Raw genomic sequence first — 144,179 nt, forward strand, 5'->3', positions numbered from 1 at the left:
GTATCCTGTAACTATGTACAAATTTTCCCGTGTGTTACACACTCGTTCTCAGGGTGCAAAGCACATTCAAGGTGTTTCCATAAGAGCGTGCAGAAATTTAACAGTACATAGACGATATATCTCTAAACAATTCGAGGTAGTAAACCTGGGATTGGAGAAGACAGTCTAAGGAGATGACAAGAATAAAATCACATTGCTGTGTACTTTTTTATTAACATAGTTACAGTTAACTGCAAGCAACATCTTTTACATATTGAACGTACAATTTGTTCTGTAGCTTACAAAATGTGCTGAAACTGACGGCCATCAACCTCAATGCAAGCATGACATCAGTCAACAAGATTCTGACACCCTTTGACCAATATCCCTTGTGTCTTTCGAATCACATCACAGGCAACTGCAATTCTGACGACTAGTTTCAGCTCCATATCGATTGGGGTCTCATACACAAGTGACTTTAGATATCCTCATAACAAATAATCAAGGGATTCATTACAGGTGATCCAGCAGACCACGGAATAGGACCTCCCTTTCCAATCCAATAGGGTCAAGGACGTCCACCGCTATGCTGCCAAGGAGGTTAGGGGAGGACAGGACGACATCAGGATTGGTATTGGATTCGGGGCGGGTGTGTTGGGGAATGGGAATGAGGTCACCTTGGAGGCTGGAGAGGAATGACTATGGCTGTTGAGGTCAGCGGCAATTACATAGGAGGAGAAGGTATGGTCAATGTGGGAAAGGAAGTCGAAAGGAATAGGGGCAGTGGGGCGGACATAGATGTTGGCGCAGGTTATGGTAAGGCCGGGAAGAAGAGACTGAGGATCAGATGTTCTGTGGGGTTGGGAAGGAAAACTGGTGGTGGTGGCCAATGGTTACTCTGCCACACGCTATCAGGAGAGGATATCAGAACGGTGGAGGAGGTAGGGTGATGTGTGTATGGTATGGTGGGGCTGGAAGAAGGTTTAGTTGAGGAGGAAGGTATCCACATGGTGGATCATAAGGTTGTGAAGGAGGAGGTTCTTGTTGACGGAAAGGGAGTGGATGTTGTTTGTTGAACAAGATACTGAGCTGTCACGCCATGACAAGAACTTAGACAAGGGTGTTGAGATGCGAGAAGGTGAAGCTGGCTTGGTTATGGGATTAGGTGGCATAGGTATTAAGGTGGAAGATGGATCAGGCAGCGACGGATATTTGCTGGAGGGTGTGGGGCGCTGGAATGGATGGGCGTTCTGGAGAACAATGGTAACAAACCTGATGATGTCCTCAGCAGTGGGGGCAGGACGAAGGGAGTTGCCATGAGGGGTGGGGGCATCCAGAATGCAGACGGGGATGGTGAGTTCAGGAGTGGAGGGGGGTTCGGCCTTGCACTTCTGAGAGTAGATGGCATAGGGAAGGTTGCAGGTGTTGCAGGAAGGAGGGGACTGGAGGCTGGGACACTGCATAAGGTGGGTGAGGCAGACAGAATTGTAAGTTCGGTGGACGGCACATATATTGAGGTAAGGGTGCGCCTTAAGCTCCGCCAACACACCCTCCTCAGTGATCGTCAGACTAAGCCGAGTGATCACGATGGTGAGGGTTGGCGAGCAACGTGGGGGTTGTGGGAACGGGGACGGGGAAGGAGTAGGGGTGATGGAGGCATTGGGACCAAATCTGGTGATGGAGATTCTTGAGAGGATGTCAGAATGGAGGGTGGGGCTACGGGAGGTGATTAGAACAGAGTCCCTATGTGGGGGAGGAGAGAGATTGGGGCTCCGGGAACCGGGAAAGTGTGGGCAGAGGGTGGGGGGAAGTTCCGGGCCTCGAGGAGTGAGGGATTGGGACAGGACAGGAGGTATTTGAAGGATGAGGAGGAAGGGAGGAAGAGGAGGGTGCAGAAGGGGCAGGCGGGGAGACATCCGTGGCATCCAGGGGGGGACGAAGGAGCTGGGACATTTTGGGGGCTGAGGAGGTGGGGATGCCACTGGGACATCTGACAGCAACAGAAGAGTGGGAAGGGGCTTGGTGGATGGGAGCAACTGGGAGATGGCGGGAGGTGGCAGGTCCCAGCATGGTTGCTGGTGCTGAAGATGGTGATGGTGACAGCAATGGTGAAGACGATGGCGATGGCGATAGTCGGGCGTGGGCCGTGGCACTCCGGACCCCCACCCTGGCAGGGGCCTCAGATACGGTTGAAACAAGGTGGGGGAATGGAGGGAAGGGATCAGAGGGGGAGGCTAGGGGGGAAGTAGCTGGGGATGGGGAGACAAAGGGCACAGGAGTGGGGAGGATGAGAAGTGCAGGGATGGAATGGGGGGCCGGCGATTGGGCGCACCACATAATCGTGGTGGCGGCAGCGGACGGAGATGTATAGATGATGGCGGTAGTGGTTGCAGCGGTGGTGGGTGTTGTCATGGTGATGAGGAAGAGGGGGAGAAAGGAAAAAACAGGACAGGAGACATGGACAAACTAGGGACGATGGCATTAACACGTCACTCACAGAGGCTACGACAGACGAAGACAGCAACTACGACAGATGAAGACGGAGATGAAGATGAAGACAGAGATGGAGATGGAGACGCCTACTGGGGCTGAAGCCCCGCTTCCTACTTCCAGTGGGAGTGCGACCGCAGCGGATGAAGAGCCGCAGCCGGGGGAGGCAATGGGCTGTCCAGGTCCACCGCTGTCGCTGTCGCCGGACTGCCGGGCTGCCGGACTGCTGGACTGCCGAGCTGCTGTGCTGCTGGGACCCACTGGCGCAGCGAGGGACCGGCTGCCGCTGCGAGGGACCGGCTGGCGCCGCTGCTGTCGCTGGGACGATTGCTGCTGCTGTTTCTGTTGCTGTTGCTGCTTCAGGAACTACTCTGTGTCGAATGCCGCTGCTGTAACGACCTAACACTTCGATAAGTGCTGGGGCAATAATAGAAATGCGTCAACTCGTCGTGGACCAGTGAGGCTACCGCTTTTATAAGCAGTGGACGGCTTCTCAGTGGCTGGATAACGTCACGGTGAAAACGGCGCGTACGGAGGTGGCGGCCTCTATGTCCATAGATTTTTATCCAGTGTTGCTTGCAGCGACATCCATCGCAACAGGCAGAGAACTGCGAGGGATGTCAGAAGTCTCCCTCTGCGCTCTTTCTTTATCAATTGCACGCATCCATGCATTGCTGAGTGCATATCCGGAGTCGCTGTTGAAATTGTTTACACAGAGTCTAATTTCAACTGCCTCCCTGATGACAGAGACCCAATAATTTGAAGCGTGAGCAAGTATTCTTGTTTCATCGAATAAAATCTTATCTTTATTTAACGAACTGTGCTCAGCCACCGCTGATTTTTCTAGATACCTGTATTTCAGGTATGTTCCACGCAGCGATCGGCAACAGTTCTTATACACTGGCCCACATAATTTTTGCCACACTCGCAACGAATGCTGTAAATACCCGGTACTCTCAGAGCGAGATTATCTTTCACGGGTCGCAACATTTCCTTAATCTTCCTGGGTGGCTGGAAGACTGGTCTGATTCCCTTCCGCTCAGGATTCTGTCGATCTTGCTGGTCGTTGCACCACAGAATGGTAGCCGCGCGATGTGTTAGCCCTCTTGATCTGTTCGAACAGCATCCTTCCTAGGTTTCTTCGCCAGAGTAGATCTGATATCACGATCAGAATATCCATTTTTTCTGAATATCGTCGTCAGATGGTTAATCTCGGAGCCGAGGTGATCCTTGTCCGAAATAGTCCTTGCTGGTATCAGGTATTGAGCATAGCTCCCTTCTGAGCTGGGTGGTGAAAACTACGCGCGTTTAGATATAAACCTGTATGCGTAGGTTTTCTGTACACAGAATGTCCGAGACGTCCATCTACTTTTCGCTCCACCAGCACATCTAAGAAGGGTAAGTTCCCATCCTTCTCCACCTCCACTGTAAATTTTATCTTCTGATGTATACCATTCAAATGAGTACAGAGTATGGATCGGGAGTAAATCGAAGAAAGACGAAGGTAATGAGAAGTAGCAGAGATTAGAACAGCGAGAAACTAAATACCAAGATTGATGGTCCGAAGTAGATGAAGTTAAGGAATTCTGCTACCTAAGCAGCAAAGGAACCAATGACAGATGGAGCAAGGAGGACTTCAAAAGTAGACTAGCACTGGCAAACAGAGTATATATGGACAAGGGAAGTACTAGTTTCAGATATAGACCTTAATTTAAGAGAGAAGTTCCTGAGAATGTACGTTTGGAGTACCGCATTGTATGGTAGTGAAACATGGACTGTGGGAAAACTGGAACAGAAGAGATCGGAAGCATTTGAGATGTGGTGCTACAACTGAATGTTGAAAATTAGGTGGATTTATAAGGCAAGGAATGAGGAGGTACTGCCCAGACTCGGAGAGGAAAGGAATATGAGGAAAACACTGACAAGAACAGAATGATAGGATATCCGTTAGGACATCAGCGAGTGACTTCCATGGTACGAGGGAGCCGTAGAGAGCAAGAACTGTAGAGAACGACAGAGATTGGAATATATCCAGCAAATAATGGAGGATTTAAGTTGCAAAATCTATCTTGAGATGAAGAGGTTGGCACAGGAGAGGAATTCGTGGTGGTCCGCATCAAAGCAGTCAGTACACTGATGACTCAAAAAAAAAGAAAAAAAGGTGATAGGTAAGGCACTTGACTCCGATCACCAACATTGTTCTCAGAGTATATATAAGTTGTGGCGTGGCTATCTCAAAAATTATTAATAAAGCATCAAAGTATCAAGTTATTGTAGTGCAAAACACCATTCGATAATAATTACTACTGCTAAAATTAGGGCAGTTATAATGAGCACAGTCTCTCTTTGAAATGCTTAAACCAGTAAATGAAAGCCTGAAAAAGGAGTCACTCAGTGAGGATGGAGGCAGACAAAAAGAAAAAGAGAAAGTGGAAGAAGAGAGAATATATGCTGTTAGTGAGTTCATTAACCATCACAGTATCGCTGAGTTTTACCGAACAAACAATATCAACAAGAAGAAAAGTTATTATGTCACATAATCGCCCAATATGTTTAAACAAGAAAGGAATACAAGTTGTGAGTAGGGAATCTGAAAGAACTTCTGTTTTATTGGAACTAATTTTCTCAAAAACTTGAAACATCCGAAAGTAATTCCTGCAAGAGGTATCACTGTATGGTGTAGTATCATGTGTGACTATCTCACACAGGAAGGCTAACACTTCAAAAGGACGAGTTGAAGCCTCGTTGAGTGACAAATACAAGAATCTAACTAAACCCACGTTAGCAGTTGCGTATAGCAAAGGCACTGAAGGTCAGCTTAAAAGACTGAAAAATCTACCGCTGGAGTATATATATTACGATGATCCTAACGAACTCATATAACGATTTTCTCTGCTTACAGCATCAGCTACCACAAGGAATATGGCTCACATGAACGAAATAATATTAATCATTTGAGTGCTGTGAGAAACATGCATAATCGAGTAGTTATGAAGACGGTTGTCCATCAATTTCACAGGCTTGCATGCAAAAAATTTCGACAGGTCATGAGATAATAAAAGGATTTAATGATTTATGGTAGGCCCATCTTCTAGGTACGTTAGAATATTCAAGATTGAATAAAGATTTCAAGCCTATTTTAATGGTCATAGATGCATATCCCAAATTCGTGTGGGACCTATATGTAAAGACGGGGAATCAAATTGCTTAGATGTTGGAACAATTGCAGCAGTTAGGAAATAATCATAGTCCTGGTAACCTTCAAACCAACAATTGAGGTTAATTTTACAACGGAGATGTTCAGATCAATAATGGAACGATATGGAACAAACCACTACTGTGCTCAGAAGTCTCTCATTTGAAATCTAGAATTGTTGAATGAATGAAGAGGATGATGAAAAACTGGATGTGGATGTAATGAAGTCTTTGGAGGACATACAACTGGCTATACAGGGTGTTACAAAAAGGTACGGCCAAACTTTCGGGAAATATTTCTCACACACAAATAAAGAAAAGATGTTACGTGGACATGTGTCCGAAAACGCTTAGTTTCCATGTTAGAGATCATTTTAGTTTCGTCAGTATGTACTGTACTTCCTCGATTCACTGCCAGTTGGCCCAATTGAAGGATGGTAATGTTGACTTCGGTGCTTGTGTTGACATGCGACTCATTGGTCTACAGTACTAGCATCAAGCACATCAGTACGTAGCATCAACAGGTTAGTGTTCATCACGAACGTGGTTTTGCAGTCAGTGCAGTGTTTACAAATGCGGAGTTGGCAGATGCCCATTTGATGTATGGATTAGCACAGGGCAATAGCCGTGGCGCGGTACGTTTGTATCGAGACAGATTTCCAGAACGAAGGTGTCCCGACAGGAAGACGTTCGAAGCAATAGATCGGCGTCTTAGGGAGAACGGAACATTCCAGCCTACGACTCGCGGCTGTGGAAGACCTAGAACGACGAGGACACCTGCAATGGACGAGGCAATTCTTCGTGCAGTTGACGATAACCCTAATGTCAGCGTCAGAGAAGTTGCTGCTGTACAAGGTAACGTTGACCACGTTACTGTATGGAGAGTGCTACGGGAGAACCAGTTGTTTCCGTACCACGTACTGCGTGTGCAGGCACTATCAGCAGCTGATTGACCTCCATGGGTACACTTCTGCGAATGGTTCATCCAACAATGTGTCAGTGCAAATGTTCTCTTTACGGATGAGGCTTCATTCCAACGTGATCAAATTGTAAATTTTCACAATCAACATGTGTGGGCTGACGAGAATCCGCACGCAATTTGCAATCACGTCATCAACACAGATTTTCTGTGAACGTTTGGGCAGGCATTGTTGGTGATGTCGTGATTGGGCCCCATGTTCTTCCACCTACGCTCAATGGAGCACGTTATCATGATTTCATACGGGATACTCTACCTGTGCAGCTAGAACATGTGCCTTTACAAGTATGGCACAAAATGTGGTTCATGCACGATGGAGCTCCTGCACATTTCTGTCGATGTGTTCGTACGCTTCACAACAACAGATTCGTTGACTGATGGATTGGTAGAGGCGGACCAATTTCATGGCCTCCACGCTCTCCTGACCTCAACCGTCTTGACTTTCATTTATGGGGGCATTTGAAAGCTCTTGTCTACGCAACCCCGGTACCAAACGTAGAGACTCATCGTGCTCGTATTGGGGACGGCTGTGATACAATACGCCATTCTCCAGGGCTGCATCAGCGCATCAGGGATTCCATGCGACGGAGGATGGATGCATGTATCCTCGCTAACGGAGGGCATTTTGAACATTTCCTGTAACAAAGTGTTTGAAGCCACGCTGGTACGTTCTGTTGCTGTGTGTTTCCATTCCATGATTAATGTGATTTGAAGAGAAGTAATAAAATGAGCTCTAACATGGAAAGTAAGCGTTTCCGGACACATGTCCACATAACATATTTTCTTTCTTTGTGTGTGAGGAATGTTTCCTGAAAGTTTGGCCGTACCTTTTTGTAACACCCTGTATATTCTAATATAAATTGTTAATAAGTAAAAACAGATTATTTATCACTCAGTGACGTCCATGACACTGCGATTCTAAATTGCGCGTGCAGTCATATTAAGATATATGCATGCACGCAAGCAGAAGTTCAACGTAGGTGATTTGGTATGTATTGTGAAATACAAAACTGCTTCTGAGAAATCCTACCTAACCATTTGGTCAATAAAGATTTTCCAAAGTGTAGTGCACAAACAGAAGAACTTATATCTTAACGGTCAGTGATAATGAAGAAATCACCAGGAATTTTTACACAAGGAAATTACAGAAAAGCCATAAGCATTGGATGTTACCCACAGAGCGAGTCACAAAACATCAAAGGGGCAAGGCATTAGTGAAATGGATCAGCTTCCCATTGAAGCACAACAGCTGAGTGAGCATCATAATTTGCTAAGCAGTAGGACACACTAATCTCGAACCACACACAAGCATGGAACAAGCGCTAGGAAACGCATCTGCGGACGTGGGTGTAGTGCTCTCGATAAACTATCAGATGATCTCCATATCGCTGAATGTGGAACAAAGCTGACAAAGTGCCTAAGTCATGGCGATAAAAGAATTTACATACTATACTATTTCTGCAAGAAGCACAATATTGCTTGTGCCACAAATGAAGATCGTCTCATTGACTGACGAAGCTAGCCAGATATATCAAAGAAGGCGCATTGAGATAGGACAATGTACTGCTGTATTTACGATCGATAGGGTAATGTGTGCCAAATTTAAATTGGGTGTTGGAAAAAACTTTCAGGCAAATTATAAATGCAGCTCACCTTTCACTAAGGAAGATGAAGAAACCTAAGCGTTGTGTAAAAAGTATCATCCAGTCAGTGGTGGCAGTGGCGAAAGCATCCTTGAACATAAGAGCGGAAGAAAAAAATCTGTTGAGGTGCCTGGAGATCAGATGGGATAATTTCGTTTCTAATCTCAGCATTTTCTGGGCCCTCGGCCATTGGTTCATTACAAGGAGGAGCTGCTGCCATAACTCAGCAATAAAGAACGGACAAAATGCAAAGAAACTGAAAGACATAATATGGCACTGGAGGCCATCACTATCGTGATGGTCTATATAAAAAAAACAGAGGTGAAGGGGCTTGGGCTGTTCATGAAAAGGTGCGTAATGTTAATACCAGGAGATCTACATATACACGTCAGAATATTCAAAATCATAACATTTGACAGTGTGTTTATGTAGGATTCACTGCCAAAGATGATGTGGAAATTCTAAATTTGTGGGATTGTCAAACCAGATGTAGCTGAGGAGGAAAGGGACACACATATAACAAAAAAAAAAAAAAAAAAACAATCTATTTCTCATTCATTCAGCGATTTGAAACCATCAGGAATATTGAGTCTTTATATCTCTGCGAAGAACCAGGTTTTCCACAATTTTCGATGATACCAAGTCTTCAGTTCACATCTGTAGAGTAAAAAAGAAAGCAGTAGGCACTACAGTCCATCAGTTCAGGTTCAGATGCGACGTTACACACTCTAACTTCTAGGTAAAATGTGAACTACTTTCCTAAGAAAGTGGGAGTGGAATGTTACATAGGTCATACAGTATCGTAGCTAATGTCACCAAGCCAAACAATAAACTGCAGCTATGAAATGGGAAGTGGTGATAATACCTCTCGGCTCCTGCAACAATGACGATTTAAATGCGTATTTTCTTTTTTATTTCTCTTTTTACCCGTCAGTCTTCTGACTGGATTGATTCACCTTGGCACGAATTCCTCTCCTGTGCCAATTTCTTCATCTCAGAATAGCATTTTCCATCTGCACCTTCAATTATATGCTGGAGATATTCCAATCTCTGTCTTCCTATAGAGTTTTTACCCTCTGCAGCCTTCCATTAGTATCATGAAGGTTATATTCGCTGACGCCTTAACAAATGTCCTATTATCAACCGGAAAAGGGGAAATCAAGCCCCAGGAAATTTCTAAGAGAACAGATTTTAAGAACAGGGCCCAAGGTTGTTCGACAGTATTCGCCATTTAATTTCTAACATAAATATATATTTATCATAACCATTCAGAAAACAACAGTTCAATTAAACAGTAAATGAATTGAAAGAAGTTTGCTTTAAAACATCAATTTATCTACAGTTTGCTTAATCAACACGGTAACAGACCAGGCGTAGCACGGGGTCTCGGGTTCGCCGGCACGGTAGCTCGGCGTGTTTGGTCAAAGGGGTTAGTTAAAAAATGAGTGGACGGGTCAACGAACAACCTGAACGGGTGTAATCAGACGTCCGCCACGAGCAAATTCAACGAACAGTATAGAACAAAATGAGATAAAAAAAGGGCTAGTGTCTTTCAGTCATAATCAGAACGTTTTCGGTTCTGGGTTCGAATCCCACCGCTGCTTAAATTTTGATTAATAATCAGCAATGCTGGCCGAAGACTTCCGGCTTAAGAAGTCACCTTCATTCTGCCAACAGCCTTGTCAAAGAGGGCGGAGGATCGCACAGAGGTTCAGCGCACTTTCTTGTCCTAGGGGTGGGAAACTGCTTCTAAAGGCGGAAGAATCAGCAATGATCAACGGCATGAGGATGCTGAAGGCAATGGAAACCACTGCATTAAAGTCACATAGCGTGTATCCACAGGACATGGGGCCTGTAATTGAAGAAGTGTCATGAAGATCGCTCATTTCGCAAAAGATTCCGGAATAGTCCCCCCTTCAGGTCTCCGGGAGGGAACTGCCAAGGGGGTGGTTATCAAGAGAAAAAGATTGAATAATCAACGAAAGGATAACGTTCTAAGAGTCGGTGCGCAGAATGTCTTAAGCTTGAACGTGGTATAGGATCTAAAAAATCTGAAAAGGGAAATGCAAAGGCTCAATCTAGATATAGCAGGGGTCAGTGAAGTGAAGTGGAAAGAAGACAAGGATTTCTGGTCAGACAAGTATAGGGTAATATCAACAGCAGCAGAAAATAATATAACAGGAATAAGAATCGTTATGAATAGGAAGGTAGGGCAGAGAGTGTATTACTGTGAACAGCTCAGTGACAGGGTTGTTCTTATCAGAATCGACAGCAAACCAACACCACCAACGATAGCTCTGGTATACATTCCGACGTCGCAAGCTGAAGATGAGGAGATAGAGAAAGTGTATGAGGATATTGAAAGGGTAATATAGTATGTAAAGGGACATGAAAATCTAATAGTCATGCGGGACTGGAATGCAGTTGTAGGGGAAGGAGTGGAAGAAAAAGTTACAGGAGAATATGGGGTCGGGACAAGGAATGAGAGAGGTGAAAGACTATTTGAGTTCTGTAACAAGTTTTAGCTAGTAATACCGAATACTCTGTTCAAGAATCACAAGAGGAGGAGGTATACTTGGAAATGGCCAGGTGATATGGGTAGATTTCAGTTAGATTAGATCAAGGTCAGAAAGGGATTCCGGAATCTGGTACTTGATTGTAAGGGGTACCCAGGAGCAGATATAGACTCAGGTCACAATATAGTAGTGATGAAGAGTACGCTAAAGTTTAAGACATTAGTCAGGAAGAATCAATACGCAATGAAGTGGGATACGAGAGTACTAAGGAATGACGAGATGCGGTTGAAATTCTGTAAGGCTATAGATGCAGCTATAAGGAATATCTCAGTAGGCAGCACAGTTGAAGAGGAATGAATGTCTCTAAAAAGGGCCATCACAGAAGCTGGGAATAAAAAAATAGGTACAAAGAACGTAACTGCGAAGAAACAATGGGTAACAGCAGAAATACTCCAATTGACAGATGAAAGGAGGAAGCACAAAATTTTCCAGGAAACTCAGGAATACAGAAATACAACTCGCTGGAATAAATAGGAAATGCAGGAAGCTAAGACGAAATGGCTGCAGGAAGAATGTGAAGACACCGAGAAATAAACGATTATTGGAAGGACAGAGTCAGCAGACTGGAATGTCAAAACAACCTTCGGTGACATGAAAAGCAGGGGTGATAACATTAAGAGTGCAACGGAAATTCCACTGCTAAATGTATAGGAGAGAGCGGATGGGTGAAAAGAATACACTGAAAGCCTCTATGAGGGGGAAGATTTGTCTGACGTGATAGAAGAAGAAACAGGAGTCGATTTAGAAGAGATAGGGGATCCAGTGTTACAATCAGAATTTAAAAGAGCTTTGGAAGACTTAAGATCAAATAAGGCAGAATGGATCGGTAACATTCCATCAGAATTTCTAAAATCATAGTGGGAAGTAGCAACAAAAGGCTATTTACGTTGGTGTGTATAAAGTACAAGTCTATCGACATACCATCTGACTTTCAGAAAAGAAGAATCCACACAGTTCCGAAGACAGCATGAGCTAACAAGTGCGAGAATTATTGCACAATCGGCTTATCAGCTCGTGCATCCAAGTTGCTTACAAGAATAATATACATAAGAATGGAAAAGAAAATTGAGGATGCACTAGATGACGAACAATTTGGCCTTAGGAAAGGTAAAGGCACGAGAGAGGCAATTCTGACTTTGCAGTTAATAACGAAAGCAAGACTAAAGAAAAATCAAGACACGTTCGTACTATTTGTCGACCTATAAAAGGCGTCTGACAGTGTAAAATGGTGCAGGTTGTTCGAAATTGTGAAAAAAGTAGTGGAAAGCTATAGGGAGAGACGGGTAATATACAATACGTACAACAGCGAAGAGGGAATAATAAGAGTGGTGACCCATAACGAAGAGCTCGTATTAAAAAGGGTGTAAGACCAGGATGTAGCCTTTCGTCCCCGCTGTTCAATCTGTACATCGAGGAAGCAATGATGGAAATAAAAGAAATGTTCAGGAGTGGCATTAAAATTGAAGGTGAAAGGATATCAGTGATACGATTCGCTGATGACATTGCTATCTTGAGTGAAAGTGAAGAAGAATTTCGTGATCTGCTGAATCGAATTAACAGTCTAATGAGTACAGAGTGTGGATCGAGAGTAAATCGAAGAAAGACGAAGGTAGTGAGAAGTAGTAGAAATGAGAACAGCGAGAAACGTAATATCAGGATCGATGATCAGGAAGTAGATGGACGGACTGAGCAAGGAGAACATCAAAAGCGGACTAGCAATGGAAAAAAGGGCGTTCCTGACCAAGAGATCTCTACTAATATCAAATATTTGCCTTAAATTAAGGAAGAAATTTCTGAGAATGTACGTCTAGTGTACAGCATTGTATGGTAGTGAAACATGAACTGTAGGAAAACCGAAGCAGAAGAAAATCGAAGCATTTGAGATGTGGTGCTACATACTAATGTTGAAAATTAAGTGAACTGATAAGGTAGGAAATGAGGAGGTTCTGCGCAGTGCAGGATCGAAGAGGAAAGGAACATGTGGCAAACACTGATAAGGAGAAGGGACAGGATCATAGAACATCTGCTGAGACATGGTACTAGAGGGAACGGTAGAGGGCAAAAGCTATAGAGGACGACATAGATTGGAATACATCCAGCAAATAATTGAGGACGTAGGTTGCAAGTGCGACTCTGAGATGAAGAGGTTTATCGTAGGAGAGGAATTGAAACAGTGCAGAAAGCAACTTCCAAGAAAATGAAGAACAATTATATGAAAAATTAAAGGCTGAAGTCCAGTTTCCAAACACGATAAACAACAATTACCTTTGCCAGTTAGCTGCGTGGACTACTTGCAACAGGCACGATATATAGCCGGAGTTCCTCTGGAATAATCACACAGGAGAAGGTGTGTCATGTGATGTCTAGGTGTCCCTTTTGGATAGCAGTGGCACAGACTTGCCAGCGCGAGCCTCTCAACGCCACAAGCGTTTACCATTAACGTAGATATGGTAGCCCCACGCAAGGTAGTACGTTAAGCACTAGGATGGTAGGCAGACTTAGAATACAAAAACTTATTAGTACAATTAAAAGAGGGAAAACTCGTGTTATCTACACAGAGGGGTCGCCCAAATTTGAACTACAGGATGAATATTACATTTTCTTTAGCGAATCCTTGCACCAGATCGCTACGCTTGGGAATGACACGAATTTAAACGATCGTCCAAAATACCGGGCCATTGCTACCTTGAAACACCAATAACATGAAAAAGTTTACAAAAACGATAAAATGAAAATAATCTGCTGACTATAAAGCACAAGAAATTTAAAGAAATCTTAAATATAAGGGTGGTCCATTGATAGTGACCGGGCCAAATATCTCACGAAATAAGCATCAAACGAAAAAACTACAAAGAACGAAACACGTCTAGCTAGAAGGGGGAAACCAGTTGTCGCGCTAGATGGCGCTTCCATAAGTCAAACGGATATCAACTGCGTTTTTTTTAATAGGAACCCCCATCTTTTAGTACATATTCGTGTAGTACGTAAAGAAATATGAATGTTTTAGTTGGACCACTGGACCACTTTTTTCGCTTTGTGATGGATGGCACTGTAATAGTCACAAACGTATAAGTACGAGGTATCACGTAACATTCCGCCAGTGCTGACGGTATTTGCTTCGTGATACATTACCCGTGTTAAAATGGACCGTTTACCAATTGCGGAAAAGGTCGATATTGTGTTGACGTACGGCGATTGTGATCAAAATGCCCTACGGGCGTGTGCTATGTATTCTGCTCGGTATCCTGGACGACATCATCCAAGTGTCCGGGCCGTTCGTCTGATAGTTACGTTATTTAAGGTAACAGCAAATGTTCAGCCACATTTGAAACGTCAACCACGACTTGCAACAAATGATGATGCCCAGGTAGGGGCACATCAGTAGCAGACAAATTGTACGAGATTCGGGAATCTCAAAAACATCGGTGTTGAGAATGCTACATCAACATCGATTGCACCCGCACCATATTTCTATGAATCCAGGAATTGCTTGGCGACGACTTTGAACGTCGTGTACATTTCTGCCACTGAGCACAATAGAAATTACGGGACGATGACAGATTTTATGCACGCGTTCTATTTGGCGACGGAGCGTCATTCACCAACAGCGGTAACGTAAACCGGCATAATATGCACTATTGGGCAACGGAAAATCCACGATGGCTGCGACAAGTGGAACATCAGCGACATTGGCGGGTTAACGTATGGTGGGGCATTATGGAAGGAAGGATAATTGGCCCCCATTTTATCGATGGCAATCTAAATGGTGCAATGTATGCTGATTTCCTACGTAATGTTCAACCGATGTTAGTACGAGATGTTTCACTGCATGACAGAATGGCGCTGTACTTCCAACATGACGGATGTCCGGCACATAGCTCGCGTGCGGTTGAAACGGTATTGAATGGCATATTTCATGAAACTTGGATTGATCGTCGAAGCACCATACCATGGCCCGCACGTTCACCGGATATGACGTACCCGGATTTCTTTCTGTGGGGCAAGTTTGTAACATCCCCACAATAAAATAATATGAATAATATTCACATTTTGTGTAACCTCCCAAAAGAAAAAAAATATAATTATAACATTGACATTTAGCGTAACCTCCCAATAGACAAATTCTGTAACCTACCAATAATACAATGTGACTAACTTCCAGGTAAAAGAATGTGACTCATAGATAACCTTTCAATAATTGACTGTGAATTTAAACTGGTGAATTTTGGACGTCAGCAGCGCTGCGTCATGGTCCTGAAAGATCATTCTGAATAAATTGAAAATTCTTACCTCAATAAAGGCGCCGGATAACGCATATATATCTGCTCTCATAATAAACTTTTCTGGCACAGCCCAGTGCAATGCTGGCCGATAGATTTGTCATGTATAAAAGGAAACAACTGGGTTTTCTTTACAATAATCGAGATGACCATGGATTGGAGAAATTAGTAAATTCTTTAAATTGAAATGAATGACTATCAAAAGTTAATTTTTTTATAAGAAAGATTATTATTAAGAGATTTTTTAAAAACATTTACATGAGGCTTGACATAACTATACTACACATGCGGGAGGCTGCTTTTACCTTATACTACAATGGTCAGGCACCGCCATCGCTCCCCATGACTGGCCCAGCCAACTGGAGACACCAGACTGCTCGCCAGCAACTACTTACTCCTACTGCATACAACACTGCTCTCTGGTCTGAGATTCTCTTACAGCTTACATATCGCAGGCAGCGCGTGAGCAATCCATCGAAATTACATCTGCTCGAGTGCGCTAGCAACAAATTCTTTAATCATGGACCTCTTACATAACCCTCCACTGGGGGGGGGGGGGGGGGGGGGAAATTTGGCAGCGATGGTGAGTCAATTGGACTTGCCATGAGCAACAAATTTTTCTATAATGTATTTAGTTAACTAAGTCTACATTGAGAGATTATATACATTACTGATATGTGCTGAACATAGTAAGAAATGAAATAGAGTGCACACGCACTGAGTTCAGAACATATTAAGGAAAGACACAATGTATACACAATGAATACAAAATATATTAACAAATGACATAAAGTGCACACACACTCTATAAGTCTTTAGGATTTTTTTCAAGAACGGAATACATTAAGAAATGAAATAAAGTGCACACGCACTGTAAAAATCTTTAGTATATTTAGGACAACTGATCATGTTAACAAATTAAATGAAGTGTACACGCACTGTATAAGTCTTTACCATTTGACAAGAATTTAAATACATTGAGAAATGAAATAAAGTGCACATGCACTGTATAAGTCTTAAGCAGTTTTTTTACAACAACTGAAAACATTAACAAATGAAATAAAGTGCACACACACTGTAAAATGTTTTAGCATTTTACAAGAACTGGATACATTAACGAAAGAGATAAAGTGCACACGCACTGTAAAAGTCTTTAGCATATTTAGGACAGCTGATCATATTAACTAATGAAATGAAGTGCACACGCACTGTTTAAGTCTTTAGCATTTTTTTTTACAAGAACTGAAAACATTAACTAATGAAATAAAGTGCATACGCACTGTAGAAGTCTTTATCATTTTACAAGAACTAGGAAAGGAATGGGAAGGATAGTATCATGGTTGTAGCACAGTGGGTTGCACGTAGCTGCACTGAAAGTCCATATCTTTCTACAGAAGCACAACACCAAGTGCGACAATCTGAAGTTCTCTTCCTGAAGTATTTATCAGTGTAGTCAAGACACTGAAATGTTGAATTAATATTGTATGTTATCATTTTGGTAGTACATTAGGTACACCAAACAGTAGGACCATAATAACATGTCCATCGTTCAAGGTGGTGGACAGCTTGCTATGTCAACACCACATTCTTGTAGAATCAGTACTCTTACATCAACGTAGAATTAGTGCAAAAATCAAATATAGTGCTCCATGATCATGAGGATGGACAGGGCATACGGATATTGCAGCAATTAGGTCAGAAAGTGAAGGACATTAAGTCTTATGCTAGTCATCATTCAAGTCATCTAATTACAGTAATTATTGGCACTCACTGGCCAGTTACAAAGCGGTTTATATGCAGTATTCAGAAGTCATCATTCAAAATTACACTAGTGTATCAACCGATTTGAATAATTATTGGAACTCATTGGCCAGTTACTAAACATGTAGTAAGTATTGAGTATAACAAAACACTATTCATAACTCATCTCGTTGCAGTAATTATTGGCATTCATTTATGGAGTATAACAAAATATTATTAAGAAGTCATATCATTGCAGTAATTATTGGCATAGCATTTATGAATAAGTCATCTCATTACAGTAACCAATTGCATTCATTGTCCACTTACAAAGCATTTTTTATGCATTATACAGAAGTCATCATTCAAAACAAGAGTTAATTATTGGCATAGTATTTATGAATAAGTCATCTCATTACAGTAATCAGTGACATTGCATTTATGCAAAAGTCACCTTATAACAGCAATCATTGGTATTGCATTTATGCAGTGTTACAAAACATCATTCATAATACACCTCATTACAGTAATCATTGGCATAGCATTTATGCATTATTACAAAACATCATTCAGTATTACTCAGAACTCATCATTCAAGTGACATAGGACATATTTAAAATGTAACACACTGTAACTATTACTCAAGGTCTGTAGTCCAATAATACATAGATACAATGAATTCAATACATCTGAGAAATTTGCATTATATTTAGGACTAGAAATATATCTGAAACTGGTAGCATTATTTAGTTGTATACTGGTAATAGTTGGGACTGGTAATTTTCTTTTTTTTTTTTTGCTAGCAATGCATTGCGTTGGGGTCAATAATTAATTGCTGGGGCATAAAAATATTTGCTTTTGACTTATTGCTGGAAATAAGGACTAATAACGTCATTCATCATGAGTCAGCTGTAGCAAGGTTATGAAACAAAGACAGTATATGTGATCACATTCATGAATGACACACACAAATGGGTAAAAAAAATTGCAAGTACTAGAACAGGTTTAATGATTAACTGCTTATAGCACATTAATTTCATGAACAGCTTCTCATGGAAAAAATACAAAATGGATTATTAAGCTGAAAGAAGAGACGCATATTATGCTGAAAAGTAGTGGACTTCGAATTAACAGGTAATGAAATGTGTACTTAATATGTATGTACTCTAGCTGTCTTTCCCAAAACTTTCAGTCATTATACTATGCAGCATAATACATACTGTCAGAAGGAACTGCAACAAATACTTAAATAACTACATAGCATCTCTTAACTAATACAAAATATATAAACATCATCATCATCATCATCATCATCTGCAAAGAAAAACTTCATTATTCATATTACCATACTCTTCATATAACTATTCATCATCATTTATTATCATCTGCAAAAAATAGACACTTCATTATAAGTATTCATATTACCATTTACTTCATACAATTATTCATTATCATTCATTATTTCATATAATATAGTTTCTTACTTCTAGCATATTTCATCACTAAAATTAACATGTGTAGTTCTGTCTGACAGCCTGCATCAATCGCCTCATATTCTGAAAGAAAAATAATTAGTTAAGACTGCTATTATACAGTGTGTATAGTATATTCTTGTTCAAGTTTGTTAATTCTGACCCATTTACTCTTCATGACGAGGTATTGCATTTTCTTTCTTTCATTCATTCTAGTTGTGAAATTTCCATTTCATAGTAATCCACTGTGGTTTGTTTAATTTATTTATTTTACACGTTATTGCTTTCTGAAAATGATGAAAATGGATTAATATCTTGCATTTAAATCATATACCCATTAAATAAAAACTTGTTTCTAGTGATATAACCAAGCATACAGCATACCGTGACAGAAAACGTATTATGTCAAAAACATAGACAGTTTTCAAGGGCAAAAAATGTACACACAGTATCATAATGTAGTAGCAAAAAATGTAGAATAGTCAAGATGTTGAGATATCATAAGGCAAAATGTCAATGTCAACTGGTGTTTGTTACATCTCAAACATTTCATAGTGCATACAGACAATAATTCTACTTTCAACAGGAAAACAATCATACATACACAAAAAATGGAAAATGTGCACGGTCTGATGTCTAACGACAAGAAAAGCGACCTGCTAACCTTACCTTGCCAGGCACTTGCTAACAAAAAATATAATCATCATCAGTAAGTGGTCATATAAATATCTGGAAATGGCATTACAGTGCGATAAATCATAAAGTATGTTCATTCAATAAAGGGTTTAATACTGGAGACATGGTGATTGCCTTTGCTTTTTCTGATTCTCAAAGTTTCGACATGTACTACATTGGGGTGAGGAATGCAGCGAATTCTATATGGACCTGCGTATAGAAGCTCAAATTTACTGCATCTACTCTTTCCTCTGTTGGATAAATAGTGTGTGCGTACTAATATCTTCTGTCCAATGTGAAAGTCACGGCGTGTACAAACCTGTTTTTGCTGTTTTCTCCGGCGCTCTGCGGCACGTTTGATGTTGTTGAGTGCAATGTCAATTATTTCATGGTGGCGTAGTCGACGAGATGTAGGAAAGGATACTAATTCTTTAATTTTGTTAGGTGGTTCAACATTTTTCAGTATAACAGTCGGAGATAGCACAGTAGATTCATTTGGTATGGAGTTAATTACATCCTGGAATGAGAGTATGTGTGTATCTCAATCAATATATCTTTTATGGCAGTATATTCTACATAGTTTACCAATTTCTTTCATTAGTCGTTCAGAAGGATTCGAAGAAGCGTGGTACCTGGGTATATAGACCGGAGAAATGTTTCTTGCTCGTAACATACGTGTCCATATAGCAGATCGAAACTGTGGTTCATTGTCGGAAATTACTTTCAAAACATGCCCTACATGAAATAAAAAATCTTTTAAAAAACGCATTAGAAATAGATTTAGCAGTAGCTTTGCGTAACGGAGTGAAGGTAACAAATTTCGAAGTGAGTTCAACAGCGACAAAGATGTAACAAAAACCTCTATTAGTTCTGGGAATCGGTCCAAAACTGTCTACAGCTGCCATGTGTCTCAATTTAACGGGTACAATGGGATGTAACGGAAGAATATGTGAAGTCGTGTCTGATTAAGCTTTCTGGCAGATTTTACATGACGCGAAAACTCGTTGAACACGTTTCTCCATGTTGGCAAAATAACAGTTCTGTCTTAGTATAAGAAAATATTTTATGGCTCCGCAATGTGCGTAACTTAAATGAGTATACCAAATTAATTTGTCAACAAGTTCGTCAGCAATACATAATAACCAATTGTTGCTGCCAGGGTGAGAGCGGTGGAAAAGAATGTTCTTGCGTACAGTATAATGGTTTCTAATGGTAACGTTATTCCTATTTTGCCAAAGGTGTTTAATTTCTTTCCATACGTTGTCTTTGTTCTGCTCTTGTGCTATGTCTCGTAATGATGATGAAATGAAACTTTCAAATGCGACTTGTTGAATATACATAACGCTAGAATTTGCTTGGCAGAAGTTGGTTGCGATGTCTTGCTGATTGTTGCTGAGAGAACGGGATAGTGCGTCTGCTACAATATTTTGTGTACCGGGAATGTGAAGAATTGTAAAATTAAATTCCTGTAAATAAAGTTTCCATCTGCTTAACCTGTCGTGTGTAAATTTTGCGGAAAGTAAAAACTGTATAGCTCTATGATCTGTGTAAACGGTGGTATGTCTTCCATAAAGAAAATGCCTAAATCTCGTAAATGCCCATACAACACATAATGTTTCAAGTTCTGTAACAGAATAATTGCGTTCAGCAGGTGACAGAATGCGACTTGCAAAGGCGATGTTTTTAATTACTGTAGTACCGTTTTCTTCAATTTCCTGAAAAATGTGTACGCCTAAAGCGGGGTTAGAACTGTCGGTGGCAATGGAAAAATTTCTAGTAAGATCTGGGTGTGATAAAAGAGGTGCATTCAACAAGGCATGTTTCAGATTAACAAATTCAGAATGTGCTTGGCTATCCCAGGACCAAATAGCGTTTTTACCCGTCAATTTGCATAATCTAGGGGTGTCTAAAGCAGAGTAATGAATAAATTTACGGAAAAAGTTAATTAATCCCAGAAAGCTGCGTAATTGTTTCTTTGTCGTTGGAACAGTAATGTCCCGTAAAGATTGAGGTTTTTCCGGGTTAGGCGCAATGCCTTCTGCTGAAATTACATGTCCAGGAAATTTTATGGAAGTTTTGCCAACGTGCGATTTGCTAAGATTAACTGTGAATCGTTGTGCACGAAAAGTTTGCAACAATTGTTCCAGAACCAGATTATGTTCAGACCAGATTGCTTCTGCAATAAGAATGTCGTCTACATACGTCGTGATTCGGTCTTTAAGTTCTGTCGGAAGTATAGTATTCAAACCGCGAATAAATGCAGCTGAAGAAATTGTTAGACCGAACGGTAATTTGCAAAATTGATAACAATCACCAAAACAGAGAAATGCTGTGTACTTTCTGCAGTTCGGATGGAGCTGAATTTGCCAAAATCCCGATTTCAAATCTAATGTGGAATAAATAGCAGTACCATGAAATTTCTGTAAAAGTTCTTCTAGTGTCTGTGGGCGATCTGTTTCATTAATAAAAATGTCGTTGACATGACGCGAGTAAAGCACGAGCCGAAGTGAACCATCCTTTTTCTTAACAATATGGAGCGGGTTTATGTACGGACTAACTGCCGATTCAATAATTCCTTGGTCTAGCATAGCTTGTAATTCTTTCTTAACTTGTTCTCTGTGGATATAAGGAATGGGATAATGTTTAGCTTTAAATGTGTCGAGCTGTTTAACTTAACATTAAACAGGAATTTTGAAAGTCAATAATTGCGTCATATTGTACCAGAAAATTCGTACCTCAAATAACGTCTGTTGTCAATAAGGGAACAATCCAAAAATTTGAGTGGAACGTACGACCTGCAATACAAAACGATAAGTTTGTCTGTAATTTTACATCTACTCCTTTACCAGCTACTGCTCCTTTTACTTTAGTTTTGCCTAATGGTAACGTAGGATAAATATTCTCTTTGTTACATTCGTTGAAGGTTCCTTCATTTATAACTGACATAGGTGATCCAGAATCGATTACTGCTGAAAATGTGGATGATCTAATCTTTACTTCAATGACAGGGTGGGAAATCGTTTTTTGAATAACTGGTTTTTCATGCAAAAGCGTGTCTCGGATGTCGTCAAAAGTAGTAACATTTTCGTGAACAAGATTCTGTGTGTCAAAAGTAGTGCTTACGTTGCTGGAAGATTCATTCTGCACTGTATCTAGTCAAATTCTTTCTGACGTGCTGTTATTTGCGGGAGAATGCTGTGGCATCTCGACTATTTGTACTGTTCTGTTATTTCTTCCTGACGTATTAGGTTCGGGATGATACCGACTGTCTGGTTCAAATGGCTCTGAGCACTATGGGACTTAACATCTAAGGTCATCAGTCCCCTAGAACTTAGAACTACTTAAACCTAAGTAAACTAAGGACATCACACACATCCATGCCCGAGGCAGGATTCGAACCTGCGACCGTAGCAGTCGCGCGGTTCCAGACTGAAGCGCCTATAACCGCACGGCCACCCCGGCCGGCCCGACTGTCTGGTTCATTCATGATAATCTGTTGTTGAGGATGATTCTGCTGCTGGTAAGACTGACCGTTACGCTGAAAATTGTGCTCATTACATTTACGTCTGTCATGATAGTCATTTCTATACGGTGCATTGCGATATGAGTTGAAATGATGTGTCTTCTGTACGTAGTGATTTCCTTGTTGCTGTGCGTTACTATTTGGCTGAGCCGACGCTATATGTGTAGGCGGCAAAACATTGAAGCTTGGTTGACCTTGCAGACTACATTGTTGGTTAGGTATGCTAACCGCCTGGTTTTGTTGATGTTTTGGGGAAAAACGTCTATTGTTACCAAAATGTCTGCGAGTGCTGAAAATTTTGTACATACTGATGATTAAATTTTTGTCTGGTATTAAAGTTCTCGTGTTTGTCATTTCTGGAGCGTATAATGATAACTGTCACTTTCGGTAAAACTTGTCATATCAGGTTTTCTTTACTCATTCCTAATACTAGATAGATCGGTAGTTGAAGAACTGTTTTGATAGATACAAAGGATAGTAAAAGGGAAGGCAGCAGTGCAGAAAACTAAAGCTGAAACAGCACTACTACGGCTCGGGGCCTGTGCACGCTACGGCACATATTCATCGAAGTGTAATGAATCCCCTGAGTTCACTTACGCGCTGCAAATAAATTTTAGTTTCTTCATTACAGCCAATGCCGGTGAAAATTCAAAACCAAATTGTTGTATCCAGTCCGATGCCTGAATCCGTTTTCTGTCACTCTTAAATTTCCTAACGGATAGAAAGTGCTTGTAATCAAAGTTATCGTCTCTACATGACTGAGCAAGTTCAGGTCTGTCTAACAATCTGTTTGTCTGTGACTGTTCTGAATCTAAGACACGTTCGCTCTCTAAATTAAAGCTACACTGGCTGTTTGAGTGTGACCAATGTTCAAGATGTGGCATATGCTGTGACGTGTTAGAGACTGAAACATTTTTCATTTCTGTCACTTTAAAACGTTCGTCTATTTGGCTATTCTGTTGTTCAAATCTCTTATCGACTTTCGCATCCGGAGTGTGTGAAAGTTCTGCTGACATTAAATTAAACGCGTCGCGTAACTGTGTTGCGTTTTCTGAACATTGTTTACCAACCGCACTAATTTCATGTCTAAGTGATTTTGTTGTGGCTGCATGTGTACTACGTAACTCTTCACTATTATTCCTAGCACAAGCCTTAATTTTCTCATGTAATTGTTCTTTAGTATCATTACATTGCACGAAAATGGCTGTAATCTATTCATGAAGCTGTTAAATAGGGGTGTCAAGGTTTTCAATAATTTGTTTAAATGACCTGTCGTGTTTTTCATTCGACTGTTTGAAACTTTCATTAAGTTGTTTGTTAGATTCATTAAGGCTGTCGTGTTTTTCATTCAACTGTTTGAGATTTTTATTAACTTCTTTATAATTGTTGTCTTGTTTTTCATTAATTTGTTTGAAATTGTTGTTTAGTTTTTCATTCCACTCTTTGAGATTTTCATTACGTAGTTTGGAATGGTTGTCTAGTATTTCACTCTGCTGTTTGAGATTTTCATTAAGTTGTTGTTTGAGATTTTCATTAAGTTGTAGCAATAATGCCATAACTTGATCCAAGCCAAAATTAGCTACTGTATTCTCTGTGCTGTGTGATGGTGTATCAGCATGTGTCACGTTTTGTGTAACCAATTGGTCATTGTTTGATTCACAAAAAGTTTTGCCAGTCAGATGTGCACTGTTGGTCACTACATCGGAATCAAATAAATCTTACATATTTTGAGTACATTGTTCAACTTCGTTAGAAACAATTATCTGTTCGCTAAGTAAATTTTGCAAATCAGGCATGTCAAACTGGACAGCGTTCATTGTAACGGAACATGCCGCATCATCAATTGTTAAATTTAGTGTGAACATAATTGAATTAGTTTGTCCACCATTAGGATTAAAATCATTACTAGTGATCGGCACGCACTGATTATCTGTAATTAGAGGATTATCACTATTACACTGAGTGTCGCTAGTATTATCGGTCAAATTATTCGAGATGGCTTTCTCACTCATTGCACATCGCGATGTACTGTTAGCAGTTTTTCGCGGCATTTTTCACAACTCGAAGCTAAGCACAAAATCAAACAAAGACAAAGCAAAATTTAACAAATACAATTACAACAAAGAGCAATAAATTGCCGGTGATCTGTGAAAGGAAGAATGACAAGTTAGTAAATGCGTTACGCCAGATGCAAACTACCTTTAAAAATAGTGTAAATAAGAGCAGATATATAACTAACTACTTCTCATAAATTCACAAAAATACGATCCTGGTCTGTCATCGCCAAGTGTAACCTCCCCACAATAAAATAATATGAATAAAATTCACATTTCGTGTAACCTCCCAAAAGAAAAAAATATAATTATAACATTGACATTTAGCGTAACCTCCCAATAGACAAATTCTGTAACCTACCAATAATACAATGTGACTAACCTCCAGATAAAAGAATGTGACTCATAGATAACCTTTCAATAATTGACTGTGAATTTAAACAGGTGAATTTTGGACGTCAGCAGCGCTGCGTCATGGCCCTGAAAGATCATTCTGAATAAATTGAAAATTCTTACCTCAATAAAGGCGCCGGATAACGTCTATATATCTGCTCTTATAATAAACTTTTCTGGCACAGCCCAGTGCAATGCTGGCCGATAGATTTGTCATGTATAAAAGGAAACAACTGGTTTTTCTTTACAATAATCGAGATGACCATGGATTGGAGAAATTAGTAAATTCTTTAAATTGAAATGACTGATTATCAAAAGTTATTTTTTTTATAAGAAAGATTATTATTAAGAGATTTTTTAAAAACACTTACATGGGGCTTGACATAACAATACTACATACGCGCGAGGCTGCTTTTACCTTATACTACAATGCTCAGGCACCGCCATCGCTCCCCATGACTGGCCCAGCCAACTGGAGACACCAGACTGCTCGCTAGCAACTACTTACTCCTACTGCATACAACACTGCTCTCTGGTCTGAGATTCTCTTACAACTTACATATCGCAGGCAGAGCGTGAGCAATCCATCGAAATTACATCTGCTCGAGTGCGCTAGCAACAAATTCTTTAATCATGGACCTCTTACAAGTTGAAGGATATTTGCTATTGTGATCCACCGACAACGCCTAACAACATGCGTCAGCGGATTGTCAATGCATGTGCGAATATTACGGAAGGCGAACTAGTCGCAGTTGAGAGGACCGTCTTTACACGTTTTGCCAAATGCATTGAGGTTGACGGACATCATTTTGAGCATTTATTGCATTAATGTGGTTTTACAGGTAATCACGCTGTAACAGCGTGCGTTCTCAGAAATGATAAGTTCACAAAAGTACATATAACACATTGGAACAACCGAAATAAAATGTTCAAACGTACCTACGTTCTGTATTTTAATTTAAAAAACCTACCTGTTGCCAACTGTTTGTCTAAAATTGTAAGCCATATGTTTGTGACTATTACAGCGCCACCTAACACAAAGCGAAAAAAGTGGTCGAACTAAAACATTCATATTTCTTTAAGTAATACACGAATATGTAATAAAAAAAGGGGGTTCCTATTAAAAAAATATGCTGTTGATAAACGTTTAACCTATGGCAGCGCCATCTAGCGGGCCAACCATAGCACCATCTGGTTTCCCCCTTCAAGCTAGACAAGTTTTCTTCTTTGTAGTTTTTCGTTTGACGTTTATTTCCTGAGATATATGGCCCTGTCACGATCAATGGACCACCCTGTATAATTCGCCCAAACTGACATCGCCAAGACCTGCAATGCTCTGCAGTGCGCAACAGATAAAATTCCTGAACTTAAGGCAAATTAAGTGTCAGTAGATTACAGTTTACCACAATTCCAGCAGTGAGCCCATGAGTAAATAACAGGTCATATATACTGCCCAGTGATGTAACTGTAGTTTAAACCCAGCAGTCACGTAGGGGCAATACTAGGATACACCAAGATTTCCATCAATTCTCAGTATAAATAAATGCATGAATTTAAAACAAACTGCACACAGCATACTTAAACAACATCACATTCCACATAGCCAGAGCGAAAGCAGGCGAAAGCTGTCGTTTAACACTAGGACCGCCAAGTGGTCAATTTGACCACTTTTTATATTTTAACATGTTACTATTCGGTCAATTTCTAATCTATCCTGTTGTGAGTTAATGACTTTTCCTAAATGTTTATGTAGATCATATAAATATCTATTTTATCTTCATTAGCTTTCTTTGAATGACCACTTATACTTAAAACCGCCGAGTGGTCACTTTGGCCACATTACATGCATATTTGAAAAACAGATTAATTAAAGATTGTTGCACTTCTTAGCACTCGTCAACAATGTACTAAATAAGTTGGTTACTGAAGTTTTTTCGCATTGTTCGAATTTAAAAGCTCAACGATGCAATATGTCATTTATTGTTTGCTATTGGGTTTCGCATAAACAAGACTGATTATTTGAGTACTGGTCTCAGAGCAGTAGACATGACTCAGATGTCACAGCGATACAAATCACGGCCACGGCCACTTTCAGATGAGGAAATTGTAGCACTTTTGTTTGAATCGGATGCTGAAAATGATCCTGAAGTTGAGGACCTTGTGGAAGATTCTACAGATGAAGATTACCAACCTGTCGCTAATGTCGAGAGTGACAGCTACGAGACTGAAGATGAAGGTAATTTACATTCACTTATATTATTGTTATTATTATTATTATTATTATTATATCCTTCACTTTCTCAGACGTTAAGTCCGGTTAAAAATGGAGTGATGCGGACCTTGATCAAGCGTCACTTCCTTTTAACTGTACGGTATGTGTTATATTGCATTTAGGAACTTTCGGGTAATTGAACATGTATCAATAATTACGGATTTCTGTAGTTGTATATATATGTTTGGATGTAGCTGTATTGCATTGATGTACTGGTGGATATTGTGTGGTATGACTCCTGTAGTTGATAGTACTCGTATAATTGGTATGATGTCAAATTTATCCTGATGCCACATGTCTTTGACTTCCTCAGCCAGTTGGATGTATTTTTCAATTTTTTCTCCTGTTTTCTTTTTTATATTTGTTGTATTGGGTATGGATATTTCGATTAGTTGTGTTAATTTCTTCTTTTTATTGGTGAGTATGATGTCAGGTTTGTTATGTGGCGTTGTTTTATCTGTTATAATGGTTCTGTTCCAGTATAATTTGTATTCATCATTCTCCAGTACATTTTGTGGTGTATACTTGTATGTAGGAACGTGTTGTTTTAAAAGTTTATGTTGTAAGGCAAGCTGTTGATGTATTATTTTTGCGACATTGTCATGTCTTCTGGGGTATTCTGTATTTGCTAGTATTGTACATCCGCTTGTGATGTGATCTACTGTTTCTATTTGTTGTTTACAAAGTCTGCATTTATCCGTTGTGGTATTGGGATCTTTAATAATATGCTTGCTGTAATACCTGGTGTTTATTGTTTGATCCTGTATTGCAATCATGAATCCTTCTGTCTCACTGTATATATTGCCTTTTCTTAGCCATGTGTTGGATGCGTCTTGATCGATGTGTCACTGTGTTAGATGATACGGGTGCTTGCCATGAAGTGTTTTCTTTTTCCAATATACTTTCTTCGTATCTGTTGATGTTATGTGATCTAAAGGGTTGTAGAAGTGGTTATTATTATTATTGTTATTATTATTATTATTGTTATTATTATTATTGTTACTATATGAATAATGATCACTATTATAATAGAGCTGACACTTCTACTGCTACTTCTGTTACTGCTATTTTATTGTGTGGTATGTTATCTTTATAGTGAGTTGTAGCTTTCTAATTGTCTCTTTCCTCACGCAGTTGCTGAACCAGGAACAAGCAGTAATATAAACAATGCTAAAGAAGGACCTACCCTGAGTAAAAAAAGAACTGCACCTCCGGTAAGTGGACCAATACAGAATCGACGTAGATGAGGAGAACGAAGTGATGGTTCACTTCCAGAACCTGTCTCAAAACTCCTGGGGAAGGACAGGATCACTGAGTGGACTGTAGCAGACTTCGGTGTTACTACTCCAGGTAGGATAGGTCAACAGAATATATTGAAAGAAACACGGGGACCTACACCACACGCAAAGAGGCACGTCTCAAATGATAATGTTTCGAGTGCCTGGCGCCTTTTAGTTGATCAGTCAATGATGAAACACATAAAGAAATGCACAGAAGCAGAGGCACAACGGCTTCTTGGAAATTATTCCTGGAGTTTGCATTTAGAAGAATTAGATGCATTTGTTGCTTTATTATATGTTCGTGGTGCACTAGGTGCCAGATGTATTGAAGTAGATGAGTTGTGGTCGAAAAAGTGGGGAGCCCCATTTTTCACTGACACAATGAGCAGAAACAGGCTTCGAGAAATTTTGAAATATCTGCGTTTTGATGAAAAAAATACACGGTCGGAACGTTTGAAAAGTGACAAATTTGCACTTATATCAATTACTTGGAGCCATTTTATAGAAAACTGTCAGTTGAATTACATACCTGGATCAAATGTCACTGTGGACGAACAACTTTTCCCCAGCAGAACCGGGTGTCCGTATTTGCAATATATGCCGAAGAAGTCTGATAAATTCGGAATCAAATTCTGGCTTCTTGGGGATGTAGAAACAAAATATTTTGGCAATGGGTTCCCTTATGTAGGAAAGAACGAACAGAGGGAACCTAATGGGAAACTTCCAGAACAAATAGTAATGAAGTTGGTAGCTCCATATCGTAATAAGGGGCGAAATGTGACTACTGATAATTATTTCACTACGGTCACTGGAAAAAGAGAAAACTAGTCTTGTCGGCACTATCAACCGTGCAAGAAAAGAAATTCCGAATACTATAAAAAAAAATGGAAACTCCTCTTTATACGTCTGTTCTCTTGAAAAGGGAAGGTGGTACTCTGGCTGTTTTCGAAGGGAAAAAAGAATAAAAATGTTCTTCTGTATAGCATCATGCACACAGATGCTGAATACAAAATAATTCGAAACACCTTCCCGAAACAGTGAGCTTCTACAATAGCACAAAATTTGCTGTAGACGTCTTGGACCAGATGACGAGGAAATATTCTGTCCGCTCTGGTACTCGTCGATGGCCTGTACACGTATTTCACAATATCCCTGATTTAGCAGCCATCAACGCATGGATCATTTTCAAACTAGTGACAGGGATCAAAATAAGTAGTAGGAATTTCATCCTAAACCTAGTAGAAGAATTACGTAGAGCCTATATGGAAACCAGATATCAGGAAAGGATGCCAAGGGATGGAAAAGAAAAGGAAGAAAAGGACGATGATGGTGAAGAAAGAGAAGAAGCGGAAATTCCTGCGAAAGTAAGAAAACTATGCCAAACGAGGAAATGCAGAAACAAGACAATTGAAGTGTGTAGAAAATGCAAGAGATATGTTTGTGGGCCGTGTACATATAAAGTAATAAAGACAGTAGTTTGCAATGCTTGTAAGTCGGATTAGGTACTATACATAGTCATATTTTATGATTGGTCTTTCTCGTAACATTTTCACGGGTACTTAGTTTCTCCAGTAAGATTAATTTCTATTAATTTTAAAACTGCTGCAATACAATTAGTATGGTTGCAGATAAATACTGTGAACTATGTTCTTTAATATTAGTAATATTATGTTCCCATTGTTGTTTCAAAATACAGTGATACTGTTATTAAACGTAATTAAAGTGATACATTGTTATCAAGGTCATTAATATTTACATTAAACAGCACAGCATGTACTTACAAAGAAAGTGGTCACTTTGACTACATCGGCGGTTCTAAATATAGTACTAGTTCCGGCAGTTCTAGTGTTAAAATACAATCTCAAGCTAGCTGTCAGCCACACTTGCAATACAAATGCAGAAGGAAGCAACTACAATACTTGGAGCCAGAGTTCGGAACAATAATACCATCACTTCCAGAAGATCGGTTTCATTCTGAACTAATATGACTATCATGGAGAAACGGAAAGCACCAAAAATCAGATCTGCCCGTTGGCCACTATGAAACCCAAATACGGGATAACCACCAGGATAGTGACCGCTATGAAATACTACCAGTGCTTACAACCAGTAGTGCTACACGGGCGCGAAGCACACCCAACAGCGCACACTTTCTGATAAAAGTTCCTGCCCAGGTTGGTGCATTTGCCTTACTTCCGCTACGCCAACTCTCTCTCCCTTAACTTTCCTCCCGGCCCCGGAGCACCACCTAGCCATACGATGCGGCAGGAAACCAAATATATGCAAACAGCGATGGACCTACTCGAAACGAGCCACCATGGCTCACTGTTACATCTTCGTGGTAGTGTTTTCCATGTATCCCTTTCCGCGACGAGTCTCTGGTGAACATTCCCATATCTTTTCTAATCAGTCACCTAATTTTCAACATTCTTCTGGATCTTAAATACTGCAATTCTCTTCTCTTCCCGTTTTCACACTCCCCATGTTTCACGAGCATAGAACTATGTGCTCCTTATGTACATTCTGATAAATAATTTCCTCAAATTAAGGCTTATGTTTGATACTAGGAAGACATTTCTTGGTTAGGAATGTCCTTCTTGCCAACTCTAATCTAATTTTTATGTCCCTCTTGCACCGTCCGTCATGGGTTACTTACTGACTAGATAGCAGACTCCCTTAAACTTATCTACTTCGTCATATCCAATCCTGATGTTAAATTTCACGCAATTATCATTTCTGCTGCTTCTTATTACTTTCGTCTTTCTTCTATTTACGCTTGCTCCATAATCTGTACGCAAACAATATTCTGTAATCATTAGACTGTTCGTTCCATTCAATGCACCCTGTAATTGGTCTCCACCTTCGCAGAGGATAGCTATGTCATCAGCGTATCTTATCACTGATATCCTTTCATCTTGAATTTCAATCGCACTCTTGAACCTTTCATTTATTACCGTCATTACTTCGTCGGTGTGTACACTGAACACCAGGTGCGAAAGACTATAACTGTCTTGCACCATTTCTAATCCGAGCACTTCGTTCTTGGTGTCCCACTCTTATTGTTCCCTCTTATGTTTTGTACGTATTGTATATTACCCATCGTTCCCTGTACCTTATCCCTATATTTCTCAGAAGTTCGAATATCTTGTTCCGTTTTCCATTATCAGAACACTTTTCTAGGTCGACAAGTCATATGAATGTGCCTTGATTTTTCTTCAGTCCTGCTTCCATTATCAACTGCAAAGTCAGAATTGCCTCTCCGGCGCCTTTACTTTTTCTAAAGAAAAATTCTTCGTCTCTTAACAGATCCTCAATTTTCTTTCCATTCTTCTGTCTTGTCAGAAATTTGGATGCATGAGCTGTTAAGTTGACTGTGCATAATTCTCGCACTTGTCGGCTCCTTCTATCTTCGGAATTGTGTGGATGATGTTTTTCCGAAAGCCTGATGGTATATCGCCAGTCTCGTACAACCTACACGTCTTCATGGGTAATCTTTCTGTTGCCGCTTTCCATAATCTTCTTCATCTATTGCCAATCCAGCATTAGACCTTATAGCCTGCTTCGGCCTCAGCAGGTCCTATGGCCTGTTCCGGGCTCACCACCTCTTCCTAGGCCTTTCCACAATCCAACAGGATGTATTCCATTGCTTGTTGAGTGATTATCAGAAGTCACAGACGCAATACGTGCTGTTTTCAATGCTGTTTCCGTTTGATTACTTTTTCATTTAGAGGCTGTACCCCTAGATCATTCCTTATTTCTTCACTTCTTATCATATCTTGCCTTGTGCAGCTTCTCAGTCATCTAAGGAAAACTTCATTTCTGATGTTTCAAGTTGTCTTTGGTCTTTTGATCTTAATGTCAAACCCCGACGGGGTCAGGGATTTTCTCTGCCTCGTGATGACTGGGGGTAGTGTGATGTCCTTAGGTAAGTTAGGTTTAAGTAGTGGGACTGATGACCATAGCTGTTAAGTCCCATAGTGCTCAGAGCCATTTGAACTCTTTTTTTTTTTTAATGTCAAACTTTGTGCTCCATTTAATACTGCAGACAGTGCCACGACTTTCTTAAATTTCATTTAGGTTTCTCTTCTAGTTTTAGTCTTCAATGATCTTATCCTCTCACATATGCGTTGACAGCTGTTAGTTTTGTTGTTTATATCTTTCTCTTCTTCAAAGGTTACGTCACATATGAGATACTGGAAATGGGACACCTGTAAAGATGACTACCTTAGTCCTTATAGGATACGTTATTGCATTTGTTTTCTTGTTTTTCTTTAGATTGTGATTAAAGCCCAATATTGTCTAATCTGTGTACCACTATCTGCAACTTCTCTTCACTCTCCTCTATGGCTTACCTACAATCATGTAGGTATTGAACAATGTTTCTGATACACTACAGTCATACCTTACTCCATGGTTTATCACCATTTTTGATATCAGCTCCTTGGCAGTATCTATTCTTCCTTCTGTGCTTTTTGTATAAACATTGGCATACTTTTACCATTATTGACGTGTGCTTTCTGTTCGAGATGTCTTTCACCTTTTGTTTCCTGTATGTTACCCTCCTATCTTCAGAATTTCTTAAAGTGTATTCCAGTCATCATGATTAAAAGCTTTCCTTAAATACTCAAACGTTAAAAATATGTTTGCCTTTCATTAACCTTTCTGCTATGATAATTCGTAGGGCCGATATTGTCTCACGTGTTTTTGCGTTCCTCTGGAAACCGCACTGATCTTCCTCGAGATTGGCACCTGTCAGTTTTTCCATTCTACAGTAAGTTACATATTTCAGTATTTTTGAATCACTAATTATTTATTAATATCCACTCCTGTCAGCATGAGCGTTCTTTGGAACTGGAATTATTAGATTCTTCTTGAAATTTGATGGTACTTCTCCTGTATCATACATCTCGCACACCAGGTGGTGTAGTTTTGTCATGGCTGGCTCTTACAAGTATAACTAGCTGGCCTTGTCTTTTACCTATTTGTTCCTCTGCTGCCTTAACTACCTCATCTTTCAAAGCTAACCATTCGTCTTCTACTGTATTATTTTCCTCTGATTCAGTCAATGTTGCTTAATGCTTCCTTTGAAAATCTCAACAGCCTGTGGTTCTTTCAACTTGGCCGTGTCCTATCTCCTTAATATCCTACCTTGTTGTAATTTCTTCAGTTTTAATTTACAGTTCTTAACCTGCAGTATATTTTATCCAAGATGATTCTTCATCATTTAATCATACAACAGAGCTGCATGTCGTTGTGAAAATTAAAAGGCTGCAGTTTCCCCTTGCTTTCAGTCGTTCACACTCCCAGCACAGCATGGCCATGTTGGTTGGTGTCACAAGGCCAGGTCAGTCAGTAATCCAGACTGTTGAAGCTGCAAACCATGAAAAGGCCACTGCCCATCTTCAGGAACCACGTGTTTTCTGGCCTCTCTCAAGATACCTCTCCATTGTGTTTGCGTCTACAGTACGGCTAACTGTATCGTTGGGGATTCCAAGGCAACCCACTACAGCACGGTTCTTGGTAGGTGGCGGTGGAGGGGGATGGGAGATACTGATTTAGGCTCTTCAAATTTTCACTTGTGTCGCGGTATCTGCTTACAGGCTCTGGTGCATCAAAGGCAGCAACGATAATCCGACTGAAGTGCGACCACATGCGGTAACACCCTTTACGCCTTCTCCTTGCCATTATTTACCGAACGTAACGCTGCTGTTAACCAGGACCCACTTTTACTTGCCTTAATCTGTCTCCTTTCCAGCTAAATACTGCACATATTACTATCTACCATGCAGCTCAGACCAAGTATAAAATTTTGGCATACATCTCCATCCAAAACAACGCCGAGCTAGATGGACTCGCATTCTGGAGGACTATAGTTCACATCCAAGTCCAGTCGTTCTTATTTAAGTTTTCCTTGATTTTCCTAAACCGCTTCAGGCAAATGCCGGGAATGGTTTGTTTGAAAAGGGCATGGCTGATTTTCTTCGACATCGAGTCCGAGATAGTGCTCCTTCTATAGATAACATGCAGTCGACAGTATATTAACCTCTAATCGTCCTTCCTTACTTCTTTTCATCCAAAATATGATGTAATTTTGTTCAGTGAAATAAATAGTTCACAAAGCTTAAACTAAACTTAGATTTGATCCTTATCTGTCACATCTGGGGTCGTGGTTACTAACCAAAATTAAAGGAATGAATGTCAGACCATTCACGGAATACGTTATGAATGGAGTGGATATATACAGTGTGGCTTTCAGTGCATGATGGAAGGGACATATTTTGAGATTGGCTCCGTGTGTGTAAGATGTTTGAGTGCTTCCACCTAATAGCTTTATCCATTGTAGAGAAACATATTCTGCTTCTTTATCCTGGTGGCAATATCCATTGTCGATACAGCGAGATAAAAATTCTTAATCTCTACACAACCATAAGCAACAATGGTATGTCGGGTTCGTCTTCAGTACATAATTAAGTAGTCGCGTTCTGTCATCCGTAAAAATACATCCCCGTAAACAGGTTCGACAATGTTTCACGATGTGTTACTTGGTTCCCACGTCTCGCCTTGTGAGGGTATATAGAGCTTCGTTGATAATGATCGTTTTGATGGTTCGGGTGTTATATTTATTCTCTGGAGCCATAATTTTACAAAAGTGTTACTGACCACCATATCTTTTAACATGGTACACGAATTTGCCAATGTTATTGTGACAATGTACTCGTTTACCGTGTGCATCTCTTCAGGGGAGCATTCTGCACTGACATCATTTCTACGTATGACTACTTTAATATTACACGTATTTGGGTGAACTGGTCGGCCACACAAATTTGGTACAAGGTAAGATGAATTTGCTGTAGGGCTGAACGCTAATGGACCCACGGCTCAGGTCGCGCTGCAACAGGTCCAACTAGGTGACCGGTATGGGGGAGTCCAGGTACAAGAACGAGCAGCGTCGCTGGAAATGGGTATATCCCAAGACTGGGAATTTGGTTGGCCGTCAGCAGCATGGCGTTTGTGCAGGAGATGGTCCAAAACTGGTGGAGTATCAGGCAAGCTGAAAGGTGACTTTTTACAGCGCTTTGGGAGCTATAATAATCTACAGTCAGTGTTAAATCAAATCTCAACATATTTGCGATCTCAGAAAAATGAGGCACATCCAGTGACACAACAATATTTTCAATATCTTTATAACTACAGAATTAAAATTCCATAGTCAATAAACAGTCAAAAGACGATTAGAAGAGTACAAGGTCATATGAAGAAGAGCGATATTGACAGATCTGCTGTTTCGAAACATGCGTTGCAGCCAGGAGACCACCACATTCTATTAGAAGGACTCAGGTACTGGCAGGCATAAGCGGATACCATTAAAGGTTATATGGAGAGGGTATACAGACTGTAAAACACTCCAAGAATTTCAGCAGGAAGGAACAAGATGTGAAATTGAATGACATTTGGAGCCTGGTGCTGAAGAAGATGTGTACTAGTCTTCCACCATGGAGTGATAGCAACAGCGGACGACGGCAGACTACAACGGCCCTTTGCGCTCGCGTATTCAAACATGCGCGTCGCACCACTGCGAGGAAGCTCGCGGAAGCGGAATTTTGCAGTAGTCAGTAGGGAACCAGGTGTGAATCGGACATTCAAGAAAGCTACGATTCCCCCTGTAAATGATCGCAGATGGAGACGAAACGTCGGGTTTTAAGGTGAAGCCCATTCGAACACGGCATAATCGCCCGAAATATTTTATTCATTGTTAACTATAATGTATTTGAGAATTGTTTCCTGAACAAATTATGGAGTGAATCGAAGCAAACCCTCTTTCAGAGCGAGTTCCTGAACAAACCATGTTTCAAACACGGAAATGGATTGATGTGGGATTTTTGTGTGCGTGAACTACCTAATTTGGCGCATATAAATAATTTTCTGGGAGTGTTGACGTAGGTTACGACGGTCAAGAGACGACAACCGGAATTTTTGCAGTGGGTTCTTGTCCAAAGTTTGACAAATTCCATCGACAAGTTTTTAGTTTTTATTGAGAAACGCGACCAGGAGTTGAAATACAAGCCACATAATTGAAACAGTAGACTGCGAATTGGGTACCACAATGAGAATTACAATAATCACCAAAATAATGTTAATGTTAATGATAATTTTCAAAAAACATGTGTAACTGGGAATTCTCACAGCGTAAATCAAATCCGGGAATGAAGATTTGAACTTCAGCGTCTCCACGAAATGTAATGCCTGAATGCAAGGACAGGGAATTAGAGATTGCTGAATCTTAGGTCAGGAAATGGTTAAATAATCCGGCATTGATTGAGACACGATATCTTAAAAACTCTGTTTGTGCACAAAATTCGGCAAATAAGCCACAAATGGTGGATAAGAAGGTTGTGAAAAGTTAAAAAAATGTGGGGAATAATTTTGAGCAGCGCAGTCAGAAAGTGTGCGCAATAAATATGATAAAATGTGTTGAGAGATTCGATAGTGAGGATACGGGGCTGAAATTATTGTTTTACGAATGGGTGTTTGAAGGTAAATTTTATGATCAGCATAGAGTTAGCCTCTATGGACCTGAATTTGGAGGAGGTGGAATGTATGACGAATTCTAATGAGGCACTTGTCAGTAGCAACAATTAAAGTAAGAAACAATTAAAGTAATGTATATGAGAGTAATGTAGACGATATTTTATCTGAGGAAGTAGGCGAAGCTACCTGTGAAGACGCCGAAGCTGTGGTGTCGTCTGTTGGAGATCAGTTTTGTGGTGTATCGACGAAACTATTGGAAGGTATCTGTGCAGACGGCATAGCAATAGTTTCGCCAACTAGTGAGTTTCATTATGTATCGACAGATGAATTGCGAGTGGATGTGGAAGGTTGAATAGGAACGTAATGTGTTGTACGGTAAATCTGAATCCGAAGTGTCGGAGAAATCTGAGAGTTGGGAAAATGTAAAGGATTAACAATTCGTGCACTGTGAGTTTTAATGTGGAGCGATGTAATAGCGGCAGTTTGTATGGTGTATTGGCTGAGATTGAGAGAGTTGTTGGTGGTGATTTCTGTTCCGTATCGACAGGCGTAATGGATGTTTTAAATAATGAATCTTATGAAATATCGGCGGAGGGGAATGGAATTAATTGTGACAAAGATTGTAGTGATTCGACAGAAATACGAGAGGTTTTCTGTACGGGAGACGAAGTTTTAAGTTGTGTGGTTAATTGTAAGAGTTTTGCAGCTACTTATAACGTTACTTCAGAGGAAGGGAACAGTATATTTTATGCTTACGAGACTGATAAAATGATGGATTTTGAGGGTGATTTGAAACCTACTGATGATTTGCAGGTGAATCGGGAGAATGTAGAATTGGGTAATGGGGAAAATATTTGTTTAGGAGATGATGTTAGCACTGAATAATACAGTGAGGAAGAAAGTAAATATTCTATTTTGATTGAAAATGATGAGCAGAAATATTAAATTCTTTACTGCCTCATTGACGAGCATGGGAGAAATATAAAGAAGCAATAGGTCTTAAAGGTAGGATAGACGAAACTGGAGCGAAGAAAGTGCTTAATGATTTGTTTGATGGTGGTAATGAAATTGAGAGTTGGTCTGATGTTGTGATGTGTATCATAAATATCTAGGAGAAAGAAAGGGATACTATAAATGATATTTTGAAGGAGAAATGATAGAAAAGAGTGAAATTAAAAATGTTAATCCTATTAGTAAAGTGATTGAGGCTAATGAAAAAAGAAAGTGTGTATCTCTCGAAACAAAATGTTGTGTTCCAGCGGTAGTCACAAATTTTACCTGTAGATGTAAGAGTAAGTTGGTGAAAGAGGGAAGAGGGCTTGAATTAGAGCAGGCGAAAAAGCAGAAAAAAGTGAGGTTCAAAAGGTAGTCTCACTGGCGAGATAAAGGTTATAAGAGACAGCGGTGGTAGAGATGTGAATAAGAACGTGACGTGAAACAATCTGTGTATAAATAAGGGTATTTTCATTTGTAGCTTTTATGAAGTTGGGGGGTAATTTCTGTTTCGTGTAAGGGGTAATTTTGTGAACTTTAGATGTATATGATAACGTAGCGAGACATGAGGGGAGTACATATTGGCAGCACAACTCTTGGTGGACGGAGGTCGGTAGAACATAATTAATTTCTTTATTTGCGCGAGAGAGCAATAAATTGTTCTGTTCTTAGAATTTGAAGGGATATTGCTAGGGGTAGTTTAAATGTAATACTAGCAGTATTTTGGATGGGTTTCTCGCGTAATATGTGTAGGTTACTTGTAATTATTGTTCGCACAAAGTTTCCAGCTTGGAGGAAGTTAGTTGCTTGTTAGAATAAAACATCTAGTTACACGCAAAGTATGTGCTAAGATTTAACATGAATTCTATGATGCTTACTATTCTGAAAGGGTTTTGAAAAGTACTGCCCGTAAAACGTTGGGATAATTCTAGGGGCAAATGTTTTATTATGCAACTAGGATATCGATTAATATAGAATGCAGTTAATTGCTGAGCTGAAAGGAAAATTAAATAGGCGATTTCTGCACAGGGTAGTATTAGTTTTAAAGTTTCTGGTTAGACGAGGTGAAACTGTGGAGGAATGATAAATGTTAGTTGATGAATGGCGCCGATCGAGTTTCACATGCGTATTTTGTTTAATCGCGCATGAGATTAATTATCTTCACCTATATTTTCCTATAAATAGGTAAGTGTGTCCGCAATAGTCGTTGTGTATTCAGTCGCTTTCCATCTTTATCTCTTTGCTTTTATGATGGCTGAGACTAGATTATAAAACAAATAGAAGAAAAAATTATGAGGAAGTAGTTGTTGTGTGATCTTAAGCCTTTGTAACGTACCAGCCGTTCCCGGATGTTCAGCATGGTGCAGTCGTTTACGTAACACAATATTTCGCAGCGTAACTTGAAGTCATCTTGAGGCATATATCGTTTTATGTAAACAACTGTACCCGGTTGGATACCCAAGAACAATACAAAGCGAAATTATTATCATTGGACATCAAAATTAATTGAAGCATCACCAGTAAGTGAAATCAGTTAGCAAATTACGGGAAAAAAAGCAATGTGAGCAGTCAATAGCGTGACAAAGACTTTTCAACTACTCTGTAAAATTCAAAATTTAGAACAAAACATATTCTTTGGGTTAAACCTAAAATAATTACCTCAGATGTTACGCTCCACTGATAACGTCTGTGCATAAGTAGATGGGAGCAGACAGAACTTCATTACGTTACCGGACTGCAGCTCGAATTATTTAGTGACAAGCGGAATAGAGCTGTCATTTCGCCTTTACAACTGTTGCACACTGTCCTCTGGACAGAATTTATCATTAATGGAAGGCCACAACTTGTATCTCATTTACGAAACACTGAATCGATTTCGTAACAGATCACTCTAATTACAGTTCTCGTCATGATGGCGACTGAGGGAGAATATATTCTGGCATCTCTGTCCAAAGAGAATTACCTTCATCCACAAAAATACTGTTTAAATTTTCACCTAGAATCCTGGCTTTCAGCCTCGACTTGTCAGGACCCTAAAACGCTTTGAGTGAAGTAATATGTTTGCTCAGCGACAGAAGCCAACCAGTTGCTGCAGTTTTTAATGTAGGGGGTATTACTACATGATTTATGTTACCGAAGGATCTCATTCTACATGAACGCAACCAATGACAATGCCTTTGTCTGGAAAGCAATGTAAGAGAGATTCGTCGATTTTGTGGCGTAGTGTCCCACGTGCGATCTGCCGAGCCATTCAGAACTCTACCAGCTCAGACGAGAAGATACTGGCGACTAACTGTTAAATAACTACTGTATAACAGCAACTGAAATTGGCGCTAGTGTTCCTTACTCGCAGGTTAGTCACAGTTATTGTATTAGTACCTCCTTTATGTGTGTACATGCATCATCTCCCCATTTCGAAAGTTGTTATGCATTGAAGCACCAAAGAAATTGGTATAGGCAGACGTATTCAAATACAGAGATATGTAAACAGACAGAATACGGCGCTACGGTCACCAACGCCTACATCTGACCACAAGAGTCTGGCGCAGTTGTTAGATCGATTACTGCTGCTACAACGGCAGGTTGTCAAGATGCAGGTGAGTTTGAGCGTGGTGTTACAGTCGGCGCACGAGCGATGGAACATAACATCTCCGAGCTAGCGATGAAGTGGCGATTTTCTTGTACGACCATTTCGCGTGTGTACCGTGAATATCAGGAATCCGGTAAAACATCAAATCTCCGACATCACAGCGGCCAGAAGAAGATCCTGCAAGAACGGGACCAACGACGACTGAAGAGGATCGTTCAACGTGACAGAAGTGCAATCCTTCCGCAAATTCGTGCAGATTTCAGTGCTGAGCCATCAACAAGTGTCTGTGTGCGAACCATTGAACGAAACATCACCGATATGGGTTTTCGCAACCTAAGGCCCGCTCGTGTACCTTGATGACTACACAACACAAAGCCTTACGCCTTGCCTGGGCCCGTCAACACCGACACTGGACTGTTGATGACTGGAAACATGTTTATTGGCCGGAGAAGTCTCGTTTCAAATTGTATCGAGTGGATGAACGGGTACGGGTATGGAAACAACCTCATAAATCCATGGACCCTGAATGTCAGCAAGGAACTGTTCAAGCTGGTGGAGGCTCTGTAATGGTGTGGGGATAGTGCAGTTGGAGTGATATGGGGCCCCTGATACGTCTAGATATGACTCTGACAGGTGACATGTACGTAAGCATCCTGTCTGATCACCTGCATCCATTCATGTACACTGTGCATTCCGACGGACTTGGGCAATTCCAGCAGGACACTGCGACACCCTAAACGTACAGAACTGCTACAGAGTGACTCCAGGAAAACTGTTGTGAGTTTAAACACTTCCGTTGACCACTAATCTCCCAAGGCATGAACATTATTAGGCATATCTGGGATGCATTTCAACGTGCTTTTCAGAAGAGATATCCACCCCCTTATACTCTTACGGATTTATGGACAGCCCTGCAGTATTCTTGGTGTCATTTCCCTCCAGCACTACTTTAGACATTAGTCGAGTCCATACCACGTCGTTTCTCTGTACTTCTGCTTGCTCGCGGAGGCCCTACACGATATTAGGTTAGTGTACCAGTTTCTTCGGCTCTTCAATATAACAAACATAGTGATGATTGCCGTACGGTTGTTACTGTCTAAAACAAATGCGTAACATTCTATGATACATCTCTGGCACTAATTTAACTGTCTCAGTATAACGATTGTGATTTGTAATCTTAGTAAATATGGTGGTGACTTCCGTGCGAATGTAGCTGTTTAAAAGAAATGTTCAATATTCTAAAATTCCTCTCCAGAATTAATTTAAGTGTCTCAGCGTAACGATTGGTAATTTTTTTAGTAGTAGTAGACACGTTTGCTGCAGGTTTCGTTATGTTGCAGATCCTTCAACGTTGTGCAAGGTATCAAAGTATAAATTAGCTGAAACAACTAACTGTCCAAAAATACTTTTGAAAACTGCATTAATGAATGAGCCAATACATGTATGCTTCAATATTGCAATTTTTTAATATACATGTTAAGTAGTTGACGTTCATTTTTCATTTACTGCTGTCAACAAATTGGATTTATCTACATACTGTGAGAACGGAGCACCGTTTATAATGAATCTAGTTATTTATTTATTTTTTAACCGGGATTCTTAATTCTTGAACGTACGCTAGGAAGGGAAATAATTTAGGGAAGAGTAACATTTGATATATTTTCGCTAAATTTAGCAGAAATTTTTGAATTCTTGCGTTGTATCTGCGTGGAGTGCTTCTAGTAAGCTGAACAGGATTGTCATATCTGGCGCAACTTATCGATTTCTTTTTCTTAGCCGTAATATCTCATCACGATCTACGCTGCAACACCCTTACAAGTTTTTCAGACTGTTTCTGACCACCCTGTGTAATAGATGTAACTGAGTACGGTAAAATCAGTCTAAAATGTTTGTATTTTAACCGTTGCTGTTCCTCAGTTTAAGTTTTTAATTTTATTTGTCTGTGTACAAAGGGGAATCATAACACCACTGACAAAATTCCGGAGGTTGTCATGGGGTATTTTCTGAGCAAATCGATATAACGGGCCTGTGGTCTCGAGTGTCTTGTTACACAGTATTTAAGTAATTATGATTTATAATTATGACTTTTTTGGTTTGTTACCAAAGTGAAAATACCTTCACAAAAGCGAAGAATCTTGTAGGATGCAGTCACTAAAGAGTACAACGCAAGATACAGAGTAATGCAACAACTCTCAGTACGTGATGTCACTACAGGATCAGTTCAACACAGTGTTGTTGTGCCGCTCCTTCCAATGTATTCAGTAAACCCACACACGAGGTGCATATCGGCCAACTCCTCCACCACTAAGACCATCTATACGTACTACTGTGTATCACTGTTAACATACATTAACACTGCCTGGTAAACAAGGCCAAGACAGAACCGAGCAGTACTCAACGCAAGCTTGAGGGCGGCGAGACAAGGGAAACTACCGTTGTCGACAGCAGGTACCACGAGTGAATGGGGCAAGTTTGTTTCCAAACAAGACACGCAGCGCATAACTTCGAAATTTGTACTGTTGAGCAGATATTTTCAGTGTAATACAGACACAAATTTAAATGGGGTAGAAACTCAAACTGAATTGAATTACTCCGTAACGTGCCACCGGAGACCAGGAGTGTCCAACCCGCTGCCCAATGCAAGTATCAATATGGTCAAGGAAATGAGCATCTATAACGCGATAGGGGGAAAAAAAGGTTCTTCGTTTATCATACGTTATGGATAAAATCTTCTTTCCACCGTGAAAAAGTTATGATAAATTCAATATTTTCAGTTTGAAATTCCCGCCACACGATGCTATTTTCTTATTCGTCCACCCCATTCTTAACACTGTCGGACGTGTTGCGCTTCAAGCCCCGGAGTCTCGTTCATGTGATCGGTCAATGCATCGGACGCGCTGCTCTGTTATTTTACGGCTACATGAGTTGCTACTGCGAAACTAGAGATTTAGAGACTCATAATTAAATTAAATTATGGAACTAGAAGGAAATTCTGTATTATTTCTGTACAACTGTCATAAAGAAACTTTTTCATTGTAGTTCTGATCACTTCTAGTCGGTAGGAGTTACTCATGTGGATCGTCAATAAGTGCCACTGTTACTTATTTAACAGTTCTGCAGTTCTGTTATAATATGTTTAATTTGATATCATATCGATTGTTACAAATAAGAGCCGCATTTGAAGATGAACGTTTCAATAATGGGCTTCCAATAAATCTCTTTACTTTCGTGTTCAGTTTTTACCACAGCAGATGATCGGTGCAAATCAAAATATATTAGCACTACACATGCTGGTGGAAGCCGCTTCCTTTGTCCTTCGTCGCCCCACAGGCAGCATCATGTTCATTCCCCTGATACTCCACCCACACCAGAAAAAGGTTCTTTATTACCTGTTTGCATTCCACTGTCTGCACGCAACAACTTGGCCCCTTTCTCTGATCGGTACTAGTCGGAAAATGTCGGGAGTCATCGTCCAGCATGCGAACTAACTGTAGATAGCTATGCATAATTACAAGTGTGTTTGGTTAAACTGTGACTGAAGATGAGAAACCAGAAGTGCAGGTCAGTCGCAATCAATAATTTCAAAGACCCCTCACAGGCCTGTTACTGACAGTAAGATCTGTAAAACAATATAGAATGGGGCCAAATGATATGATTAAGGAAAGAAAGTACAGGGCTATTACAAATGATTGAAGCGATTTCATAAATTCACTGTAGCTCCATTCCTTGACATATGGTCACGACACACTACAGATACGTAGAAAAACTCATAAAGTTTTGTTCGGCTGAAGCCGCACTTCATGTTTCTGCCGCCAGAGCGCTCGAGAGCGCAGTGAGACAAAATGGCGACAGGAGCCGAGAAAGCGTATGTCGTGCTTGAAATGAACTCACATCAGTCAGTCATAACAGTGCAACGACACTTCAGGACGAAGTTCAACAAAGATCCACCAACTGCTAACTCCATTCGGCGATGGTATGCGCAGTTTAAAGCTTCTGGATGCCTCTGTAAGGGGAAATCAACGGGTCGGCCTGCAGTGAGCGAAGAAACGGTTGAACGCTTGCGGGCAAGTTCCACGCGTAGCCCGCGGAAGTCGACGAATAAAGCAAGCAGGGAGCTAAACGTACCACAGCCGACGGTTTGGAAAATCTTACGGAAAAGGCTGAAGCAGAAGCCTTACCGTTTACAATTGCTACAAGCCCTGACACCCTATGACAAAGTCAAACGCTTTGAATTTTCGGCGCGGTTGCAACAGCTCATAGAAGAGGATGCGTTCAGCGCGAAACTTGTTTTCAGTGATGAAGCAACATTTTTTCTTAATGGTGAAGTGAAGAGACACAATGTGCGAATCTGGGCGGTAGAGAATCCTCACGCATTCGTGCAGCAAATTCGCACTTCACCAAAAGTTAACGTGTTTTGTGCAATCTCACGGTTTAAAGTTTACAGCCCCTTTTTCTTCTGCGAAAAATACGTTACAGGACACGTGTATTTGGACATGCTGGAAAATTGGCTCATGCCACAACTGGAGACCGACAGCGCAGACTTCATCTTTAAACAGGATGGTGCTCCACCGCACTTCCATCATGATGTTCGGCATTTCTTAAACGGGAGATTGGAAAACCGATAGATCGGTCGTAGTGGAGATCATGATCAGCAATTCATGTCATGGCCTCCACGCTCTCTCGACTTAACCCCATGTGATTTCTTTCTGTGGGGTTATGTGAAAGATTCAGTGTTTAAACCTCCTCTACGAAGAAACGTGCCAGAACTGCGAGCTCGCATCAACGATGCTTTCGAACTCATTGATGGGGACATGCTGTGCCGAGTGTGGGAGGAACTTGATTATCGGCTTGATGTCTGCCGAATCACTAAAGGGGCACATATCCAACATTTGAGAATGCCTACAAAAACTTTTTGAGTTTTTGTATGTGTGTGCAAAGCATTGTGAAAATATCTCAAATAATACAGTTATTGTAGAGCTGTGAAATCGCTTCAATCATTTGTAATAAACCTGTATTGCACTCCTTGGTACAACATACAGCAGCATACACTCAACGTGACAGCAGCAGGACGCAAAAAAATATACGGCAACTTTGCTAAAATAACCGTACCATGTCATCTACCACACTAGGCAACATGAGGGCGATTCATGTCACTATTTTCATTCGACAGTCGACAGACTAGTTTTCTATGCAGCGTGAATTACAATTTATTAATTTTCAGTGTATTACTGTCAAAGCAAGACCCGCCAGGTTAGCCGGGAGCGCTAATGCGCTGCTTCCTGGAGTCGAGTAGGCGAGCCGGCCCCGGATCGAATCAAAAAAATGGTTCAAGTGGCTCTGAGCACTATGGGACTTAACATCTATGGTCATCAGTCCCCTAGAACTTAGAACTACTTAAACTTAACTAACCTAAGGACATCACAAAAACATGGCTCTGAGCACTATGGGACTCAACTGCTGAGGTCATTAGTCCCCTAGAACTTAGAACTAGTTAAACCTAATTAACCTAAGGACATCACAAACATCCATGCCCGAGGCAGGATTCGAACCTGCGACCGTAGCGGTCTTGCGGTTCCAGACTGCAGCGCATTTAACCGCACGGCCACTTCGGCCGGCAAGGACATCACACAACAGCCAGTCATCACGAGGCAGAGAAAATCCCTGACCCCACCGGGAATCGAACCCGGGCGTGGGAAGCGAGAACGCTACCGCACGACCACGAGCTGCGGACCGGATCGAATCCGCCCGGCGGATTAACGACGAGAGACGGTATGCCGGCCAGCCTGGATGTGGTTTTTAGGCCGTTTTCCACATCCCGCTAGGTGAATACAGGGCTGGTACCCAAGTTCCAGCTCAGTTACACGACTCACAGGCAGTCGAAAACGTTCGCACTATTTCATGACTTACACCAGACGCAAACAGCTGGGGTACACTACTTCCGTCCCGGTGGCTTCGGGGTGGTGTCAGGTAGGGCATCTGGCCAACCTCTGCAATTAACACTGCCAAATCCGTAATAACAAAGTCGACCCCGCGTTGGAGCGGGACAAAGACCCGGAGAAAGAAAGAAAGAAACTGTGAAAGCAGGCAGGCAGCATTTTAAACAGAGCTCAATATTTTAATGAAATTAGGGAGTATTCACAAGCCACCAATGTAATTACTCATATATGAAATTATTAACGAACTCTCATGCATAAAATGTGAACTTAATATCCTCTTTCTTTTGGAATAAAGAATTATAAATTAGTAAATTCTAGATTGCTCAGACGTGTTTACTACATCCCATTATAGAATAAAATAAACTAGTATTACTAGTTACCCTTATGTTAATACTAACAGCTTTATGAGAGTCTTTCACTTTTGTTGTCTACTTTTTCGTTTGCTTTAACAAATTAGCTATGTAATATTTTATGATACAAGAAATTACACTATGACCAGATATTAGAGCTGCCGTGCCTATAGTCTTACCGCATGAAATACCTCATGTGCAAATACACTACTGGCCATTCAAATTGCTACACCAAGTAGAAATGCAGACGATAAACGGGTATTCATTGGACAAATATATTATACTAGAACTGACATGTGATTACATTTTCACGCAATTTGGGTGCATAGATCCTGAGAAATCAGTACCCACAACAACCACCTCTGGCTGTAATAACGGCTTTGATACGCCTGGGCATTGAGTCAAACAGAGCTTGGAAGGCGTGTACAGGTACAGCTGCCCATGTAGCTTCAACACGATACCACAGCTCATCAAGAGCAGTGACTGGCGTATTGTGATGAGCTGGTTGCTCGGCCACCATTGACCAGACGTTTTCAATAGCTGAGAGCTCTGGAGAATGTGCTGGCCAGGGCACCAATCGAACATTTTCTGCATCCAGAAAGGCCCGTACTGGACCTGCAACATGCGGTGGTGCATTATCCTGCTGAAACGTAGGGTTTCGGAGGGATCGAATGTAGAGCCACGGGTCGTAACACATCTGAAATATAACGTCCACTGTTCAAAGTGCCGTCAATGCGAACAAGAGGTGACCGAGACGTGTAAGCAATGGCACCCCATACCTTCAGGCCAGGTGATACGCCAGCATGGCGATGACGAATACACGCTTCCAATGTGCGTTCACCGCAATGTCGCCAAACATGATGCGACCATCATGATGCTGTATGCAGAACCTGAATTCACCCGAAAAAATGACATTTTGCTATTCGTGCACCCAGGTTCGTCGTTGAGTACACCATCGCAGTCTGTGATGCAGCGTGAAGGGTAACCGCAGCCGTGGTCTCCGAGCTGATAGTCCATGCTGCTGCAAATGTCGTCGAACTGTTCTGTTCGTGCAGATGGTTGTTGTCTTTGCAAGCGTCCCCATCTGTTGACTCAGGGATCGAGACGTGGCTGCACGATCCGTTACAGCCATGCGGATAAGGCGCCTGTCATCTCGACTGCTAGTGATACGAGGCCGTTGGGATCCAGCACGGCGTTCCGTATTATCCTCCTGAACCCACCGATTCCATGTTCTGCTAACAGTCATTGGATCTCGACCAACGCGAGCAGTAATGTCGCGATACGATAAACCGCAATCGCGATAGGCAACAATCCGGCCTTTATCAAAGTCGGAAACGTGATGGTAAGCATTTCTCCTCCTAATACGAGGTATCACAACAACGTTTCACCAGGCAACACCGGTCAACTGCTGTTTGTGTATGAGAAATCGGTTGGAAACTTTCCTCATATCAGCACGTTGTAGGTGTGAATGCTCTGAAAAACTAACCATTTGCGTACCACAGCATCTTCTTCCTGTCGGTTAAATTTCGTGTCTGTAGCACGTCATCTTCGTGGTGTAGCAATTTTAATGGCCGTTGGTGCAAATTTGGCTTGTATGTACCCAAGCTCCAAATCGATAGCCATGTTGCTGCATGACCATCTTTTCTCCTTCTTACCGCAGGGAGTGGGTGCTGTTATGGCGCAGACGAACAGGAAGATGCCGCCAGCGAACGTGCTGGCGACCAACATCAGCATCCTGCGCTGGTCCGGCCTGTGGCCTCCAGAGCGCCAGACGGGCTGGGCCCGCCTCTTCGCCGCCTACACGGCCGTCGCCTTCCTCAGCCAGGTGGTCGCCATCGACATGACGCTGTACCACATCTACAACTCGGAGGGCGACATCTACGAGATCACGCTCACCATGATGGTCACCATGACCCTCGTCGGCGGCGTCCTCAAGATGCTGCACTTCTTCGGCAACGCGGACACCTACCGTCGCCTCGTGCGCGACCTCCAAGAGGTCATCGACCTACAGAGGGGTCACTGCGAGCGGGACGACGCCGTGTCCGTCATCTTCTGCTCGTACCACCGCCAGGCCATCCTCTTCACCTGCGGCTCGCTCGGATACCTCAACGTCCTGGCACCCACCTGGTTCTTGATGCCCGTTATCACTGGGGTTGCGACAGACCCCAATGACAGGAAGCTGCCCTTCTCCCAGTTGAAGGGCCTCCGCTCCAACGACCTGATCGGGTACTCGGCAGCCTATTTTGTGCAGTGTCACGCCATCTTCTACTGGAATTTCATCAGCGTCGGCCTAGACGTGTTCTTCGCCACTGCCATGCTCCACGCCGCCGCCCAGCTGAAGATACTGAGCCACCGCCTGTCCAGACTCGGAAAACAGACGACTCGTTATGAAGAGCAGCCGCCGTACTGGAATGCCCTCCAGGGAGATACAGCACCTGTTAGGCAGATAATTCCATATGAAGAAGAGAATGATTTGTACTCACAGCTGCGCAGCTGCATAAAAAATCACCAGGAGATTTTGCGGTACGAAAAAGAGCCAGAATACAGGTGTCGGACAAAGTAGAATAACTAGAATTGAAAATAGTGCATGGTCACATTGGGTATCTAAAACAACCAGAATACCTCTTAGAATAGATACACTTACGTTGTTCTAACAGACTGCTTCCTTGGTACTGTTTCAGTTAAATACTTTCCTTCGGACAGTTTCAATTAGCCAAGAAATTCTAATTTTTTTATCGATCCGAACGGTTCTTTCAGAGTTCTATAATTCTTTCAGCTGTACTTGGTGAGTTACCTCATTCTAAAGCCCCTTAAAACGATGTATGGCATTTATAACCGTTTTGGTCGAGACACTGCTATCCTTAGAGCTATTTTGCTCCACTAGAATGAAAGATACGCCGTTGGATAATCATGCGACTCTGTCACCTCATAACTCGCTGGACTCCCTCATGTAACAGATCAGAAACCACAGAATTGCCTCTTAACTGAAACGAGTTAGTCGTTATCTTACGTTTCTGCTACTATTTAACTAAGCCGAAAACGTCCTGCCATTGAGGGTATTACAAAAGTAGATCAGTAATTCTGGTTTTACACAAACACTTCTTTGCATCGACGTGGTAGTCACGAGGCTGACGAACAGAAAACCTTTTTATGAACGTTATCTTCAAGTTGCTCCTGCCACATGTCATTGTAAATAATGGGCAATGATTTTCTCATTAGGAATAATAGTTGTCTTCTGTTTTCCCTATAACTTATAATTATCATTTCCTGCGCATGGTACCTCCTATTAACGTTGCAAGCTATCACGGAGAAATGAATACTATCTGATGCGTTATCTCACGTTATTGAACAGCGTTAGTGTTTTCGTAAACGAAACAAACACTGATGTCGTAGGTGTTAGGCACTACACAGTTACATGAAATTGTAAATGAACATGATAGTAAAAGGATTCCTTCCTCATTATCAAAATTAATCTAAGGTCTGTGTAACAGAAATAGTGTGTTGCGGAAACCCGTACACGTTCACCTATCACAAGCCTCAAACACAAATGTCTGTGGAAATTACCTTCTTTCGCAGCTGAATTATGATACAGACAGTGTCAACACCGGTATCAAAACAATTCTACAACTACTTCGTAGCAAAGAATTAAATGCATCCATACGAACAACAGACAGAAGCCGCCATGAAGCAGCAGAACAGCACACACACACACACACACACACACACACACACACACAGACACACACACACACACACACACACACACACACACACGCACGCACAACGCACGCACGCACACACGCACACACACACGAAGTGTAACTATAATATTATAAACTAAGTACGTCAGCCAAGTACTACAACCATAATGGTGAATCATCTCGCTTCTGCATTGTTTTCAAAAGCGGTATAGGACTCACATTTTCCTAATTCTGTTGGTAATTGTGATATTAATTTTCACTATTGCAATTAGGACAAGTTTCGCATTGAATTCTTTAAATATTGTGACAGTGTAAACAGTAACTTTGTCACTTGTGAATCTGCGACTGTTCCTACCAAGATTTAACCAATTCGCTGTGATTAGAAGTATCTAAGATTTTAAAAAAGGCGGTAAGCATTACAGTGTTCACGTGGGCCGAAACAGTTCTAGCTATATACAAAAATTCGTTGCAATATTGTGGTACAAAAAGTAAATCGAAGACCACATCGGTGTGCTGCCCGTTCAGAAAGCATCTCCGTAGGGATTGTTTTTATACTAGGCCGTTAATACTATTTTGCCCTGTCCCTGTTATTGGTATAAATAATTTACAACATCTTATCGTTTAGGATTTAATAATTACGTTTAAACTGAACAGAAGTAAATAATAGCACACAAGTTTTTTGATTAGTTTGTACACCTACATCCATTTGTCTTCTGTATTTTGTCATAATATTGTCGACAATAAGAACCTTTCGTTGCATTGTACATGAAGAAACGTCTTGTTGGCTTCTCAGCCCCACACACTATTAATTATTAGCTTAATGCAATGAGAATAACATGATACAACGGGACTCATCATGGAGCCGCACGTACTGTCCGCAGGCTGGTGCTGTTCCTGGAGACGGTGATGGGCCCCGTGGCGTTCATCCAGTTCCTGTGCAGCGTCGTGGCGGCGTGCGTGGCGCTCTTCCAGGCCACCTTTGTAAGGCTTCCCCATCACAGTGCACAGTCAGTGATAACGCTGCCATGACTCCAACACTGTGAAGTAAGGGATCAAATGAAACGAAGAGAGTAGCACACATGAAACACAGTGTAAAATATAAAAAAGTGAGAGTACGCAGCAAAAGCGCTATCAGCTTCCAGTCACATATCTGCTGTACGATTTCCAGAAGACAGCTACGGGTACTCTGTATACGAGGGAGGGAGGGGCGGTAGTCATATCACTGTGACTGGTCACTGCTTATACCACATCCACTATCTTAAGTGATATTGTTGTCATTACTATCTCCTCCAGTTTTCTCAACTATTGCTGCACCCAAGTAAATGTCATGCTAATCTTTCCACTGCTGAAGATTTTAGCATCCTTATTTCCATACAGTTATGCCCAACTAATGGTAATAGGTTGCCTTGCTAGCATCTACTTTCGTCCTATACATACCTGTGGAGCAGGAACTCTTAGATCATAGTAAAACACTTTAAAAAAAGTCAATAATGACGAAAAATTGAAGTCTTTCATGTGGTAATGAGTAAAGACTGAAGTCTACACGGATACGTACAAAAGATACTAACCACACTTGGTTGAGCCCGTAGAGAAGGCTACGCCAGTCCTTAGAAAATTCTTTTCTAACTTTCGAAACGTCGAATCATTGGGAACGCGTACTCCGACAAATTTTCGTATGCAGGCAACACGCCATTCCACATACGACTGTGTGTGTCATATTTCAACACCAGAAACACTCCTTAATCCTCTGTGTATATAATGGTGACCTTGGGTACGGCTGCTGTCTTGGTAAAGAGAAACTCCCATAAAGTACAGAGTAACACAGGTCGCTGATAGGCTTCTCGAGAAACTGGTGATTATATTGTAAGACGATCTGTCACGAAATGTGTTACGTGCATCCCACTCACGAAAATGTAATTAATTTTATCTCAGTTGTTGCTTTATGAAACTATTTAATAGAAAGTAAGTTAATTTATGGACTCTTTTTATATTGGTAACGAACATACATACGTTACAAAAGTTTTTATTTTTCATTGGGAGCAACTCGGTGTGCTTTCAGAAAAAGAATTTGCTCACCGTTTCATACGTTTAGAGTCGTACGAAGACCATATAACATCAAGTGTTTGAAGTCATCTTATTCCGTGCGCACCCAGATGTTAGCTGTGAGTTGATTTTACTTATCAGAATAACGACCTGTGGACCCCATTTGAGTCTACAGGTATGACCAATAAGAATAGAAGCGGTGATCAGCTTCTTTACAAAGACCTGTTTAAAAAGACGTGGATCATATATGCGCTGTGGGGATACATCTGACAATTCTTACTGCACATTGGGGTAAAGACATTAGTGGAAAACCGGAATACCAAAACACGAGTTAACTTATATTAACCAAGCGAAGGAAAAAAAAATTAAGAAAAACGGCACAACACTCAGTCCTAGAAGGAAATCAAACTAGTCAGTTCAGTTTCGAAAGAAATTCAAGAGACGACTGAAATCAACTTGCAAGATACAGATAAACTGTGCCTCATAAGTAACAGATAGAAACCGCGCGAGCGCTACGGTCGCAGGTTCGAATCGTGCCTCGGGCATGGATGTGTGTGATGCCCTTAGGTTAGTTAAGTTTAAGTAGTTCTAAGTTCTAGGGGACTGATGACCTCAGTAGTTAATTCCCATAGTACTCAGAGCCGTTTGAACCATTTTAACAGATCGACATTGTAAACAAATATTCATGTATAGACTGTGCACTAGTTCAGTGTAACACATATAAGCAATAACCAATAATAGACATTCTGTGGTAATCTTTCGCAATGTAACTGACCTCATTATGAAGGTGTGCTGAAAGCTAGGCCTCCGAATTCTTATTCTGTTCTCAATATTGGGTGAAGTATTTCTTTCATGCATATACTCGGTCGACTTTCCTGCTCGCTCATGTAAGTTGCAAGCTCTGTCGCTAGAAGGCTCCGAATAATGATATGTAACATGGCAGTGTGTATTGCAACTCTGTCGGTGTTTGAGAAACAGCGTGCTGTAATCGAGTATCCACCCACAGAAAACGTGCCAGTGCCGAATGATCATTAGTTTCCGCGTTGTTTGCAAGAATGAACTTGTTTAAGAGAACCGAAAATGCAGTCGTTGAAAGCATATTGCAGGCAATTATATGTCTGTATACGAGTTCGTTTGATTTTCTTTACATCTACATAGATACGCAGCAAGCCACTGTTCGGTGGGTGACAAACGTTATCGTGTACCACTGCTTGTCATTCGCTCCCCTGTTCTAATCTCAAATAGAGTGAGGGAAAAACGACTATCTATATGCCTCTGTATGAGCCCTAATTTCTCGTATATTATATTCTCGGTCCTTACACTTAATGTGTTCTGTCGGCCGTAGAATCGTTCGGCAGTCAGCTTCAAATGCCGGTTCTCTAAATTTTTTCGTAAGTGTTCCTCAACGTCGCCTTCCCTCCAGGGATTCCCATTTGAGTTCCCGAAACATCTCCGTAACGCTTACGTGTTGATAGAACCCACCAGTAACAAATCTAGCAGCCCGCCTCTGAAATGCTTCGGCAGCCCGCCTCTGAAATGCTTCGATGTCTTTCTTCAATATCACCTGGTATGGCTTCCAAACAATCGAGCAGGTCGCACCAGCGTCCTATATGTAGTCTCCTTTACAACTGAATCACGCTTTCCTAAAATTCTCCCACTAAACCGAAATCGACCATTCGCCTTCCCCAACATAATTTTCACATGCTCGTTTCATCTCATATCTCTTTGCAACGTTAAGTCCTGATACGACTTGCTGTGTCAAACAGGAAACTAGTAATACTGTATCTGAAAATCGGAGATTTGGTCTTCCTACTCATCCAAATTAATTTACTGTTTTCCACATTTAAGGCTAGTTGCCATTCATCACACCTACTGAAAATTTTGTGTAAGTGATCTTGTACCTTCCTACACTCACTCAACTTCGACATCTTATCATACAGAACGATATCATCAGCAAGCAACTGCATATTGCTGCCCACCCTGTCCGCCAGATCATTTATGTACACAGAAACAACAGCTGTCCTATCACACTTTCCTGGGACACTCCTGACGATACCCTTGTCTCTGATGAAGATTCGCCGCCGTGGACAACATACTGTATTCTATCATTTAAGAAGTCTTCAAGCCACTCGCACAGCTGCAAAGTTATTCCATATGCTCGTACTTTCGTTAACAGCCTGGAACGAGTCACCGAGTCAATTGTTTTCAGAAAATCTAGAAATATGGAATCTGGCACTTACACTTCATCCATAGTTCTCAGTATATCATGTGAGAAAAGGTCGAACTGAGTTTCGCACGAGCAATGCTTTCTAAAATCATGCTGCTTCGTGGATTTCAGCTTCTCAATCTTCACAAATTTTATTATATTCGAACTGAGAATACGTTCAAGAACTTTGCAGCAAAACGAAGTCAGGATATTGGTCTGTAATTTTGTGTATCCGTTCTTTTACCCTTCAAAAAGTCACCTGTGCTTTTTTCCAGTCGCTCGGAAATTTGTTCTGGGCGAGAGATTTACGATAAATGCAAGCTATATGAGGGGCCAATGCGGTACATTTTGTAAAACAGAATTAGGCTTCCATCCGGACCTGGTGATTTATTTGCTTTAAAAGCTTTCAGCTGTTTCTCTGCACCAGGAATGCTTATTAGTATGTTGTACCTACGGGGGTCTGTCTGATGATCAAATGACGGTATGTATGCACGACTCTTCTTTGTGAACGATTTCTTGAACGTGAAATTTAAGACTTCCGCTTTCGTTTTGTCATCTTCAACTGCCACGTCAGACCGGTCAACAAGAGACTGAATGGAAGCCTTAGATCCGCTTAGCGATTTTACATACAACCAGAATTTTCTCCGATTCTCTCGCACATCGTTTGCTAAGACATGACGGTAGTATTTGTTTCATTTTTCGCGCATAGATATTTTCACAGACGCACGAAGCCCCACTAACCTGCGCTTGTCGTTCTTTGTGCGTTGTCTTTTGACCCGTTAGTGCAACAGCCTCTGCTTTGTTAAACCATGGTGGTTCTTTTACATCCCTTATCCGCTTACTAGGCACGTAACTTTCCAGACAACGATTTACAATCTGCTTAAACTTAGCCCATAATTCCTCTACGTTCATCTTACTGGAACTAAATGATATCAGTTCACTGTTCAAATGAGATGCTGACAACTGCTTATCTGCTATATCTAGCACAAACACTCTCCGATCCTTCTCGACTGATTTATTAACGTTCGTAACCATAGTTGCTACAACGACATCATGATCACTAATCCTCGTTTCTGTACTGGCACTGTCGATAAGGTCGGGCCTATTCGTAGCTACAAGGTCTAAGATATTTCCATTGCCTGTGGGCTGCCGAGCTAGCTTCTCAAGACACTTTTCAGAAAACGTGTTACTTCTTGATATAGTGTTTTAATTACTATTCTATCATTAGTTTCAAATCCTACTTCATTGCATGTGTGTTCAAGGCTGATACTGCATGACAGATCCACCATATTTTGTTACAAACGTCTTAAAATACTGCAGTTATATGGCTTATTACTTAGTATCATATGGCACTAGATGACGTACTAGATACATATAAATGAATTAAGTAGTTAATGTTCAATTTGACAACCATTTCAATGCCCTCGGTGTTACTGCTTGTGTGTCTTTCAAACATCCTCTGAAAGCACGGTGCGGGCTGTTCTACACAATATATCTTGCTGTTTATTCATTCGCATCAATTCATACGCAGCACCTTCACAAAAATCCCAAGACGTGGCCAAATCTCTCTTGACCCTTTTGGATACGGTTAAGCCTCAACCTTTCGTGACGGGAAAAATCTAACATAGCAGTCTACTCTGTGGGTTTTGAATTTGGTAGGCCATTTGAGGTGGATGTTTATTTTTTTCCATCGCTCTGTCACATCGAGCCGCAGATGTGAGCCGTAGATGAACCCAAGGTGGCTTACTTGATGTCAGGCGTATTGCCGATGGATTCAGGAAAACACTGCTTGGAAATTAGTTCTCATGCGACTCTTTCTTCTTAGGAATTTGCACCATGGCAGTTTTCTTATGAGATCGGAAGGAGCAATTGTGAACAGAACATGAAACCACCGGTTTAGTGTAGATATGTCAGTACCATTAATGTTCATCATTGGCCTCAGTAAGACAAGATCCATGCTAACTGTAAGTGTGATGTTTTCCCGTGGGGGATCACAATGATCAGCAGATGAGTACACGAAATGCGGCATTGTGCAGCGTATTTATATTTACTTCCTACTTTGAACCAAGTTTCTTTTACATTTCTGTGCAGTGCCTTTTAAATTACTGAGCTGGACCAGAGGAGACTGCTATATTTCTACATCTACATTTACATCTACGTGGGTACTCCGAAAATTACAATTAACTGCCTAGCAGAGGGTTCATCGAACCACTTCCACAATAATTCTCTATTATTCCAATCTCTATCAGCGTGAGGAAAAAACGAACACCTACATCTTTCCGTGCGAGCTCCCAATCCCTTATTTCATTATAATTATCGTTTCTTTCTATGTAGGTCAGGGTCAACAAAATATTTTCGCTTTTGGAGGAGATAGTTGGTGATTGGAATTTCGTGAGAAGATTCCGCCGCAATGAAAAAGTATTTGTTTCAATGATGTCCACCCCACAATCTGTATCATGTCAGTGAAAGTCTCTCCTCTATTTCGCGAAAATGCAAAACGTGCTGTCCTTCTTTGAACTTTCTCCATGTACTCCGTTAATCCAATCTGGTAAGGACTGCACACAGCGCAGCAGTATTCTAAAAGTGGACGGACAAGAGTAGCGCAGGCAGTCTCCTTAGGAGATCTGTTACATTTCTTAAGTGTCCTCCCAAAAAACCCAGTCTTTGGTTTGTCTTTCCCACAACATTTTCAGTGTGTTCTTTCCATTTTAAGTTCTTTCTGATTGTAATTTCTAGGTGTTTAGCTGAATTTTGTGATTTGACTGATTTATCGTGTAACCTAAGTTTTACGGATTCCTTTTAGCACTCATGTCCATGTCCTCACAGTTTTCATTATTTAGGGTCAATTGCCCATTATCGCACCATACAGATATCTTTTCTAAATTGTTTTGCAATTTGTGACTTTACTAGTCGGTAAACGACAACATAATCGGCCAACAACCTAACATGGCGGTCAGATTGTCTCCTAAATTGATTGTATAGACAGCGAACTGCAGAGGGCCTACAACAACACCGTGTTGAAAGCCAAAAATCACTTCTGTTTTACTCGATGACTTTCTATCAATCACTACGAATACCTTTCTGACAGGAACTCACGAATCCAGTCACAGAACTGAGACGTTATTCCATAAGCATGCAACTTCACTGCAAGCTGCTTGTGTGGCACAGTGAGAAAAGCCTTCTGGAAATCCATAAATACGGAATCAATTTGAAATCCCTTTTCAAAAGCACTCAGCACTACTTTTTGGATAGTTTTGGCAAACGTACACCCCCGTCAAGTAATACTTACAATTTCCTATGTTCCTCTTTATTATGGAGATATAACGCTGTGACATTTGTTTTATTTGGGTTTAGCTGGAACCATCACCTACAGAAACAATAATTCGATACTGCACGGTCATTTCAAAGTGTACTCACAATGCTTTACATCTTCGTTGTAACATTTCAATGCTAGTTGCTGGCATATTGTGGAGATACATAAACTATATTGAATGGGAGCCAGGAATGTTCCCTGAGGGAGGTTTCTCCATCTGATAGCTTTTACGTCCAAAAAAATGAAAATTATGGTCAAGAAAGCATGTTCTTGAGTAAACGTGCTAATTTACAAGGTCGAACAACACCAACAAACTTGAGTGTCAAGCCTTCTCTCCATACTGTTCCGTAAGTTGGTAGCAGATCCACGAAATCTGCAACCAAATTCCGGCCTCTCTGAAATACACTTTCAACCAAGTTTCAAGCGTTAGTACATGATCGTAGTAACTCCGATTATTTGGCCAATGAGTTCTTGGACGAGAGCGAGAGTCAGCCTCTCTAATTATAGATTCATCATGCTAAGTGGAGAGTTGATAAATAATCAGCAACATCTGTCCCTTCTTTATTCTGTGAGGCTTTGGGATTTCAGTGTGTTCACTTTGAGTTCTTGCCGGCGGAAATACTGTGCCAAAAAGTCAACATCATCCGACTGCAAACCTGAAACCTCATAGACTATTTAGTACGCCGGGAAAACTTCAAGAATCAGTTCCTTCTTTGTGTGATTTTAAGACTGCCATACTTTAGCTTCGTTAAACATCTTAGGTAGTTTTCCGGTTTGAATTATTTCATTGAAGAATAATAGGAGTAATTGTTTCGTGTGAAAACCTATAGTTCCTTCTTTGTGTGATTTTAAGACTGCCATACTTTAGCTTCGTTAAACATCTTAGGTAGTTTTCCGGTTTGAATTATTTCATTGTAGAATAATAGGAGTAATTGTTTCGTGTGAAAACCTATAGTTTTAGCGAACTCTAAATACATTCCATGAAATACAGCAGATTCTTTAATCTTCAGAAAATTGAAGGATGTGTTGAGTTCATGTATGTCAAAGTTACGCGCATATTGAGGATGAGTGTCCAAATAGCTACAGCTGTTTCTTATGAGCCTTATCCAAATCAGTTTTTGAAATTATATTATTAGTCTGTGAGAAACTGAATTACCATTTACGTGAGCATTTCTTGTTGGTGAGGTGGATCTGTTTCGTGAATACTTTTGTTGTACCGTAATTGGCTTTACGCCTGGAATGCGCGAAATTCAGTCCAGCTGAGGTATTGTTTAATTTAAGTATTCTTTTTTGATGGAGAACCTTTAATATATGATGTTACAAGCTCTCAGGGATGATGGACAAGGACAAATGTATGAATTTGAAGTAAGGAAACCCGGCCCGGAGACGACCGAGTCTAAAGCTATATGCGAAAAACGTTCTGATACCTATAGCAGTGGAATACATGTACCGGCGCTGTTGTTGCCAAGAATGTAGAAAATGCAACTGTATGGACCAAACAAGAAAACAAATTTAAATATGGGGTCCAAAATGCACACCTTAAGAGGTAAGAGCACTTCTCCAGTAACAGAGATGTGCTTCACGTCAGCGATGAGGAACAAGTGCTCATAGGCCTTAAGGTATGCATGTTAGAGCCCTTGTTGACTGCTCACTTTTTTCGTCTTTTGGTCCGTTCTACTTCTAACAGTTTCCTACTCTACAATCTTGGCAAAAATAGTAACGGTACTTGTGTTGCACTGTCAGAGCTATCGGAACGATTTTCGCTTATAACCTTGGGTTCCTTGCCTCAAATTGATATATTTACCCTGCTTCATCATACCTGACAGTTTGTAACATCATCATGGAAGCACGCTGTACATGCAGCTATTACTTGAACTCGTGGGTAAGTACACACCTCAAAGTCCATGTGTCAGGAAATTTTTGGCATTGGATTTTAGAATACTCAGAAATAACACACATTTGGCCGGGACTGGAGAGATATACTGGACTATGTCACCAATTCCCAACGTTGAAAGTACCATAGATGTTGCGAGACTGAGCTAACAAACTGAATTTTCATACCATACTGGATAATGTTGTCGGTTGTCTGGGAATGACATGACAACAGTGGCGTAGCGTGGATATCTACCATCCAGTGCGAATCCCAAATTTGCCGCCGCCATGTGTTTTCAACCAAGCAAAAAATAACAGAGACCTTGAACAATGCATAGCGTTATTTTGTTGACACTTATCATTAGACGAGAGCAACGATGCCATTTACTTCCCCTGCATTTCTCTTCTGTGCTTTCTGCTATGTTGAAAGAAATCGTTTTATAAGACTATTTATATGACCTGTTAGTATGAGTTGTCCGTAACACCAAAGGAAAACTTCATAAATCTAAGACAGTTTCAAGAAGGAAAAGACATACATTCATTCACTGCGAAGTAAATAATTTGTAGCATATAATTTTTGAGCCTACAGGGAATGGCTTTTCTTAGCAATAACTTATGCTACTTTCATTTAGGTTTGGGGAGTACTTTTACATGTATTTAGCCTATTATTCCTCATCAGTGGGAGCTCACTAGGCATTTCCGCGGCCCGTTATACGATTTGCATACTGTCTGCATACGGGCATGGGGTCGGCTTAGAGTTAGCCGACGGGATGAATTCAGTTAAACTGGGCTTTGTTGGGTTCATGAGAATTCCACCACTCACAAGAGCTTATCTCGAGGTGAAAACTTGTCGTAAAGTTGGGATAAAGATAATGGTAACGAGTACTTATGCCAGGAAGCGACATCAAGGACGACAGTGCTAGTAGCAGAGAGGACAGTGTCAACAGCATAAGAGAGACAGGAGCTAATGGGAATGCTTGTACGTGGGTGGAAGACAGTCACTCTGCTACCACAGCACTTCGCTAAAACGTTTAACTCAAATTGAATGTCCCCCAGACTACAGATCTATATATCCTAATAAGCAACCCCTGAGAAGTCTAGAGCACAGGTAGACATATCGCTGGGTATGGGGAACAGGTGGAAGACTTAGACTTTTTGGCAGCCCTGAGTTTCGAGGTTCAGTTCTTATATATTTGCTTAAGCATGTCCGTTATCTTCTGGTGGCAGGAATGTGTTAGACTGTACAGCTCATATTTGGAGAAGGCTTTTGATTCAGAGAATGGACTTGTGTATAGCTTCGACTAAAAACCGTGGCATTCGTGTGCCGAATTATAGCGAGTATTTCTAGAACCGTCGATAAAAATTTAGTTTAGGTATCCTTTAGCGACCGTAATGTGGTTAAGATTACTTTGTGTAACGAAATAAAGAATGTTTCGCGCCACCTGGAGCAGAGGGACGAGGGCCGAGGACCTTCTCCATTATCAGACCGACAATAGCAGTGTTAACAGGACTGGACGTATATGTTGTTTTTTTGACGCACTATCGCGTTTAGAATGACCCACTATATCGCACGACGTAAACCTCATAGTAAAAGTTTGGGGCCTTTTTAAACAGTACGTAGCAATCAACGATTCTGCAAGTTGTTAGGCCTACGACGTCTAATATCAATGGGTGGCTTTAGCTGGATGAGAATACCAAAAAAAAAAACTTGTAGATTTTACCTAGGCTGAAGCTACAGGCGGTGTTACACGATGGTAGCGTGATGTCTTCTAGGTGATGACTAATTGTTTGACTCACTGGTGCAAAGTTAAATGACGTACGCAAACAAAGATTAGTTTCAATAATTAGACACTATTTGAATGTACGACAAAAACACCACTGATCGCATATAACTTATTTTTCTTTGCAAGATTTGAAATTGCTACTTGGATTCCTGAAAGAGCAGCAAACAGACAACATATGTAATTTTCTTGTTTGCTGTTCAACAGCGTGTTGTTTCAAAGTCGATGATGTACATTATTTCTTTGTTGAATGTGTACGTGGCCAGCATTTACTCTTCTAAATGAGACATAGTCCGATAGTTAGTAAGTTTATCGCAAAGTTTATGGTATATATATTAAGATTTTTGTAATGCCTTTTCAGAACGCTGAAGGAAACGGTGTGCTGAAATGTACAATGTACCTGCCGACACCTGCGTTTCAAATTTTCATCTACTGCTGGTGCGGACACGAGATAATGGAGGAGGTAAGATTGTCTTACTAATCGTAGATAGTCGTAGATGAAAAAAGAGCGAAGTTAGGGATGGACATAGGAGAACGTGTGCACCCACCCACTATTAAAGTAGGAACATATGCAGGGCAATAGTAATGCAATAATGAAACAAGTTTCCATATCACACTACTAAGGCGCAGTTGTCTTGTAATTGAAACCGTGCGGCTCTCTAATTCGAAACCCAGCGCATTGTCCCAATATTTTCCTCTGTAATTTAGAAGATGCCGCAGAAGTAAGTTTGGAATTCATAACTGGCGGGGAAAACTTTAACTAGCGTAGTGTTAAAATATACTTTCACAACTGGAATAAAATGATAAAAACTTATTTCTGTTAGCAAATATGAAACATTCAGCTCGAGACATACAAAGCTTAAAACGATATAGGTGTCGTATGCTACGAGTTTGCTGCACTTTCACATCGTAAGATGGCCCCTACAGTTTTGAGCATCAAGAGAAAAAATTGTTCCTTGGGCAGTATAGTAATTGTAATAGTTGCATAAATTACTTGTACCCCTTTGGCTACAAATTGCTTGTTATTGTTAAATACAGGTCTTAACCTATGAAAGAAATTCCAGAGATGGTACATCTGTAGCACAGCATTGTACGGAAACGAATCTGGTGAGATTAGTGGAAAAAAAAGTCGATTTGCAGATGTTCTGTTTCAGAGGGATATTGGAAATGATAAGAAATGAGGTTGTTAACTGCAGAATCGTCAGGGAAAACGATATGCAGTATGTGGTAAACGCTAACCACAAGAAGAGATTGTATGATTTTCAGTGTTTTAAGGCACCTGTTAGTAACTTACACAGTATTACAGTGAGCTGCGACGGTTGAAAATTGAAGGAGAAAACAGAGAATATATGGAACAGAGGATATAAGGTGGTGGGGGAGCTGTTTCTTTGAGATAAAGGAATTTGCGCAGAAGAGTAAATCGTGACGGGCGATACTAGATCAGTCAAAAGACTGGCAATGAAAGCTCGTCTAGTATCTTGAAAAAACATTATGTCGGTGATGCATGTGAAAATCTCCTGAAGAACGGTGCGTGTATCTGTTGCACCGTTTGACAGTACATGATGTATGTCATCTGCTCAGTGCTAAGTGTTTCGAATGATAACCGCCTTAGATAACGCTTCTCGACTACGGATACTCTATTTCACAGTTGAATATATTTTTTATTTTTCAAGTTAAATTTCAATCATCAACTAGAATGCCTGAGTAGGAGTCAGCTCGGTACAGGGTTGAAACTATTCTGTTTTGGGAAACCATTAGTTACGACACATCACGACGCATTACCAGCAGTAATTTCAACCCAGGACGATTTGAGAAACGTCCTGATAATTCGAACTTGCATAAGACGCACGTCTAGTATTCGTACGCTTGAACTTAAACCTCGGACATAACCAGGTCAACTTCGTGATCTTTAGATGGTCTGTTCACTTCCTACGTGGGTTACCTTGGCTCTATGTATGCATAACTAAATCTCTAAGTTTTTCTCCTTTTCCATTTGAGGCATGCGTCTGTGGAACAAATTATAGTAACTTACATTTGATACAGGAACAACGCTGATCTAAATAGTAGACTAAAGCTTTCCCTACTATCATTCGCGATGCTTCCCTTTCGGCGATCCCAAATGTCGCCTTCTGTCTGAAAGCGAATCAGTATTCCTGTCACACTCTCTCAGTTTCTTTCAAGCTTGTGTCTCTTATACTTCGTTCCTCTCCTCTGCTCTTTCCTTTATTATTTCTTCTGATCACTATCATCCATTAAGATTTTCTCTTTCGTGGAAGTTCTATCCGAAATTAGATTCCTTCGGTACCTTCACCATACTTCTCTGCGTATCGTTACATACAATAGGCATGAATGTTATATCCTGAAAAAGATATTTATCACAATGTTAATGACTAACGTCAACTGTTTTAATTAGTTCGTCACTAGTTGAAGACTAGTTTTGTGAAACTCTCAATGCTAGTCTGTCCTGCGTGAACCTTTTTATCTCCTCAAATCTACAGCAACCAGTATTCATCCATCCTATTTTACCATACTCAAGCCTCTGTCAATCCCCAGGATGCTTTCTGTCAACCTATCCCTTCTCTTTGCCGAGTTGTGTCATAGTTATTTATTGTCACAGATTTTTACCATTATCTGATATACCCATCTAATCGTCAGCCACCGTCTGCAACACCCCATATCAAAAGCTTCTTTTCTATAGTAGCTGGCGGTTTTTATTGCTTAAGTTTCACTCCTGCGTTATTGTATGCTTTAATACTTACAAAATTGTTTTGCAACAGTTAAATTGATATTCGAGGTTACGGTATTCATCCGCTACTCTTGTTATTGCCGGTCTGCATTTCACGTCTTCTTAAGGTCTACCGCCGTCAATTATGTTGCTGCTCAAATGGCAAAACTCGTCTACTACTTTGAACGACTTGTTATCAAATCTAATTTCCCTGCACAAGCTGTCATAAGTTGATTATGTTTCATTTTTTTTATGTTCACCTTATAATTTGTCTTCAGTACATTGTTCTTTTGATTCCACTGATCTACCAAATTCTTTGCCGACTCTGACAGAATTACAAAGTGGTTTCCAAATCTTCTTTTTCTCTCTCAGTGAATTATGATTATTTCCCCAAATCCTTTCCTGTATAGCTTGCTCCATGCCCAGAATTAATAACATGGCGAATCAGTCACGACCCTGTCCCTGTCTGTTCTCAGTTAGTTCTGTTGCCTTATCATACTTCAACTTTTATGGCAGCAATCTGCATCTGGAGCAATTTGAGATAATCCCCCGCTTCTTATAATTAATCCGTGATAGGTTGACAATTTGAAATTGCGTTTTCCAGTGAACGTTATCAAAAACTTTCTGTAAACGTATAAATTTTGTACAGGCGTCTGTAACTTATTATTATTATTCATTAGTTTGGTCTACTAAGGACCATATGGACAAACTTATGTATTCTTTCTTTTCTCCTTCCTTTCTTTCCCTATGTTTTTCTCTTCTTCCTTCTGTCTATATTGTACCTGTCTGTTTCTTTGTTTTCTCCTGGAAGCCATTGAAACTTTTTACTTTTGCTCTGAACCTTTCTCTTGCTCCTATTTCTTCCTCCATTATTTCCATTTCTCTCAGGTCTGCTTTAACTTATTTTAGCCACGTCATTGATGTTTTGGAATTTCTCTCAAAGAAATCTTTTTGTTATCCTGTTTTCATCGAGATTTTTTAGATGTTAATAGAACGTACCTCTTCTCTACCTCATCGTGTCTCATATTCACTGTATTTTTTTTATAAACTTCTTTATTACTTCTTAATTTCCATTTCAAATTCAGGTATTTTGGTCCCAATAATGGCCTGATTGTTTTTCTTTCATTCTTTAATGCTTCATCTGATTGTCTGGCTGGGTTTAACGAAAGGCATTTTGATGCACAAAGGCATTCTGACAGTAATGTAGTATCGAAGTTTTCATTTGTGTAAGTAGATTTCTTGCTCTAGAGAGTTTTTGTTAGTTGAAAAGCCACCTCCATTTTCCTTGCCCTTGCTAGGGTAGGTTCTTTGTCTATTTGGTTGTATTATTTCGCCTAGCTTTTTAAATTTTGTAGCCTTTTTCATTCTGCCATAATCAGTTTCCATATTTTTCGGCGCCTCTTTTTTCAAAAGATATATGTAGGTTGGCTTTTTAAGGTATCTCTTGTAGGAGATTTTACTTCATTGTTTCATCTGTTATAAATTCAGCAAAGATGCCAAGAACATCTGCAAAAATCAGACAATTCACTTTTCCCCCAGTTGTGATTCTTCTAATTCCTTCTTCTTCTATTCTTTTCTCCATTCCCTGATTACTTTTTCTAGCACACAATAGAACAACAGTGGAGACAGACCATCTCCCTGCCATACGCCAGTTTTGATCTCAGAAGCCTTGGAAGTTTTACCTAAAATTTTAATTTTGCGTTTTGTATTTGCCAATGTGTCTTTTATGATTGCCACCGATTTATTGTCAGCTCAAAACTCTTTTAAGGTGTTGAACAGTGTTACCCTGTCATTTGAAAAGTATGCATTTTTTAAAGTCTAAAAATTTTATATAAATGCTTTTAGATTTTATTATTATTATTATTATTGTTATTCTTTCCTCGTTGTGCCCAATTATCGCGCGTTTGAACTTGTTAGGTAGGTCTGACAGCTTCCTTCCCCTGTCCACTGTTCGCGGTGGTATTTTTACCTTTCTCTGAAAATTTGTGATCTGTGGCTATGATCCAAATTGCTTTGTATTCTCTTAGATAAATCTTGCGGCTTTCATTTCTCGCATGTCCTGCTTAATTTCCTCTATCCAAATGATTTTTACCTGCTTTGAATTTATTATTTTAAGTAGGCGTCCAGTCTGCAGGTGTAATATCAAACATTAAATTTTGAACATACTGCATTAGTATGCCTGTTGCTCTGCGTAAGTCTGTAGTTCTAATGTTAATCAGTATGCCATTTAAACTGATGGCAATATAAACTTTTTTGATAATTTTTTGCTCTTTCTTCTAGATTTAACTAATTTTTGACTGACTTGCTACAGACTTTCCTGGGGTCTGTAACGCTTGAAGCAAAGCTACTGTATTTTAATGCCAAAGTACCACTCGTTTATTCTATAGATTCAGTATTATTGGGCACGTTTTGTTGAGTCTGATCCAGATGATACACTGATTTCTCCGACATGCTTCAAAGAGGGCACATAACTATAAATTAGTCACATATTTCGTTTGTAGTGAGATACTTCTGATATTATGATGCAATTTTTCCATGATATGAACATTATTGTATGATATTTGGGCCCAGTGTTTGATGCTCTCTCATGTAGCTTCTCTTTGACATACTTGGTTTCTTCGCTAGTACTAGTGGAGATAACCAGATCGTCAGGAATCTTCATTATGCATATAATGAAGATTTTCCACGCGCGTTGTAACAACAGTTTTAAAGAAAATAAATAGCTTGTTGTAAGACATGGCCTGAAAATACTATGTGTGCCTTGCAAAATATGTGCATAAAAGAAATACAGAAGGAGAAGACAAAACTTAGTAGTAGAGTGTGGAGCTGGCATGTTTCAATTCGCCTGCATTTTTACACCTCCCTCAGGGCCTGTATGTTTCGCGGGCGGCCTACAGCAGCGGCTGGGTAGGCGCAAGTCAGCGCTTTACCAGAGCACTGCGGATCGTCATGTGCAGGGCGCAGCGACCGCTGCAGCTGACCGCCGGCAAACTCTACCCTGTCAACAGGCTCACCTTTGTCTCGGTAAGTACCTTGTGCTTTCGTATCTGCAAAATGCACGGGAACCACAAGCTAGCTAATTATTCAATACAATGCAGACTGTGTACCGGAAGTCGACTATACCGTAGAAAAGTACCTTTCGCGAACAGTGTGCGCTGCCATTGCACTTTCCGACTCGCCTCCGTACTTATCAAGTTGTTTCTTACGTTGCTGCATTCAGGCATTTTCGTGTGGACTATTTAGGCTGCAATGCAGGGTCTTGCGTAAAATAAAATGCTAATAGAATTACCGATCTGAGAGTTGTATGTAAACAGTATATCAACAGTTTCCGATGAGCAACAACTATGTGGGAGAAATGGGAGTATCTTTTAATTGCACTAACTTAGAAGCTTATTTGCAGATGACTCTATTCGTTCAGGAGCTATTGCCTCAAATTTACAAGATACTTTAACATCCATAGCGTCTGACAAGTAGTCTGCTTATTTGAGACACCACAGCAATGTCAAGAGACCAACGTGAGCGTTTCAGCAAAAACGTCTGTCCACGTTTAGTGTTGAAAGTGACGTTGTTGTAACTTCATTTCATTATCAACAGATGTGGTTACTGCCACTTCCGTACATTGACAACAGCCGACGAGGTGCCGTTATTGTGTCTGTGTATATACCAACAAACACTATCTGGAATGCATGCACATAGAATGCAAATGTTGAAAGAGCAGCAAATCCATTAACACAAATAATGAACTCTCATGTGAGCGTCATACAAACAGCAATAGCCTGTGATACTCTGGTTCAGAGACTAACAAGGTAACATCAGCTGCTTGACCTCACATTTAAAAGAGAAAAGGCACACTTGCAAGATATCAACCCCAGCAGTTAATACCGCGTGAAAGTTTGGATCATAATTCTGATAACACGCAGTTATAACTTTCTGAATGTATAGCACTTGACCTTTAAACGTACCGGTTGTTGGTCACCCACTCCGCCCCACTGCAGCCACCTGACGCCACAGTGGAAATAATACAGGTGGTCCTATCCTATTCACGGGATGCTGAAGTCGTCGGAAGAGGAAGGGGAGGCACGTTACCTTCACTGCAGTCTCTAACATATCTAGTCGGATACTGGGGGAACCGCTTCAATAATCTCAAAATTCTTCTTGACGGCGCTGGAAAAGGTTTTCCTTCATTCCATTTCTTTCAAAAGGCGGAAGCTCGGTTGATATACTCCTCTGTTACGTACAAGGACATAATGGCATCCGACGAGACTTCATCTTCACAGCAGACTTCATAATAATCTCCTTTATCTGTGTTACATCCGTGCCTTGTCGTACTAATGAAGATGGTCCACGAATGCGACTATGGTGAAAGGAAACCCGCGTTATCATGGCGTCGTCCTCAAGTAGCATCTAACGTTACTCCACTATGTTGCTCTAGATCTGGCACGTATTCATTTGTGACTGTGACTGCTGCAACGAAACTGACATGCATAAATAATAACACAAAGCAAACCCCATAGGCCTTTGTTTGCCTTGTAGAAAAGTTAGTCGAATAACCACGAGTAACGATGCTTTCAAGTCACGCCTTTCAGCAGTTCTGGTTGCGGTTTGGTAGTCATTCCGTACTGCTCCTGCAGATGTCTTATTAGTGGTTGTTCGTTCCCCGACATTATGAACATAATCCTCGATTGTACGGTATTTCGCGCTCGGGCATAAGGCGGGAGCGATGAGACGAAGAGAGTGACCAAAACTAACGCTCACAAAGTTTAAAAGCTATTAATACAGCCCGTCGCAACTGAGAGTATAAGAGCTATGGCCCAAATTTTCTCGCGGGATCGAATGCTGGGATTGATATGTTGCAAGCGCGCATCTTTTGGTCCTTAAAATACGAGATCAAGTTGTCGATGTTCCCGTGTAGATCAAAATCGGTGAACACTGCTGTTTTCTTCCCGCCTTCTACACTGTTCCGTGGTGACGTGTTGTCACTGGACTGCTAATCCCATTGAATCGTCGTCGGCGACAATGGCGGTTCCTTCGGGGACCAGATCGGTGTTCCTCCACAGACCAGCTGCGTCTAACTGGAGCTGCAAGTGCAGCTGCACATTAAGTCGCAAAGTGCAACTTATATCGTGATTTGTACACTTCGTTCCCGTTATGCTGCCTGTCACTGAAGGAGCCGCTCGAGTTGGCAGTGGATTCACTCCGCCTGGCGAGCAGGCTGACTCGTGCAACCAGCGTTGCTGTAGGGAAGGCTAGCGTTAAGGCGCGTTACACACGTGTGGCTGCTTGCCCCCATTCTAAGCAGAGGCACGCGTGTAGGCGCATGCCTCTTTCTCAGCTTGTGCACATCATTGATCGCATTCACACCGAGACACTTTGCTCGTGTTGAAGCGCTACTCTGGCAAAACGCAGACGGTCGCACGTCAGCTACACTGCAATCTTTCTCAAACAGTGTTACGCAAACTAATTGATGAAATAATTAGATTCTTCTATTATTGATGGGCATATATGTCAATTTCAAGAAGAACTATCTTTCCTTTAATGGTCGTAATTGTTGCGATATCTAGGGATTAAGTACGTCAGTACACGAAACGACAATATTTCGGAACGAAAAATAGGGGTCGCTACGAGTTTGCTATTGATGTATGTAAGAAATCACATTTCGTAAACAGTTCAAGGCATATAAATGAGTTTTAGTGAATGATAGCAAACAAAGAGGAGAGTGTTTGGGGAAGTCGTAAACACGCGAAACTTTCATCTATATCACATCAGAAATAACTACAGATTTTTTTTCAGTGCGGTATTATTTCCTTCAATTCGAATACGTGTATCGTGTTGTATAAAATTCATAAAATAAATGCTAATTAACACATATTTAGCCATAATTTTTATGAAAAAGGCACGTGTTCTTGTTTCTAATTACATATCACAAGCAAAATTCGTTTTACTTACAAATATAAATGCTTAATAATCACTATTATTTGAAATATTGTTAATAAAGATTTTTCAAATTAAAAAACATCATAAATTCATTAACAATCCTTTACAAAATTCCTATAAGTAAAAAGCTATCTTTGCAATGAAGTGTGCATGCAATAAATAATAGGAAACAAGAAAATGTGCATTTTTCGTAAGACTACATTATATATGTGTTAATTGGCTTATATTTAATAAATATTATGTTTATATGATGTAGGTATTCGAACTCACAGCAAAAATGAAATTTAAAAAAAGGAAAACGGTAGCAACATTCGAACCTGTGTTCCATTGATTAGGTATATGTAACACTCCATAGCTACCGAGTGAACTACGCTGTTTATCATACATAGGACTTCATTCTTTCCCTATTACACTTATTTGTCAGGAACTGTAGGCAATTATTCCTCTTAATTTTGTCTTTATAATCAGCAGAATGCTAATGTTGAACAAGTTCTACTTATTTCTCAATAGCCGAATCAGACATGGTGCTAACGGAAACGCGTGCGAGAATCTCATTCCTGCAACTATCAGTTACAGTCAAAGAAACCAATAAGCAGAGAGAACCGCGGCTGTCGCATGTGCCCCCTTTCACTCTTGCGCCTGCACATAATGGACCGTACGCACTCATCAAGGGAATGCGTGATTTGCACGGCTGCATGTGTTCCCTGGCCTCTACGTGCAACCTCCACAGCCGGGCGGGGTGGCCTCTCTTTTTGAGGCGCATTGCCACGATTCGCGCAGCTCCCCCTGTCGGAGATTCGAATCCTCCCTCGGGCATGAGCGCGTGTGCGTGTGTGTGTTGACCTTAACGTTAGTTTAAGTTAGATTAAGTAGTGTGTAAACCTAGGGAGCGATAACCTCAGCAGTTTGGTCCCAATTGACCTTTCAACCACCAACATCCACATGCGCCTAGTCGCACGGAAAGTCACACAGGTGTTAAGGCACCTTTACAGTGGACTTGCGACCACGAGACTTAACTCTCAAGATAGGTATTTAATGAAAACAAAGCGCCGATGATACTATAAGTAACCTGGGTAGTATCACATGTATTCTATCAACTATCCGAGAAAATCAGTCGCAACTTTTATTTTAAAGCTCTTTAGGAAAAGTTATGTATTTGAATAAATAAAATTTACTTGGTTATTGCCTTCTTTTTGTTACATAACATTTACCTAACAAACATGTTTGCTGATAGTCACAATATGTTATTTTTAAAACTGAAATACTGATTTCACAATATGCGACATGGTCGCGAGTGGAACAGGGAATCAGAAAGTGATGAATAAATGCCTTTATTTTATGTCTATGATCACCAACTTGTTTGTCCTCAGACTACCGTTTTCGGTTAGCAATGACCATCTTCGGACCTGCATGAAAACGTGGGAAAAACAGAAATACAAGTAGTGGATTATATACAGATGAAAACACCAACCAGAAAATAGAACCAAAAAACCACGAGCAAAATCCATTCCTATGAAATTTCGCTGCAAAATGTGACAGAAAATAGAAAAATGTTTTGGAAAACCTAATGTTAGATGTGGCTTTCAAGTTAACAACGTCCTAATACTGCGAGTAAAACATAAACTGAAAAGGGCGTATGAAAAATCTGATGGCTCTGGAGTACACAGGCTGATGATGATGATGTTTGGTTTGTGGGGCGCTCAACTGCGCGGTTATCAGCGCCCATACAAATTGCCAACCTTTGCTCAGCCCAATATCGCCACTTTCATGAATGATGATGAAATGATGAGGACAACACAAACGCCTAGTCATCTTGAGGCATGTGAAAATCACTGACCCCGCCGGGAATCGAACCCGGGACCTATACAGGATTGATTGTAATAACTGTGATAAATATTACATCTGCCAAACTGGCTGTTTTTTTGACGTATGGTTTAAAGGGCATTCACAGGCAAGTTTTCGTCAACAACTGGCCATTCTATAGGCAGCATTAAGAGTAATATGCGTATTCTCCACAGAGTGACAAACGGCCGTGCTCTCAACTTGTTGGAAGACCTTGGCATTTAAAAAACGGAAAAGAAGCACCAACAAATGTGCTTAATGGGCAGAACGAGTTTGTACCTGACGCCTACTTTGCTTCGTTTCACAATCACTGAGCGCCTCTCTTCTATATATCTTGCCTACGTCTTTACCTAGTATAGAATGCTTTAGATGTTTCCTAACTTTCTTACATTGAGCGCATAATTCTCGTGTTTTCTTGTCCCTTCTCTGTATGTATGATATATATCATTAACGAGATAACTTTGTTAACGGTCTGGTATGGTGTCTCATTATTCCTTTCTTAGAACGGCGTATCGCAAGATACGAAGAGCCCTCTGGCAGATACGGTCCTCCAACCACTTCTCGCCTATGCGACATTCTGGCGGTAACGCCTACCGAGGGTGCTGGTTATTTACGACAGTCTATTTTTATTCATTTGACTTCTTTCGCTAGTCCCTTTACAATTATTTATATTATTTTGCGTACTTAGTAAGCTTGTTCTTATTTACGTCATTAATTTTTCATCTAAAATTCGCTACAAGAACGTATCACAATTATTGTCACTTACCTGTTTCCTTTTTTACAAGACATTCCATCCTGGATTTTCCGTTGTTTGATTCCTTTTTAACAATCCAACTTTTGTCGTGTTTTAATTTATTGCTTTTTATTACTGTAATGATGTATAATCAGGCTAAGCCCGCTACAGACTTTACTGATTGTATTCTTCTTTTTATTTTCTATCGTACACTGTATAACTGAAGAATATGTGTACGCCTACAGTAGCGACAGGTGACCAACTTGCGACACAAACATTATTTGTTTCTTTTTTCCAGCAGTTGTCGTTGTTAGCAAGATGATTGTAGTATGTACCATATTTTACGTATTTGTGATGATTTTGTGTTTATCATTTGACTATGCCACCATGGATCCATTATATTAGGACATGTTTTAATAACAGGTCTGCCTCGTCATATCCAAAGCGCATAACTCTCACATGTATTTTAGTAATACTTTTCATCATAATAAGTTTCGTGGTTTTAAGCTGCAGAAAAACCACAACTTGTATTTGTGTTTTCGCCATGGTTTTTTTTTCTGCAGATCTGAAGATGGTCGTTGCTGACCGAAACCAGTGTCTGAGGACTTACTAGTTTGCGATCACAGTCGCGAAATATAGAACTTTATTTTTTTTAAACTAAATCTGATCTTTGCAGATCGTGTTGAGTACTTTAATGAGTTATTTCCTATCATTTTAGTATCATCAGTTAATTATATTATAAAGTATACATGGTAATTTTTCAGATAAGTAATAAACCTTAAATGATTATTAGACGCTTCTAATATTAGAATGATATGAATTCTTATCTTTCTAAGAATTTTTAACATTCTGCAGCCCTGTCAGCAACTGTGATAATTAAACATTTAACAAGTCAGCCTCAGTTGCAAATTGAAAACAAACTTTACCCAGGTTTCAGCCAAAATAATTTGGCCTTCTTCAGAAGCGAGTGAAACTAAACTACTGCATGCCAAACTTTGGCCATGGCAAGTATAAGACTGTAGCACCGTAGTAACTACTCATAATACACCTTACCTGTGACTAGTTACTACGGTGCTACAGTTTTATACTTGCCATGGCCAAACTTTGGCATGGAGTAGTTTAGTGTCACTCGCTTCTGAAGAAACCAAATTATTTTGGCTGAAGCCTGGGTAAAGTTTGGTTCTCTTTTGCAACTGAGGCTGACGTGTTACTTGTTATCTTTCTGGGATATATATCACAGAATTTCTACTGGTAGTCTCAACATCGCAGATACAGCCTATCAGTCTGCAGTTCTAACTTCAACCTAGAGTGGACTGACACTTTATTTTGAAAAGACAAAGAGCGAGGCTTCAATTAAACACACTCCAATGAGTGACGCTCAACCTGGAAGATATGAGGAGAGACAGGTGACGAGTAGCATGCAAAATGGTTCAAATGGCTCTGAGCACTATGGGACTTAACTTCTGAGGTCATCAGTCTCCTAGAACTTAGAACTACTTAAACCTAACTAACGTAAGGACATCACACACGTCCATGTCCGAGGCAGGATTCCAACCTGCGACCGTAGCAGTCGCCCGGTTCCAGACTGTAGCACCTAGAACCGCTCGGCCACACCGGCCGGCCGAGTAGCATGCATCTAGGAAAATGCAGAAGTTTTTGTATCTGGCGGGCAAAGTAAATCTGGCCCAGAAAATTTTAGATGCGCCTTTAGATAAGGCAACTCAATTTACCACACCTGGATCTGTCGGGTTGCAGATCTTAAACTGCACTAAATATTTTCCGGTCCCCTTTTTATTTTGTCCGGACCGTACACTGTCCGGCCTGGCGCAGCCCAGCACACAGTTTCAGCTGGCGGCTGAAATTTATGGCCGTGTATAATCCAAGAGTATCAAAAAATAATCTCCGTGCAGGATATCGAAAATACACTAATGCGAAAAAATCGCAAAACCACAGAAAAATTAATGTAGAGTAATGAAATTTGTGGAATACTTCTGTCTGGGTAATACAGGGTGATTCAAAAAGAATACCACAACTTTAGGAATTTAAAACTCTGCAACGACAAAAGGCAGAGCTAAGCACTATCTGTTGGCGAATTAAGGGAGCTATAAAGTTTCATTTAGTTGTACATTTGTTCGCCATTTCAGCCAATAAAGTTTTTGGTCCCTTTTTCTTCGAAGGTGCTACTGTAAGTGGACTACAGTATCTGGAGATGTTAGAGAATTGGCTGTTCCCTCAGCTCGAACAAGAAGCACAACAATTCATATTTCAGCAGGATGGAGCGCCACCACATTGGCACTTATCTGTCCGTAACTACCTGAACGTCAACTACCCGAGGCTATGGATCGGCCGCCAGGCAGCCCGTGACAGAGCACTTCATCACTGGCCTCCAAGAAGCCCTGATCTTACCCCCTGCGATTTTTTCTTATGGGGGTATGTTAAGGATATCGTATTTCGGCCACCTCTCCCAGCCACCATTGGTGATTTGAAACGAGAAATAACAGCAGCTATCCAAACTGTTACGCCTGATATGCTACAGAGAGTGTGGAACGAGTTGGAGTATCGGGTTGATATTGCTCGTGTGTCTGGAGGGGGCCATATTGAACATCTCTGAACTTGTTTTTGAGTGAAAAAAAACCTTTTTAAATTCTCTTCGTAATGATGTATAACAGAAGGATATATTATGTTTCTTTCATTAAATACACATTTTTAAAGTTGTGGTATTCTTTTTGAATCACCCTGTATATTCAAATGATTAACATCGGGAGATAACAGACTAATGTAAGAGTGAGGTAAGCCATTGAAAATGTGATTTGCTGGTACATTATTAACGAGTGTAGCCGTCAGTATGTTGAATGCAGGCGTGCAATAATGCGAGCATTTTCTTGTACAGGTACCGGATGAAAGTTTGTGGGATGGAGTTCCACGCCTGTTGCACTTGGTCGGTCAGCACAGGGACGGTTAATGCTCATTGTGGACGACGCTGGGGTCGTCGTCCGATGGTGTCCCATATGTACTCAGTTGGTGGCAGACTTGGTGTTCGATGAGGCCAAGACAATATGTGGACACTCTGTAGAGCACGTTGGGTTACAACAGCCGTACGTGATGCGAGTGTTAGCCTGCTGGAGAACACCTCCTGGAATGCTGTCTATGAAAAGCAGCACAACAGATCGCATCACCAAACTGGCGTACATATTTGCAGGCAGCGTGCGTGGGATATCCACGAGAGTGCTCCTGCTGTCATACGCAATCGCATCCCCGACTATGCCTGGGGGTGTAGGTCCATCGTGTCTACCGCAGGTAGGTTGCAAGCCCTCAACTGGCTACCTCCTAACCGAGACACGGGCATCACTGGTACCAAGATACAACAAACTTTCATCATAAAACCCACAGATCTCCACCCTGCACCCCACTGAGCTCTCGCTTGACATCACTGAAGTAGCAATTGTTTGGGGTCAGTTAAGCGCACGCCATAGAAAGTCTGGCTCTGGAGTTGTCCTTGGAGTAATCGATTTGTAACAGTTTGTTGTGTCGCTGTGGTGCCAACTGCTGCTCACATTGCTGTTGCAGATGCAGTACGATGCGACGGAGCCGTACGCCGAACACGATGGTCTTCAGTCTCGTAGTGTCACTTGGTCATCCGGAGCCCGGTTTCTTGACACCACAGATTCTCATGACCACCGCTACTAGCAATCATGTCCAGTAGCTGCATTCCTGTCAAGTCTATCTGCAGCGTCGCAGTATGCTCCTAGCCCTACGACCCGAATTCATTCGAGCTCTGTGAGGTGTTGATTTTGGCGTGTTTGTCGCCTTAAGGGCATTCTTGACTACCGTCAACTCACCAGGTCCAATCTTAGAGGTAACTAACGCGTGAGCGAGTATTGAAAGCAAACCTGATTTTCATTTTGATGGGGGCGCCACTAAAGCCATTCTTATGCGACTGACCCCAAAGATGAACAGACAACATCTTTCAGATGTAGAAACAAGCCTACCAACGAAACTTCCTGGCAGATTAAAACTGTGTGCCGGATCGAGACTCGAACTCGGGACCTTTGTCTTTCGCGGTCAAGTGCTCTACCAAACACGACTCACGACCCGTCCTCACAGCTTTAATTCCGCCAATACCTCGTCTCCTACCTTCCAAACTTCACAGAAACTCTCCTAAGAACCTTGCAGAACTAGCACTCCTGAAAGAAAGGATATTGCGGAGACATGGCTTAGCCACAGCCTGGGGGTTGTTTCTAGAATGAATTTCAATCAAGCCTACCAACTTTCGTTTATGTCACATAAGTCCTTCTTGGTGTTGTGACTTTATCCTTTAGTGTATTATAGCCCCTATACTGATCCACTCTGAGGATACCAAGCAACGAAATGTTACTGATGTTGCTTTATAACACAACAGGAACGGTACTTGATTAAATTTCTAGAGAATTTGAATGTATAGACGGTACGAAATTCGTTGTACACGACTGTCCCCTCTCGCTGCAACAAATGCCTTGCCCTTTCCAGTCAAATACTCTTCTGCTTCAACTCTGTGCCAGCGCTCAGCCGTCCCAGTATCTGCTGAGTGGTGGCTCGGCACCCATCAGCAGATGGTGTCATTGGATTAGAGATAAACCGTTCTGGATGACGTGCTCGCTGTGGCAGTTATCGAACATCCTCTGTATTCAGGTAGGGCAAGCAGCAGAGGAATTGTGGGGTCCTTTGCATTTGTGTTGGAAGATAAAACCACGCAAATCTCGAATATTCGCAGCCTTTTTCCTTAACGCGTAACAAATATAGCGCCTGCTGTCTGAATTACTGTTTATGCAATTCCGAGGTGACTGTGTCGTGTGCCCAATGGCGCACATATCGATGAGGAATGGAGTCGGCTAACGTTGGTGCTTCTCGAACCCTCCACACACCTGCAAGTCCAATCTGATGCTGTACGCAGAATCGGGATTCTTCTAAAAAGACAATGTGGTTCAGCTCCTGTACGTAGAGTTATCAATGGATGCACGACTGTTGGCGCGCCTCTCTCTGCCATTACGTCAAGGGAAATAGCGGTTAGGGACAGCGTGCCTCCGCTATACTAAAAATGTCCTCGTGCTATCCGTGTGGAAACTAATCTTGCTGGAAATAAATCCAATTCCCGAGACCAGAGTTTCTCCTGGAGTATACAAAGTTCAAATAACTTGCGGGAATTCTGTCGTGTGATGCCGTCTACGACCGACCATGTTTCAGCAGGAGCACACCCAACCATTTTCAACGCAAAACTGCAGCAAGCAGGCGCTGTGCAACGGAATTTAAAACCTCGATTTTCAAAGGAACTCTGGAAAGACAACACTCACACACACTACAAACACTAGCGCCGAAGATGATCGACGTCGGAAGTTATCGATAATGAATTTAATAATTAACGGGTGACGTAGTATTAGCTGTGCCCCTCTATTTTTTTGAGAAGAGAGAGAGGCAGAGAGAGAGAGAGATCATACTATTTGTTTCCCGATTGAGGTGTCTCCCCTTCCCTGATGTGTTGGCCGGGAGGAATATTGTTGCTACTTTGTGAAATGCTGTTTACAGGAAGCCTACTCACACTATCTAGCACATCTATCTGCAGGCTGATAGTTGTCACCATTCGGCTGAAAGCGAAGCAGTACTTCGTAATTTGGTTCACAGGGTCGGCGTCATCGCGGACCCTAGAGTTTGTCACCTTTCGTCAGAATGGAAGACAGACCAGATGTGTGTTGCCGTGTCGGCCAGTTGTGCAAGGGGCGAATGATGATAATACCGAGATGATCTACGGTCTTTTGCCTTACACAGGGAGCATTTCGAACAGCATTGGTCGTATTTGGCGGAAATATATGATGTGAAGCGCATTTTTCGGCCACCATTTAAGTGTGTCTTGAGGTTTATGGGCGCTCAACATCGAGGTCATCAGCGCCCGACCACCATTTAAGATCAGGGTCCTTTTAGGTTCCGTAAAAGATGATCTGGGTTAGAGTAAGGGGGTGTCTGCCGTATTTCTTGCAATTGCAGCGTGTCATCAGGACTATGGAGGACCGGAATAATTGGCATAAGCGGCATTCCCGCTTATAACAGGCGAGAAGATTGGCTATTGCAGAATATTGTCTTGGTACCGATCATCCACTGGAATATAACAACTCGGAGCTTCTGGCATGCACTTCCAGCTATTTTGATAGCGTTATTAAGGAAGCTGTTGAAATTAGATTAGCATGTAACCTTATAAATAGAGATGGTGGTTTTTGTTTGAATTCTGCGTGGAATCCTGCTCTCTCTCTCTCTCTCTCTCTCTCTCTCTCTCTCTCTCTCTCTCTCTTCTCAAAAAACAGAAGGACACAGTTAATGCTACCTCACCTGTGGATTATTAATTTCAAAATCGGTAACTTCTGACTTCGATCATCTTTTGTCTGTGATGGCGCTAGTGTTTATAGTGTCTGAGAGTGTTATCTTTCCAAAGTTTTTCTGAAAACTGAGGTTTCAAATTCTCTTGCGCAGCGCTTACTTGCTCCGGTCGAAATATAGGCGGTTGTCATCGACGTCACCCGGTTGCATTCCCGTAAGTTATTAGCAATCCATTTCCTGTGTGACGTGGCTGTACGATCGTGCATAGCCGAGTGAACAGTATGTCTGATCTCTCGGACGCTAGTAACGTGAGGCACTTGTTCCCAGGCGAGTTACGCTATGGATCCCCCGAACACGTGGAATTCATATTCATATGACATTCGTGGGATACCGAACAACGCAATTAGCGAAATGCCAGAACGATAAACAACAGTCTCGATAAGTCACGATACTGTGCTGCCGATTTATATTAAGTGTTGGCAGATGGTTCTCCTTCAGACTTAAGGAGCGATCAAAAGGTCGTACAGTCCAGAATCGGTATGTGAGTCAGGCAAAATGACCCTTAGCATTGAGGCAATCAGCACACCTACGCACCATGTGAAGATACCCGTTTGGTAAAACAATATATCCTGCTGCTTGGAGAAGCCCGTCACAGCCTGCTGCGCATTCTCGAGTGACAGGAATTGTATACCATTCGAGGCCTGTTTTAAGGGATCGAAGGTGTGATAATCGCATGGGGATAGGACTATAGGACTCGAATATCTCCAGCTTGGATGAGGCTGGCCTCCCAGATCGAACGGCGTCTCGTGTCGGATCGCCACCAGCTTGGAACTTGACGCACCATTCCATAACGGTGGTCTCCGCTAGACGTGCTGACCCATACACGTTCTATATACTCCGATGGACGTCTAGCGCTGTTTGTCCTTCGGTAGCCACGAAGAGAATAACAGCACATAACGTTTAGTAATAACGTCGTCATAGTTTACGTTTCAGCATTGGAAAAATACAAATGCCACATAAATCAAATGCCTACACTTCGGTGCTTACATACTTGCATCGGAGGCGCGGTATGTTGCATATACGCTGCATCAACGCCAACATACGGAAACTTTTCCATCGTCCCTTATACAAAGCATAACACTATCTTCTCAGAAACAAACAGAATCCAAATGCTATTTCCGTACGAGAAACACGCTGCGTAATCTTTCCTCATGTACAGAAGGTAAACGGCTACCACTTAGCGCAGATGCGCAAATACGCTAATAATTTGTACATGCAAGCAAATACAACATCATGAAAATCTGACACTTGTTATATGCTCATTCAGTGTCGCTATTTTGATAGCAGGAAGTAATTTTTTATGTATGGTTTATTTGTATGGTTATTACACTACAGGCCATTAAAATTGCTACACCACGAAGATGACATGCTACAGACGCGAAATATAATTGACAGGAAGATGCTGTGATATGCAAATTATTAGCTTTTCACAGCATTCATACAAGGTTGGCGCCGGTGGCGACACTTACAACGTGCTGACATGAGGAAACTTTGTTGTGATGCCTCGTGTAAGGAGAAATCCGTACCATCACGGTTCCGACTTTGAAAAAGGTCGGATTGTAGCCTATCGCGATTGCGGTTTATCGTATCGTGACATTGCTGCTCGCGTTAGTCGAGATCAAATGACTGTTAGTAGAATATGGAATCGGTGGGTTCAGGACGGTAATGTGGAACGCCGTGCTGGATCCCAACGGCCTCTTATCACTAGCAGTCGAGATAACAGGCATCTTATCCGCATGGCTGTAACGGATACTGCAGCCACGTCTCGATCCCTGAGTCAACAGATGGGGACGTTTCCAAGACAACAACCATCTGCACGAACAGGTCGACGACGTTTGCAGCAGCATGGACTATCAGCTCGGAGACCATGGCTGCGGTTACCCTTGACGCTGCATCCCAGACAGGAGCGCCTGCGATGGTGTACTCAACGACGAACCTGGGTGCACGAATGGCAAAACGTCATTTTTTCGGATGAATCAAGGTTTTTTATACAGCATCATGATGGTCGTATCCGTGTTTGGTGACATAGCGGTGAACGCACATTGGAAGCGTGTATTCGTCATCGCCATACATTTCAGATGTGTTACGACCCGTGGCTCTACCCTTCATTCTATCTCTGCGAAACCCTACATTTCAGCAGGATAATGCACGACCGCACGTTGCAGGTCCTGTACTGGCCTTTCTGGATACAGAAAATGTTCTAATGCTGCCATGGCCAGCATATTGTCCAGATCTCTCACCAACTGAAAACGTCTGGTCAATGGAAGCCGAGCAACTGGCTCGTCACAATATGCCAGTCACTATTCTTGATGAACTGTGGTATCGCGTTGAAGCGGTATAGCCAGCTGTACCTGTACACGCCATCAAAGCTCTGTCTGACTCAATGTCCAGGCGTATCAAGGCCGTTATTACGGCCACAGGTGGTTGTTCTGGGTACTGATTTCTAAGGATCAATGCACCCAAACTGCGTGAAAATGTAATCACTTGTCAGTTCTAGTAGAATATATTTGTCCAATGAATACACGTTTATCATCTGCATTTCTTCTTGGTGCAGCAATTTTAATGGCCAGTAGTGCAATCTACAATCGTTTTAGTAGAATTTACATTATTCATTTGCAGTATAGACCATTACTCTATGGACACAAATTCATTATATTTTTCCGGTTTTTCTCGAACAATCTGAAATGGTCCTCGATAGTTTATTATCGGATACTATGATGTTATACGGTGCTTTCTGGGACTGCTAAACAGCAATTCCAGCAAATCACTGTAATGGTTTTTATTACAATAAAGTAGACTGACAATACATAACTATGGATCGCATGCTATTGGCGACATACAAATTATCAATGTACTTTGCTGTATAGAATGTCCATACAAGCAATTATTATTATTATAAGGCACAAGTCTCAGTATAACAGTTAGTTTGATGGCTCTAGTGATCTCATCTAGTCCGTCGTTTCTTCTAGTGTCGGTCTTCTACTCTCCGGCCGAGGCTGTTAGAAGCGGTGCTTATATTCTTTTCGGCTAGACGCCGCTCCTGTCGTGGTGCGAACTGTTTCCTGACGTCGTCTCACAGCCTTCTCTGCTCTTGCGTTGGTCATCTTCGTGCCGCCGTTTGTCTTTACGCCGGAACACTACCTGTGTAGTTAACCGATACATAAAAATTACAAATGACAGAACTTCGTGGGAAAATTATAAGAAATAAACACACATAATTTTAATACTGTTCTATTCACTATCTATTCTGTTACTGTCCAGAACTCATTTTGACGAAGATCGGAGTGACTGCGAAAAAGATGGCAAAATCTCAAAATTGTCTTCGTAACATGGCTGCAAAAGTGTATGAAGAATAAGAAGACAATGATGAAGAAGAAGAAGAAGTAGGAAACTGGCGTGAAAACTATTCTCTAATCAAACCATGCGAACTGATATCCAAGGGGACTCCTAATATCTTGTGTAGAAACTATCTCGTGTAGAATATATCTGTACTATTTCATGCTGAAAACATGTGAGCCTACGAATTATGTCTTCATGACCTTCGGCAAACCCATATTCAAGAAACAACACGCACTTGTTAAGGACAAGATCTCTGAGGCAGAAAAACCAGTCAAACTGAAACGAGGCAGATGGAAAAAAAGTTGTTGTTGTTGTTGTGGTCTTCAGTCCTGAGACTGGTTTGATGCAGATCTCCATGCTACTCTATCCTGTGCAAGCTTCTTAATCTCCCAGTACTTACTGCAACCTACATCCTTCTGAATCTGCTTAGTATATTCATCTCTTGGTCTCCCTCTACGATTTTTACCCTCCACGCTGCCCTCCAATGCTAAATTTGTGGTCCCTTGATGCCTCAAAACATGTCCTACCAACCGATCCCTTCTTCTAGTCAAGTTGTGCCACAAACGTCTCTTATCCCCAATCCTATTAAATACCTCCTCATTAGTTACGTGATCTACCCACCTTATCTTCAGCATTCTTCTGTAGCACCACATTTCGAAAGCTTCTATTCTCTTCTTGTCCAAACTATTTATCGTCCGTGTTTCACTTCCATACATGGCCACACTCCATACAAAGACTTTCAGAAAGGACTTCCTGACACTTAAATCTATACTCGATGTTAACAAATTTCTCTTCTTCAGAAACGATTTCCTTGCCATTGCCAGTCTGCATTTTATATCTTCTCTACTTCGACCATCATCAGTTCTTTTACTCCCTAAATAGCAAAACTCCTTTACTACTTTAAGTGTCTCATTTCCTAATCTAATTCTCTCAGGATCACCCGATTTAATTTGACTACATTCCATTATTCTCGTTTTGCTTTTGTTGATGTTCATCTTATAAAAAGTAGACGGACTGTTTATTATTTGAAAAGTAATCGTCATAACTGTTAATACATCTACCCCACTGTACGAGAAGGCGCCCAATGCCATCATGGAAACATGTTTGTGCTTGCTTACGGAACCATGATTGCGCCAAATCGACACCCACCAATCTTTCTTCATGACTCCAAAGTTGTAGAAATCGTATGGGAAGAGATCGGACAGATTCGAGGATTTGTAACGGCTTCCCAACGAAACTTCAGCAGCAGCAAGTGGGCGGGCCCACATATTCTTATAGTTCTGTCCCGTCTTCTTGTCTACGATTTCCATAGGTTCCTCTCTTCGACGATTCCATGGGAACCTCTTCGCTCTTTGTCTTATCGGTTCTCCCCAAGTTTGAAACTCATTCTACAGCACCACAGGCCGGGTAAGCGCGGATGTCTGCAATTCGGAGGTCCTAGGTTCGATCTCCGGTTGTGCCAGAGATTTTTCCTCGGTGAGATGCCTACAATTGGGTATACTGAGCCTTGTGATGCCACTGTGGAGCTGCTTGATCGAAACGGCTCCAGACGTGTAGGAAGATTCCAACGTCGTCCTCGGTCAAAATAGGACCAGAATGGAATCTATAGATTTCTGCGTGATACAACTATCACTTCAACCATCATCTGCCAACTGTTAGATGGTTCATCTAAAAGTGGACAGATTATGGTTGAAGTGATCGCTGTACGGTTACCAGTCTGTCCCCTATTTTGACTGGAACCGAGGTTGCAATCTTCCAATATGGCGGTCAGGGAGCCTGAAGATGGCGTAGTAAATCACCGAAACTGGAAGCCAAAGAAATAACTGTTTGGAAATTAGATAGGGGAAGAAGTAGACGGAAAGGTTACATAGGCCAGGAACAGGGTATGAGAGAGAGTAGGTAAACTAATTGAGTTCTGTAATAAATTTCAGCTTGTAACAGCGAATACTCTTTTCAAGAATCAAAAGAGGAGGAGCTGTACTTGGGAAAGGCCGGTTGATGCTGTAAGATTACAGTTAGATGACATTATGGTCAAACAGAGATACTGATTTCAGATACTGAATTGTAAAGTGTACCCAGGAGCAGATACAGACTCAGATCACAATCTAATTTTGATGAAGAGTAGGTTGAAGTTCAAGACATGTCCGAAAGAACAGATACCATCGGAGACCACGCAGCTCGTTAGAATGAAATTACAATGAAATGAACACCCTTAACTGCTTACAGGCGTTGACATACGTCAGCGAGGACAGATGAAAATGTGTGCCCCGACTGGGACTCGAAGCCGGGATCTCCGGCTTACATGGCAGACGCTCTAACCATCCGAGCCACCGAGGACACAGGGATTTATCTCTGGCACTCCTCCAGCGAAACCCACTTTCTCAACGTATTGTCCCGCACTAAATTCGTAGTGCCACCACCCATTATGCCCATTACCGCGGCGCGTAACCGATTCCCGTAAGAGTTCGGGCACTGTTTGTGCATTCGCACTGAAGAAGAAGATGGTCAAGTGGCCGAAAGTACAGATACCGTATATAGTTAAGGCTCACCGGCCACTTGACCATCTTCGTCTTCTGTGCGAATGCATAAACAATGCCCGAACTATTAACGGGATCGGCAACGCGCCGCGAGTAATGAGTATAATGGGTGGGGACTACGAATGTAGTGCGGGACAATACGTTGAGAATGTGGGTTTCGCTGGAGGCGTGCCAGAGATAAATCCCTGCCGTCGCGCTATTCTCTGCGTACTCGGTGGCTCAGATGGATAGAGCGTCTGCCATGTAAGCGGGAGATCCCGGCTTCGAGTCCCGGTCGGGGCACACATTTTCATCTGTCCCCGTTGACGTATGTCAACGCCTGTGAGCAGCTAAGGGTGTTCATTTCATTGTAATATTTATTTTGTTTGTAAACTAACAATTATAGCCTTGACAAGACATATGTTTTGAGTTTGGTTAATACATCTACGCACGCATGGTACAAACAAGCCGTTAAGTTTACTTTTCCCGAGATCAGGGAAGGTGCTATTGAGACGCGTAAAGTGGTGTGACACTCCTTCCAATAACGAATGTGGAGCTCACTAGCAAATGGAGGAATCTGTCAGGGTTCGTACGTATGCTTGCCAGAATTTGTCGTATACACATAGGCCTATTTATCGTGAAATAACAATCACTTATTAGACATTATTTCTGTTATCTGCGTTGTCTATTACCACAATCAATGGCAAAACTGAGTGTGGAGGTGAAAAAACGTTTATTTAAAGATTTCAAAATTTGAAGATTCCAGAATTCTGGAAGGTATGACGTCAGCAGCTGTATAGCGTACCAAATTATTCAATAAAATAAACTGCAGAGAATCGTACAAGTTGCGAGCTTATACTCATTATCAAATATTCCGCTAAGCTCTGCAGTATCATCAGTCACGACAACCATACGGCTATATACTCTTCTAGGTGATTGAAATCAACCCCAGCACTTGTAACCAACCTGTTTCTACGCGTTATTACGTTAAGATTAGGGTCGCCACCGACTATAACCATACTACTAATGAAAGGTTTGGCAGAGTCGGAAAATAAATTAATTTGATCACAGACCAAAAACTCATAAAAATGCATACGTCGTGATATCGCTAATAGGGGATGCGATGTAATTAATAGTATTGCCTGTGCACTGTTCATGAGAAACAAACATTGAAAATAAAATAGAAAATACATGAACACTGTGCGTAAGGAAACGCGTTGGATGTGCTAACGGGGAAGCTACGACGTCAGTGGCTTAGGTGCAAAAACGTAACCTCGGAATATAAGAGAAAATTGTGGATAAAACCATTCATTCCTAAGATATCGATGTGAGAATTGTACACAATTCCTGATAACATTAATTCCTAAAACATTAAAGAAAAGCATCGATACATTCACCGTTATAATGTACACCTAAAATCATTGGTGTGAATCATTCACATAACTGCTGTTGCCTGATAACTGATCGCAATAACTCGAGAAACGGTACACGTTTCGCAGTACACCCGCGTGCCAACGTGGTTTGTGGAGACGCAATTTCTAGGTATCGTGGCCAAGCTGCAACAATATCACATCACACAATCATGAACAGTTAACATTCTTTAAAACAAACATGAGATCGGGCAGTTAGTGATGACGGTAGCCCAACAAACTCTAATGTTCTACCACGTGATTGGCTCCCCACGGACGAAAGACACATAATCCAAGGAAAATTTACGAGAAGGCAAATCTATTAATATTTAGAAAAATAAAAGCGTATACAGGCACAGCTGAAAGCAAACAGACATTCATACTGAAGCGAGTGCTCACTTCTTATCGACACATTTGTGTGGCGCTCTTCCGGCGGATCCAAGTCTGCTACATAAATTTACTAAAAGAAAAATCTGCCAAAGTTTTGCATTCCTTGCTGCGACAAGGCAAAGCAATCTCTCAGAGTTGAAAAGGGAGACCAAAAGCTAACAGCTCTCCTCTTGCCAAGTAACAACGCGCCACGCGGTCAGTCTAACTCACCCTTCTTCGACTGGAGCACAGCTGTGGGCGTTTCCCGTACCGGCAGCAGACTGCCTCCCTTTTTCTTCTCCAGCCTCTTCCACGCTCCGCGTGGCCCGGAAAACCCAAAGATGGCATTTCCGCCACCAACCTAACGCATATGGATTTCTCACAAGTAGCGCAAACCTCTTTGCCTACTTGACCACTACGAAAGTTGGCTATTCTGTACAACTGCTGCTGAATCTGTATGACTATCGCAGAATTTCTGCAGCAGAGTAAGCCACCGTCTAGCAATGTGACACACAACCACATTCATTCAGTCACACCACTATGAGAATTATGAGAAAGAGAAACAAGGAAAAGAAAGAGAAGTGCTAGTGAAAATGGGCTACCGGACTAATGAAAGGTGGCTACAGGACACTTTCAATCTAATTGAAAAGATGTGTTTAACTTATATGTATAGGCATATGGCTGTCGCAATTGATGTTGTTGCACAGGTTAGTGGATGATTTGATAATGAGCTTAGTCTCGAAAGTAGTCATCAAGTAATAAACAAAAGCAATACTGTAACTTGGGCGGTTCTCTGCAGTTTATCGCATAATTTGGTAAAATCATTTAACTGAGGTTTTAGAGCTCATCTTGGCACTTCAAATGCTTATCCTTGGATTGTTTAATGTGCATCACACTTACATGTTATGCAAAAGAACAAAACAAACGGAAAATATAAAGATATGGTAGTTAATACAGACTTTTACTTTCTCTACAAAACAAAACAAAATTCCACACGAAATTAAGGTACTTATGAGCTTCCATAAGAGAACAACAGCGCTTACTTTTGTCACATCCTTCAAAGCGTATGTTCGTAATGGCCTCCCAGCTCGTTTATGATAGCTTCATTGATTCGTCGTCTTAGAGTAGCTTCAACATCGATGACGTCTCCGTAGACGAGCTCATTGATGCACCCCAGAAATAAAAGTCCAGTGGATTTAAATCGGGGGATCTGTGCGGTCATCACTTATGGCTTCCCCCCCAACCCATGTGTTGGGAAAACGACCATCTTAATACCTTCAAACCACTCTTGTCAGTGTTTTCCATACATCCTTTCTCGCGGATTTTGCGAAGAACTTCCCTATTGCGTACTTTATGAGTATTTTTAACAGTCTTGTGAAGCAGCACATCTCAGATGCTACGATTCTCTTCTGCTCTGATTTTCCCATAGTCCATACTTCACTACCATACAATACTGTGCCCCAGACATACATTATCAGAAATATCTTTCTAAAATTAAAGCCTGCTTTCGATATCAGGAGACCTATTTTGGTCACGAATGCCAATTTTTCCACTGCCAATCTACTTTTTTGTACTTTTTACTCCGTCAGATGTGGGTAACATTGCTGCCTAGGTAGCAGAATTCTTTAATCTCATCTTCTTCGCGAATATCAATCCTGATATTAAATATATCGCTGTTCTCATTTCTGCTACTTCGATTTAATCTCAATCCACATTCTGTAATCATTAGACTGTTAATTCCATTCAGCGTATCCTATAATTCTTCTTCACTTTCATTCAGGATAGCAATATCATCAGCGAATCGTATCATTGATATTCTTTCATCTTGGATTTTAATTCCATTCCTGAACCTTTGTTTTTTCCCAGCATTGCTTCTTAGATGCATAGTTTGACAGTAGGGGCGAAAGACTACATCCCGGTCGTTCACCTTTGTAATCCGAGCACTCTTATTATTCAGACTTGGACCTTGTACATATTTTATATTACACGTCATTCCCATAGCTTACCCTTATTTTCATCAGAATTTCGAACATTTTACATCATTTGACATTGTTGAACGAATTTTCCAGGTCGACAAATCCAATGAACGTGTCTTGATTTATCTTCAGTCTTGCTTCAACCATCAATCGCAACGTCAGAGCTGCCTCTCTGGTGCCTTTACATTTCTTAAAGGGGACTGATGACCTGAGATGTTACGTCCCATAGTTCTCAGAGCCAACCTTTCTTAAAGTCAAACTGATCGTAATCTAACAGATGATCAATTTTCTGTTTCGTTCTTCTATATATCGTCAGCAACTTGGATGCATGAGCAATAAGCTGACTGTGCGACAATTCTCGCACTTGCCGACTATTGCAATCTTCGGACATATGTGGATGATGTTCTTTCGAGTGTCTGATGGTGTGCTGCCAGTCTCAAACATTCTATGCACCAACGTGAATAATCGTTTTGTTGCACTTACCCCAGTGATTTACGATGGAACGTTATCCATCCATTTGCGAGGTGCCGGGACTAGCAGTGTATTTAACACTAAATTCTTCTCATTTGTAAATGATGCTCTAAGGCCCCCCCCCTTTCTAACTCCGACTTTTGCTGTTGCACTTGGATTAAGAAGAAACGCGAACTGACTGTAATCGACACTGCAACTGGAGTAGAAAAGAGTTTGGCACGTGCAATAATTTAATTGGATAGAAATTAAGGAAAGTTTCATTAACATAGTGAAGAATGAAAGGGTTTCTCTACCGATTAACAGAATGAAAGTTCTGTCCAAAATAACAATTTGATTTATTATGACTAAACTCAAAATAATAAACAAAACACACGAAACATTTACAATACATCAAATTGGATACTCAAATAAATGCTGTGAAGGTGAAGTTGCCCATAAATTAGATTGTGACATCTATGACCAAGTGGTATGTGGAGCCAGTTCCTTGCAACTCAAATCTTAAGAGAAACACCCAGCCAACCCAACATTAATTGCTGCTGCAGTAGCGATAACTCAACCAATGAACACCCAAGACAGAACAAAGTTAGAAAAGACGAACAGGCGCTCTCTGCTGAGCTGTGATTATCACCTATCAAAATTCCCTGATTTGCCGGTGCTGCGGACGTACATTAACAAGCTGTCTTCTTAACTGCAAGGACACGATCTGGCATACCGGACGCGATGGCTGGTTACTTCGACGTCCCGACGTGGTGATCATAATGTCGTGAGTATAGCCCGAAGCAAATTATCCTGGTCTGGTTGTTCCAGACTAAAGACTTCCTAGCAACACAAATACGCCTCTTAGGGGGACGAAGAAGGCTCGCTACACAATCACAGACGATACAGTGAGTGATTTTAACAAGAGAAGTCACCCAGTAACTCTGGTACAGTCAACTTTAGCCAAACTGCTCAAGACGGACAACATCGGTCGCTTGTACGCAGAACGCTCAATTGCCAACTGTACTCGGAAAGCTACGTTGAAGTCGAAACTTCAGCAACTTCGTTAAACAGTTACAATCAAATAAAAGTATATTAGACAGCCAACGGAAGGCAGGCTGTTCAGAGCAGCGAGAGCTCAGTCTTGTAACCTACTCCGTCCGAAAGGGGAGAGCCGACTCTCCCAAGAGCACCCGTACAAGCCGAACACAGAACATTCCCGCCCCCATGACAGTGGCCGTGGTTAAATGTTCCAATCAGCAACTCGAAAACTGGTGGAAAATTCCACTCTATTGCCGAAGCACTACCATTCCACCAACGGAGATTCTTGGCGCCAATTTCTGCGCCGATTTTGCTACGTCACGAAGCTATGCCCTGAGCAAGCCAATCACAGTTACGATTTTGCAGAAAACGCGGGAATTTGCCCGCCAAGACTGCCTGGGGACACTATTCATTCCCACGCCTCGCTGGTAGCCCGACAGAAAGTGTTTTCACTAAGTTTCTGCAAAGTAGCGGAATCTCTAGCCCAGCCGCTCCTTTAGGCCCCTGTGGGCGTGTCGTTCCCACTCTTATGACAATGTCAGCGTCTGGAAAGCATCCACTCGACTCCCTCACACCTATCGGCTTAACCCTTTCAAAATCACCAGAACCCGCCTGTCACTGGACCACCCGGGTGACGAGAGACACTGCGTGGAAAGTCCGTGTGTGAAGGAATAGCAACTATTCACCACATGCAGTTAGAGAGGAAAATCGAATTACTCAGAGTAAGATAGAAATATGAGAGGGGGCTCATGCCATCTCTCATATTTAACCTTATTTGATTTTATGTCTTCACAATCTCTTCTTAGATCTGATTCTAGTACTGTATTTATCATCTCGTCCCCCTTGACCATATTCTCCTTCTGCCACGTCATCAAATTAATCCTCTCCCTCATAGAGGCTTTCGATGTATTCTTTCCTTGTGTCCTCTCTCTCGTCTGCATTTGCCAGTGGAATTACCGATGTAATCTTAATGTTACCACCCTTACTTCTAATTTCACCTAAAGTTGTTTTGACTTTTCTATATACTGAATCAGCCCTTCCGACAATCATTTCTTTTTTGGATTTCTTCACATTTTCCAAGCAGCCGTTTCGTCTTAACTGCTCTGCACTTACTATTTATTTCATTCCTCAGCGACTTGTATTTCTGCATTCCTGAATTTCCCTGATAATTTTTGTACTTCCTTCTTTTATCGATCAGCTGAAGTATTTCTTCTGTTACTCATGGTTACTTCGCAGTTACCTTCTTTGTACCTATGATTTTCTTTCAAACTCCTTTCCCTTTTTAGAGATGTCCCTTCCTTTTCTACTAAACTGCGTGATGAGTTATTTTTTACGGCAGTATCTACAACCTCAGAGAAATTGATGCTTGTCTCTTCATTCCTTAGTACTTCGGTATCCCACTTCTTTGAGTATTGATTCTTATTCACTAATCTCTTAAACTTATGCCTGCTCTTGATCATTAACTTGTGATTTGAGTGGGTACGCCTTACAATCCAGTATCTGATTTTGAAATCTCTTACTAACCATGACGTAATGTAACCGAAATCTTCTCGTGTCTCCCGGCCTTTTCCAAGTATAGGTCCTCTTGTGATTCTTCAACAGTGTATTCGCTATTACTAGCTAAAATTTATTGCAGAACAATCTGTGAGCATAAAACACGTTCCAAACTTCAGCAACTGATAGATGTCAGTGATGTAAGCTTATACTCTTGTGCGTCAGTTAGACGATTCTTCTTGATAACGGGGATGACCTGTGCTTGTTTGTAACCTGCAGGAACTCTTTGCTCCTGGAGAGACCGTTTGCATACTGCTGCTAGAAGGGAGGCAATTTCTTTCGTATACTCCGTGTAGAATCGTGTTGCCACCCCGACTGTTGTAGCGGCCTTCTCTAGGATTTCCGGTGCATTTCTATCCTATGGGCACATAGTTTGATATCAGGCATTTTGTCATTGCTTTTAGGGATGTACTATAGTGCGACCTATATGCGGCCCCTTCTGTATACGACCGGAAGGTGGTCTACAGTGCATCTTTTTTCTTAATATTTGATACGTTATCACACACGCCGCAGAAGAGGTCTTCTACAGCCATTTCAATTAGCATAAAATGTAGTTGCATTTAAGAATAGAAAAGACAATAACACGTAAAAAATTTTACTAACAAAGAGTTAGTGAACTGTTACAATGATAACTCAGGATTAAAAGAAAGGTCAGCGTTGGCCGTAATATTGATGTTTTATTGATAGCAGAATCGATTTTCGATCACATAGTGATCATCTTCATTGCTGTACAAATTAAACTCAGACACTGGTATCAAGTTATCAATAACCAAAACTGAGAAGCGATCACAATATCTCAATTTCGCTGTGTTATGCTCAAATATAACAAAATCACTGAGCGTGACTCAGGATTAGTTATGGTGATGCAATTGAAGCACAGTATTTATACATTTGGGTGTATAAGTGGATACTGAACGAATATCTCTCTGAAAGGTGGTAGAACATAACGCGTCCCCTATGAGGACTGTATTTAGCGATTAGTAGCGATGTGTCGCAGGTGTGCAGGTGCTGCAAATAACTAATGTGTCTGTGTTGCAGCTGATAAACGCCTCCTACACGTTCTACGCGCTGCTGAGGCAGATGAGGGACCGCTAGCGGCGTCTTCAGAGGCTTCCTCGACAACTCGCCACCAGACACCTGCTAGCCGGAACAAGCGCCCGCACGACGCCGTCCACACAATACGCCGCCACCTGACACCGTTGCGAACATCGCAACCAACTACACCGCGGAAATGCAGAGCGTGAATTCTGACTGTGTACTAATCTGTTTGCTGATTCAGTGATTGTTAAACGGAAATAAATTGCACGCACCAGTTGCTGTTCATTAAAGATTTACAGCAAATCGCCGTAATTGGCATTGTTCCCTGCTGCCTGCTTTGTGCTGGAAGCTCATTAATGCGACGTAAATAGAATACTCGAGCTATGTCGACTCGTAGCCTGCGATGTTCTGTGTATTTGTTGTTTGGCATATGTCAGATAATGAGACCTGCGCCGTGTTCTGCTCAAATATAACCAAATCACTCCTCATTATATGATTTTACATTAATTATTTTTCATGTATTGGTTGCTGACGTGCTGCAATATTCGTATTTTAATTTCCGAACTGAAACTGTGTGTCGCGGGTTAGAGATAAGTTTGCAATTTTGTATGATGTGGAATGGGTAAACAGTTAATAACGAATCAATATGGCACTCCGTCCATTCCTGCTCCCATAACAAGTACAACCTCAGGAAATGGAAACCAAATTTTAATCGCTATCTGGAATATTTACTTTATTAAAATGATAGGTTTCAGCCTAATCTTGGGCCATCTTCAAATCAGCACTATAAGCTGAACTTCATGATTTCTAGAATAGCCAGTAGACCCTAGTCGTTGCAGAGAGAAGCAATTTCAGCGACTGAAATATACTGACTATTCTAGACATCGGCAACTTGACGATGCCGATCTGAAGACGGCCTAAGACTAGGCCGAAATCAGTCATTTTAATAAAATAACCATCGAGATATAGACTGTTTTTTTACTGATTTTATTTAGCTTACAAGGTCGCTGTTTCCCAGAAATGTTACCAAAAATTGGAATAAATACTGCTGTAAAAAAAAGAAAAAAGTATTAAGCACCCAGAATATCATGAGACGCCACTGTAACTTTGTGCCCGACGGGTACGTAAATCATGACGGTTACAATTCTCTGTAAAACGTATGGCGACCACCAGAGTTCAGTAGCGTAATTCGCGTTCAGTGTTATTACTAGGGCTGGTAGGGTAGATGAGGGCCACGAACAGAGTCAGAATTTGAATGATAACTGTGAAAGACACGGAGAAGCCGCATACTGGCATATGTCAGATAATGAGAACTGCGCTGTGTTCTGCTCAAATATAACAAAATCACTCCTCATTATATGATTTTACATTAATTATTTTTCATATATTGGTTGCTAATGTGCTACAATATTCGTATATTAATTTCCGAACTGAAACTGTGTCTCGCGGGTTAGAGACAAGTTAGCAATTTTGTGTGATGTGGAATGGGTTACCAGTTAATAACGGTACTCCGTCCATTCCTGCTCCCATAACAAGTACAGCCTCAGGAAATTGAAACCAAATTTTAATCGATGTCTGGAATATATAAAATCAGAAAAAAAACAGTGTAGATCGCACGGGTTATTTTATTAAAATGGTCGGTTTTGGAGTAGTCTTAGGCCATCTTCAAATCAGCACCATCATCTGAACTTGATGATTTCTAGAACAGTCAGTAGACCTTGGTCGTTGCAGAGAGAAGCAATTTCAGTGACGGAAATCTACTATTCCAGACATCGTCAACTTGACGGTACTGATCTGAAGATAGCCTAAGACTAGGCCGAAACTAGTCATTTTAATAAAATAACCATCGCGATGTAGACTGCTTTTTCACCGATTTTATTTAGCTTACGAGGTAGCTGTTTCCCAGAAATGTTACCAAAAATTGGAATAAACACTGCCATAACAAAATAAGCATCCAGAATATCGTCAGACGCCTATGTAGCTTCGTGCCCGACGGGTACGTAATTAATTACGGTTACAATTCTCTGTAAGACGTAGAGCGACCACCAGAGTTTACTAGCGTAATTCGCGTTTAGTGTTATTACTAGGGCTGGTAGGGCATATAAGGGCCATGAACAGCGTCAGAAATTGAATGATAACTGTGAAGGACACGGAGACGCTGCACACTCGTGTGAGACAGCGTTCTCATCAACTTGATAGCGTTTGAAAAGAGCCTCACTGCGGGTATCTGCTTGGACGGTTTGGCGAATGGGGCTATGTTGAGATTCGGATATACAGTGGCTGGACTACAGGGGTATGTGAGTGAAGGCACACTCATCGTCAAGTTTCCGGTCGTCCACATCCGACATCTACACAGTAAGATCGCCATGTTTTGCACCAAACACATCGTAACACCTTCACATCCGTACCTGCTATCCGACACCAAGTAATGGACCTCCTGTGACTCCTCCTTGCGCCGCATTGGTTGGAGACTCGCAGCAGGCTGAATAAGGAATTACAGTCGACGAATAGGTTGTCGCTAACACAACACAAACTACGGTGGTTGGACTGGTTGCGTTGCATTCTTGAACTCAGGTACTGCGCTACCGTGAGTAGTCGGCGAGTCCGGATGAGAGGTCTCATTCTTCCAATGATTTGTAGAGGCACAGCGGTGTTACCCCTGGCTTCAGGGTGAGGGGAGCCATCGATATGGCTTCAGGACACGACTGGAAGCGACTGAGAGAACTCTCGAGGCACGACGCTACGTCACGGACGTTCGGCGTCCTCGTGTGTTAACTCTGATGTGACAGTACCGTGATGCCATTTTTCAACAGAACAGTGCTCGACCACATCATGTGTATGTGATACTGAGGTACTTCCGTAGCCAAAATGATCCTCACATATACAAAATTTATTTAAAACAACAGTCTAGATTGGAATGATACATATTTATTATGAAAAGTTTCGACTTTAAGTGAAACATCCCCTTAGAAAAATTTATAAATGACTGCTGGTATACCTCTGCTGATTTTCAAACAGCTGAGCAAAACTGAACGTACTCAGACATTTCTATCTTTACTTATTCTGATCAACACTAAACTGACACAATATTTTTAGCGCAACGCAGTCTGACTTTGAATAATCCCTACAAAAGAGTGGCTCTGACTAACAATAACTTATACCTTTCATGAATCACTTACAAAAATCTTCGTTACTCGAACTACTGCAACATAGCAAGCGCCAGTACTGCCAACTAAATGAAAGATTCTAACTACTGAAGGCAGTAACTATTGATATGAAAGATTTGGATTTAGAACAAACAATGTATTTACCTTAATAGTGTTCAAAAGTCGTGACATGTATATCAGTTCATGACATCCAGTCTTACAAATTTCCCTTTTATGACCGACACACGTCCAGATCGTCCGCTCTCAAAACTCTGCCATCTCTCTCCCCATATCCACCACTGCTGGCGGCTCACCCCCAACTGCGCAACACTACGCGCTCTTCACATCCAACTGCCCAACACTACAATAGCAAGAAACTTCCTGGCAGATTAAAACTGTGTGCCCGACCGAGACTTGAACTCGGGACCTTTGCCTTTCGCGGGCAAGTGCTCTACCAACTGAGCTACCGAAGCACGACTCACGCCCGGTACTCACAGCTTTACTTCTGCCAGTACCTCGTCTCCTACCTTCCAAAAACAGTTTTAATCTGCCAGGAAGTTTCATATCAGCGCACACTCCGCTGCAGAGCGAAAATTCTCATTCTCACTACAATAGCAAATATTCCAACAATGCAAATCAGCCATAGATTGCACACAGCACAGTCGGTGATTTTAATGCAGAGCGTTACGTGGCGTTACCAGTATAAAACCCTAACATAAGTTAAAGTCATCTTGAGAATGTGAGCCCTGGAAGGGTAGGAATAGCAAAGTTAAAGAGAGTACTAAAACGAAGGCGTTACAATAAAATACAGAAATATTACCATGTAGCAGTTTTACAGCATTTTGTAATACGTTTTTTCCGTTTCAGTACCTAGTTAGCACTTATAAATTTTGCTTAACATTGCGCCAATTTTTCCGTCACACGCCGCCCCGTGGTAAGGATGATTTTCGTTTGTTCCAGAAAGGTATGTTATGGGTCGTCGTCGAAGATATCGACCTGTATCGTTACCATGACTATAGTCGGCATCCCCAAGTCTACTTCTTTGGTTTCTGAGCTTCCATGCTGCTTTCTACTTTACCATTTGCATTTATAATTTTTGCTTAATATTACTCCAATTTTCCAGTCACTCGTCATCATGTGGTAAGGACGATTTTCAGTTCCTCCGGCAATCTATGTTACTAATCGTCCACACAATAGTCGTTGAAGATATCGACCTATAGATCTCTATCGTTAACATGACTGCAGGCGGCATCCCCATATTAATGTAGTTTACTTCCTAATTGGATTTTCACGTGGTATCTGCACGTGCGTGTAATTACTTTCCCTAGTTTATTTCTCTATCGGCAAAATGTTGATAAGATTTAATTGCGGTGGTAAGTTTCTATGAGGCCAAACTGCTATGGCCATCGGTCGCTAGACTTACACATTACTTAATGTAACTTAACTAACGCTAAGGACAACACGCACATCCATGCCCGAGGGAGGACTCGAACCTCCGACGGGGTGAGCCACGCGAACCGTGGCAAGGCGACCAAGACTGCCCGGCTACCCCGCGATCCAAATGTCGATAAGAACGATGTTTTTGTCACTCATGCCAATGTCAGTAGGCGACACTACTTCCTCGTTCGTTCTGTAAATTCGCCTGTTTTCAACATTAGAAGCCTACTTAACTGATGATTGGTAATGGCTTAACTACTTATATATTCTTATCTGGCCTACGAGAACTTAGTTTGTAAATTTCATATAACGTTCACTTTTTGTGAAGCGTTTGCCATTGGCTGGTGCTAACGTAATCCGTATTCGTCGAGGAAACTGCACGCTATTTAACCCGTTGCTCTGCGGTCATCAGTCACAGTTACGATCGTGCTGCCGAGGAGCCGCCAGCACCAGCCATAGGGGTGAATGTAACGTCATTTCTGTACAGGGTGAGTCAAAAAGGACTTTACAACTTCAGAATGGTACAGAAATTTATTGAGATAACTTACAAATCGGTAGATGTGTCATTCTGTAGCAAACCACCTCAAGTTTCACAGAGAAGTGTCAATCACCATTTTGGTTCGAGATGACTACAATTTTTGATGCAAGTAACACCCCATCTGCAATCATGTTTTCCCCACACTCGTTGCAGCAAACAGGGCGTAACTTTCGCAACGGCAGCTTAGATTCGATCTTTCCTTTCGCATAAATTGTTTTGTAGGGTAGGAATACACAGACGATCCTTAAAGAAACCCCAGAATAAGAAATCGAATGGAAGAAACTATAGGGAGCGAGGTGGCCTTGCGAATGGCCCTTCACGGACACCAATCCACCGACATGGGAAGCGATTATCGAGAAAACCGCGAACTTCCGTGAGGAAATGAGGTAGTGCAACGTCTTGCTAGTGTTAAATCATCCCACTTCGATCGTCTTCATCTATCTGCGGAATTAAAAAGTTTTCAAGCATATCCAGATACACATTAACAATGACAGTTTCCTCAATGAAAAAGAAAGGACCCCTCACTTTCAGTTTGTTAAGGGCGGGAAATTCTTGTGCCAAGAGTGAAATTGGAGGTTCTTTAGCATATTCGGTGCGAAATTTACGCCGGGAAATTCTTGTGCCAAGAGTGAAATTGGAGGTTCTTTAGCATATTCGGCGCGAAATTTACGCCAAACAATTGTTGCATGGTTCGTTTCATGTAATCAAAACACGGAGCAAGCACTCTCCCCACCAATGAAAATAGCCTTCTAATTGTGCACTACGCTGGCGCTCCTGGTGGGCAAATGCGGTACTAATGCACTACCTGAATCAAACAAGACGTTGTTTGCTTCAAAATGACACATCTGTTGAATCTGTAAGTTATATCGATAAGTTTCTATATCATTCCGAAGTTGTAAAGTCCAATTTAACTGGTCCTGCATTTTCTTGCTATTCCTGCACCTGCAGGGGTCACATTCTGGATCTGACATTAACATAAAGTCGAAGCTGGTCATAATAAATATATATAATTGCTATCTAGGCCGTTATTTCAACCAGATTATAGCACTAGATCGCTGTCCTCCTATGGACAAATCCTGTGTATGTGAGAGGCTGACTGTCCAGTCCAGAAATTTTCATTAAAGGCGACAACATCCTTCCAATCAAAGTCCTGTGATCGATGTACGCAAAGTAACTCAGTAACGCAGTCAACGCTAACTGAAGGCCCCCAAAGCTGCATTCTCACAAACAATATGTCATAATAACACTCTGCTGACAGTATAGGTGCTTAATATAAACGTAGGGGAATTAAACATTAATTTATTCATATGGAAGTCGATATTCACTGAATACACAAATCAAGTCTATAATGACCAAACAATGTTCATTTACTAAGCGACGGTGTGTTCACTGGCCCAAAGAGTTATCCTACTGCTGAATATTTAGACCGTGCAATGCAGTCCTGTCTCACCCCAAACGCTGTTAACTTTAGATCAGTTGCATGAAATTACAGTGATAAAATTACGGTGACTGGAGATCTCTCGAATTATGCATTCAACAGAATTACTGCAGATCTGAAACTCACCTATGACATGAAACCTAATGGATGACTCAGTGTTCCTACATGCCAGTGCTGAGGATCATGTTCACTGTATGATGAAATGGCAACACTGATATACTGCTGTCTCTGCCGCAGAAGACGATCGGGGCTCGAACACTGGACGTCAGTGTAAGAGTCTATCCGGACCTCATCTAAAACCGAGTTTCTAGATGTCAGGCGCATCCGACAAGACAGCGTTAAACTCAATCCCAAACATGTAACTTAATACGATAGGGCCAAGCTCAACCTGAAGCATCGTACACAATCGCGGGCTGTAACAGAGTCCCGCCAATGCACATTACACCACCAACTGCAAGAAGTCTGGGCATCGCAGATCCAATCGCGTGGAACCCCCCCGTGCTCCCCGCCTCCCCTTAACGAAAATCCCTCCAAGACAACTCGCCTCTAAAGGAATCCAATGGACATTCGAGATCCACGCCTACTTTTTTAATAAAGACTACCGGCCTTTTGACAGCACTGATTCCTCTACCAATACGGCCTTCTTACGTTTTCCCCAAGCCTCGCTACAGAGGTGAGGAGCATTTACACAACAGAGTTATGAGGCTACGCCCATTTTTTCAGCTCACCATGTTCTTTGCGAATGTGGCCGACGGCTACCTGCAAAGAGTAGCCGAATGCTGTTCTCTTCCGGCGATAGAAAGCTGAGCAGGTCAGAGTTTTTGCCTTAGGCTTGTCTCTCGGTATATAACGCGCTATGTGACTCCTCACGACCTCGGCGACAGACTCCTGTTACACAAAGCCTTTCAGAGGCTGCACCGAACTCTCCACAAAGAACCGACTTTTTGTAGCTGCATTCTTCTGCCTGTCCAGTCCCCCTCACAAATTCGCCGTGCTCTGTGTTTCCCACCCATCAGAGACTCACTAGAGTAAGCTAGCCGTCACCAGGTTAGAGGTGAAAAGGAGACATGCTTCCTAAAGTAGTATGTCCAGTCTCTGTAATTCGAATCATTATTTGATATAACCTCACATAATACTCTAATTAAAAATATAGATGAGAAAAATAGAATGGAATGCGAACTGGCGTGCTACGTTACAATACATGCCCTGTCTGTGGTAAATTTTTGCTGTAGATGGCCCTGGTTATTTGTTAGAGAGTCTCCTACTAGCAATATTTTTGGAAACATTTCTTGTGGAAGAAAACAGTGGTCTGGCTAAAAAGCGTTAAAAATTAATCTCAAATAGTCTTGATCGCAATAAAATACTTCTTTGCAGTGTTTACCAGTTTCGGTCCGAATGTGACCATCTTCAGACCATTTACAGCCCGAAGGTAGACGGTGGCGGTGAGCAGAGAGGGTGTTGCGACTCCACCACTCTCAACTGCCCAACAGCATAGTGGTTACCTTCTCCAGATTGATAGTTTCTACGTTGCTAATATTTCTCAGATCAAGCAAAAAGTTTGTATTACAATGTTCATGTGCAGGTGACTGGCTGGTAGTCATCATCAAACCAGCTGTCCTTGTGTAGTGAACTGTTTTGAGGGGCTTCCGAACTGAGTTGGTATTGGCCATGGAGTAGCGAGACTTGATCTACCATACTGACCTGTAGAAAGGAGTTAATCTTTTCCAAACATGTAGTCATATATCACGGAATTTCTCCCACAGAAGCAGAATTGTTGATGACACATCATGAGTAGCACAGTGATACGTTGTGGTACAACATGGCCCTTAGAACCCTCTTTCCATCAGGAGAAATGTTAAATGGTGAAGGAATGGGGAAGAAATGCTTTGCCAAAGATGCCTGCCAAACTTGTCCTGCTACCTCCGCTCAGTCCATAGGAATCAACCAGGCGTCGCCCTGCCAGTGAGGCATCAGTGACTGCTATTGTTCTGTTTCCCATGCGCCACACGTAGGTAGTCAGCCTTTTCTTTTACGGACAGCCTATTGGGTCCCTGCCCCACACCACGCAGGGTCCATCGATGGTGTCTTGCAACGAAACTTGCCAGGCGAACTGCGGCCATGACAGCTGCCACATCTTCAGCTGCGGTGCTCACTTCGTCAGCACCAGCCCCTGAGCAACATAGTCCTGGTTCTTGCCTGCTCTCTCCTTGCGTCAGCATCTCCGACGTTGTCAGCCATAGACGCAAGGACGCAGTGCGACGTCGTTCCTCACCTTTGTGTGGTTCTACACAATCCTTATACCAGGCTCAGTACACAGATATTTAATGGCTAATTACAGTATATCAATTAACATTGTTTTACAAATGGGATCATTTTGAAGGCACTAAATTACCTTTACAAATGATATCCATATTATTATTTAACAAAACCATTGCTTCATGACATTAAAACATATGATGTCGAAATTCACCTTTTTCTGTTTCAACAAAAGAGACATCGTCTCGAAGATTTCGTCTTAATAATTAAGGAATTATTTCTTTATAACATTAACATATATGAAATCAGAATTCACTTATTTATATTTCAACAAAAGGGTAATATTGTGTCAGGACATGTTCTTCAAGCCGAAAGTAGCGTTACTGTGTCATGTGAAGAAAACAAAATCTGTAAAGAAAATGGATTAACAGCTCTTACTGTTTGGTTAGTGTCTTAGTACACTGGTGATACTAGCATCCCATGCCTTGCCTCTGACATGCAAAATTAAAGACTGATATTTATTATATACTCTACTAGTTGTCATCCCATCTGGAACAATATTACCGTTCACCATCCCTTCGAACGCTATTATCTGCTCCTCTACTTTTATATGTCTTTGACCATTCGTTTTGTATTTCACCATTCATTTTGTGAATAGTCTCTAGATTCACTGCCATTCTCCAATGAACGATAAAACTAGACACACACACACACACACACACACACACACACACACACAGACACACACACACATACACACACTCCAACAAAGTCTATACATCAAACTCCGTTCTATAGAATTTTAAACTAAAGATGAGGTGTCCCTCTTGTCAGTTAGCTCTATTAGTTGACGTACCTTAGAAGCTTTTGCGTATTTTGATGGACCTTTCTCATCCTGTGGTACATTTTCCTCTCATCTGTTCATCATTCGGCATCGTCACAATCGATACAAATAAAAATCAGTTGCTGCATGTATGAAAGGTCATCACCAGAGAACGGCTCAACTGACTTATCTTGGGTGATTTTTTTTTTTTGTTTTTTTTTTTGTTTTCTTTTTGTTGTTGCGTCCGTAATTATCAGGACATGGTTTGGGTGAAAGAAACTATTTGAAAAACCTGCCGAAAAAGTTGGAAATTTGGATGGTATTTTTGTATGACAATCTCAATGAGAGAAAAGTGACGGTCGATTGGCACTTCTGCTGTCACATGTTTACATAACCAAAAAAAAAAAAAAAAATGTGACGTTCAGTCTGACAGTTCTGCTGTCGCATATTTACATAACAACATATCCCGCCTTGAATACTGATAATTGGCCAAAAAGTAAACAACTGAAAGCGATATTTTATTTCTTATCAGTGCTGATCATATCTTTGGTGTGCTGCAGAAACTGAATTGATGTCAGTTCGTTGTAATTTGGTGTGTTCCCAACATTCATGTGATTTAAGTTAGTGGTTTACTTCTTTCGAAAAAATGCCACCAGCGATACGTCGAAATATCGGTGGGCGTTTGCGCAACGCAGGCCAACTACATGATCGTCGAATCAATGACACTGACGAAGGGTGTAGACAGCATTTGGAGGCATATCGAATAAGGAGTTTCCAAGCGCGATCCGTTACGACTCCGGAAAAATTAGTTCCGATTTCAGTAAGTTCATGATTTCAGTAAATCCATGATCTTATTGACATTGTTTTGATTCTATTTCCACAAATTCAAGGAAAGATTCGGTTGGATGAATCCCTTGTCTACTGCTTGACAGATAGACAGCGCACAGCCTAAGCCATTTTCTGTTAAACCGGCCGCGAGAAAGAACATGCTCAGCTGACGTGAAAATGTGCGAATTTGTTCTCTTTTTCGCAGTCATTTTTAACAGAAAACAGGGAAGTTGTGGTTGTGGCTAACCTTACAATTCTACCTTATTGTAGATAAAAACCTGCGAAATACTGTCATTAAAGCTACAATCAATCACAAATCCAGCAGTTGGATAGGTTTCTCACACACCCCGTGTACTAATGATTCCTACCTATTTATTCATTCATTTTGACTTCTGTTCCCAATCAAGGTTTGTTTACAGTAACTAAAAAGAAGGTCGGGGAGAGGAGGACAACGAAGAGATGGACAGAGAAGGGGGGAGGAAATTGATATAAAGAAGGGGAAGGAGGATATGAGCAGAGAGATAAGGAAATGGATAGAGAGATTGTGGGGTAAGAGATGCAGAGGGAGTTGGGGGAAGGTGATGGACAGAGGTAGGGGAGAGAAAAAGGGGGATAGAAAGAAGGGAGAGAAGGATATTAGGATGAGTATCCAGTTCAAAAATGGTTCAAATGGCTCTAACCACTATGGGACTTAACAAATGAGGTCATCAGTCCACTAGGCGCTCCAGTCCGGAACCGCGCGACTGCTACGGTCGCAGGTTTGAATCCTGCCTCGGGAATGGATGTCCTTAGGTTAGTTAGGTTTAAGTAGATCTAAGTTCTAGGGGACTGATGACCTCAGATGTTAAGTCCCATAGTGCTCAGAGCCATTCGTCAGTCCACTAGGTGTAGAACTACTTAAACCTAACTAACCTATGAACATCACACACATCCATGCCCGAGACAGGATTCGAACCTGCGACCGTAGCGGTCTTGCGGTTCCAGACTGCAGCGCCTTTAACCGCACGGCCACTTCGGCCGGCTTTCGTGTCTCACTCCAGCAACCTTTCAGTGATGCATGATTCCTTTAAGCATCGTTTCCTGTCGATGTACCCGTGGAATAATATCCATTGCCACTATGACCACTTCTGTTATGATTATTATTCGCATTCTGCCGACGTGATGCATCTCCAAAATTATCCTGCCAGTGTTCTCTGTTGTGCTATGCGTTAAATGTGTTTCAATTTGTGCAACTTATTGTGGTAACTGTTCAGATCTACTACGCTTCTTCAGGCTAACAGTTGTTTATAGCCTCCTAGAAGTTTTGCGTAGCAGTGTCTAACGATTTTACCATACGGTTCATCCAACTACTGATTCTCCTCGAGCATCGCTACAAGAAATTTAACCGGGATTTTATTTCTGGACCCTTCATAATAATTAGTAATAATCATGTATTTCCTATTCCTGTTCTGGGTCTTCTTTGACCAAAAAGTTGCCAGTACAGCGCCCTTGAACTCTTCATAAGTCCGGTACGTACTAGCAATCACACGCGTCTTATCCATCACCATTCCCTCTAAGTGCCACCTCAGTGGTAAAAAGATGTCAAATTGCGGTCCAGGTCTTTGGGTATACAATACTGTCTTCATCTTTATAGTTTAGGAATTTTGTGACTTGGAGAAAGTGCTTTTGATCAAACTGCCCTACGCTTGTCATGCTCTTTCTGATATTTGTTTAGAGTCTCCACATGCTTTTGCGGCTACGCACATCTTGTTGGCTCCCACTGATTCCTATATCAAAACTGAACTCACTGACACCCTGAACTGGGTTTGATTCTATTTTCCTACAGTTGTCGGATTCGCCGGAGCCAACGTCAAATCCTGGTTTGACCCGCTCTCTCATTGCTGCTTTCTATTTTCTCCTGATTATTGTTAAAAGAAAATAGCGTTCGAACTTCTTCCGTTTATGGCACTGGTGTGATTTTCATAACATTTGAATTCGTGAGCAGGCTTCGACATTTCACTTTCAATGTTCTCCCAATTTTTGACGGCCAACTGATTCATAGGCTCTTGCAACTTCTCACTGATATGTTTTGCGGTACTTTCCTCCCGTGTTTCCACACATGTTCCTCTCTTCAAAATGACTACACACCTGGTCTCATCTGTTCTTTTGCTCTCTTCCCATGCTTCTTTTGCTAATTGTAGTGCTTCTTGGGCGATGGTATACCCATCCCTAGCAGTTTCCAACACCAGGTTGACCATTCTTTTTGTCTCTTCCCACATAAACGGATCACCCCTCATCTCCCTTCCCCCGTCTCTTAATTTATCCATCTTACTCTCCAGCTGCTTGTTGTTCTTTCTCATTCCCTTCAACAATTTAAGTAGATCAAATTGACCACCTTCATTGACATAGTTCTGTAGGTGAAGCTTCACAAGAACTTCTCTGAGTAACCTATGCGTCTCGCCGGTTTCCCACTATTACAAACGCCTCAGTTACTTGTGCTGTGACCTTTCCGGTGTGTACGCTAGTGCTCTCATCTGCTCTGCTGTCCTCATTGCCTGTCGGTCTGCTAACATAATCGTAGATCTCTTAATCGCTCTTCATACATCAACAGTCCCACGGAATGAGCCACCAGAACCACTCCTGTCACAGAAACTTTTACTCCTCCCTCCTGTACCACTATACTAAATGACTCATAATTGACCTGGCTTTCCATGTTAAGGGCTGTACTCCATCTTAACATTCAATTACAACTAAACAAATATGCACGAAAAATTGGATACCCTATATTAACACTGATGGTATTAATCATTCTAATCAAACTATACACTCTCATTATAATGTAATCCCATCCTATATTTTGCACAACGCTCTTTCCAACACAGAGAAACCTCGTATGTGGAACAGAATCTACTCAACCATACACACTAACCTAGGAGAAAAATATTAGAATTGAATTAGTTCACGCCAGCAATTTACAGACTATCACGTTGTGAAATTTTCTGTTTCACGTCCAGACATGAATGCGAAAATAAGGATGAAAACCAAGAAATAAAATTTTAATTAATTACTTTTGGTATTCCGACTACGCACCAGTAGACTGAAAAGGGCATCGAATGCTCGCACTGGTTCTCCAAAGTTATGCAGTATACCGTGTACGTGTGTGGTTCACTGTCTGATCCATAAATTTACATTAAAGCCTCCCATATCTTTTCAATCAAAGTCCTGTAATCAATGTATACAATAGAACATAGCAACGCTGTCTGAAGGCACCCAAAGCCATCACTCTCATAAGCAGTATGTCACAAACTGTACTCTAATGCCGGCCGAAGTGGCCGTGCGGTTAAAGGCGCTGCAGTCTGGAACCGCAAGACCGCTACGGTCGCAGGTTCGAATCCTGCCTCGGGCATGGATGTTTGTGATGTCCTTAGGTTAGTTAGGTTTAACTAGTTCTAAGTTCTAGGGGACTAATGACCTCAGCAGTTGAGTCTCATAGTGCTCAGAGCCATTTTTTTGTACTGTAATGTCAGTGATAAGTGTGAAATAAAAACACCGTCTAGTTAGGCATTTATTTATTCACGTAGAAATTCGATATTCATATTCTACGTAAATCAATACAAAACAAAATAATGAGCAAACAATGTTGAAATAGAAAATTAGCGTGTGTTTACTGGACCTCAGCGTTAATCCACAGCTAAATACTTAGGTCTTTGGAACGCAGTCCTGACCCACTCCCAATCCTGTTAAATTTCGATCAGCTTCCCCAAATGTAATGATAAATTACAGTGACTGGACGTCTGTGAATTACAGACAAACCACATACATTCAACCAAGCTACTGCGGTTTACAGAGAGAAACCCGTTTATGATATAAAACCTAGTAAATGTCTCAGTGTTTCTCTAAGTTCCGGTGCTGTGAATTATGTTCACCAAGTGCTGAAATGGCACCGCTTAAGTGCTGCTAGCACTGCCGCAAAAGACCACGGCGGCGTTGAGACTCGAATTCTGAACAGGAGTGGATTCCGGAACTCGTCTCAAACCGATATTCAAAACCGGAGTATATCTGACAAGAAACAGCGTTAAAGTACAATCCAGATCGGCTAACTACTGAACTCCACAGGGCGAAGCTCAACCTCTCCCTACGAATCCCAGAGGCAGGATCTCCCTTCATCCCGGACATTTGCGAGCCCTTATAGATTCCTGCCAAAGCACTTTAGTCCACCAACAGAGACCGCAGTTCCAATTGCGTGGAATCCTCTGTCACCGAAAATCCCGTCAGAACTACGCGTCTCCCAACAAATCCAGCGGACATTAGCAATGTACGCAACATATAAATAAGGAAATTAAGAGATTCACTACCGGCCTTTTGACATCACTGACTCCTCTACCAACGGGCCTTCTAGTGTTTTCCCCCAGCCTACAGAGGTGCTGGGAATTTACACCGACAGAGTTACGAGGCTAGGCCTATTATTTACGCTCACCACGTTCATTGCAAAAGCAGGCAATGGCTATTTGCAAAGGCGTTTCCAAGAAACAGCCGAACGCGCCTCTCCCCCGCCGGTAGAAAGCTGAGCTGGTCACAGTTTCGGTCTTCCGCCTATCGCCTTTTATAGAAGTGCACAACGCACTACGTGGCTCCTGACCACCTCAGCGCCAGATTCCCGTTGCACAGACCCTCACACAGCCCAGATCGAGCTCTCCGCAAAGACCCACATATTTGGAGTTGCATTCTTCTCCCTGTCCAGTCTCCCTCTCAAATCCACCAAGCTCTGTGTTTCCCACAGACTACAGACTTACGAGAATAAGCTAGCCGTTACCACGTTAGAGAGGCAAACTAATCATACTGTCCAAAGTTGTATGTCCAGCCTCTGTAACTATGAATCTTGAAATCATGATCTGCTTTGCTACAGACTTCCTTTAATATTATAATTAAAAATATAAATGAGAAAAACAACGAGGCATGCGACCGGGCTTCCTGCCTTATAATTCGCGCAGTGCCATCTGGGATCTCCACTCCGATCGAGTGCCAGTTAACAAAACATCAGTTGTGAGCCAGGTTGCTTCAGCAGAGGATACAGTGGCCTTATGACACCATTCCCAACCGAAGCAGTGTACTCATCCAGGCAAGAGGAGATGGGAACTCATTCTAATAGCTGGGCTCATACCTCCAAGTTCTTTGCAGATTGTATTCATTGAAACAGCATCATCTGCCCTCACAACCGTGGAGTTTCATTTCGTTTCCTCTCCCCCTTCTGGGCGCTTCACATTTTCTTTGTCAGGGAGTCTATTATACTTGATCGATTTACAACCACTTAAGACAGGAAAAGGTAAAGGTTACATCAACCAGAATGATAGTTTGAATAGCGTAGTGGTTTATCAGGCACAGTCCTATTGTATGTGGTATGCCTTACCCTTTCTCTGATATTTGAAGGGCGACTTTCAGTTTTCATATTAAGAGCCTAAGCTCACCAGCCAAAAAACTATTTCGCACTAAAATCAGAGAAAAATATTTGTTGACAGATTTTAGAAGTTAGCTAAGACTGAAGCTTAGAAAACGTTTAGACATGAGTATATTATTATGTTTAGAAAGAACGCCGTGGGGAGTGGCAGTGCGGTTTGAGGCGCTATGTCACGGACTGCGCGGGCCCTCCCGCCGGAGGTTCGAGGGTTCGAGTCCTCCCTCGGGCATGGGTGTGTGTGTTGTTCTTAGCATAAGTTAGTTTACGTTAGTTTAAGTCATTTATGAGTCTAGGGACCGATGACCTCAGCAGTTTAATCGCTCAGGAATTCACACACGTTTTACAAAAGAACTGTAGCAAGGACATGGTTGCAGTAGGTGCGGATGATGCTGAAAGGAGAATACACGCTCTCACAATTTTTATTTATTTTATTTTGACAACCTTGCCTTACACAATGGCGAGAAACAGATGGAATACGCTACTACTAGCATCAGATTTGAAATAGTTGCAATAATTTAAAAATAATAAATAAAATGGATAATTTCAATGAATATCCAGAATACCAATCAAATATCTGTCATTTGCTTTCCTTCTTAGAAACCACCAGGCACTAGAAATCAGCATCAGGCATTCCACGTTCACCCTACATCAGTGTGCAGCGCCCGTTTATTCCCTCTTGGGCGACGACCGGATTCAGAGTCGTCTCCTCCTTACCGAGCGCTGAACTGCCTCGCGTCACCCACCAGGGCGCCCTCTTTCGCCGCTGGCGGACAACCGCAGCTCTCGGCAGCGCGATCTCCTCAGCTGCCGGCCAAGTGACGCCGTAACGCCAGAATAACTATGGTGTAGAAACAAGTGAGATGGAGAAAAATACGACCACTAAGAAGCAACAGTGGAACACTGCAGCGTGTTATCTGGTTTGTACGTAGTTAAAACTTTACCTGTAACTGCAGACTGTGGTCGGAGGGTCCATCTTGTTGTCCCATAAATTATGAACGTTACCTACGCCTCACGAACGGTGAACGTCGCGTTCTACATTAAAGCCTCTGATTCAGTTGTTATCCATTTTAAGGACTGGAGGCAGTGCTGTGATGATAATCGCTATCATTATATATCATGCCATACACAAATACGAGGAATGTTATACACAGCTACGCTTTTCGGGAGTGGAGTTCCCATTATCTGGCTGTGTTCAACCCATCCTACACACGCACTTAAGGAAGAACAAAACAGCCATGACATAAGATAAAAAAGTAAAGTTAACCGCACATTTACTTCAAAATCAGCAACACCCGATTCTCTGTTTTTCTTCTTCATATTACCACCAGTGCTCCCCAGACGATGAAACGGTCTGACGACACTATTCCCAACAGAGTCATTACACTCACCCAGGCGAGAGGAGGTGAACAAGTATGCAGCTCCAGCTGACTGCAGTGCGCCATAAGCCGTTGTTCTGTATTCCTGAGAAGTAACATGGGACTGGAAGGAACAGCATGCCAATAGTTATCTATTCAAACTGCTAACATATATCGTATAATTACTAAACTAAAAAGGGCTGGCGAAGAATGTGTTAATCTATCACGTTTGTGTATTAAGCACACTATCAAATCTTCCTCGGTGAATGGATATTTCAAGTTCTTCAAGTAGGTATGGTTTCTTCCTTTCTTCGCTATGTGTACCACCTCCAAATCCTCTTCAATCGCTTCTATCTGGTGATCTGTCTCGTATATGGACTTGATTACTATAGATTTACCGTAATTCCACAATATGAAAGCGTCTGTGTGCTCTTATCGAAAATGTTCTTCCTGACTGTAGTAGCTTTTAGGTTACAAGAGGTCGTCTGTAACACTAGAGCCCTAGGAATTGCAGTTGACGCTAGAGACCTGCGAATTGCAGACGATCCGGCCAGTTGTTCCAGAGGAGAAGTTACAGTTTAGAGAATTAACTAGGAATTCAGTTCACCGTATAGATGCTGTTGTAAGCTGTCACAGTAGAAGACACGTTTCAGCAGAGGCTACACTTGATACTTATCCCTGAGAACCGCAACGTTAGTGGAGGTACATGGGTTATATAATGCTACAACAGCGGTCCCCACTGATGAAAGCTCCCTGGGCGGCGCCAGGTGATGTAAAACACTTTCTGTTTTTAGTGGTCATAACAGGAAGAGAAGTGACGTTTAGCTTTCAGGTGAACGCTATTGCTACCAAACTTGGAGTTTGTTAACGTACAGTGCAGATACATCACTACCTACCAAGTACGCATAGGGGAGAAATCTAAATATGGTTGGCCAGAGAAGTTTGTCTTTCTGCAACTGCTCCTTGCAGCTCGGAAATTGCAGACTCTCTTGTAAGCCCCTCTCTTCCCTCCATCCCGTGTTAGGACACGACAAAACGTCGCTAGACCGCGGGACGAGCGAAACCGAGAATTAGACGGAAAGGTGATTGCAAACTCTTATTTATTCATAAGTTTTCATTGTTACACATCCAGCGGAGTAAAGCTGGCTTTGAATAACCTATTGCTGAACGTAACAGAGGCCACCGTAATTTTGGGGTATGCCTCACGTGAAGACGTATTCATTCCTCGCATTCCGTTGATACCTGGTGATTTACGAGTAAATATGCCTTTCGATTTAAAGTGATTGCACTTTCCCAGCGGCTTACATTCTCTATTATTATCAACAAAGCACGAGGCCAGTTACTTCGTGTGGTCGATGTTAAACATCGGGGTACTGCAGCCAGTGCTTAATAATGTTGAACTCATGTAGTCTGTCCGCTGCACTCATTGGCACACTAATGGCTCTCTGCAGTCTTCTTCCAAAAGCAGCTTTTTCATAAATTCTCGGGTTGAATGATTGTTTAGGAATCACAGAAACTGTTGCTGTTCGCTTTCTAAAGACAGTAAGGATTTGCAATTTGTCTTGCCCCATTAACTCCGGGTCGAAAAATTGAATACGATTATTAATATCTAGGTTTCTAATCCACTCCGCCACTAGGACATTGCAATTCATAAAATCATTCCTCGTGCCCTTATAGCATCGTAGTACGCACTCTGCTCTTATACTGTACTCCTGGTAGATTCCTTCAGTGCACAACGGTCACAACTCGGAGACTCCACACTACCCAATTTATAGAGCCCGTTCACTGTAATTTACGATGTGCTGGCAGTTATTGTTCCAGAGATTTCTTACGCTCTTCTGCTTACGGTAATGGCAGGTGTCTCGGACGAAGCCTATTTCTTCGAAGACGAGTAGTTCCTTATTATCTCGAATTTTGTGATAATATCTAAGCACAGTCTCTTCTACGAATGTGTAGTGGGTAGGTATTGCTTGTCAGGGGGGAAATCAGTAGGCAGGAGTTGTGTCGGAGAATATTGGCATCAAACTGCACCTTGAGCTCACTGGTTCGTTGTTTCTTGTTAAAGTGAAACGCACAAACCTCGTTCTTACTGGTACTGAGCTACAGTCTCTATTTTCTGATATATGAGTTGAGGGCCACTAAGTCCTGATTTAGTGTTACCTCTGACTGATCAAGCCCTTTAGACCGACGAGCCAGAGCGATATCGTCTGCATAGCAAAATTTCCTTGAAGATATTTTTGGAAGGCCAGAAACGTAAAGGATGATAATGATAGGTGCGGGAACTGAGCTTTGTTTCGTTACTGAGCTTCTACTTTCGTCTGAAAGTATCGATTACTTATCACGTTATTAATAGGTGACACTATTGTTCGCCATTTAGTTATTTTCAGTACTTTTTAAATCATCCCTTCCCTCCAGACTGTATCATATGCTGCCGTATGGGCGATGAAAGGCGCCAGAGCTAGCACTTAGTAGTTGCTGCTTCGGTGAGGCTCAAATACCCCTTATTCTATTGGAATGTGTTCTAAAACACACACACTAGTTCTCCCCAGGAGCTTATACCTGCAACTAAAGAGTGAAATTGGCCGAAAGTTACGATGATTTCTTGGGTTTCAAGATTTCCACAATTTTTGTGTTTTTAGTTCCTTGGGAAGTGAGCCTGTCTTCAAAATAACAGAGAAGAAGCGAGTCAGCCATTGTTTGGCATTTTTCCGAAAGATGGGATAAAAATTCTGTATGTATATTACCAGACCTTGGATCCTAGCCACATTCAACCCTAGCTAAAGCTACGTCTGTTTCACCTAATATGAATGGGGAGGAGAATTTTGAATAGCTTGGAGACTGGCCGTTCAGATTTGTTAATTTTTTGTCCTGGAGGTGTGCTGTTTACGTCTGGATGATCTGGATTTTTTTACTACATGGTTAACAAAATGACCGGCTGAAATAACAGGCACCTGATCACATTTATTAAAGGAGCCACTCAATTTACGGAACAAGGACAACGCCTTCCCATTTAAATGTTTGAGATTAAAGTTTTCTATCGTCTCACATCAGCGTACTTTCCTTTCTCTATGAAGACTATGAAGAAGTTCATCTGCAACGTCTCTGTCTCCACTTTTGTTGGTGTTCACATCTCTCATTCCACTCTGGGATATATTCTCTATATCCACGAAGAAAGTTTAGGAGATGTACGAAAAGAGCGCCAACGAAACGGCTGTAGCTCTCGACTTCTTGTGGAATGAAACAAATATATTTTACCGGTGGTTTAATAAACCTGTAAATTTGTTTTTCTAAAATTCCGTTTTGGTCGTGACACTGGCTTACAAGTGGGATGGGTAAGCCAATATTGAGAATAACAGGTCTTTGCTAGCTATGTGGGAGGTCTGACAATACTTTTATTGATGTAGGAATTGTTTGGTCTCTACGATGGTGGGAGACAATACAGAGGTCTCCGTAACAGCATTTCTGCCATGCAGCAGGTCTAAATGTATCCAAATAATTGGCGTCAAGGACTATGTAAAGGCTGTTATTTTCTGCTCAATCAAGAAACAAGTACATTGCCACAGTCGTTGTTCTGTGCATACTTCCACTGTTCGTGATGGCTGTTAAAATTACCAGCATATGTTAATGGATGGACAGTAACTGGTAGAACATTTGACGGTCACTGTACTTTAGGTGCTTCGTGGATATTATGGACAATGAGCTCTTCAAGCTTTATTGAAAGACTATGAATTTCGTCTGACGTACTTGCTGAGATTAGGTGTGTATGATCAGTGTTAGCTCTAACGTATATAACAACAGCACAGTGCCTATATGTTGTGGTAATTTGGGCCAATAGGCCCATGGCCATATAGTCTTCCTCTTTTACGAAGATCGTCTTCTTATGGTGCACGTCTATTGTACTAGTTAAAATAAATTTTTACAACTAATCACCTTTTACTCGGCTAATTCCTTCCGTATTTAGCTGCCAAACAAGTACTGAAGTTTCCCGTTTTTTATTCATTTGGTACTGAAAAGGACCCTTTGGCAGTATTTGGTTGCAAGCTTGTAGCCAGGAAGTCCAGTAAAAGTCTGACTGCTGAGACGCTCTAACACATTTAGCGTCATCAAGGGCGCACGTGCAGTGTTTTACCTCTGATGCGAGCTAGACTTAACCAATTTTTACCGAGTGTCCTAGACCCACTAGCGAACACTTTTTATCGCTAACGACGCACACATTTTCTTACGTAGATTCACTGTGAAGTGATTGACAGAGGTTACTGCGTATTGTACAGTATATCAACGTTTCCCCCGATTCCACCCACGGACAGAGTTTGGGAAGAATGGGTGACTGAACGTCCCTGTGCTAGTTGTGATGGCTTTTATTCTGCTGCTTAATTTTATACGTTGTCAATCTTTACAAGATAAAAATCTATGGGCTGAAAAATGTGTCAATTGAAATGCGCTTCCTGAAAATTACCTAACAGGTTGTCATGTGGTGTGCGACGTGTTTTCTCGAAAGTAAGCCAGTTAAGTTTTTTCTTCGTGTCTGATACTTTGCTTCATCAGTCAGACAAGACTATGGTTACACTATATGCACTGGCCTTCATTGCCTACACTGGACATTGCCTGATCGGCTTAGATTAGATTAGATTGTTTTCTTTCCATAGACTGAAAAAGTGAGGTGATTCTAGTGGGTGTGGAACATGTCAGAAAGTATAAGATAAAAACATAAAACATTTGAATATAATACTTACTACCCTGATCATTTCTCAGGAAATTGTCGAAACGGGTGAATACAATTCGGTAAAATGCAACAGCTAATATTTACAGAATTAACACGCTGTCAGAATGAAACATTGTTATGCGCTATTAATAAATTTATCATACACAAAATACCTAATATTCATTGTTTTGACCAAAAACTGAAATCTAACAGACATTTTTACTTAAGCTGGCTCAACAGTATCTGTTAAGCTGTTCATCTACAGATTAGAAGGAGTTGTTTATCAAGAACTCTTTCAAACTCTGTTTAAACCGTGCTTTATCTGAAACCAAATTTTTAAAGGTTGCTGGCAGTTTATTGAAAATGTGTGTTCCTGAATATTGGACTCCTTTTTCGACCAAGGTAATTGATTTTAGGTCTTCATTTAGATTGTTCTTATTCCTAGAATTGATACTATGTTTTGAGCTATTGGTCAGAAATACAAATGTATCACTTGCAAAAAAGTTAGCTAAGGAATAAATATACTGAGAAGTAGTGGTTAGAATACAAAGTTCATTGAACAGTTTTCTGCATGATGTTCTTGAATATATACCACAAACGATTCTTATCACAGGCTTTTGCTCCGTAAAAACTTTTGCTCTGTTTGATGAGATGCCCCAGAATATGACCCATATGACATAATAGAATGAAAGTAAGCAAAATATGAATTTTTTAAACATTTATATCACCTTCATCTAACATCATGGTCACTGCAAATACAGACTTGTGTAGGTGCTTAAGCAATTCTGTGGTATGCCCTTCCCAACTGAATTTACTATCAAGTTGTAATCCCAGAAATTTAACACTGTCAACCTCTTTGATCTGCATGTCTTCATATGTTATACACATGCCAGAAGAAAATTTCTTACAGGTTCTGAAGTTTAATGACAATGAATTAGCTTTAAACCATTTATTAATGCCAGTGAAAGTTTGATTATCAGCTGTTTCTAAATCTGTACTTGACTTGCTGCTTATTGCAATGTTTGCATCATCTGCAAGCAAGACAGACTTAGCATCTGGCACTGTAACAGATGAGAGATCATTAATGTACACAAGAAAAAGCAATGGACCTAAGATGGAACCTTGAGGAACACCACATGTAATTAATTCCCAGTCAGATGAAGAATGACTGCTTACTGAACAGGTATTTTGCAATGACACCCTTTGTTTCCTGTTAGATATATAACACTCAAACCATTTCACTGCATTGCCTATGACACCATAATATACTAATTTACTTGAGAGAATGCTGTGGTTTACACAGTCAAAGGCTTTTGACAGGTGACAGAAAATGCCAGAAGCCTCTAATTTATTATCTAATGCCTTAAATACATTCTCACTGTTTTCGTAAATACCTTTCTCTGTATCAGAACCCTTCAGAAATCCAAACTGTGACTTGAACAATATATTATTTTCCGTCAGATGCTTAAGGAGATGCTTGAACACAACCTATTCAAATATTTTTGAGAAATCCGTCAAAAGTGAAAATGGTCGATATTTTGATGGTATCTCTCTATCCCTCTTCTTGTAAAGAGGCTTAACTTCAGCATATTTTTAGCCAGTCTGGAAGTGATTCGCTGATAAGTGATTGATTACACAAATAACTTAAGATAGAACTCAACTGGTATGAGCACTCTTTGATTAACTTCGTTAATATAGGTCTAGTACGCTTGAGCGTCATTTAAGAATGGACAACAGAAGTATTTTGCTTGCAATATCTTCTGTAGATCAACAGTGGTTTCCCAGAATCCTTTATTTGACTCGCAGCTTGTCTTATGCTTTATGAACATATGTATCATCAGTCCTCTTCGTATCTCTATACGTCTTAACACCATCTAATAAATTAAGCAGTTGCATCTCACAAATCCTGTGAGGTACCTTGGTAACTGCTCGTTACTAGAATTTTTACCAGATTTAATTTTCTCTCAGATCACAGTATCATCTGCAGAGAGCCTGCATAAGCTACTAAAACTGTCCTTTAAGCCATTAATGTATGATATGAAAATAAATGGTCATCATTCGCTGTTTGCTTCTTATGTTTGTAGATTAGAAATGAATTGTGCAGTGACGAACACCAAAGCCCAGTGTATACGAGGGTTATTCGAAAAGTAAGGAATGATTGGTCGTGAAATGTAAAATACAGTGAAAATCTGAGGAAGCTTCACACAGATTCGTTGGGCACTGTGACTAGTACGCCTGTCGATCGCATCATGTTACTCTTTTCATTTCTGAGCTCACAGTGAGAACGTAAAAATGGCAGGAATTAGCGTCTTCCGCCAAGTATGAGGGCCTGGCGAAAGATTACGCCTGAAGCTATGCAGTCCACATTACATAACTGTCTCGTGGTCCATTCTACACGATAATTCTCGACCGCACTCTGCAGGGGCAATGAAGATTCTCCTGCAGCTTTTTCGATAGGAAGTGTTTGATCACCCAGAATACAACTCGTAATTAGCTACTCCTGAGGTTCATCGCTGCTCAAATGAACCGCTGGCTATGAAGGCAATATTTTGACACAGACAACGAGCTGCAGACCATAGTAGAAAATTGTCGAAAAGCACTGGCGGCTGTCTTCTGTAACGAGGGAATTGAAAAGTTTGTACAACGGTACGACAGATGTCTAAGTCTGAGCGGCGACTGTGTAGAGAAGTAGCTGGAAGGTGTAGCTAACGTTTGCAAATACAACAGTTTCACTGTGGTTATCATTTCGCGACCTATCGTTCCTTACTTTCCGAACAGCCCTCGTATTTAGTATCAAAGATAAAACACATTTACACGTAAAAGTCTCGTCAATGTGACCCACTCACAGACCGCAGATGGCAGCGCTAACAATGGACGGTAGCGTGGAGGACGTGGAAAATAGAGCTGTCGTTGTCGTAATGCGAAAACAACGATTTATGACCATTGGCTTTCCGGTCGAGGATGGTATCATTTACGAAAAGGCTAATTTTGCAGACTGTTCATTTACCACAGTGGTTAAAGTATACCTTGCATTGGAAAATGGCGCCGCTGAGACAATTGTGGTGCATCACGGGCCACAAATGATACGGGTGAACGACGCCTGGGGAAATGTGTACAGGAAATGAGACGTGCAACTGTTGAGCAAATAAATAAAAAAACTATCATCAATGAATCCTGAAAGACCGTTCAGAGAACATACCCGAGCATGGGCGTCTACAGCTGGTAACTGCTTCATGCAACCATGTTGAGTGAAGTTCATCGGTGACGGAGGCTGGATTTTGCACGCCAAGAGGCACATTGGATCACAACAAGTATTCACCTATCCTTAGGGACCCTGTCCACCTCTACATGCAGTTGGTTTTTCCTCGGTCTGTTGGCATCTACCAGCAGGCCAATGCAACGTGTCACAATGCTCGCACTGTATGTGGGTGGTTCGAAAATTTACCGTCTAGCCCTAGCCACCAAACATCCCGGATTTAAACCGAATCGAGAATCTGTGAGACCACCTCTATCGGACTGTTTGAGCCATGGATCCTCAACCGATAAACCTAGGGTGGTCGACATGGCTCCACCTCCCAGAACTTTACTGACTCTCTTCCTGCATGTCTCGCAGTAGTCATCGCTGCTAAAGCTGGTTGTTCAGGCTTTTGAGAGTTGGCCATACTAATGTGACTGGACAGTGTATTAGTCAATGGAGGTGTATATGAAATTACTTGTCCTGACTGTGATAAGTTTTATTTTGGTCAGTCAGGCAGAGATGTAGCGACTATGTTACCTGAACATGAACGCCGCTGGAGGGAGCAGATTTACGACTCCACATTCGCAGAGTATGTATTGAGACAGATCCACTGCTACGAACCACAGTCCCATACCTTCTGCTTAGCCAAAAACTTATTCTTCTCGAAGCCGTAGAATTCAATAAACATCTGGCACACGGTCCTCATTAAACACTGAACGACCAAATGTAGCTCAATATCTCCTCTCCCTAATTATCCATTAAGCAAAAGATCTCTCCAATTTTTCCAGCACTATCTGTTCCACCTGAAATGTATGCGCAATTGCGAATACGAACAACGATCAGCAGTATAAGGGGATGACGGTAATGCAGATTTGTGGCCTATCGGGACCCGAACCAGAATTTCTCGCGGCCGCCTTAACTGCTTTGACTATCCGCGCTCGACTCACGGCCTGATCCAAACTGATGTCGTAGTTACTCCGTCACAAACTGCACTCTTACGCGACATTTTAACTGTAAGTCGCTGCCTAGTGTCCGCAGATAAGCACAACATTGCAGTGTTTGTGTTGCTTGTATGTCCAAAGGAACACTGCTTCGTTCTTCTTGACAACAAAGGCATTGCAATATCGTACTTCTTCGCCGATATCAGGCAGCTCCTGTACAGGAGTTACGTAATGTGTGTACAAGTACAGGTTGTGACACATGAATGTCATATGGAAGTCTATGTCTGGCCGTCAGTCATGCACGGATAAAGAAAGCGCTTATGGTGATCGCTCGCATAAAGCGCGGTATCCGGGTTCGGCTACCAGTCCGGCATAAACTTTCATTGTCGTTATTTCCTTGTATAGCTGATGATTGTTCCTACCCGCAAATGCAAATACATTTCATAAATTTCACAACGGATGTATCTGTCACGGTGCCTGAGCATCATTCTACATCTACATCTACATGTATACTCCGCAAGCCACCCAACGGTGTGTGGCGGAGGGCACTTTACGTGCCACTGTCATTACCTCCCTCTCCCGTTCCAGTCGCATATGGTTTGCGGGAAGAATGACTGCCGGAAAGCCTCCGTGCGCGCTCGAATCTCTCTAATTTTACATTCGTGATCTCCTAGTGAGGTATACGTAAGGGGAAGCAATATGTTCGATACCTCATCCAGAAACGCACCCTCTCGAAACCTGGCGAGCAAGCTACACCGCGATGCAGAGCGCCTCTCTTGCAGAGTCTGCCACTTGAGTTTGCTAAACATCTCCGTAACGCTATCACGCTTACCAAATAACCCAGTGACGAAACGCGCCGCTCTTCTTTGGATCTTCTCTATCTCCTCTGTCAACCCGACGTGGTAGGGATCCCACAATGATGAGCAATACTCAAGTATAGGTCGAACGAGTGTTATGTACGCCACCTCTTATGTTGATGGACTACATTTTCTAAGGACTCTCCCAATGAATCTCAACCTGACACCAGCCTTACCAACAATTAATTTTATATGATCATTCCACTTCAGATGGTTCCTTACGCATACTCCCAGATATTTTACAGAAGTAACTCCTGCCAGTGTTCGTTCCGCTATCATATTATCATACAGTAAAGGATCCTTCTTTCTATGTATTCGCAATACATTACATTTGTCTATGTCAAGGGTCAGTTGCCACTCCCTGCACCAAGTGCCTATCCGCTGCAGATCTTCCTGCATTTCGCTGTAATTTTCTAATGCTGCAACTTCCCTGTATACTACAGCATCATCCGCGAAAAGCCGCATGGAACTTGTGACACTATCTACTAGGTCATTTCCATATATTGTGGAAAGCAATGGTCCCATAACACTCCCCTGTGGCACGCTAGAGGTTACTTTAACGTCTGTAGACGTCTCTCCATGAGGACAACATGCTGTGTTCTGTTTGCTAAAAACTCTTGAATCCAGCCACACAGCTGGTCTGATATTCCGTAGGCTCTTACTTCTATGTCAGGCGACTGTGCGGAACTGTATCGAACGCCTTCCGGAAGTCAAGGAAAATGGCATCTACCTGGGAGCCTGTATGTAATATTTTCTGGGTCGCATGAACAAATAAAGTGAGTTGGGTCTCACACGATCGCTGTTTCCGGAATTCATGTTGATTCCTACAGAGTAGATTCTGCGTTTCCAGAAATGACATGATACGCGAGCAAAAAACATGTTCTAAAATTCTACAACAGATCGATGTCAGAGATATAGGCCTATAGTTTTGTGCATCTGCTCGACGACCCTTCTTTAACACTGAAACTACCTGTGCTCTTTTCCAATCATTTGGAACCTCCCGTTCCTCTAGAGACTTGCAGTACACGGCTATTTGAAGGGGGGAAGTTCTTTCGCGTACTCTGTGTCGAATCGAATTGGTATCCCGTCAGGTCCAGTGAACTTTCCTCTGTTGAGTGATTTGAGTTGCTTTTCTGTTCCTTGGACACTTATTTTGATGTCAGCCATTTTTTCGTTCGTGCGAGTATTTAGAGATCGAACTGCATTGTGGTCTTCCTCGTTCTTCTTAACAATAGAGCCATCGCAATATCGTAACTGTCTGCTTCACTCTCTTCTCCCATTATTCTACTATTTATTTATTCAGTTTTGGTGGTTTACATGCCCCATACAATTGTTTACCATATGTACAACATCACTAGAGCAAGAGAAAACTGTTAATGGGCCGGCAGGAGTGGCAGTGCGGTTCTAGGCGCTACAGTCTTGAGCCGAACGACCACCACGGTCGCAGGTTCGAATCCTGCCTCGGGCATGGATGCGTGTGATGTCCTTAGGTTAGTTAGATTTAATTAGTTCTAAGTTCTAGGCGACTGATGACCTCAGAAGTTAAGTCGCATAGTGCTCAGAGCCATTTGAACCATTTTTGAAAACTGTTAATGCCACTGATATATCAAGTCTATCATTTCTTTTACCTCTTCTAACCTTTATCGCGTTTGTTTGCATACGGAACGAATGTGCTTAGTAATTGCTTTTATTTAAAATGGAGAAAATTTACAACGATCGGTCGCTAATAATCTGTTTATTGAAGATCTAGATTTCAACCACAGTGTGGCTATCATCAGCGCAGTAAGATGCAAGTCAAATCATCATTTTTGTTTGTCTATAGAAATATCCCATGCTACAGTGTGTCAGTATTTCAGTTTAACATTTTTTCGAAGTTACGATCTGGACCTATTTCCTACAGCTATATTGACTAAGCATTTCCGAGTGATAACATGGTTTATTTAGTATACCTCTGTATCTGTAATGGACATTTAATTACAAGCAAATTAAAATATAATAGAAGGCAAGAAAATTGAGATTTTATACAAACAGATGCGACAGGTTACAGATTTACATATTTTCTACCATTACATTTTAAAAAGAAATAAACATAAACTGACAACGACTCGGTTGGGGGGAAACATGCTTATGCATAAATAAAAATAAAATTGGGGTCTTGCAAAGTGGTTTAAGTCAGTCAGATAAAATAAAAATTGCTTATCTCTGCGTTAGTAATAGATTAGAGGTATTCATGTTCTTAATATTAAATTGTAAATACAAAATTGACTGAGATTTCCATCTGCTACACTGTTAGTAACACTAGCTTGCGGCGGCGCGGTTCCTACCGTCCCTTTACGACGAACCTGCACCTGCTCGTGAACATTATCTCAGCAGATCATCAGTAAGGAAGCCGAGCGAAACCTATTGTACTTCGAAGTGAACCAGGTTGCAATTAAAGTCACTAATCTACGTCCTTAATTAATATATTCTGAAACTTAGGTGAACAAGTATCACTGCCTAGCCCGTGCTAGTCTTAACACAGTCACTCACAATCCCTTTCACTCACGTTAGCAAGTTTGTGGTGTTGCATTTCCCGAAAACGTAATAACTACAAAAATACGGATTGTTTTTGATTGAGAATGCTCGACAAATATTAAGTCTGTCGGCACCTAATGCAGTCACAGTTTTTAGCCACCGACCTGCTCAATACGCCACGCGCAATTTATGTCTTTTCTCGTCACAAAATTCACCTAAAAATTTCGAAATTTCTACACACCTATCGGAAAAATTATGCCGTCACTTTACAACACTTTTGACGTACGAAACACTGCTAGATCCGGCAACTTATCATTTCCGTCGGAACTACTACTACACACGTCCGAACTGTTTCATGACTAATCTCCGACTCCTCTCTAGAATACTCAAAGTCTTCCCTCCCAGCAGAGAAAGGCCCGCGAAGAATATTGCTTTACGATTGGTCAGTTTACTCAACAGCCAATAGCAAAACAACATTCTCCCGCGTCAGTCCGCGCTTTTCATCAATAACCAATCGCAAAATAGTAAACCTAACGACTGCACTTTTTACCGACGTAATTATCTAATATGCTGAAGTTTTGTTTATGCATAAAGTTATTTACTGTTGTTATTTATAACTGAATTAACTTTACCTTTACCATAAACTTACTTTACAAATCTATTCTACAAAAATCCCCCTTGTCTACATCCATACTGCTTCGAAATTATCCCACACTAAATCCCACTACATAACTCGTTAAACAATTATCTTCATATTAATCTTAAACCACACTCACGCATCATTCATACTGTTAAAACACATTTATAACATTTTACATACACAAAAAGACATAATAACACTTTATGAAAATACTATAACAGTTTATGAAAAACATTTATTACTTTAGTGCACTCTAGTGGGCACAATCGAAACTAAATCACTGTCCCCTATCCAATACTGTCCTCTATCGGCTGATACAAAAAGTACGTGTGCGTCGAGTTTCGCATGACCATCTGTCACTATCCAGCTCTGAGACACATCTCCCACTTAACTACCTCCAAGACAGGATCAGTATACGGCGCTACTGTAATCACATACCTAGAAGGTAAGATATGCTTACATTTCTTCAACAAAAGTCACATTACTGAAATTTCCAAGGCTCCCTTACGAAGTTTACAAATGGACGAAGGAAGAAACTATGTAAGTTTTCCAGTTGCTTTCGCCACCAAAGAAAAGACTTTCAAAGTTATTTCATAGAAACCTAGTCACCTGTATTATTACATGAGACTCCAAAGAATATGCTTATCCGCTTCTGCTAAACTTTTAAAAGAATACGAAACTGTAGAAGCCTGCTACAGGCAAGAACAGAATACCAGCATTAAACAAGGACGTTTGTATTATCGTATAAATGTAACAAGATTTTAAACATTTCTGTTTAATGTATGCTCCAATTTTCACTCATAAAGAATGGAATGTAGTTGTAGAATTACAAGCAGGGGAGGGTATTGTATATGGGGGATAGTATACCAACAAACACACGATCTTCCTTGTTTATGTGCCACTCTAGTGACTGATTTTAGAATCCCATGAAGGAATGTGTGCCTGAGACCACCATAAGGAGTTTCCATTTTCTACTATTTCTGTTGTTGTGAGACAACAGGTTATGTTTTTTGAGATATGAGGTCGTGTTTTGTGCAGCGTTTGTCACTATTACTAGTTCTAAGTACTTAATTTTCGTATAATACATTAGATCTATTTGAAGAATATTGATAATTCTACAGTTATAAAAGTATGGTGGTCAAAATTATGTATATTTCTAAAACTAACTGCATAAGGTATGGATGGCTAAGCCATACTTCATCGGCTGTGCACCACCCTGTCTCTTAAACAGGAAGAAGACCTTCTACCATGGAACACGAGAAATTTGAAAATTAACTGTGTTACTTTAATGTCTTAACGGTTTCCCCGTCTTGGAAATTTAAGTTGGTTCCCAGTAGCTTCCATTTCAAAAATTTTTGAGTTGTAACTGGTATTTGATGGTACTACTTCTTCTTTTGGTATCACGTACTGATTGTTGTGTGTAGTAGAGTAATAATGTAACACACAGACGACTAAATTCATTACTGATGAGATTTTCTCGACTGCAACGCTTTTAAATTTCAGTAGAGTATTTGTTCCTTGATGCATCACCATATTATACCTTGGAAGATTTTCTTACATTTGGAACACCTTATTTATCAGCAATGATTTTTGTAATTTCAGAAAAAGACTGTATCATACATAAAGTGAATGCTACCATTTTAAAATGGGAAAAGAAAAAATATTCAACTTCTGTTACAGGGCTGACTAGAGGCGAAAGACCGAAATGTTTTCAAAGTACATCACTCTCCGCTACTAGATTTCTTCAAGCACAGACGCGTGTTCCGTATATAAATAAGGCATTTCCATGTGAATGTGTAGCATTCCTTATTTTGTAAGTGGAACTCTTTGAGAGAACATTGCTACCAACGTGACCTACGACAGACGTCAAAAATTCGTGAGTGATTCAAAATGTCTACAATGGTATTAAAAATAAAAATGACAAAACACACATGCAAGCCGCTATTCTATCATCTCTCTGAAAGCTAGACGCAACATTTTATTTGGCGAATGAGAACGTTAAATGTAGCAGGAATTGTATTTCGTTTATCAGTTAGGATTATTTAATAAAATACTGACCCACATAAGAAGGCTGCAACAAAATGTATTGCACAGACGAAGGGGAATACATTTCTTTTTCCAGAGTTTTATTCTGTGAAATGATAGATATGTTTAGAACTTCGAATTACTAAACAGTTACATGGAAAGGAATCAAAATGTAGAGTGTTGTGTCCTCAGCATTTATTTCTTGGTGTTTAGTGTATAATGTCGACAGCAGTGACAGAGAAACAAAGTTGCATTAAGGACCTGCAGACTTTTTGGTCCAGGGCCCGCGAATCCTTCATTTCAATGGAAGCGCCAGGTGCATTCTACCGCTGCAGGGACCAAAAAGAGAAACTGCTGCCACGGGAGTCTCAGTGAATCTCACTTTAAGCGACGTGGCGAAGGGTGACGTGAAATGCGGCCCCGCGGGCGGCCGCTGTAAGTGAGACATGGGCCCGCGCCGGCCGCCATTAGTAAAGACGAGGAGGTCGTAAATCCTGCCGCCCGGACTCGCCTCGTCCTGTCCCTCTCCAGCGGCAGTCCTTCCATCGCGCCGCGCCGCAGCGCGCGCGCCATCTACCTGCTGGCTTCAGACGCACCGCCGCCCTCATTTGTCAGTGCGACGACAGCGCCGCGACGACATGTTGCGGCCGGCCTGACTGACTGGCGAGGCACTGAACCAGCCGACCAATGGCGGGAGTTGGACAAAGTGGAGGAGCCACCAGCAGCGCACCTGAATATGTCCGCTGCTGATATACGAACCTCCGTGAGGGTGAGGTTCACAATCGGTGGGGTCGTCCGTGTCAGCATTCAGTGGATCCTTGATAGTGACGGATGTCAACAGTGAGCTTTCCGCTCTGCCACTGCTGTTGTTCACTCAGCCGACGTATTTTGTCACCGCCTGACATACTGGAGCGCGAACACTTCCTATAATACCAGTGTTAAATAATCAATCCAGTTCTTTATTTTCAGTTCTACAGATTCTATGAAATAGTTAAAAATTGAAACTTTCTTTTGGCCACAGGTGTAATAATAGAGTCTGCTCTTATTCACTATTTAACAGATTATAGTCCCTACCAATGATATCAATACAGATTTGAGTGAAGGGAGCAACATGTATAGCTGACTATATCCAAAAGGAATGTCCATTTTATCTGACTTTCAGAGAGAAAATGAGACAGGAGCTGTGGGGCACATTACTAAATGACATTAGTACCCAACCATTAGTCCTGAGTGCAAACAGGTACTAGTAACCCTCCATCCTCCCTCTATTGTCAACCTTAGTGCGCAGCTAAACATTCGAATGAAAAACAATTTTCTTTGAACACTTTTACTAGCAAAGTGACGAAAGATAAATAATATTTAGTTTTTGTAGGTGTTTTATTAAATCATGTATTCAGAAATCGATGAGACAATTAGTACTTCTCATTTCTGAAAAACCTACTTTATAGAATGATGAAGCAGTTCTCAGTCTTTCTCCAATGCTACCTACAACTATTTCTCAGGAAAGGAAGCTATTTTCTCACAATGAGGGTTGACGCTTGTTACAAAACTTGCTTCCTGTACTCCATTCCCCCCACTAGCGACACCGAGCGAGGTGGCGCAGTGGTTAGCACACTGGACTCGCATTCGGGAGGACGACGGTTCAATCCCGTCTCCGGCCACCCTGATTTAGGTTTTCCGTGATTTCCCTAAATCGTTTCAGGCAAATTCCGGGATGGTTCCTTTGAAAGGGCACGGCCGATTTCGTTCCCAATCCTTCCCTAACCCGAGCTTGCGCTCCGTCTCTAATGACCTCGTTGTCGACGGGACGTTAAACACTAACCACCACCACCACCACCACCACTAGCGACACCTGCTTCACCCACGTTCTGCACCTCATTTAAAGCGAACAACTGTGTATGTTACTTGATTGCTTTACTCCTTACTTCTGAAATGCAGAAGTTGGAAGACTTCAGGCTGCCAACGCTTTGTGACTGGCCATTGCCACTAACAGTAATTGCATTAACAATAACATTATCTAAGCTGCAAAACACTATCTAGCTACTACATAGTTACTGTGGTGTTGTGCTGTCAGTTAGTTCGCTTATTTTTGCGAAGTGATGGTGAACCAATCTCTGGGCTCTTGCTGGTTCAAATGGGTCAAATGGCTCTGAGCACTATGGGACTTAACATCTATGGTCATCAGTCCCCTAGAACTTAGAACTAGTTAAACCCAACTAACCTAAGGACAGCACACAACCCCCAGTCATTACGAGGCAGAGAAAGTCCCTGACCCCGCCGGGAATCGAACCCGGGAACCCGGGCGGGGGAAGCGAGAACGCTACCGCACGACCACGAGCTGCGGACAGCTCTTGCTGCAATTACCTCAGTTTTGCTGTCATAGATGCATGGTACAATACGTATGTGTAGTGGGTCGACTATTAGTGGAAGATGTTCATAGACTCGTTTCACAATCTGTAACCTCCACCACGAAACACAACTGAAACCTTCTGTTTTTACCTTTCGGATAATTTCATTTTATCCGTCAGAGGCTAATTACACGTAGGTGTGGGTAATGTGAAGAACTGCACGACGATGTGACATTTAGCTTTCTGAGCGCAATAGCAGTAATTTTTTTCAGAAACATCCAACAGAGAACGTGTTGATCAGCAAGTGTGTGTCCATCGCAGAAAGGTCAGAAGGACGGGATGTGTCGATTAAGAAGTAACAGTTCGACTGCAGTATAGGAATTAGCAATACACATCGAGCGATAGATTCATTAGATCACCAATTACTTTTCAGATCCGTCATATAGTTTTAAAGTTTAGTTTACTTCAGGTCTGATACAGTCAATTAATTTTTCGGCTGGTCATATTTTAATACAGGTGAAAGTACAAAGAAAAAGAAGGACAAACATGGTTCCTGGAAATTGCACCATTTCTGCAGGGCGTGTGTTCTGCATCTTGATAAAACATTCACGAACCACGTAAGTATTAAACCAAATAGCTTCCCAAAGACGAAAAAGTGCAACACTACGCAGTACTACATTTGTGTGTCAACATCTAAGTGGTGTAGCTATCCTAATCACATCAGTGACGAAGGCAAAAATACTTTGTTGACCTCCGATCTAAGCAGGGAGAGACGCTCATTATAACAAATTGAGGGAAACCAGAGCTCTCACGGAAAGATACAGGTGTTCGTTTTCTCCGCGCGCTGTTCGAGCTTGGAATAATAGTTTAAATATTGTGAAGGTGGTTCGATGAATCCTCTGCTAGCACTTAAGTGTGATTTGGAGAGTATCCATGTAGATGTGGATGAACACTAGTAAGGGAACTTCGGTCGAGAGTGTGAATCGACTAAGGGTGCATACTTTAAATTTTCCTGTTTGGGCTCGACTTCGCATCCGCTTGCCAGACAATTCCTGTTGATTTTTAATTATTTCTTGGTATTCAGGTAAGAGAAAACACTTTCGTGAGGAGGGAAAGTAACATACGCACCTTGTAATTTTGGCGCTTTCGGCCGGCCGGTGTGGCCGTGCGGTTAAAGGCACTTCAGTCTGGAACCGCGTGACCACTACGGTCGCCGGTTCGAATCCTGCCTCGGGCATGGATGTGTGTGATGTCCTTAGGTTAGTTAGGTTTAATTAGTTCTAAGTTCTAGGTGACTGATGACCTCAGAAGTTAAGTCGCATAGTGCTCAGAGCCATTTTTTGGCGCTTTCAACCAAACATTCGCTCCAGTTGGTTCGTTGTCCGGTCGTCTCCACGATTCAATTTACTTTTCTACTGTTTGATCTATGGTTTTCTATTATTTTGTCTCAACATTTGATACCTTATAGTATCAACAATGGACAAACACTCTTCCAAGGTACATGTATCACTACATTAACTTTACTGGCCATGTCTTTGTACAACATATCTTTCTCATTAAACGCAGTATCACGATTGAAGCTCTTAGGATCATATACTTTATAAATAATACTGAATTTATCATATCGTCAATCCATAAAGATGCTTTCTACATCTATCTGGAAACTCACTTACTTGCAGGAATGAGCACATTATTCACATTCTCATACGGGTTGGCCATTACTTTTTAAATTAAGTCTGGTCATCTTTATAAAATATATATATACTTATACAGATAACACATAATACTTAGGATAAATATTTCGCGATACTGGAAGAGTCAATGGGCTGCAACCGACTCCGTGATCTCACCCCGAAGATTGCCTACATGCAGGCCTTTTTGGAGGCGCTAAAAGCTCATCTCACTCCTTAGCTGACGGGACATTTCCAAACCATCTGTTATCTTTGGTCCAGAGAGACAGCAAGGTTAAGATTCGATAGGTAGTAGCGCTACTGGTACTGTATTCTCACGCAGTCTAATTTAGTGAGTTAACTGACTGTTCCTTTGGTTAGAATATATTATATACTATGAATAAAAAACTCTTGTGTAATATTTTAATGAGTTTATCACTCAGTTAACTGATTTTTTGCTGTCAGGCCATTATTAGGTGAAAATGTAAATGTAGTTGTGGCTGTGAATTTCGCGAGACTGTGAAATAGATGCATCCAAAGAGTCTCTCAGAGGGCTGTCAAAGATGTCAGTTATTAACATTTTACATAACACTAAGGTGAGAAGAATTATTTCGATAAAAATGTAAAGTAGAAGCTATTTAGCTAGAATAATTTAATGACACTCTGTTTTAATGAACTACGTCACAAATTTTAACTGTTATTCATAGAAGAACATTCAGCTGATCCAAGTGCAGCAAACTTTGATGGTATTTTTCAAGGCCAACAAGATAAAGTTGTCTTAAAAAGTACAATATTACAAAGCAGATACTGGAAAGTGAAACGACTGTAATCATACGAAGCAAAATTATTGTGTAAGTGAACGTACAATAATAAAAATAAGGATAAATATAGAACTTACCAATGGAAGGGATGGTGTACAAAGTAGTTTGAATGTGTTTACTTGCAGTATCTTTGACTAGAAGTGGTGAGTAAGGGAACTTTGTCTGACGGTTCAGTACAAAGTTTTGGCGAATAGCTGCATATTCTCTAATTCCGATTATTTCAAAACTGTTTTTCATCCTCTCTTTGTGGATTTTGTGTAGGACTTCATGTCGCGCCTGGAAATGTCGGTTTTCATATCACATGCCCTATGAAACTGTCCTGCTTTTCTAAGTCTGCAACTTCAGCGGTGTTTCTTGAAGCTGGGTGATATGCCTTGCCCGACTGGTCCACACAGAATTTGACACAATTACAAGTGATTTCGTATAATCCACTCTTGCAGATCACGTTCTTAATGATGGTCACAGTTAAAAGAACCAACATTAAGTCCCACACAGCATCCAAAAAGGAAGGCAGATGAAGCATCTCGAAACAACGAAATCGAGAAACTGATGATTATTTGCCGAAAATTTTCGAACTGAATGACTCGCCACTTGCTAAAGTGCTAAGCGGTCAGAACCTGATCTTCCGTGATATCAAGCGTTTTGAATGTTAAGCTGCTCGCTTAAACATGTGCGTGCACATCTATTTGAAATAATTTCCAAGGAATATTTTGATTCGCTAGGCGTTCCATCTACAACAGCCCTAAGTGACCAGTATCTGTAAACTATAAAGTAATTCCATGAATTATTATGTTACGCCTTAGTAGCGTAAGCCTGCCTCGGACTACAGGGGATAGGCAAAATAATGTGAACACCAATACCAAATAATGTTAATAAGGGGTTCGACCCCCATTTGCTCGTATTACGGCTGTGATTCTTCTTGGAGTACTGGCATATAATGATAGTATAGTCTCCAGCGGAATGTTACGCCACTCTTCGAACAGAACCTCTTCTAACTTCAATAGTGACAAGCGAGGCGGAAATCTGCTCCAGAGTCTGCCGTCCGATACTGCCCACAAGGGACTCTGTTGGCCAGGGAAGACGCTGCAGTTCAGTTGCATGCTCCTTATACAACGATTGTACTGTCCTGGCTGTGTAAATGGGTGCATTATCGTCCTGAAATACGGAATCGTTGTTGGGCAACAACATTTGAATATGGGTTGCACCTGATCGCCTAAAATGCTCATATGATCGATGGCTATAACATGGTCTTTGAGAGTAATGAAGGGTCAAGCAGAATACCATGTATGACTGCCGACACCGTGACACTTTCACTTCCATGGTTAACCGTTGGAATCAAGTAGTCAGGACTGCAGGCTTCTTTTGGGGTTCTGCAGACGTCAACCCGGCCCGATGTTGGAAATAACGAAAACGTTGACCCTCTGGACCATATGATGTGTTTCCACTGATCAGCTGTCCAGGATTTATGCTCGTGACACCGTGTTTTACGCTTCTTTTCGTTGGTTGTCGTCACTATTGGTTTCGGTATAGCAGCTCGTCCGTGAATATTCGCTTTATGGAGTTCTCGGCAGACGGTGTCGATAGATGTGGATTCTGGAAGATGGCGATTGAGCTCTGCAGTCACTTTAGTCGCCATAGTTTTGTGTTGCTTTAATACAATTCGAATTAGCGTACGACGATCTCTGCCATTTAGATTTAATTTACGCCCACTATTACGTTTACACGATGATGTCTTTCAGTTTTTTGTGTAGGTTGTCATGACTGTTGAGACAGTTGCTCTTGAAACATTCAATAAGTCTGCTGTTTTGGTTACTGATGCTGCAGCTAATCGGTGCCCCATAATCTGTCTTCTTTATAACTCTGTTAGATCTTTCATGGCACGTCGACCTCGGCCTCTAATGCAAGAACGAAGTGTGCACTGCTCGTAAACAGCGTGCACTGATGTCTAGTCCGTACTAAACACGCACAGTCCAGCAAAACATACGCCTTACCTGCATAGTTGACCATCAAACACAACCATTCCATTACTACCACTGTTCATATTATTTTGCCTATCTCCTGTATATACAGTATAAGAATGAATACTAGCACGAGAACCTCCCTTCGCTCAAATCACTTAGAAACGGCTGACTCCCATCGTCTTGCCTTTCAAGTTCAACATATTTTTCAGATATTTATGGTTAATTATACAGGTAGTTCATTTTAAATGAAAAGACTTTGAAATATCTCTTAAACTACTCATCGTATAAAAAAAGATATAATTACAATTTGTTTGCCTCTCAGGGGGACATCCAACAATAACAACTCGACCCGTGCGCGGGTGGCAGGATGAAACTTTGAAATATTCAATGGGAACACCCGTTTTCTTATTTCAGATTACGATTCTACTGCAAAATCTACATACTTTTGTCTGAAGCGTTTTCTTCCTTTTGCCACAGATGGCGCTGTAATCGGCCAAATAGAAATGGGCACACAATCGTAATTTACGACGTGCTGCTACTCAATGGCCGTTGAATATCCAATGGCACGTGAGACCGTACTTCCACGATGCTTGTGTAGGACAGGTCAGTTTTCATATCTTCTAATTGGAAACCTAATTTGAAACGTTGTATTCCTCCGACATATCGAAAAGGGGACTACACGAAGCGCCACCGTCGCCGTGTAGCGAACTACGACGTGTTACAACAGACAGTACGCGGCGACCCGAGCTCACGTATCGTGCAGTCGTAGAACAGATAGCAGCTCTAAGCATTACATCTGCGTAGTGTTCAATTCCTGTACACTTCAGCATATGGAGAGCAGATGTGCAAGTAGACGATGAATGTTGCAACCACAAGAAAAAACTGAAATGATCCTGATATAAAGATTATGTAAGAGAAATGTTGAGGGTTGCATGGTATACCGAGCGTTTTCTAGAAGAAGCTCGCTCTCGTTCGTTCTTTTACAGGGCTGTGAACGCCTTTATGTCTGATGGCAGCTTACAGACCTGGTGGTGTGAAACCGCCACCTATGGGTGTGCTGATGGATGGGGCAGGTACTGCACAACGTGAACTACAGCAATTAAGAAATAGCCTTAGAAAACTATTAACAGTGCACTGCTTTACAAAGAACTGCACATATTTCGTTATATTACCATTTAAGAGCCAAACATAAATAAATAAAAAACAAGGGTCTACCCAATCAGCGAATACGTTGATAAGCAACAAAACAACGACGTAGCACTCTGATTACAAAAATGGCTGTGAGCACTATGGGACTTAACATCTATGGTCATCAGTCCCCTAGAACTTAGAACTACTTAAACCTAACTAACCTAAGGACAGCACACAACACCCAGCCATCACGAGGCAAGGAAAATCCCTCACTCCGCCGGGAATCGACCCCGGGAACCCGAGCGTGGGAAGCGAGAACGCTACCGCACGACCACGAGATGCGGGCACTCTGATTACAGAACTAAGAAATCCAGTAAGGCTTATGTGCCCTCAAAATTAATTGGTAAAATAGTTACTTGTACCAATTACGCAGTAGAAACAGTCATTACACACTATTTTTAAATGGAAGAAAATTCAAACTCGTGATTTCCAATATGTTTTGTAGTGAGACACAAGCCATAAATAACGAATCGGGCAGCTCTTACTAATGTAAACTTCACTATTTCAAATAGCTAAGCAATCGAATCACAGATGCCAAATATGGTTTACCAGGCTCCCCATAACGAGTACAGAGGAAAAGTAAATTCTTATTTTAGAAGAATTTACCATAGAAAATCTCAGGGTGGGTCACCTAACAATCCCACCAAGATGTTTTACAAAAACTTAACTAAAAACATAATAGTGAAAAGACACTCATTAAATTAAACTAACCCTACTAAAATGTCTTGCATATGCATAACTAAAATGTTTACCGTGAAAAGACATTCTAACTAAGTTAGACTTTACTGCATTTAAAAGGAAGTACAACACACAGTTCAACCCCCAAAATTGTCCACGGTGAGCCACTCGAAATATGACCAATTTAAACAGGCAGTTCTCATTAACCTAACACCACTGTCTCTGTAACAGACTGCGCAACTTCCCCTCATTTCACAAACACTTGCAACCAACGTCTGTAATGAAACAAAGTTGCTTCCATTAAGGTAAACTTCACTTGTTTCGAAACAAACACCCATGAACAGCAAGCACAACAGACCTCTCGGAAAGGAGAAATTAGTCGCAGCACTACGACTTTAACAGAACAAGACACAGAAGCCACAAAAAGAGTCTCATCAAAATATTTGATGAGTCGGTAGCGAAGCTGCACTCAAAACCTCCGTCCGAATGGCGCAGGCAAATTTACAGAGTCCCATCGCCAACCCAAAACACTGTCTTCGAAGGATGAGGTCCATTTACTATCAGTTCCAGACAGCGAAGGTAAACCGGCATCACGCACCGTAAGTGCTCCTTCAAATTCAGCCTGCAAATTCTAACTGTCCGCCTTCGTGTCGGTCAAAGTTCCTCACGCAGAGAACCATTAAATATCGTGCTCCGCTACCGCGATCTAGCGATCTATTGATCGATGTGAGCCGGCACGACTCATATTTGACGATACTGAATGGGTAATTCAGTACGTACAGGAAGATGAAAATCTTAATAATCTTGGGGGATTTTAACGTGGTTGTAGAGGAAGCAACAGAAGAAAGGGTTACGGCAGGATATGAACTAAGCAGTAGGAATGAGAGAAGACTAACTGAGTTCTGCAATAGATCTTAGATGGTCATAGCGAATACTCTGTTTACGAATCTCTTGGAGAATACCAAGAGACATGGGAATTTTCTAGCTAAATGACATCATGTCAGATAGATTTTCGAAAATCAGATACTGGATTAGATTAGATTAGTTTTTCGTTCCATAGATCCGTGCTGAGGAGATCCTCGTGGATGCAGAACACGTAATTTTTCTTTTATTTTTTTTAAATCTGAAATAACAATACTAATAGTATGAATATATACAATACATCATTTGTTTCTATCAAAAAATTAGTCGATGGAGTAGGAGGAGTTGGATACTAGTAAGTCTTTCAGGCTTGTAAGGCAGAAACAGACACAGGTCGTAACTTAGAGACAATGAGAGATTTCAGGCCACTCTCACTTCTAATACAGTATCATGCGGCGTAATGTTCTTAGGGAAATTGATCTTTTATTTCTTGGTTGCTATACCTGGATACGATCTGACTTCATACATCATGATGAAATGGTGGGCAGTAATTAACGCCCTTGCTTGTGTGCTCTAGTCAAGGAATAGTGGTAACATTTACCTGCATTCGAGGAATAGGATGCCGATTTAAACGACTGCAGTAAAAGCATCCGTCGGCTGAGGGACGAGGGGAGCGTTTTTTCTACGGAATCTGGGTGAAAACATTTGCCAGCAACCGAGTTCCGCGGTTTCATTGTGCAGACGCGATGGATGGCGCAGGTCGGTCGGCGGCTGCGTCCGGGTAGGCTGGCTAGCGCCAAGGAGTCGCTGCTGCAATGGACAGAGCAATGACGACTGGCAATAACGCAGAGGTTGGGCCGGACTGCCGAGTTCTGTGGTATCTTTGTGAAGACACGTTGGATGGCGCCGGTCAGTCGGGAGCCACGTCCAGGCAGGCTGACTAGTGCAGAGAAGTCGCCGCAGCAATGGACAGGGCAATGAGGGCTGGCAATAAAGCGGAGGATTTGCCCTTGTTAGGCAGGAAGCCGATGAGACAACTGTGAGCATTTCTGTGGGACAGGTCACTGGCGCCTAGACGTCCAAACTCTGTTACAAAACATATTTGTGAAGACACGAGGCTTTTAGCTAGTTTATGGCCATTCTTTGGAAAGTTAGAAATCGATGTAACAGAGGAGATACGATCTTTTTATGGAGGGCGGTGGTTCCATCCAAGTCATGTTGTTTTCAAAGTAAGCGTAAGTGCATGGGAAAGAGGCCGCGAAGCTGATTTTTTTTCTCCCTATTAACCTTAATGTCTCTCACTGGTCAAATATGTGTATGTAGGGCAAGAAGAGCAAGAGACAGTCTCCCATCTTCGAATGTCTCGCTTCAGCTCGTGATTGGCTTGTGCTAAAGTGGGAGTAGTCTAAGATGTAAATGTGCTTTGCAACCAAGCTGGCGAGGAAAGCTGAGAGAAAGACAGTTGTACACCCTTGTACCGGTACTTCGCTAGTAAAAAACTGCAGGTCTTTACCTAACTGGTGAGACTTGTGTCCTTTGCTAGTGTGCCATTTAGAGCCTGTGCCAGTCACCATCTGAACCGTCAGGGCACTTCTTTGAGCATCACGCACACAACGAGTGATGTGTGTGTGTACTTATTTGTTTTGAGTCGGCCATCTAAACATTTGACATATTCCGTCACACATAGTCGTGGCACGGAGTCAAATTAATTTGGCAGACCAGCAAACTGGTCCACCAGCACACTGGAATCCACCGGGGTTTCAGAGTCACATAGGGCACCGCGTTCCGAATTAGCTGAACACGAGACCACGTCGTTTAATTTTTCGGGCGCGCGCCCCACCACCATGTAACTGCTCATCTTAAGATGTATTGGAAATGCTTGTTGACGATATTCGTGCTCAGACCAATTAGCAGTACGATATATATATATATATATATATATATATATATATATATATATATATATATATATATATATATAAACTGTCCTGCGTCACTATATTCACTCTGAGTGTCTATCAATGATACCGACCAGTTCAAATAATTATGTGCTCCCCGATGTGTACGAGCACAGCTACACGTAGCTTCACACCAATGGCTATTCTTGTATTAATTCTGACTACAGTCCATGTATGGCAATAGTTTCTCTCCTAAAATTTTCAGTTTACGCAAGCTTAACAGTTCGAATCGGTACAATAACTGTCTAACGTGGCAAAGAATATTTATATATGCTGAGCTCTATTGTTAATCTATGTCGTCGCACAAATAAATATATCATAAACACACAATATTAAATGAGTTGAAAGAAATGTCACACAGTAAATACACGTTATGCTGGTTTATTCTATACTATTCACGTCCTATCATTGTATTAAGGAAGCAACTTTTCCCTAGGCTGGGTGGAATTAGTTACGTAAGTAACAAGATCCGGATTTCGTTTGCTACTTTAACGAAACTTCAGTACCTTCTCATACTTCAATACCAATGTTCACTTCCTATGTCGGTGAATAGTTAACAGTCTATTACTTTGGGCAAAGTTCAGTCTTCCCCGTACAATAATCAATTAAGACAAGTTTGGGTCGCCGGCCGAGGTGGCCGAGCGGTTCTAGGCGCTACAGTCTGGAACCGCGCGACCGCTACGGTCGCAGGTTCGAATCCTGCCTCGGGCGTGGATTTGTGTAATGTCCTTAGGTTAGTTAAGTTTAAGTAGTTCTAAGTTCTAGGGGACTGATGACCTCAGAAGTTAAGTCCCATAGTGCTCAGAGCCATTTGAACCAAGTTTGGGTATTTTCCTCTCTTGGCTTTACGTAATGATATACTCAAGATTGCTGATCTACCTATTTCAAGTTTAATGATTCCTAGCAGAGCGCAAATTTCCCAAAGTGCACAAAATACAATCTCGTCGGGCCTACGCAAAAGAGCACACGTTGAGATACGACCTGATCCAGCAAGCGCTAGCAGCATATTAACAATGTACAACTTTTTTCTTCTGTATTACGCAGTTTCCTCAAAGAGTACTCACAAGGAGTATTCTTTGAGTTCACTCGTTCTATTTCGTGATCTATAAGTACACTACTTTGCGATCTACTATTATTTTAATTTGAAACTAATGGATTCTACTTCTTTTCTTTCTCTTTTTAAAACATTAAGTCACTTTATGCTGGACTTCTTTTCTGTATACTTGCTACTATTCGAGTGATGCTATTCCAGTGGGACTTGAAATTTGGATCTTGGATTTTGGGATTTTTATCGTGTTTTGGGTACTACTTTATATTTTTAATTTTGCGTCCGAAGCAAGCGGTGTTACAACCAGGAGGGTAAAGTATTCGCTGCTACGGCGTAGGCCTCCAATACATGCTACTCCGCACCTTGTTCTTTGGAACCATATTTTTCTTTATGGAATAGTAGAGTACAGATGCTTGATTGTGGCGTAGCTTTTGTGCCATAAAGTAAGACAAACCTATTAGTGTTCTGATTAGTGTCATGTGTCGATCCTCAGCAGATCACTTTGTCCACCATAGAACCCATATCAGTGAAAGCGTTTGTCAAATAAAAATGTTTGTGTGACTTTTCTTCAGCCATTTTTTGTCTTGTGATGTTGTTGTTGTTGTTGTGGTCTTCAGTCCAGAGACTGGTTTGATGCAGCTCTCCATGATACTCTATCCTGTGCAAGCTTCATCATCTCCCAGTACCTACTGCAACCTACATCCTTCTGAATCTGCTTAGTGTATTCATCTCTTGCTCTCCCTCTACGATTTTTACCCTCCACGCTTGCCTCCAATGCTAAATTTGTGATCCCTTGATGCCTCAAAACATGTCCTACCAACCGATCCCTTCTTCTAGTCAAGTTGTGCCACAAACTTCTCTTCTCCCCAATCCTATTCAATACCTCCTCATTAGTTACGTGATCTACCCACCTTATCTTCAGCATTCTTCTGTAGCACCACATTTCGAAAGCTTCTATTCTCTTCTTGTCCAAACTGGTTATCGTCCATATTTCACTTCCATACATGGCTACACTCCATACTAATACTTTCAGAAATGACTTCCTGACACTTAAATCTATACTAGATGTTAACATATTTCTCTTCTTCAGAAACGATTTCCTTGCCATTGCCAGTCTACATTTTATATCCTCTCTACATCGACCATCATCAGTTATTTTACTCCCCAAATAGCAAAACTCCTTTACTACTTTAAGTGTCTCATTTCCTAATCTAATCCCCTCAGCATCACCCGATTTAATTTGACTACATTCCATTATCCTCGTTTTGCTTTTGTTGATGTTCATCATATATCCTCCTTTCAAGACACTGTCCATTCCGTTCAACTGCTCTTCCAAGTCCTTTGCTGTCTCTGACAGAATTACAATGTCATCGGCGAACCTCAAAGTTTTTACTTCTTCTCCATGAATTTTAATACCTACTCCGAATTTTTCTTTTGTTTCCTTTACTGCTTGCTCAATATACAGATTGAATAACATCGGGGAGAGGTTACAACCCTGTCTCACTCCTTTCCCAGCCACTGCTTCCCTTTCATGCCCCTCGACTCTTATAACTGCCATCTGGTTTCTGTACGAATTGTAAATAGCCTTTCGCTCCTTGTATTTTACCCCCGCCACCTTCAGAATTTGAAAGAGAGTATTCCAGTTAACGTTGTCAAAAGCTTTCTCTAAGTCTACAAAGGCTAGAAACGTAAGTTTACCTTTTCTTAACCTTTCGTCTAAGTCTAAGTCGTAAGGTTAGTATTGCCTCACGTGTTCCAACATTTCTACGGAATCCAAACTGATCTTCCCCGAGGTCCGCTTCTACCAGTTTTTCCATTCGTCTGTAAAGAATTCGCGTTAGTATTTTGCAGCTGTGTCTTATTAAACTGATAGTTCGGTAATTTTCACATCTGTCAACATCTGCTTCCTTTGGGATTGGAATTATTATATTCTTCTTGAAGTCTGTGGGTATTTCGCCTGTCTCATACATCTTGCTCACCAGATGGTAGAGTTTTGTCATGACTGGCTCTCCCAAGGCCATCAGTAGTTCTAATGGAATGTTGTCTACTCCCGGGGCCTTGTTTCGATTCAGGTCTTTCAGTGCTCTGTCACACTCTTCACGCAGTATCTTATCTCCCATTTCATCTTCATCTACATCCTCTTCCATTTCCATAATATTGTCCTCAAGTACATGGCCCTTGTATAGATCCTCTATCTACTCCTTCCACCTTTCTGCCTTCCCTTCTTTGCTTAGAACTGGGTTGCCATCTGAGCTCTTGATATTCATACAAGTGGTTCTCTTCTCTCCAAAGGTCTCTTTAATTTTCCTGTAGGCAGTATCTATCTTACCCCTAGTGAGACAAGCCTCTACATCCTTACATTTGTCCCCTAGCCATCCCTGCTAAACCATTTTGCACTTCCTGTCGATCTCATTTTTGACACATTTGTATTCCTTTTTGCCTGCTTCATTTACTGCATTTTTATATTTTCTCTTTTCATCAATTAAATTCAATATTTCTTCTGTTACCCAAGGATTTCTATTAGCCCTCGTCTTTTTACCTACTTGATCCTCTGCTGCCCTCACTACTTCATTCCTCAGAGCTACCCATTCTTCTTCTACTGTATTTCTTTCCCCCATTCCTGTCAATTGTTCCCTTATGCACTCCCTGAAACTCTCTACAACCTCTGGTTCTTTCAGTTTATCCAGGTCCCATCTCCTCAAATACCCACCTTTTTGCAGTTTATTCAGTTTCAATCTGCAGTTCATAACCAATAGATTGTGGTCAGAATCCACATCTGCCCCTGGAAATGTCTTACAATTTAAAACCTGGTTCCTAAATCTCTGTCTTACCATTATATAATCTATGTGATACCTTTTAGTATCTCCAGGATTCTTCCAGGTATACAACCTTCTTTTATGATTCTTGAACCAAGTGTTAGCTATGATTAAGTTATGCTCTGTGCAAAATTCTACAAGGCGGCTTCCTCTTTCATTTCTTCCCCCCCAATCCATATTCACCTCCTATGTGTCCTTCTCTACCTTTTCCTACTGACGAATTCCAGTCACCCATGACTATTAAATTTTCGTCTCCCTTCACTACCTGAATAATTTCTTTTATCTCGTCATACATTTCATCAATTTCTTCATCATCTGCAGAGCTAGTTGGCATATAAACTTGTACTACTGTAGTAGGCATGGGCTTCGTGTCTATCTTGGCCACAATAATGCGTTCACTATGCTGTTTGTAGTAGCTTATCCGCACTCCTAATTTTATTCATTATAAAACCTACTCCTGCATTACCCCTATTTGATTTTGTATTTATAACCCTGTAATCACCTGACCAAAAGTCTTGTTCCTCCTGCCACCGAACTTCACTAATTCCCACTATATCTAACTTTAACCTATCCATTTCCCTTTTTAAATTTTCTAACCTACCTGCCCGATTAAGGGATCTGACATTCCACGCTCCGATCCGTAGAATGCCAGTTTTCTTTCTCTTGATAACGACGTCCTCTTGAGTAGTCCCCGCCCGGAGATCCGAATGGGGGACTATTTTACCTCCGGAATATTTTACCCAAGAGGACGCCATCATCATTTAATCATACAGCAAAGCTGCATGTGATGTTAAGAATGAATAAATCTATTGTTATTTAGATCGCAACTACTCCCTGTGTTCTGATTAGTATTACCTTGCCATTATCTTAAAAGTCCTGATACAAAAGAAAGTAGGAAGCATGCAGTTGGCCAACCGCTGCCAGGATCTAGGTCCTTATCACTTCTGTGATGATGTCATTTAGCGTCCTCGCCAAATAGGTCAAATTATGATGAAATAAATAACAAAGAGAAAGATATGGTTCTTCGGTATGTTGTAGATACTTCTCTGATTGTGTTGTTTATGTGTTTATTAGTTTTATTTATAGTCACGTTGTCAGTGGCTTCTGTGTCATTTGTCGACCATCTTCCCGTCGTTGCTAACGACGTTGTCGTATTATTTTTGTAGTCTTTACTATTGTACTTGCTTTGTATTTGGTTGTTTTTTGATTCTGAATCTAGTGTACTATTGTGTTAGTCTCTGACTACATACTGCTTTGCAAATTTTTTTTAAATCATTGTATTGTACTGCGTGTATCTTATGATTTAGATAATACGGTTGTCCACGTGTTGTACGGATAATTAAAGTTTGTTGTTGATAGAGAATTTGAATGATAAGGTGGAGTAGGGCGAGACAAGTTGACTGTGAGCGGGAAAATAAGGCGTACGTCATGGAGGAAGAGCGCAACGAAACGGTGGAGGCACAGTTTGAACGCAAGGAGGCGTTGCTGTTGAATGGTGTTAGCAACAACGATGCCGTGCAATAATAAAATCAGGGAGACGAAAGTGATATGGCTTTTCATGAGGGGACAGACAGTGTCAGATCGCGTGTGATAGATGTGAACGTACCACAACATATCGGTGCAGAGGTGCTTATTAGAAATCCGAACAGAGAAGACAGGGGGGGTATCAGAACGCAATGATGCAGATACAACACCGCAGAAATCAAGTATGAGTTCGGTCGATCACCATACTGATGAAAAGGAAGAGGACTTCAATCTGGTGGTATTTTTAATGGGTATGGAGAAGAAATTGGAGGAGAAAATTAATGAGGCGAGGAATGACATGAAAAATATCAGTGCTCAGGTAAATCAGAAGCGAGCGGCACACAAGTCATGGAAAAGAAACTCCAGGAATACCTACGTAAACACGAAATCAATGAAAGATTTAAAGATTGCACATGATGCTAAGGAGAAAACAGCAACGATGAGAGGCAGTGGTCAATTTGAACAAGAAGGTCGAAAGGAAAAGTGCCAAAACGACGCGGAGCAGTGCATCGATACGAAAATAGGTGGAGCCACGGATTTTCATGCGACAGCGGCCATGGACAAATTAGTGTCAGAGCTGCGCAAATTAGGGAATAGTTATCAACACGCGTATGGAGAAGAAATTGCAGGTGGCGCTACTAAGGAAACAATTTCAAATGCGGCCAGGCGGGAACCAACAGAACAAGAAACAAATTCGGACGGGATGGATAACTGCATACCGTCAGCAGCGTGCAGAGGACATGGTGAGATAAAGGTCGCATTTTCTCGAAGCCGTGGAGGGAGCACAAATGAAGGGACGTCGAACGAGGACATCCAAAGGACTGCTATTTACCGTAGGACGGAAGTTGTCTACGAAACGCCATTTGATTTTCAACACTTCTGACAAGTCCGAAAATTCGAAATTTTCCCAGATGAGGGTAACTTTACTAACCCACGCACTTGGATATCACAATTTACCTACAATTTGTACTTTGTAACACGTCTGCTACTAAATGTAGCTGGGTTTTCTCTTTTGTTGCTAGTCAGTTGTCAGGATGAGCGTTACTGCAAAGGGCATTTGATTCTAAAGCATTATGTCAGGGTAAAAATAGTAAATAAATTAATTTTTCTCTCTTAACAACATGTGGACATGGTGGGTTCTTCCTTGGCTCGGGAATGAGGTAGAATGAAACAGCATTTTTACATAAGATAACTTTTATTGAAAGTTTTGTACAACCGTATCCTTACTGGACTGTTCTGGCTCGGAGAGCGGCAGCTGTGTCGTCTGCGAAGCCTTCTGCTGCGGCATTGGCGGCGTCTGATTACGCTTGGCGGTGTGTATCTCGTGTCGCCGTTTCGCCCAGTTGACTGGAGACGCGCCTCGTGCGGTGGCCCGTTTAATTATTGAGAACGAAATCGTGAATCGGATGGTGATACCTTGGATATGGCGTCCCAGTGTTTCTCTTCTCTAAGCGGCCGCGTGTGTTGTGCGTCGGCCAGCGGAGCGGCGCGGCGGGGGAAGGGCAGTGTCCCGGACTCGAACAACGGACTCCCGCTTGCCAGTCTTCGGCTGTCAGATCTTCATCCCAGCTCACAGGTGACTGCTGATGTGAGGCCGTCTGCATCCCGTCCTCAATAGTCACCCGAGTACGTAAAAATCAATGTCGCGTCCACAATATAAGTATTAAAATAATGGGAACGGAAATGTACGGAATTGAATGCCTTACGGAAACCATTCACGGTCGGGAAATTTCGGGAGCAATGAAGTTGAACAACGGACAGACTGGAATGGGAACCGCAATAATTATGTACTACGCGACAGAGGCTGGAATGGAAGTAGGAGTGAAGGACACAGACCACAAAACAACGGGTGGCGAAACCATGGCTCCGGTTGCAGCGATAATGGAAGAGGTGCACGAATGAAGAACGGAGGAAACGGAAATGGAGATCAGGTCGAGGAAA

The 144,179-nt window shown here is 41.5% G+C and overlaps 1 protein-coding gene across 1 annotated transcript; it reads left to right on the top strand.

The window, feature by feature from the left end:
- The first annotated feature begins 27,045 nt into the window (after window positions 1–27,045).
- On the top strand, window positions 27,046–93,247 carry LOC124622956 (odorant receptor Or2-like). The gene is made up of 6 exons (XM_047148747.1): window positions 27,046–27,235; window positions 28,406–28,485; window positions 48,610–49,472; window positions 51,532–51,631; window positions 67,459–67,614; window positions 93,191–93,247. The coding sequence occupies exons 1-6, from the start codon at window positions 27,046–27,048 to the stop codon at window positions 93,245–93,247; spliced, it is 1,446 nt and encodes a 481-aa protein (XP_047004703.1).
- The last annotated feature ends 50,932 nt before the right edge of the window (window positions 93,248–144,179 follow it).

Source organism: Schistocerca americana, chromosome 7 (genome assembly GCF_021461395.2).
Source record: "Schistocerca americana isolate TAMUIC-IGC-003095 chromosome 7, iqSchAmer2.1, whole genome shotgun sequence".
NCBI classification, from domain to species: domain Eukaryota; kingdom Metazoa; phylum Arthropoda; class Insecta; order Orthoptera; family Acrididae; genus Schistocerca; species Schistocerca americana.

Excerpts from the sequence above, each read along its gene's own strand:
- LOC124622956 (XM_047148747.1), top strand. The coding sequence starts at position 27,046 with ATGACTCAGATGTCACAGCGATACAAATCACGGCCACGGCCACTTTCA. Across the intron at positions 28,486-48,609 it reads AAAAAAGAACTGCACCTCCG|GGAGTGGGTGCTGTTATGGC; the intron begins GTAAGTGGACCA and ends TTCTTACCGCAG. Across the intron at positions 51,632-67,458 it reads CGCTCTTCCAGGCCACCTTT|GGCCTGTATGTTTCGCGGGC; the intron begins GTAAGGCTTCCC and ends CACCTCCCTCAG.